General features: G+C 40.4%; 2 protein-coding genes across 2 annotated transcripts; one reads left to right on the forward strand and one right to left on the reverse strand.

Annotated features, from left to right (window-relative positions):
• Positions 1 to 59,925: 59,925 nt before the first annotated feature.
• Positions 59,926 to 66,071, forward strand: fgf16 (fibroblast growth factor 16). The gene is made up of 3 exons (XM_041797749.1): positions 59,926 to 61,044; positions 62,720 to 62,823; positions 64,684 to 66,071. The coding sequence occupies exons 1-3, from the start codon at positions 60,741 to 60,743 to the stop codon at positions 64,927 to 64,929; spliced, it is 654 nt and encodes a 217-aa protein (XP_041653683.1). The 5' UTR covers positions 59,926 to 60,740; the 3' UTR covers positions 64,930 to 66,071.
• A 980-nt stretch (positions 66,072 to 67,051) lies between these two features.
• On the reverse strand, positions 67,052 to 114,989 carry atrx (ATRX chromatin remodeler). The gene is made up of 34 exons (XM_041796961.1): positions 114,796 to 114,989; positions 112,521 to 112,582; positions 112,366 to 112,415; positions 112,136 to 112,254; positions 111,964 to 112,044; positions 111,701 to 111,810; positions 111,538 to 111,605; positions 106,720 to 109,052; positions 105,056 to 105,128; positions 100,904 to 101,052; positions 100,655 to 100,816; positions 100,410 to 100,533; positions 100,221 to 100,320; positions 99,778 to 99,951; positions 98,460 to 98,601; positions 98,248 to 98,357; positions 97,936 to 98,082; positions 97,650 to 97,827; positions 97,418 to 97,555; positions 97,158 to 97,333; positions 96,950 to 97,067; positions 92,971 to 93,101; positions 92,625 to 92,716; positions 92,375 to 92,511; positions 90,634 to 90,793; positions 90,382 to 90,482; positions 89,456 to 89,564; positions 89,170 to 89,347; positions 88,396 to 88,587; positions 77,709 to 77,858; positions 73,322 to 73,438; positions 70,357 to 70,452; positions 70,085 to 70,213; positions 67,052 to 69,392 (listed from the first exon to the last, which is right to left on the reverse strand). Exons 2-34 carry the CDS (start codon positions 112,575 to 112,577, stop codon positions 69,168 to 69,170), a joined length of 6,426 nt encoding a protein of 2,141 aa, XP_041652895.1. The 5' UTR covers positions 112,578 to 112,582; positions 114,796 to 114,989; the 3' UTR covers positions 67,052 to 69,167.
• Between the last annotated feature and the right edge of the window lie 22,184 nt (positions 114,990 to 137,173).

Here is a 137,173-nt window from a genome sequence, read left to right on the forward strand (position 1 = left end):
GTTTTTCTGAGACACAAAAGGAAGCCTAATAGAAGGTGATTTTTGCCTGGAAATCCAGCAGTGCTGACGTTACAATCAGCACTGAAATGTCATCACTAATATTTCCTCTTACTCCCCTTCAGAGAGAAGATTCTTCCTTTCACTCCTTTAGTTCTGCAGATTTACAACATCCTTTTACGCGGTTGTTGTGCGTAACAATACAGTAATGGAGTCTCCTCATTACTTCTCATCTTGTCAGGGGACCCCAGAATCACTGGAATATTTAACCGTGGACTCTAGCAGCCCTGCAGGACTGTGGATCACAGGCTTAGTGTGTTTCACAGCACCACCTGCTTCCCCCCCTTTTTACGTAAGGCAACTCCCTCTCTGCAGTGCCTTCTGGGATTTGGGTGTGAGGTGTGCTGTACCCAGGGCTGACCTCCTCTCCTCCATCATACATGTTCTTTCCCTGTTTTCTGAAATCCTCTCCCACTTCAACACATCCTCTCTCACTCATATTCTATCCAAAGCCCCCAACCCCCCCCCCCCCAATCCTCACTCCTCTCTTTTCAGGCAACAGTGTCGGCAGCCAGGTGATGACAGCTCCTCTCTCATTCAACCACTCACTGGAGGCAGGGAGCGGCCGTCCATCCATCAGCACGGCAGCAAACCCCTCCACACTACAAAGCTATTGTAACAAGCAAAATAGTAACGGCCTTTTAATCAAAACATTTACCCCCGTGTGTAATAGTACAGCACCAGCAGCTCATATCAGCAGGTTGAGGCAGACTCCAGGATGTGAGTGTGTGTTTGGGGTGTATGTGTGTGAGTGGAGAGAGGTGGAGGTGCATTCCATGCCGCCCTGGTGGTAGTCGTCTACATAAACAGACAGTAGGAGCTGGAGGAGAGCCCGTTTTTGGGGAGAAGTCATGCGTGGCTGCAGAAAAGTGCAAAAGGGCCCTAGATAACAATGCACCACCATGCATGAGTATTATCCCACAATGGTCTGCACAATCCACTGTTATTGGAGTTTGCTCTCAAGCTGCTTCTCTCTGTAATGCCTTGAAGATGAAGTGGCACTTAGAGCGTGCTTTTCACTTGACCCCTGAGACTGTCATGTCATGTTGTTGAGCCGTGCAGTCATGGCTGGTTCATGATGATGCTGAGGGTGATTCATTTAAGTGTGTTTCTGCAGCAAGGTATGTGTGGCACGACGAAAGGAGGTGTTTTTGCGTGTTTCGGGGTAATATGCTTTTGCAACACCACAAGATGATGCCATATTGACTTTGATTTCCATTTCATTCCCTGCATGCTTCAGCGTCTGGACGGGGAATTCATCGTGTGTGCATCCGTTTGAAGTCAATATGGAGCACATATTGGAAAGTCTGCATTCATCTTAACATATTGTCATTGGTTTGCGTCCAGGTGATCAAAGAGGGGCTGTTTCTGACTTGCGCCCACATTTGCACAAAAGGTATGTGTGCAGAAATCAGACATGAGTAATTAGAAAGACAGACCAGTGTGAGAAAACACAGCTATGACTTCACAGAACATGGTCACACACGTCACTTACAATTTAGCTTTATACAACACAGAAGAAGACTTAATGTATTCTACTACTAACCTATTAGCACCAGTGTTGAGCTGTTTTTGTGCATTATGCATGTATGAATAAGTCATATTGGAATCTGGGAGAATAAAGCATGCCTTTCCCGCAATTGTAATACGTCACAGAGACAAATGTTCAGACTGTGAGGACAAACTCAAAGCCTCGATGTCTGGTTCTCTACCCAGTGATGGACACGGTAGACTACAGCGGTCTGGAAAGCTGTTAGCTGAGTGTGACATCAGCAAACGGCACTCAACGGAGCAAAAGAAGGCCTTAAACGCTGTTATAGTTCTGCCTGCCCTCTGCTCATATTCACACTTAACAGCAGAACAAACAATGACAGGGTGGGGAGGAATTGCAGACACCTCACCCAGCATGTGTGAAAATAAATCTGCTCAAGGGTGGGGACCTGTGTGTGTCTTCAACAATCATGGAAATAGCGTCGGCCTCACCACTACAGAGGGATGTGTGCATTTTTAATAAAGACGTTTCATTACATGGTGTGTGTGTCAGGCGTTGTGGGTTATTTCTGTGTCACATGACAACAATCATGCACTGTTTTCATTGGCTTGGAACATTTTTCATCTGTATCATTGTTCTTGATCTCTGTGCTTGTCATCAAACAGATTAATTACATTTTGCCAAGTGATCCAGTTATTCATTGTGTCTCACCACATGGCAATATTTGGGGTAACACATCAGAGGTACTTCTGCAGCTTTGTCGCTTTCAAGGACCCTTTTGAAATCTGTGCCACTGGAAATGCTTGACGGAAAATCTGATCTACCCTATTTTCCTCAGAGATAGTGAGAACAAAAGGCGTTCCTCTCCTCTGAGAATCATTTTCATCACCTTTGCTTGACTTTCCGCTGATTCGATTGGTTGTATCAATATGTGTTAGCTGGCTGAGTGAAAAGGAAGTGGTTGTTAAGTGCCACTGGTGAGACACAAACAGAGAAAGAGTGCAGCACTGGACACACAAGGCAGCTGGAAAGTCAATCATCTCACAGGTTTAGATGCTGTTTGCTTTGTATTGTACGCTAGCCTGCAGTGTTCCCCAAGGACACTCGTCTGTGGTGCTGCACTCTTTCCATAGACACAGTCACAACATCCACAGCAGCACACGAGGAAACATTCACTGATAAACCCAACACACTCCCTCTCTGTGAATGTTTTACTGCAGGTGCATTTAAGAAAGTGTAGGGAAATGTGCACACTTAATCCAACTCAAATGAATTCATAAACATCTTTCTCCCATAAGCAGAATACACAATAATGGAGCTGCAGGGAGGTAGACAGCTGAAGGCCTCATTGGTTTCTGATGATCCAGTCCTGCTGATGCAATCATAGGGTGCTCAAGGGCCCAGACCAGTCTTCTTCCATTTGTTTCACAAATCCATCTAGAAAACCTTCCATAAACGGCGTTTTGAAAAGGGCAGAGCCTTTGAAAAAAAAACTCGGAGGGTGATTGGATGAACGTTCTGTCACATCTTTACCAGGCCAATCAGATCAATAAAACACGTGACATAGCCCCAAACCGAGGAGCGCCGCCGACGAATAAACTCCATAAATAGCTGCATAATGCGAACGATGGCAACTGTAGACATGTCAGTACACGACTTTTGTCGTTTTTGAAAAGAAAACAACTCACTGCTGTCCTTTGTTCTTCATTTAACGAAGAAATGTTGTCAAGTTCTAATAAAACTTACACTGCAGCAGCATCCACGCTAATGTCTTCTGCCATGATTGCACCGGCCTTTTGTTGCTACTTGCTTACGTCATGACTTCACTGCGCCTGAAAGTACTGCCCCTTGTTGCTGATTGGTCCTGTCACTTTCTAACCAAACGGGCCCAAACGGTTTAGACAGGAGCTTTGCAAGATGGATTCGCGAGTGAGAAACACAGAAACGGGCGAATCCATCTGCTTTGCAAGGTTAACTTTTAATGACATGGAACTAAAATTAGCACAAAAAGTAAGGAAATTTGTGTTTGGTAGATTATTTCTTTGTTGTAACAATGCATGTTTGACTGATCTCGATAGGGCTGGTGTGAGAGGGCAACTTCAAGCTGGTGTTCCGCAAAACCAAGTTGGGGCATTATTTAGGGTGACAGTACCATCTCCAAACTGAAGGCCGAGTTCCATGTAACGGAGGACATCAGAGACAGGCCACAAAGTGAGTATCCGAAGATGACGACATCCTGAGAAGACTGCTCCTCACCTTGTCAGCACTTAGGAACTGTAGGCTGTTTTCTACAGATTTACGGTCAAAGTTTGCAGGACAGTACTTTAAATCAGCGCAGACGGCTCTCTGCACGGACAATCCTCATCAGACTGCATGCAGCCAATCTTCAGTCTCATAGGGTTTCCAGGAGGCCTGCCATGACTGCCCTTCACTGTCAGGCCTGTTTGCGCTGGTGTCAGCAACACATGCACCTGAACCCGAAAACGTGGAGGAACTTAATGTTCAGCAAAGTGTCCGGATTTTGCCTAGGGGTCAAAGTGTGGAAAAGATGCTGAAAATGTTACGCTGATTATTGCACAGATTAACATGTTTTAATGAGGGCAGTGTCAGCATTGGAGGCAATCTCATTACAGAAACATATCGAGATGAGATTCCATATCTCCACACAGCAGGGTTTATTAGAGACTACCTCCAGAATTTGGGAGTGGAGAGGATGGAATGGCGTACCAGTAGTCCTTACCTCAACCTCATTGAATAGTTGTGGGATCAGCTTGGGCGTACTGTTCGAGACAGAGTGACCAACACAACCACACTGGCCAACTTGTGACAAATGCTGGTTGAAAAATGGGATGCCATCCAACAGCAGTGTGTGACCAGGCTGGTGACCAGCATGACGGGGAGGTGCCAGGCTGTTGTGGCTGTGTATGGTTCTTCTACATGCTACGCAGTCTCCTGTTAAACTGTTAAATTGCCAATATGTCTTGTTTTTTCAGACTTCAATCATCCAATCCATCAAACAACACCAAACAAGAGTCCGTGGCAGAATAAGCTGTTTGGCAGAGAAGATTTGGCTAATTTTTCATGGGTGCAACCCACATACTCAGCTCTGCTGCTCATCCCACAAATGTATGTTCCTTATAAATGGGGCACCATTTAAAAGGGGAATGAATTAAAAGATTTACCACCAAGAAGCATTGTTACCACAAAAAATCCACCAAACACAAACCGTCTTACTTTTTGTGTGAGGTTTATTTACAGACATAAACTCATATTGCCTACTGTAAGAAAGGCAGAGATGAAAATACAGATGGGAATCATCAATAAATCTCATATTTGCATCTGTGCCCTTCTTGCTTAGTTTCAGTTTTCACTCTCACCTGAGGACATGGTCCAGATGTGCACAGTTGTCAGTGCCAAATCATGCAAAGAGTTGAGCTGTGACAGAGCAGTAATGTGGCATAAAGAAAACCTGTGTGCCAACAGCTCATATTTCTCCTATGGAGGTTTACTGTCCGTTTGAGAACCTCATTTGAACCGTTATAAATGTCTGTTTTCCCAGATTACATGCTTATGAATATTAAAAAAAAATGCCCCAAAAGCAAAGGTAGCCTCATACATGTCAAAAAATTACATTTCAGAGCTTGCAAAAACACTCCAATGACTTGTTTTCTTTCTTTCTCCTCTGAAAAACAGAGTTCAGGTTTGACTAGTTTCCCACTTTTGCATGGAAAGGAGTCTGGAGTTATCATCGCCGAGGAGATTCCAGAGCAGGTACTTAAGGGAATCTGTTTCCACGCTCCGATTTAACACGCAGGGGCAGGGAGTTCGAGACGCAGACTGCGAGGGCGGAATAAATAGAACAGAGGGAGATGAATGTGGGAGGGAAAGAGATGGAGAAAAAGTAGAGATGGCTGAGGAGTAATGAGGTCAAGGAGGCAGACAGGAGGGTAAACAATGCACAGGTAGAAAAAAGAGATTGAGGAGATATGTGAATGTGCAGGGTGCCTGCAGTGAAACATCCTGATATCAGGAGGAAATAAAGTGTGGAGGCGGAAAGATTTATTGAGTCAGGGATGCTATCAGAGCAGAAGGTGGCATGGTTGCTGTTGTAAACAACTTTAACCTCTTAAGACTCTGCATGTACATATGAGGACATCACATCTTGGCTTTCCTACAATGCTGGAATAATCATTTTTAGGAATATCCGTTTAAGTTTAAGTAATATGTTTTAAATGGGAGATGAAGTGATGAAGTTTTAAGTAACTTTTATGGCTATTTAGGGACTTGTATATTTTGGGGAAATTGCTCAGAATTTTTTGGTATTTTCATTGAAATGTTTGTGTATATGTTTGTATATTTCATCTGAGGTTTGGGGGAAATTGGTTTTGAATTTGTGAAAATTGTTTGAATGTTTGAGGGAATTTGTTTGGAATTTTTCAGGAAATGTCATTTTTTTTAGGAATTTCATTTTAGTTTAGTTTTTTTTTGTTGGAGGGAATATGCTTTGAAATTTTCTGGTACTTTCATGGAAATTTGGGGAAATTATTTGTACATTTTTGGGAATTTTATTGGGGATTCTGCAGGACGTCCTTTTAAATTTTTCAAGATTTTTCATACAGATTTCAGGGGATTTTTTTTTAGAGGCACAATGCCATTCTCTCACATTTTCATGGAATTTGGGGAATGTATCTTTAAACTATTGGGAATTTAAAAAATATATATATTTTGTTAGTCTCTTCATAAAACTCCACCATTCGCTCAAACTTTGCAACAGTTATTCTACTGAAAATCTCTATCTGTCTCCGGGAGTCTGTATTGTTGTCTTTATTATGTACACCTTTATGCATTTAATTTTTGTCTTATTTGTGAAATTATTTTACTTTTTTTAAATATATATTTAATTATTAGCATCATCATTATTTTTCTTTTGCTCTTCCTCTCTCACTGTCCCTTATGTCCTACTTTTATATCCCTAACCTGTCCTCTTATTTCCCACTAACAAAGGGGAAAAAGGCAAAAAATTAATGGCATTTTTTGGAGAAAATTTTTTGGTATGTTTAGACTATCTGATAAATTTTTCACTGAAACATTGGAATATCTGAAGAAATTCTGGGGTGCTTTCTTTGGGAAACTTAGTGGAAATTTTGTTCCTGCTTGGCCTTATGTGGGTCATCATCAAAATAAGACTGACCCAGGGCTGGATTTTCTGCAGAAACAGGGCTTTCAGGATAGTTGTTGACATCATTTTTGGCCTAAACTACTTCCTGTACAAAGACTATGCTAGACTGATCAGGTCCTACGGATCCCAAATAAGAGAGAACATCAAAAAATGCATTCAGACAACAGTTCAAGTCTCAGGAGATTAAGGAAACCTAAAGTTAACACTCAAAAACCCCTGATGTAGGTGTAAATTTGTTTTTGGCTGTGTGTTACAAAAACACAAGGGTGATGGTTTTGTTTTGTTTTGTGAGGAATGTAACAGATGCAGTCTGGACCGCAGGGGGCTGAGTGGTAGTCATAGCACATGTTGTTGACCTTGGCTGCACCCCCAAGAAACCTGGACCGATCGCTGTTTCAGATACATAAATGCCTTTGAAACACAGACAAATCAACAGTAGTACAAGCAGAGCATATACACCATTTAAAAATCACCTTTATGCCAGCAGCGGCACTTCATTATTTCAAAATAGAAATAATACGTAAACTGTGTGTCTGGCAAGTTGTTACTCATACACTTCAGACATTTCCTTCCAATTTGTATGACTCTGCATCACCCCTGAGGCTTCAAGCAGTCTAATCAGTTCTGATGACAGGAATGAACATAAACCTGCATGTTGCCTTTCCAAACAGCAGCAACTTGTTTCATTTCATTGTGCAGTTTTTACATTTGAACTTTTTTCTGAAACAAACTGATTTCTAATAATGCTTCCTTGAGTTGCAAAAGAGGAGCTCAAAAAAACAAGAATTAGACTCCACAGCTACACAAAGGCCAACAGTATCTCAACACATGCTACCTGACAAGTCTCTTATTTTAAGGTATTACAAACAAAATAGGGGAGCTGAATTGCTTTTTGAAAGTATATTTATCAGGCGAGTGCCTTAAAATGAGAAATCCTAATCAAGATGTCAAAAACCACAGTAAAGAACAAAACAGAATTTTCCGAGCTATCCTGTTGTAGCTGTCTGCCCCTACAGGTTTATTGCTATTATGAACCTAACACACAAAGTAAGGAAATATGTGTTTGGTAGATTATTTCTTTGTTGTAACTGTTGTCTAGGCAATATATCTTATACCGTTTAGGACAGCCTGGTTTTTCTTTTTTAAATGGTGCCTCATTTGGTGGGAGCATGCATTTGTGGGATGAGCAGCAGAGCTGAGTATGTAGGTTGTGTCCATGAATGCTTTGCCCAGTCTTCTCTGCCAGTACCAAACAGTTCATTCTGCTGTTGCTATTGACTCTTGTTCTGAGCTTCTGGTGCTGACAGGGGTTTCACAAAACCAAGTTGCATTACTGTTAGAAGCAAGTTTTACCACCATTTCCAAACTGAAGGTCAAGTTCCATACAACGGGGGATGTTAGAGAAGTGAGTGTACCAAGAAGATGATACCTTAAGATTACTTTCATCCTGTCAGCACTTAGGAACTATAGACTGTCTTCTAGAGAACTGCAGTCAAGGTTTGCAGGGCAATATAGCCAACTGCTCTCTGCCAAGTCTATTCGGAACAGACTGCACACAGCCAGTCTCTGGTCCCATAGGGCTGACAGGAAACCTGCCATGACTGCCCTTCAGTGATACACCCATTTGCGCAGATGTCAGCAAAATGTGCACTGGAACCTGAACATGTGGAGGGACATTATGTTCAAAGATGGGTACAGATTCTGCTGACGGAAGTTGAATCGTAGGGTCAAAGTGTGGGGAAGACACGATATACATAGAGTAACATATTTTGGTGAAGGCAGTCTGTTGGTGTGGGGCAGCATCTCCCTCAATGGAAGAATGAGGTTTCATCACTTGTGTAATTGCATTGCAGAGAGATATCAAGATCCCATACCTCCACAGTCTGAGACCAAACTTTATCCTCTGAAATGACAATGCTCACCCCCACACAGCCGAGTTTATCAGAGATTACCTCTAGAATTTGGAAGTAGAGAGGGTGGAATGGCCTGCCAGCAATACATACATCAACCCCATTGAACAGCACAACCCAACCACGTTGGCTGGCGTGCGACTCAAGCTGGTTGAGGAATGGGATGCCATCCCACAGCAGTGTGTGACCAAGCTGGTGACCAGCATGAGGAGGAGGTGCCAGGCTGTTGTTGATGTGTATGGTCCACCAAGCAAGAGTCAATGGCAGAATAAGCTGTTTGGCATTGGCAGAAGAAGATCAACACACATACTCAGCTCTGCTGCTCATCCCACAAATACATGTTTCTAACAAATGTGGCAAACAAACAAACAATTTAAAAGAGAAATAAACAGCTTTTTAACAGTTTGAGATTGATTGCAAAGTTACAACACAGAAATAATCTACCAAACACACATTTTCTTACTACTTCACTTAACACTGCCTTCATAATTACCAGTGGCATTGCAACATTTGATCCTCAGCCATAACTTTCCAAAAAACCTGCAGGAATGAGGACAAAATGAACACAGAGTACCTGTATCTATCATGGAGCATAAATGAGCCTTGACACTGCCACTAGGAAAGCTTTGAATGAATAATTCAGTTCATTGCTTATCTGTCATTAAGTTCAAAGATTGTTTTTATTGTCAACAGCTTCTTTTATTAGAAGAGGAAAGCTGGTTTCATTAAAGCTCTTTTCCACTGATGTATTTTAAAATCTCCATCTTTCCATTGGCAGTGTCATATAAACCCTGGCAGCTGACTGAGTCTCCCCTGCGTTGGATCCAGTGTTACAGTCACACCACTCTCAGGAGCCACCGGCCAGACCGACAGCTGCCTGGAAATAGACTCTCGTGGGTCCAAACAGAACCTTAGTCGGGGTCTCAGAGTGACTGTAAATCCTCATCCAGACTCTGATATCCTTGTGCACAAGAATATATGAACTCCTAGAGACTACAGACTGCACCTACAACGACCCTGACATCTACTATGGCATGCCATTCCTGAGTCGATTATCAAGTTGACAACATAAGTAATCACTGTCGAAAGAGGGCAAACACAAATACTTCTAAATGTGTGATTCACTGATAGGAGGCATAACTTAGCGGGTAGAAACATGCTTCTCTTGGATAGTCTTGGAAGTTTAACATTACAGGTAACTCCTGTATGTCTGGCCCGGGTTGAATTCAGGCTAACAAGAACAGTGCTGGCAGATTTGTCTCAGATATGTTACCTGATGTAGCATGAAGAGCTTTGTGGAAGAACTGCACTAATGTAAAGCAGCTTTGCCTGTAGATTTGGAAAGATATGCATTGTGTATATAGTGTTTCTGTTCCCATGACAACAAAGTCACACATATTATCAGGTGGCTGATAAAGGACATGTCTTGTAATGATGTCACTACCTCTGCACAAGGCGAGCCGGAGCATTAAATCGAGTGTGGAAGAGACTTCTCATTTGCAGAAGAGCTCTGTGTTGAGTTAGGGATTAGAGGGGAATTAGAGCAGTGGTGTCACCTCCGAACAGTTCCTCCATCTTTTAAAGTCACATAAAAACCTTAAATCTATGCACTTGGGCAGCAACAAGGACTTTGTTACATTGTATTTTCCATTTGGATTCAACAGCCAAGAAAAATATGGCATAACTAGCAGTGCTACATCAAAGTCAGGGAGAGAGAAAAGAGACTGAAAAGGAGGAGGGGTACGATTCTTTCTGCTCCCGTGTACCCCGACTCCCTCTACCCGCCCTCTGGCAAGTCACAGGCACGCACCGCCTCAGAGCAGCCGGGCTGAAGCTATGAGGTGGGACGCTGGCCTAACTATTTAGCCTCGGCAGCCATACACCCTTCACGCTTGACACTTCTCCCTGCAGTCCCTCAACACATTAGCATAACAAACTTTCCACTTGAGGTAGTTTTCTCATAGTTCTCTTGTGTTGAGCAGGGCCTTGGAGAAAGATTTGCTTTTTGGTGGATGGATGGTCACTGGTGGGACAGCTGCTATGGGCTGTGTTTGTCACTGGAGGCCAGTCTATATTTCTGGTCAGAACGGCTCAAATAAAGTCCCAACACTCTTGTGAAAAGGTCTTTTATGTTACCTGGCTCAGAGCAGTGATCGTGGATGTTGCTTTTTCACACCATTGCCATGCTCTGATGCAAAACGTGCTTACTCATTCAGATTCTTAAATCATGAACATTCCCTCTCAAAGCGAGCACAGTAAAATCACATATTATGTTCCTAGATTTACATGGGATCACATGACAATTTGTATGTAAAAGGGGTGCTCATAGTGACAAAACCTTCACCCAACTCCACAGTTTCTTCTAAATCATGGCATTGTTTTTCTTAACCGTTTCAGTAGTCTCTCACCACTGTAACAGTGTAGCTAAGAGCCACAACACAGCTATTTTCAACAATCAAACCTCTATTAAGCACACTGGAAGCTTCCTGCCCACAAACAACAACAAAGTTAGCAGCTAGTAGAAATAGTGGAGCATTTTTTAGCCAAAGAGCCAGATGTTGACCTCAGGAGATGGTGGAGACCAAAAACAGAGCTTAAAGACAAGTGACTCACAATCTGCAAGAAGCAACACACTAAACTTCAAAAGGGCGCTATTTCTTTGTGTTTAAAGGGGACATATTTGACCCTTTTAAGACAAGTTTATATTGGTCTCAGAGGTCCCCAAAACATGCCTGTGAAGTCTGTTGCTGAAAAAACACTCCAGTATTGGAATTATGTATGTCTAAAAACCCTTTTGTTTCAGCCCTGCTCAGAACCAGCTGCTTCTGTGTCTGTAGCTTTAAATGTTACTGAGCTGTCTGACTCCACCCCTGACCGCACCCCTCTTAGGGAATGAATATGGGATGATAGATGTGGCTCTCCTGAGAAAGAGAGGGCGGGAGGGAATGGATTTTTATGGTACTTGAGAGGGTTGTGGACAGACCAGGGGCACATATTTTTGTTAGAAAAGCCTGAATAGTGATATATGCATGAAATGTCCCCTTTAAATAGACAATAGTTTTCAAAGTTTGCTAATACTTACTTTCTAGATACAACGTTGATGATCTGACCTCACTTAGATATAAATCTGTTCAATATGATTTGTTTCTGTTCGGGACATCAGGTCCACATGACTTTTAGTGTCTTTAAGAGCAATGGTGTGTTCCATTTGAGCTTGGGAGTCAGAAATTCTGAGATGTTAGTCGGATATATAATCTGAAATGTTCCCTGAAGTTGGAGCATTTACTTGGAAACTCAAGAGAGTTTAAGTAACCCAGGTTACAAGTTGGTATACTTTAAACTGGAACACACTCAACTTGTTGCAGGCATTGTTCTCAGCTCCAACATCCAATTTCCAAGGTTAAATAGAACACACCTTTACCATTTTAAGCTCTTTTTCCCTCTTGCACCAGTAACACTGGACAATATATAATATATATGAAGCTTAGCGGAAGTTCAAGCAGGGAGACAGTTTCATTTCCATTCATCCTTTCATTCATTATAACTCATTCATATGTCTCTGTTTTCCTGCTCTGGTCCTCAGCTGTATGGGTGTCTACTCATTTAAACCAATCCTGTTCTGCCACGATCCCAGCCTAATTATCCTGCTGACGTCAAGTATAAAATATGTTCTCCTCTCCTCCGCAGTCAGTCCAGTCTGTTGACCTCTACAACCTTCCTCCACCCCAGCCACCTCCATTACATCTCATTTGTACCAGGTCCTTACAATTCCCCTCATTCATCACCACCTCCACATCATCTCATTGATGTCCAGGTCCAGCTCCTCCATGCCATCCTGCATCCTTAATCGCCACCTTCAAGCCACCTCATCAGTATACAGGTCAAGCTCCTCGTAAGTTACTTTTCATCTCATCCTATAACCTTCCATCACCACTTCCATCATCATTTTTTAAACAAGGACTCTACTATATGAGGTATATTTGAAAACAGTAAACCACAGTGTTTTTATGGAAACTTTACATAATACGGGAGAAAATTTATATGAGTTGCTTCCCAGGTGGATGCTGTGAGCAACCACAAATTACAGGATTGCTCACAGTGCAAATCAGGAAGACCTCTTTTAACAGTTTTTCTTCCTCATTATGTGAAAATCATCCACATAGCAAAAATAGTTGCTAGTAAGGAAAACTGAAATGCAGTCTATGTTGAAAAGACCCCTTCCCCCATTTAAAAGGAACAAGTGAGAAGCAGAGGTGGGCATAGAAGGGCGACACGTCTGTATTCAGCTTCGAAATATCTAGAGGGGCCACCAAATTTCTGTGCTCCGGAGTTAGGGGACGGAGCTATAGTATCTTTAAAAAGCATTCATGCCTTGGATGGTTTACCCTTCTACTAACCCTTCTAGTCTTTATTATCTTAGAGTAGAAGAAACAAAGATGCTTACCCGTTGTTGGAGAAGGAAAAAAAAATTAAAAAGAAAAAGAACCACATCTTTTCAGACAGCCTTGCTTGAAGCACGATTACTCTTATCAATCTAAAAGACATTCATGTCCTTTGCCCTTCAAAGAAATCACTTTAGCTGTGTCTAAGTTAGCAGAGGACACACAACTCACTCCTGATACATAATATACTGCCATAAAGTGCATCTTACACCCCTCTGTTATACAAGTTCAGTCACTAATGCAGTTGGTCTAGCACCTGCTTGCATGCTCCATCCACCGTGACCTTCACAGACAGAGTTGAGGTTTGTTGTTTTGGTTTTAACTCTCTGCACACTCTGCTGTGAACTCTTATGTCTGGTTGTGCCGAGGACAGCCAGGGTCACAGCAGCATCCAGATAATCCCCATCCCTGAACACAACTAACGTCTGTGTTCAGCACCTAATAGAAAACAGACACCATTAATAGCAGATTCCTGCCTGTGATTAATGATATTGATTCAGTTTCCCAAGCCAGTGTTTTTCTCCTTCTGAAATGTTTCATCAGTGTTGCCATGGCCAATTAGCCTGATTGCTTTGCGCTGGCATGAAAGCCGGCTGGGAGAGCGCGCCTGATGGGACATAGGCTGAGTGTTCAACATGCACAAGAAGGACTGGAAACAAGCCTGATGTCTCTCATTAGGACCTTTCTCACGTAATCAAAGGAGACTTAGGGAAAATGTCAGCTATTTGAGCCATGCTTTTTACTTCTGCTTGCATAAATGGTTACAAGGACTCAAATCTGCTACCAGGGGGATGAAGCAGAGCAGAGGTCTAACTCATGCTGAGGTAGATGTTGGAGGATGAGAGGACTGCTTATGCACGTGTCCTCACAAATTGCCTTTTATCACGCAATATTCAAATATACTATGGTTGATTGGGAGACATTATCACATGGCTGGTAATGGAAAATGGAAACCTTTTCATAATTAGATCAGTCATGAGGAAATGTCATTCAAAAAGCAAATGTCATTCAACGGGGGATTTACAGATGCTGTAACAAAAGGAAAAGTGGAAACAATGCGTGTGTGTTTGTGTGTGTGCAGTAGGAAAAGAACAAACCGGTGAACCAAAAACACCTACAGCTCTCCTCTCAGCTCTCACAGTGAGGAGCAGCTGGACTGTAGGACACCTGATACATGTACACCTGCTCTTCCATGCATCATTTTCCTTCACCACATTAAAATGTGTCACGGAAAACAATATCAAATAAGCTGTGATGACACACCATCATCTCATGCTTGATTGTGACTCTGATTTGGCCATGACAAAGTATTTTTTAATCAGAATCATAATCAATATGTACGAGGGTGCAAAAGGGAGAAACTGCACAGATTTGAAGGTTTACTGGTGAACTGCTGATAGTGCATTTTTTTTCTAAATGAGTATACCGCACACATTGTGCAGTTAAGAACAGTAGAGATAAAGTCCAGTGAGTGTTAATGCAGTACGTAAGTGTATAAAGCACATAACTCTGCTTGTTCTGGGGTCTGTTGAGAATCTGTAGGGGGAGAGGGGAGGGCTGGAGTACTGTTCATTAGACTGACAGCTGAGGGGAAGAAACTGTTCTTGTGGCCGGAGGTTTTGGTCCTGTTGGACCTCAGTCACCTGCCAGACTGGAGGGCCTCAGAGAGTCCTTATCTGGGGTGAGAGGGGTCAGCCCCAATTTTACCTGCATGCCTCAGAATTCTGGAGGTGTACAGGTCATGGAGAGATGGTAGATTGCGGCCTCTCTGCAGAGCGGGTGATACACTGTAGCCTGTTTCTGTCCCTCGCCTCAGCTGCAGCATATCAGACGGTTATCAAGGAAGTGAGGATGAACCCAACGAGGATGATGTAGAGGTGCACAATCATTGTCTTTTACAGGTTGACTTTCTTCAGCTACCTCAGGAAGTACATCCTCTAAAAAATCTGCATTGATTTGTGCAAATACAACTTCTTTAGGCAAAGTTTAAATCCATGCTGTTGCTTTCATGCTCAAAATTTGAAATCTGTATTCCAAACAGTGCATCTCTAAATATTGTAAATGGGGGACTATAGCCAATACCATTGTTCAAGTGAATATTCCTGTAATCATGTTATAACACTGATTAGGTTATTTTATTAAGTTATGCAACAGGGAAGATGTCAGACATGACAAAGGCCAAAAAACAGCTTTTCACATTCACCACAAGATATATTCAATCAATCAACCTTTATTTCAACAGAAGAGATCATTAAGGGACAACCCTCATTTACATTGACATTGAGTCATTTCAGAGTCCAATTAAAAAGTCAGACAGAAAATCCTTAAAGGAACCAGAACACAGACAGATGCAAGGCCTTTAAAAAAACAAATTAGAGGATTTCTAAGAGGCCAAGTAAATGAAAATGGTAGTTAAAAACAGGAGTATAAGAAAAAAATGTACTAAAATATAAAGTGATTTAAAAGTTCAATGTAAAGTTAATTCAATAAATAGAACACAGTTATGTAAAAAAAAAAAAGTTACCAAAAGGGGCATAAAATCCGGTTTCTGAAATGTCCAGGAAGAAAGAGTGCATTGCCTAAAAGGAGATGTATCCTGTTTCAAGAGTCCAGTGCAAAATAAGAATGGCAAATTTTCCAACTTCTGCCTCACTCGAGGAACACAAAAGAATAACTGTATGAACGTGTACGATACTGCCTTCTGAACACGGGTGTAAAGTAACTAATAACATTTACTCAGATAACTGTAAATGGTTAGCTTTTAAAGGTACTTGTACTTTTTTGAGTACATTTTGAAATCAGTGCTTTTACTTCTACTTCAGTCGTTTTTAACCAGAGTAACGGTGCTTTTACACAAGTACAGTACTCTTACACCTCTTTCACCTCTGTTGACTACGCAGTAGCACATAGAGAAAAAAATGATTCCACATCACATCCCAAAACAGCAAAAACTGAGTGTTGTTATGTCAGCATTAAACAATTCGAAGTTGATTTTAACTCCCAAAGTTTAATTTTAGCTCCATTTTGAGTGACATGGTCTTCAGTGTGTGAGTTATTTGACAGTATTAATCCACCAGTGGTAGTTCAACTCTGTAAAGAGTCAGTTGATCTAAGCTAGGCCCACTGCAAATCTGAGCGATATATGGGTGAAATTCTAATCATGCCCTTAGGCAGAATGTCTAGCTGTGTTTTATTTGTGTTTTGTTGTGTTTGGATTTTCCCTGATGTACAGTAATTCCTGCTGAGGTTCTTTTGCTCATGTTTTTTGCGGGATTATTGTTTTTGTTGTGAGCTAAATTTGCACCAAACATGAGGTTATCCACTGGGTTAGATTTCCCGCCCGTGACTTTAGCTGTTCCTTAAGGACAACTAGTGCATATTCTTCAGTTTGCATTGCCTTGCTCTGAGGGTGATTCTGCTTTGATCTTGTCAGAGGAGACCCACGTTACCACAGATTTTCAAGAGTTACTGTAGCTCTGTCATACTGTACAATATTTAACACCTTCAAAGTCTAGTTTAGATAGACACATTTAAAGTGTTAAATTTAACTTTGTATGAGTTTAACACTGTAAATTTTTGTGTATTTACTTTATTATAGAGGTGAGACTTTACCTGAACAACCTGTTTGGAGATCTATTCTCTGGTTGATCATATTTTACTGTAGATCTCCTTAGTAGCTACTCTTTACTCAGAACTTTAAATTGAATACTTTTTACTTTGACTTGTGTACATTTTATCCAGAGTAGCTGAACATTTACTTGAGTACAACAATCATGTGCTTTTTCTACCTCTGCTTCTGAACAATGTCAATCAATCAATCTTTGTATCAATAACCGAAGTTATCTTAAGACACTTTAAAAAGAGCAGTTACAGTTGCCACATGAGCCTTCCCTAACTAAAGGGCAGGACTGCAGACCAGACTCATGTTGACAGCTCTCTACTGAAGCTGCGCTGGGAATGGAAAGGACTGGAGTGAGGGGTAGGGGTGTAGAAAAGTAAAAAGAGGAGATGGACAAGAGAAACAACAAAACAACAAATGAAAGACAAATTTATGGCAGCTGTGACCATAAAAGTATCTAGCATTTTGTAAGAAATGGCCATAACTTTATTGATGCAATGTATTGATTTAATTTAGAGAGCACCACTCAGCCTTATGTAAGTTGTACCACAATGGGTCCAACAGACAGCTGCTGATATCAATCATCCTATATATCTTTTTTTCTTCGAAAGTCACATTTGACCATGAGAGTTTCTCTGAGATCTCATGACTGTGGAATCATCACTGTGGAATCATTGCCACAAAATTTAGGTGTGTGGTCCAACAGTCTGGCTGAATTATCTCATGCCTTCTTTCAGGGAATTTTAATGTTAAAAACTGATTAAAACAGGGGCACAGATGGCCTAGTGGTTAGGTTGTGCCAAATCTATGATGGCAGTCTGGGTTCAACTCTGGTGTTTTGCTCCTTTCCCAAGTCTAAACCCCACTTTCTTATCCCTATCAATGACTCTATCCACTATCTTCCTCTTTAAATTAAGGCATAGAAAGCCCCGAAATACATCTGAAAATAGAAATCAAATTTAAAAACTGCCCTTATGTCTGTGGTCCCCCATCTTCTTAACTCAATAAAGTTTTATAGATCATTTGGTGTTCAGCAAGCCAGAGGTGAAGTTTATTTTTATTACTTATCTGATGCACTTAAAGGAATATTAAACTATGATGTCCTAACTTAAGTTTTATACAACAAAAAGAGCTTGATTTGCATTGTTTCCAATCAACTGACAACAATTAACAGCAAATGTCACTGGCACGATTCTGCTGCCCCCTTGTGGCCTTTAATTCCTGTCACTGCAGATTTTGTTATAAATCATTTTATTGAGATTTTTGCTGCAAATTCCTCAGCTGCTTTTATTTTAATAAATCTCTATAAGCTCTATGAACGCTTTAAATGTATGTCTTCATTTCTTTCTCCAGTATTATTGATTGCTTCCCATTGATATGAGGGTACTTAATCAGTCTTTTTGAAAATTAAAATGTTACTAGTGTTACTGGGGGGCAGAATGATTTTGTGATGGTATCTCTTCCATCCTGGATCATCCATCCTCCAAGCACAAGAAATGATTGGATCTCCACTTCCTGCCAGAGTGATTTGTTCTTTACAGCCCGAGTGGCAACAGAGAGCACTTTAATGGTGCTGAAATTTGTGCAACACGTGGTTCACAAGTAGCATACCAGAAACAGGAGCGTGGGTGAAATGGAGAAGGAGGGGGGTTTGCTTTGTAAAAGCAAAATGGTGCACAGTCATGGTGCAACGGCTCCCTCTGAACAAGCCGACTACGTCCTACCAAGCTATTCGGCTTGATGCACACCATGAGCCCAATCTGCTAACAAGGCTTTATCGATTCAGTAATGACATTCCCGTCCACTCTATCTCCACAGGGTGCCCCACCCTAACTCAATCCAGATGAGCTCCATCATGTCATACTTGGAGGGGAACCAATCTAACATGACAGAAGTGGGTGGGTATTTCTATACTTCTGATAAAAATGGGGGGAGTAGGAAAAACATTTCTAAGGGGACACTCTATTAAAGAAAAGGCATGAGGCCTTTTCCACAGCTGTTTTGCACATTGGTCTGAGTCAAGCGGGGCGGCTGGTAATGGAGTGATAGGCAGTGTGGAGGCTCACTCCACTGAGGGCCATTTTACGCTTTTCAGGGTGTTGAAGAAGTACACTAGCAGGACCGCACACAATCACAGCTTTTTCTGTTTGTTTCAAACACAAGTGCAGAACAAATCCATATGAAAAACAATGAAAGGCAGAAACATAAACCTGTGCGAGACAAAAATCATCTGAAAAGAATGGCTTCACACCTCCTTAAAAAAAACTGTTTTTTTCTCTGACCTCCATTGGTTTGAATTAACACCTTGCTGCTGTGAAGAACAGGTGTTTCACAACCTCATGACATCACTTTTGTATTTACAGGCGTAATGAAGGACGCTTAAACCACTAGACGCAGTCGTGCTATTTAAAGGTATAACCACTTCTTCTCATTGTTTACATGCTTTTAAGTTTCACTTTAACCCCTAATAACTGGATTTTTTGTTGTTGTTGTCCTTTCAAGTAAAACACATTAAAACAGAAATATTCTTTGTGCTTTTATACACGTACATACGTACTGCTAAACCCTGCTGCTCCAACAATATGCTATCAAAGCTACCTGTTCACTGTGCTATCTTTCACCCTTTAAGAATATTAAGGCAGCATGGCCATTAACCAAAACTACAATTACTCATGATGGGTGGCGCTGGTACAGTTTAGGTTGAGCATTTTAACTGGGATCACAGGCCTTAATTATATAGATAATATTAATAATCACTTTAACTGACATTCTGGTCCTAACTACAGACAGACTAATCATTTAGTCAGCTTATCACACGCATCCCTACCACTAACCTCTCACAGCCTGTTATATCCAGGTCGATCTTTTGACTGTTATGATGGCCACTGCATAGGATTTTCTGATCACAAAGCCATAAATTCATGCTGACTTGACAGACATGACAGACTACCCAACCAACCATTAAGCCAGACATGATGATGTTAAAAGGAAGAGAGGCTTGGCAAGTCAATACCCAGAAAGAGGACTTAAAAAAACATACTGTAATTTTCATAAAGTCCAGCATGTTGAAGTCAAAGCTCGTAATTCCATTGTGTAGCACCTTCTTTATCACTTTTTTATTTTGCCATTTTGTTTATTCTTGTGATTTTTGCACACTGCTCCTGTGCTCTCATTGGTCAACTTCACTGATGTGACCAAACAAATTTTAGTGGGCAGAAAGAAATCAAACATCATTCTAGTATTTCCAGTTTTAGATTTATCTTTTTTTAACTCAACTGTATTTATAAACAAAGTCTAGCAGTTACAATCATGAAATAACCACATCCCAAAGGAAGCATTTCATAAATAAAATAGAGAAGAGTCACAAGTGTAACCCAGGGGTAAATTAATAATAAATAATTTTACATTTACAATTTTAAAATTATATATCAACACATTTTAGAAGTAGTTACATGAACGGTGGCTCGCTTTAGCTACGCCAACATAGCTAGCTTTGTAATTAATGTTTCTACAGAAGCCAATGTAGCTAAGTTAGCTTTAGCACCATAAGCTTTAATAAGCATAGCTAAAGCTAACGTAGCTATGTAGATAACGTAGCTGCTTTGTGAGCTTAATTACATTAGCTGCATAGCTATGTAGCTTATGCAGCTAATGGAACTATGTAAGCTATGTTTGCCTCATTAGAACGTTTTCAGGTGGGACACGCTTTTTTTCCTGTATGCAGACTCTTTACATAGCATTACTAAACCTTTTGCAGGTCAGATTTTTAACTTAAACTTTTGGTATCCAAACCTGAAGATTAATTTGATTTTATTTTTTGAAAGGTTTATTGTTAGGAAAGGGGGAATCAGGTCCAAAATTAACCCAGTTATCTTGCAGTGAACACCTGCTTTACACAAGGGTATTTTTGCAATTACTATTCTGAGCTCTGAAAAATACTAAACAGTTTGGTTTTCGATTGAAAATAAGGGCTCAAAGCACCAAAAGGCTGTAAATGACAAAGCTCTTACAAAAACGAAAAAGTAAACCAACATAAGAAACCCGTGTCCAGCATTTCAATTACTTTGATCAGGTCAAATTGATTTATCAAAATACATTCAGAAAAAATGGTAAAAAAAAATGGTTAAAGATGGGCTTGGAAGAGGATTTTCCACCACCTGCCAACCCAAAAACTGTCCTTGAAAAAGCTCGTAACAGATTTATTGCTAAATCGTTAAAAAAGATGAACTCATAAGTAACTACACTTTAGAGCAACTTTTCTTTTTTTTTTTTTTTCTTTTTCCACCCCAGACCAGATTCATGAACAAAACATTTTCATGGACTGGGCAAACAAAGGAAAAAAAAAGTGCAGAAAAATCCTCATCGTAATGCTGAAATAGTGGGCGTATGAGAATCACCTGTTACAATAAAGCTGTATTTTAAATTGGACTCCTGTTACTTCTCTTTTGGCAGTGGCAGGCTCTCTCTTCTTCGAGTCTTTCCCATTTACAAAAAAGCTCTCCGACAACATTTGTTTTTTACCCATTTTGGCTTACTTTTGTTCTTTTTTGGGTGTCAGGTGACCGAGACAAGCATTTCAACATGTGTCAAGAGGTCAAATGGCACAGACAAATGATATAAAGGAAGAGATTGCAATCATCTTTCAAAATAAAACATCTTTCAGGTACCGATTGTCAATAAAATGGAGATAAAACTATTTGTTATTTCTGTGTGGCCTAGTAGTGGTCCATCGCTCGGTGATTGGGGCCACTGCTTTAGAGGGTAGAGATTGTGTTACCATAAACGGCCTTGGTTTATAAAGGCGGTATGGTCGTTATATACAAAGCATTTAAAATGGGAAGGGTTTGATATTAACAATCTTTTTGAAAATACCGGTTGGACATTAATTTAGTCTCTCTTACTGTTTCTTTTCATTCCTCTCAGTCATACATGCAGACTAGCTTGCAAAACCGCATGAATTTATAGTTTTTGTTGTTTTTGATGTTTTTGTATTCACCCCAGGATAGAGAGTTTATCCAACTGTGGCTATTTCATTTGACTTTATTGTGCCTGTGGGAGCACTTAAAGTCAATTAATATAGTGAACAATAAACAGCTTCACACAAGCATTTGAAAGAAGACTGAGCCAGAGGCCTTCATCAGTTAAGCACATAAAACACCTGAACAGCAGCCTTCACAAACCACTCAGAATAAAAGCAAAATAACAGACAATTATGTGCTCAAGTTAGTCAAGGTCCAAAGGTTCCCTCTCAGTCTGTCTGCTGCCAAACACTAAGACTCTATTAGTTCACACCTTGTAGTGCAATGAAACATGCTTGTGCTAGTTTTATGGGCTTTGGCCAATGGTGCGCGGTGTCCACACTGACCAGTAAAAAACCTCAAAGTGCACAGTGGAAAGTCAAGGTAGTTGGCCCATGTGTGCAATCAGACAAAGACAGTCAGGATGGGAGAGATACAGGCACACAATAATGTCACAGAGTGGAGAAATGAGTCCATGGAAAAGACACATAATCCTCATTACAAAGGGTTTGGCGACTCTTTTTATGACACATGTGCATGGCGAACAATTATGTATTCTCTAATCCCATCACCCGAGCTGCAGCCAGCTTTCTGCAGACTTAACCTTTACGGTAATAATGGAATCTCCTCCTCAAAACAGGGACATGTTAGGTTCCTCATGCTCCCCTTGCTTGTTTTGCTTCCTCACACTTTGTGATATCTCATCGAGCAAGTGTGACAAATTAGGACATGCACTAATCTTACAGTGCATATAAATGCACCCAAACAGGCTGAAAATGGGTGCACCAATGCCTGATGTGATGTTTCTTTTACAGGTTTTAAGGTGCTTTATCATTTTATACCTTTTCACCCATGGTCACAAAGTTTGAAGAGAGATTTAGTAAATAATGAGGTGAGTTTACAGATAGAGAAGGAGTAAAGAATTTAAAGGATGAGTGGGTTGCAGCAATAGTTAATAAGAAGACCCTGCAGACAATGACACATTAATGCACAAAATGAAGAAACATCCCATACGTGCATCCAACATTCTGCACAAAAATGCGTGTCCTTTTGTCAACTGGGCGTGCATGTGTTGTCTCCCTGTGTCGTTAAGGATGGGGCTCGCTCAGTGACCCTGCGCGGGGCTCCTCCAGCAGCCTGTCAGGGTTGGCGGCTCCTTCCCAGGGACCTCTGCTTCTCTTATCCAAATTGCAGTCAAGCTTCAAAAATAAAGAGCCCCTGAGACCCATTTGCCCGAGCAGGCAAACCCCGCACCGACAATGCGTCACCAACTCCACATTGACACTTTCATGGCTTACTCTTTTTCTTCATTCTTCTCCCCTTTTTATACATTTTTTTTTAACCAGAGCTTTGACCTTTGGAGCATTTCACAATTGTTTCCTGCCCCCTTTCCCTGTTTTCTTCTTCTCCTTTTTCCCCCCCGATTGTAGTTGTTTTGTTTTTCTGTCTCCAGCTCTTGATTTCTATGGTGACAGTGCGTTCCCAGGAATAATGGAGGCTGGGGGATTAGTAGGCGTAAAGGCGGATGGATGGCTTTCTCATAAATAGGTAGGAAACTCCTGGCGCTGGGTGGATGGGATCAGCAGATGTGTGACATGAGCTCAGGCTCTAATTGGAGACTTTTCGATCACTCTGAGGGAACCAGAAAACATTCACACGGTTAAAACACAGGCGCACTCACAGTCTGTCATATCTTCTCATCTAAAGTGAGGGGGCCGCACTAAACACCACATAATCCCTTCTATAACGTGCACGTATGTATACTCTAACTCACATCTTCCAAGCTGCTACAGGTTATAATGACATCATCAGACGCCACTTGGAGGCTTCATCGCAGAGAGGCTCCACACTGACAGGATCCTATCCACTGCAGCTCCAAACAGCATGAGAACCACACACACCGCAAAAGCCTCAAGTCAAAACACATCAAAACACTCACACAGAGGGCTAGATACAAGCTCACAGAGTGTTTACACTCACATTTCAGCTTGATTCTTTACAATTTTTGGGACATTTATCACCAGTGTTTATATATTCTAACATACATCCTAATCACATGGGTTAAACTTCTGAAAATATCCTCAAAAGGTTTTAAGTTGAGCAGCATTTTTGAACTTAAACAGGAAAATTTTTCCCCATCTTTGCCTGGAATTTTATCCAGCAGCCCCTAAGTAAAATTCCTGGGTGAAGTTAGGGTGAGCTGATGTGAATACAGCAGGTATTGTTCAAGAAAATTCAACTAGAAATAGCGGGTAGGGTCAATTTTCAAATGAGATTGGCGCACAACTGGTGAAACTGCTTCATTATGTTTACTGCAGTAATGCAGTATTTCAAAAGCATCCCCGATCATGGAAATCAGCATAAACAATTCATAATGATTTCTGTCACATGTCATGTTTTATTGGTTTTGTTCACAGGTTTTAACTGGAGTACACCCTCCCCTGCTTTACAGCACAGTGTGTGCTCTGAAACAGCTCTCACTTTAATTTAAGTGAAGAGCAGAGGGACAGAGCAAGAGAGCCAAAGGTGCTTCAATAACAGCTAAAATGACCTCCCTAGACCTGGAAACAAGGACATAATGATCTTAATGGTCACAATTGAGACATCACAGTTCAGTGCATTCAGTCACATAATGAACACATCTGAATGGAGGAAAGGATGGTTTCCACATGGTATCCACACCCCAAAACATTTACAAACTGCTAGTTCAAGGCAATCAAAGAAAAACCACATGGTCACAGTCAAACCAAGTGTTACATATTAAAGGTTGGGTATTCAGGCACAACTGCTCTAAGTTTCCAATAAGCAACATCTTTAGTTCACTGCTAGCTACTGATTGAAGTGCGCATGTTTTTTTACTAAGGCATCGGACGAAATTTTTGGTCGAACTGAACGAAACAACAGCCAAATCTTTTCGAACATTACCTGAAGTGTATGGCACAAAAGATTTTCTGAAGGCAGAAGGGATGTACAAGATGATCAACGTTCTGGGCACCCACGCACATCAAAAATTTCAACAAAATGTACAAACTGTTTGACACCAATGCCAAAAGGCTTATTCTGCCATTGACTCTTGTTTGGTGGATTGGATAATTGAAGTCTCAAGGAACAACACATATTGGTAACTTAAAAATTAATTAATGTACCATACAGGAGCCTCAGTAGTATGTGGAAGCACCATACACAGCCACAACAGCCTGGCTCCTCCTCCTCATGCTGGTCACCAGCCTGGTCACACACTGCTGTGGTTTTTGGTTTCTGGCATTGGCAGAGAAGATTTGACACATTTTTAATGGGCACATCCTATATACTCAGCTCTGCTGCTCATCCAATGAATGCATGTTCTTTACAAATGTGGCACCATTTAAAAGGGAAATAAACAGGCTTTCCAACACTATAAGATTTATTGCCAATAAGCATTGTTACAACAACAAAATAATATACCAAACACAAATTTACATTTATGTGTGATAAATTTTTTTAATGAGTAACTACATATTTAGGTGTAAAATCAACAAGAAATCATGTATAATAATGGTTCATGAGCCCATCAATCAAAATAATTGTGATTATGATTTTTGCCGGACTTGAACAGCCCAACTCGCCAGTATTTTCTTTCTTATCCACTTTTTGGATAATACTGTGAATATGTGCAATTAGAGCTATAATATAAAGGCAAGAAATGTCATGGTTGTCCTTTTTTGGTTGTGGTCCTGAATCCCCCCCCCCCCAAAAAAAAAAACAAGCTCAAAAGATAAAAGGGACAAGTGCAACCAAGTAACTCAGGAAGATTTCAGCTGCAAACTTTCAGAAATTTTCAACAAATTTTCCGGCATTCACATGTGAAAACAGCTACAGTGTAATGAGGGAGTCAAATTTCGACAAGCGCTCTTGTCAAAGGAAATGCCAGCCTCTGTGGTTCAGCACTCTTGGCCTTTGCAGAATGAGAGACAGTGTGGTTGTGAGTGTGTGTTAGTTTCTTAGAGAACGCTGGTGTGTCTGAGAGTTTAAAACATCCAGTGGCTGCTGCGCTCCATACTTGCCTGACCGCGCTAACCACAGGCGAGCCACAGCTAAGCCTCCAAAGCCAATTAAAACGTTATGAAGTGGAGTTCCCTTTATTTTTTATTTATTTATTCCTCCTGGCTGGGAATATCCAGACAGTTACTGTAACTTCACAAAACTGGCTGCGAGTGTTAGGCCTCCTCCTCTTCCATTTTTCCTGCTGCCTGTGGGAAACATGTGAGTGGAGGTCAGAGCAAACCTCCAGATTCTTGAACAGGCTTTCTGACAGACTGACGGCAGACAGGAGAAGGCGTTCGGGCCCACAGACATCAGACATAGGCCACAGGAAAGGCCCTGCCGTTGCACTTAGGCCGACCTACACGCTGCATACCGAACATATTGCACAGTGACGCATGGTGCACTGACCACGTAACCCTGCGGCGTCAGAGCTGAAGCCTGTAAGCACCTGTGTGTGAGTTACTGTATGTGTGCAGGAGGGGATCGCCTCCCTTATAAAAACATCCTGCAGGTCCAGCTGAACACACACTGGAGTCCCCAGCAGCCCTGAGCTCCTTGCACTAGGCAGCATGGCGAACACCCCAGGAACACACACTTCTTCTACGAGCCCCCACACCCTAATTCCCCCACCAAACTCCCCCAAGGGAACCACAACCATGCTTTTCCCAGGCTTTGCTCCTATCGTGTGTCACAGGTGTTTAAGTAGAGAAACAGCGGTCGAGGCTTTGGAAATTCTCGCGCTGCCAGTCGCAGGCGTGAGGGAACATGCTTGATATCGCCTTGACAACATGTTTATTTCTTTGCTGTTATGCCATCTCCTCGACAAAACGCCTCTCCCCAGGGTTCACCATGTAAGTCCATGTACAACACCTACACCCTGAAGATGACAAGGCATCACCTGAAGTAATACCCAAGTCCTGATGTAATCCTCCGCTCTGGTGTCTGTGTGTTCATCTGTGCGTGTGTAAAACATTTGAGTACCTTCATAGTTCTAACCGTGACAAGACTGTGTGAAAATGTGTGATTGCAACGCCTACAGCGCAGCAGCTGATGGTGTCCAGTGGTAGTGTCAAAGGGGTTCAAAGGCTGTGAAGTGTCCTTTGTCTCTCATTCGAACACAAACTCAAACTCACAGTCCTTCAGGGCACCTCCACCTCCTGGCTGAGGAATGTTTTTCTCTCTCACCCATCAACACGAGGGGAAATTGTTTGTGCGCCGCGTGTGTGCATGCTCAGGAGAGACAGCACGTACAATACCTGTGAGTAGGAAGACAATATCTCAAGTCTTAGCAGGTTGAAGAGACAAAGTAAACAGCGTGTAGGCACAGCGAGAACATGGCAGTCTGTTTCGAGATTAGGTGGAAAGTTCATCTCGTGCACACACATACATCATTCTGAATTTGCTATAACATGACATACAATTTTATCTACAGTGCCAAATCATGGTCAATAGATATTTTTGGCCATAAAGAAGAAAAAAACTTTTTAATGTCAAAGTAAAAACAGATTTCTTTAAAGTATTTAAATACAAATGTGTAGATAAAATAAAATATTCACCCCCTTCAGGTCAGTATTTAGTAGATACACCTTTGACTGCATCACAGTACTGAGTCTGTGTGGATATGTCTCAATCAGGCTTGCACATCTAGACACTGCAATTTTACTCCATCTTTGCAAAACTGCTTAAGCTCTGTCAGGTTGCATGAACAGCCCTTTTCAAGTCCAGCCACAAATTCTCTATTGGATTGAAGTCTGGACTTTGACTCAGCCTCTCCAGAATATTCACCTTGTCCTCTTTAGCTCTCTTGCAGTCTGAATAAGATTGTTCTCGAGGATTTTCCTTTATTTTGCTGCATTCATTTTACCCTCTACCTTTACCAGCCTTCTAGGGCCAGCTTCCAAGAAGCATCCCTATAGCGTGATGCTGCCACCACCATGCTTCACAGTGGGGATGATGTGTTTGTGGTGATGTGCAGTGCGTGGTGTTCACCAAAAAAAGCATCTTGTCTAATGGCCAAAAAGACCCATTTTAGTATCAGACCAAAGAATTTTCTTCCACTTGACCATGGAGGTTCCCACATGCCTTTTGGTGAACTTTCTAGATCTGAGTTTTCTTCAACAGCACCTTCCTCTTTGCCATTCTTTCATAAAGCTTTGACTGGTGAAGAACCTGAGCAACAGTTGTTGTATGGAGAGTCTCCTTCAGAGTAGTCATAGACCTTTTGGTGGCCTCTCTCATTAGTCTCCTTCTTGCACAGTCACTCAGTTTGTGAGGACAGCCTGATCTAGGCAGATTTGCTTGTGCCATATTCAGTTTTTTTGCCCTGGAAATTTTTTATATCCATTCCCTGACTTGTGCTTTTCAATAACCTTTTCTCTGAGTTGTTTGGAGCGTTCTTTTATCTTCATGGTGCAATGGTAGCAAGGAATACTGATTAACCAGTGACTGGACCTTCTAGAGACAGGTGTTTTCATACTACAATCACTTGTGACACATTCACTGCACTCAGGTGATCCCAGTTTCACTAATTGTGAGACAAGTAGCACCAATTGGATGGACCTCTGTTGAATTAGGTCAGTCACTTTTAAGGGGGTCAATATTTATGTAATCATTTATCCTAAACGTATTACAGATTTTTATTTCATTGACATTACTTTGTAGAAACCTATTTTTACTTTAGCATTGAAGAGGTCTTTTGCATTTTTTGGGCAAAAAAACAATATATTAACCATGATTTATGAATTCAATAAAGGGGGTGAATACTATGCATATGCACTGTATCTTCATTTTTGCTCAATATGTAATATACAAAACTTAACATTCTGTTCATTCAAATACTTAAAAAAATTTGTTGGGACCACTAGAGGCCACAGTTTAACAAAATATACGTCTTATCCCCAAGACACAGCCATGAGATGGAAAGTCGGAAGAAATGAAGAAATAAGGACCAAATATATGAAGAGGATAGGGAAAACAAAAAGTTCCTCATCCTATATTAATGGTGCTATATAGAGACGAAGGACATCTTAAGAGTTGTATTTCTCTGGGGAAACCGAGATGTGCTTCGTCACACTCCAAACGCCCCCTTGCCCTTTGATATCATGTCCTCCCAGCAGCATGTTCGTCATTTACAACTACTTACAACACTTGTCCTCCCTTTTGAAACCAGTGGGGAAACCAATGGTGAAAACATGGAAGCCAAAGAGAGAAATATGTGTACTGATCAGAGGTGAAACCCTGAAGAAATATTCCTTTAGTCACAGCCAAAGACGAAATCCACAGCTGTAAAGTCCATCCAGTCTAGACAAGTCTGAATGGATTGAGATATGGGCTGAAGAAAACATGAGTCTTTTGAAGACATCATTCATGATCTGTGTCCTCTGAAAACACCCACTGGGATTACTGTGGGTGGCTAACAGGCTTCAAATACTGTTGCCTTTAATTCAAATAAACAGCATATAATCATTTTTCATATTTTTTCACCTAAATACCAGTGTTAATTTTGCCAAAATATATTATGAAAAGCATTTGTTGATAACCATTTTCCATAAGGAAGTTGAGAATATAACACGTTAAAAATAGACTGCTGAAAAGCGTGTTTAATTTTGTTAGAGACAAGAAATATTTATTCTGAACACTCTCATCATACATTTAACTTTTTTATTACAAAATGGATATACAGTTTTACTTGGCGGAGAAGGCTCTGCTCAAAAGATGCTCCTTGGGTTAGACTTTTCAGACAGCTCATGGCTAGAAACCCCATATGGATGGATACGTTAATGACAATGCATGCTGAAGACAATAAAATTAATTCAAAAGCAATTTATCTGTAGTAGCATGAATCCATATATGAGGGTGCAACAAACTTTACGCTATAAAGGAGGAGGCTGGGGTGGAGGGGGTTAAGCTTTGCCCACAGCAGCAGTGTGGTATATCAGCATTAATGCAAGCAGAGACTAGTGAGAAGTATGTCATATCTAAATACACCGCTGTGTTGAGAGAAAGCGCTGTGATTAGCTGTGGGAGCTGGGAGGCAATAATAGGAATAAGCTGGCCCCAGCTGATCATGGCTTGGCATATGACTACCGTGTCCTTCATGAACTAAATCTGAGTTTCATAAGTTCTACCTTTGGCTAAAAAAACTCTTACTTCTTGTCCAAAAACTGTAGTAAACCTTGGAACAAATCCTGTTAGCCAAAACTAATAATCCAGTGCTGAAATCAATATTGAAACAGACAGGATAAAAGCTAGTAAGCTGACATAACCAGTTGGTAACATTGTGATGTGTTCAGGTTAGGGGTGTCAAAAAGTGTAAATCAGGATTGATCCCAAAAGTTCTGTAGTTTATTTTGATTAAACTCATTTTCTGTTAGATTTAAAAATGACTCTGGCTTTTAGATTTTTTTAATTTAACATTTAAATGGTTACTGCATTGTATTTGGTTAAGACCTGCTTTCCTTTTGAAAGGAACAATAGATCTCTGATCAAATATAAATGTATGATAACACAGATACAGATGAGTTTTGACTTTTCCATTGAGCTCACCTTAATTAATCTTTTTTTAAAAAGATTAATTAAGGTGAACTTATTTTACATCACTGTAGATGTAGGAAGACATTGCAGTGGCTTAACCAAAATGGCTAAGAGGGACAATAAAATATATGATTAATGCAATTTAGAAAAAAATATGAACTACTAATGGAACTTGTTTCAAGGAGAAATGTGCTTCTTTTCCCAGCAACTTAAAACACATCAGAGATCTGTTATGTATTGCTGCATTTCTCTTCTATATAAATAAATATTCATATGTATCACTGAAGACTGAGATTGATACAACTATTTAACAAGGGTATCAATATAAATACTAATGGTTCCCATTTGTCTGTGAAAGTGCTCCACAACAAGCAAAAATACTTAATTCAAGATAAGTCAGGACTTTCAATTGTTTTAAATCAAAGTATTGATTGTGAATTTAAATGATTTTGAATTTATATTAATTTTGCAGTTTGGCAAATCAGAATAATATAAAAAAGAAAAAAAATCAACAGTCATTTTTTATCAACTGAACCTGTTTTTGAGTTTTCTTCATCTAGACAAAATTTTAGAGGTTTAAAAATGATGAAAAAGTGGCTGAAACTAAGAGCACATTTATCACAGCATAATTATCACAGCTGAACAGAAAGCTTAACTGTGTGTCCCAACGTTGACATTTTTTTTAATAGAGATTAATACCCATGGCAAAGCAGCTTATATTTTCTCCAGTTATCAAAGGGAGGCTTCAGACTGCACAGGAGAAACGGCGTACGTAATTCTTGGTAGCGTTGCAGGCAGACCATCTCATATCACCGACTTTCTTTGATGTGAGCTTTTCCTACAGCTTGAAAAAACAAACAGTGGCATTCTTTCCAATCAAGTCTGCTGTATGTGTGGGCGCATATTTGTTTTCCTTTTCCTTTCTCTTTTCCCAATCCCAATCAATTCCTGATAGGGTTACTGCATTATTCCATGGAAAGTGCCTCACATGAGCAGGTGTTTCAGGCTCCCGAGCCGATTGCCAGACAGAGGAGGCCGTGGAGCAGCTGACTGTTAGTGCTAATATGAAATGACAGGGCCTGTGAAGCCAGGGAAAGAAAAGAGGATCGTTCTACTTTCCAGAGCTGCTCTGAGAGTTATCAGGTTAAATAAAGGTTACAGACAAATCAGAGAAAACTATGAGATTCAATGTCTTTTGTTTTTCTGGACTGCAATTGCAATCAACTAAGTGGAATTTCATTGCTAAGGAGAAAAACAATTCTAGCATGGTAATTTTACCTCCAGAAAAATCATTCATTTTTAGCATGGGTGTCCAATCTATGGTCCGGAGGCCAATGCTGCCCATGGTCCATTTTTAATTGGCCTGCAACAAATTAAAGGAGAGGCTCCAGCGACTTTCAACTGATGTGAGGAAGCATTTTGGTTTCTTGGTGTCGAGAAATGAGAAATAAGAAAAGGCGACAGATAAGCACAAACAATATACTGACACTGCCAGACTGCAGTGACACACTTGATGGGGAATAAAAGTAACATAAAGAGCCCCCTGGACAAATGAGCACCCCAAAAAGATATGCGCAGATACTAGTAACAGGATCCGGCCAGCCCAGAAGTCTCTTAAAAGGATATTTCAGTATTTTGATGTTGAGTCATATGAGGTACGTAGCAGTAGTAGCTGCATTAGCCTCCAGTGGTTTCAGTGAGCATTGCTCCTTTAAGAGGGACTCACTTACTGTACTGCCCAGTGCAACAGGTGGGTACAGTTTGTCAACGGATTTCAGCAAGTTTTTGGATAAAAATGTGCCACAAACCAATGTTGGGTCAAACGTACACACTTCAATAATGTTTTAAGCATTTTATTTTTTCCTCTGAGCCTCTGCGTTTTTGTCACTATTTTGCAGTGCAACAGCACGTAACCAGTCGCTAAAGCCTGCATTGCAAAATAGTGACAAAAAGAGGCTTTCTGGGTAAAAAATACTTCAAAAGTTTTCAATAGTGTGTACATTTGATCCATTTTTTTAGTAGCCCATTTTTACCAAAAACTTGCTCAATTCCATGCAAAACCTACAGCTAGGTACCTCATATGGCCTGACTTAAAAAACACCTCAAGTTCCCTTTAAGAAGTCGTTCACAATCCCACTTTCCTGCAACAGGCTGACATCTCAAGAGATCACAAGGTGTATCATCAGGGAAAATGGAGCCTAAGTTTAAGTGTATATTTTAGGCCTTCTGCACACCTATGGCCCTTTTTTCCATATTTCAATATTAAAAGTGTAATTGTTGTTTAATAAATGCAGATGTTTCTTTTTCCCTTAGGTCTTCATTTGTTGTTTTTGGTGTTTTTGATACAGCTGTTACATTTCTAGCTGTCAGCATCTCTCCTCTTTGCTAAAGAGTGTTGTTGTAATCCTTACCAAGAGGCTGATCCAGCAGTAGTCTACGCAGACCATGGTTCCCCCTGAATTGTATTTAGCACTCCCGAAATCCCTAGCAATGATTGGCTATATGCCTTGTCATTCCTAAGCATTTTCTCACCTACATAGTTCGAATTACGAGGGAGCTAAGGGGAGCTTGGTGCACTAGCTCCTCTGAAAATCTAAAGTGAGGAGTTTTAAGGGGGCTCTAAAAAGTTGTCAGCATGTAGATTATTATTTCATTTTATTTACATTAAGTTTCCTGAAATGCAAACCAATAGTATCATATCTAAATGTTGTTTACTTGTTTATTACAGGATAAATTAAAAATTTAGACCATTGACTAAATCAACTAAATTATTCATCTGTTCCTCCTGTGGTCATTCATGCATGGCAGTGCTGCACCGAAATAAGGCCCAGAAATACGTACGTACCTGTGTTGGCGATTGTTTGTGGGTATAACATAGTGTTTCCTGTGACTGTTTGATTTTGGATGTAGTTTTTGCTCTGACATTCTCTAATTAAACTTGTTGCACACTACTAAAGTCGCTGTTATTGTGTCTAAACTGCACGTTACTGACAGCATTAACTCCCTGCTGCAGAAGAATGACTGTTAACACTGATGTTGACCATGCTGCACTATGTACATGTGCTGCATGTGACTTGGAACATCGTGTTGCACATCGGAAAATGAGGCTCCCTGAAAAGCCTCTGTATGATTCAAACACTTCTTACCTACGCTGGATGGGTCAGTTAACTTTTAACACACTAAAAGGTGAGGTATATCAAAGTGTTCCAGCCATCCTTATATCCATATAAAAAGTTTGGACGCCCCTGATTTATAGTTTAAGAGTACTATGATGGCATTGGAAGATGAAATAACCTTGAAGAAGGTTATCCAAACATCTGTTGAACATGGAGCATTAAGGGATATCTCCCCTTACATCCTCGATTACATTTATCAATTTTATGAGCAGGATAAAACATTCACAAATTTTAAAACCATTTGCAGATACTCGTCATTTTTTGTGCTATCCTGATATCTAGCTATTTTTCAAGCTTTTCTTTGCTCTGCGATGTGAGGGACAAGAGTATCAACTTTGATTTGACATCTGCCCCGGTGCAGCAGGTGTTTTGAAAGTGGAGAGACACTCCATAAATCCAATGAAAAACATGTTCACAGGCAAACAAAATGTCATCAATCCGACCATCTACCAGGTTTTCGATCAAAAACAGAAACCAGCAGGGATCTCGCTCACATCTGTTTCTTGTGACTCAGACGAACAAAAGTCATGAATTCACTCACAAGAGTGGTGGAGAGCGATGGAGGGAGAGAGAAAAGCAACAGTCAAGGTGGTTTCAATTAGAGTGCTATAGATAACCTTAATTTATTTGAGGCTTGGTCTCAAAGAACAAACTTTAAATTCACACATAGAGTCTACTTTGATGAAAACAGATACCTTTATCAGCCCTGGACAACATTAGCTGCTGGCTGTTTTTAGCAGGTATCCAGTCATGATGACAGGATGAAGGGTAAACAGTGAGGAGGGCTCACGCAAGGCTTGAACCTGTACTCTTTGAGTTGAACCTCGGACAGAGAAAAACTGAACAACTGCCATGGCAGCCTGGACGAGGAACAGAGAGACAGCCACATCTGTTAGGCTCATGACTGGGCCGATCCCCCGACTCTGTGCCCGTATGTAGGAGCTGAGACTTGAAGGAAAAGGCAGAGCCACCCTTCAAACTTCTTCCACACCTCGCCCCCTCATCTAAACTCTGCCAGCTTAAATAATCCTGAATTCATTCTCTGAAAACATGATATCCTCCAGTAAAGACCATGCTGTTTTTAAATCTTACAGACTGCTGACACTGTGCGGACAGTAGCACCTAATAATGCAGCATAGAGCGGTCTGTGAAAAGACTACAGCACCGCTCAGGTTAACTTTGTGACTGCATTTCAATACTCTGAGGCAGAGGACATATGAGTGAAGCCTTATGGGCCAGGTGCATCCGCAGAAAGATGTCTGAGTCTCTGATTGAAGCAGACAATAGACAGGCTTTGTGAGGACACAGAGGAAGACGGCATATGTCCACATGGGCATTTTTCAGACCTAAAGGTCAGAGATGTAAAGTTTCATAATGCAGTGATCAGTCTGCAAAACCCAAATAGGCCTGTGATTTTAAGACCCCTGCACTCAATCTTCTCTGGAAAATGGCTTATGTCTGGGCATCTGGAATGGGTTTATAGACGGCTGTCCACCTGACAAAACCATCGCCACTTATATGAACTACTGTCACAGGTCACTTTAAAGGGTTAGGCTCATATCTAACAAAGAGGCAGCCGCTGTGTTCTGTCATCCTAATACTGAATTCAGCTGAGGGAAATGTACTCACTGCCACATATACAGACCACCAGGATAGTTGATTCACCTCCTTTCATTACTTATTTTAAAGGGATATTTTGGTCTTTTTGAAGTTGGGTTGTATTATGAATTTGTCAATTGAAGTAGCATTAGCCACAACTTAGCAGGACATGCTGGGAAGCTAGGCTAAACATTGCTACAGACAGGTACAGGTGATCTGTGTTATTTAGTGAGTTTAAGGTAAAAATGTCCCCAAAACCAATGTTTGTAAATGTACACTGTGCCAAAAAACTTTGGATGTATTTTTTCTTTTTCTTTTTTTTTTTTTTTTTTTCTTTTTCACTTTTTCACAGGTGTGATAAATACAGTATAATGCTTCTGACCTGAGGGAGCTAGTCATTGGGTTACAGTTTCACTTTCAACTATAAAACCATGTTTGCATATTTAAACATTTGTTTTAATAATTCAGAGGGCAGTGTCTTTTATTAACCCTCTTATCTGTTTGCTCTAATATAGGCTGCAGCTGTTAGCTTGTTTGGTTAACACACCCATTTCTACAGTAGGATTTGAGGCAAGTTCTAAATCAAACTAGCTTGTATCTTATGTTTGTATGGACAAAAAGTAAAGGTAACAAATTCACAGGGCTCCTGTTTAGATGCTGTAATAAAGGCTTCAGACATTAGCTTGTTTGGATAACATGCTAACTTGTGACTTCACCAAGTTTTATGCTACTTTTAAGACATATTAGCTCATGATTATTAAGGGGATGGATGGGGGTTGTGGGCCTCCAAGTGAAACCAATCATTACAGACCACTAATTTGTCATAATAACATCTATAACTGTTTGCTTATTGAAGAATGAACAGGGATGATGGTGGAATAAAATAGGAAAAAGAAGCAAGAAAATCCAAGAGTACCTTGATAATAACAACAAATTTATTTGTATAGCACCTTTTAAAAACAGAGGTTTACAAAGTGCTTTGACAATAAACAGAATTACAACGCAGACAAGATGGCCGACATACATTCAATCCATACCAGAAGTCTCAACTGGAAGTCCGTACGTCTAAGGTTAGGCTTAGGCATTAAAACCCGAGTGGTTAGGTTCAGGGTAAGGCAGTGGGGAAGGTGATATATTTGAGATCCAGCACCAAGGGTTAGGCTTAGGCACGAAAAAGACTGTCAAACACTGGCAGAAGAAACTTCTGCTTGGGACTTCCAGCATGGATTGGCTGTATAGCGACACCCATGTCAGCCATCTTGACTGCAGTTGGGTCCCTCTCAGAAAATCTGCACACCAGGAAGCTTGAATAAAATTATATATAGGTGCATCTAATAAATATAGGATATTACAAAAATAAAAATTACCTCATAAAGGGAAACTTCCACATATTCTAGATTCATCACACACAAAGTGAAATATTTTGACTTTTTTTGTTTTAATCTTTATGATTTAGCTTACAGCTCATGAAATACAAAACTCTCAAAACATTACAATACAAAACATAAATTTAATAAAAAGATTTATGATACAGAAATGCTGACCATCTGGAAGATTGTTTTCATTTATGCACTTAGTTTTTCAGAACTTTTTCAGTCAGAACTCCATTTGCATGAATTACTGCATAATTGTAATGTCGCATCAATCAGCCTGTGGCACTGCTGAGATGTAATGGAGGACCAGGTTGACAGCAACTTTAATCTTGTCTGTATCATTGTGTCTGGCATCTCTCATCTTCCTCTTCAGAGTACACCATAGATTCTCTGTGAGTTCAGGCCAGATAGGCAGGCTGGCCAATCAAGCACAGTACCATGGCCACATTACAAATAGTTTCAGCTTCACTGTGGGCAGTTGCCAAGTCCCGTTCGAAAAGGAAATTAGTATTTCCATAAAGCCTGTCAGCAGACGGAAGTATACTATATTGCCAAAAGTATTCGTTCACCGGCCTTGACTCCCATATGATCTTTAGTGACATCCCATTCTTAATCCATAGGGTTTAATATGACGTCACTCCACCCTTTGCAGCTATAACAACTTCAACTCTTCTGGGGAGGCTTTCCACAAGGTTTAGGAGTGTGTTTATGGGAACTGTTGACCATTCTTCCAGAAGCACATTTGTGAGGTCACACACTGATGTTGGACTAGAAGGCCTGGCTCTCAGTCTCCGCTCTAATTCATCCCAAAGGTGTTCTATCAGGTTGAGGTCAGGACTCTCTGCAGGCCAGTCAAGTTCATCCCCACTGAACTCTCTCATCCATGTCTCTATGGACTTTGCTTTGTGCACTGGTGCACAGTCATGTTGGAACAGGAAGGGGCAATCCCCAAACTGTTCCTACAAAGTTGGGAGCATGGAGTTGTCCAAAATCTCTTGGTATGCTGAAGCACTCAGAGTTCCTTTCACTGGAATTAAGGGGCCAAGCCCAGCTCCTGAAAGACAAGCCCAAACCATATTCCCCCCTCCACCAAACTTTACACTTGACACAATGCAGTCAGACAAGTACCGTTCTCCTGGCAACCGCCAAACCCAGACTCGTCCATCAGATTGCCAGATGGAGAAGCACGATTCGTCACTCCAGAGAACGTGTCTCCACTGCTCTAGAGTCCAGTGGCGGCATGCTTTACACCACTGCATCCGACGCTTTGCATTGCACTTGGTGACGTATGGCTTGGATGCAGCTGCTTGGCCATGGAAATCCATCCCATGAAGCTCTCTACATACTGTTCTTGACCTAACCTGAAGGCCACATGAAGTTTGGAGGTCTGTAGCAATTGACTCTACAGAAAATTGGCGACCTCTGTGTACTATGCGCTTCAGCATCCGCTGACCCCGCTCTGTCATATTACCACTTCGAGGCTGAGTTGCTGTCGTTCCCAATCACTTCCATGTTGTTATAATCAGTGTTGGGCACATTGTTTTGAGAAAAAAAAAAAAAAGTTATAGTTACCAGTTACTTCTCCCAAAAAGTAACCAAGTTAGTGACTGAATTACTACACTATAAAAGTCACTAATTACCAGGGAAAGTAACTTTTGCATTATTTTGGATTTTTTCTAAGCAGGTTTCACAAGCCAGTTGCATAGAGCAGGGATTCTCAACGATGGGGTCCCAAGACACTGAGAGGAGGTCTCCAGATGCCACTAAAAAACTAAGAACATTTTTTAAATGACATTGTTGCCACTTACGTCAATTTTGTCAAATTTAACCCGTTTTAATCACTTTACCCCACCAATTTTATCAATTTTAACACATTTTTGCAACTTACAGCCCATTTTTTTGGTCAATTTTAAACCCTTTCCACCACTTATTTCTGCCTGTTTTTGCCACTTCTAAACCAAATCTTGCAACTCTCTGCCTATTGCTGGCTCTGTTGATACATTATTACCACTATTAACTCCTTTTACCACTTTTCAAGCCAAATTTCCCAATTTGATATACCCATTTATGCCAGACTTTTTCTGCCTCAGCTAACCTTTTTTTGCCAGTTTATATCAATTTTCATCCCATTTCACAAAATTTCCACCTGTTTTTGCCACTTTAACGCAATTTCAGCTACTTTTGAATCCACTTTTACCACTAAACAAGCCCAGCTCTGCTTCTTTTAAAATCAAATTCTACACCTTTCCCACCATGTCTTGCCATTATTAACCAGTTCTGGCTATTTTTTTAAATTGTATTTGAATTCTGTTTTCAACAAAAGGATTTACGTTTTTATGGGGGTTACTTACTCCACAGATTAATTTTTTTTTTTTCTTTGATAAGAGTGGTTATTATTCAGGATAAATATAAAATACCACAGCTTAACTTTACAATGGACCATGATTTTGCTGGCCCCCAGAAATTCCCCCAATTTGGCCACTAGTTTTGTAGAAGCATGTGCCGTTGAGAGATGCTTTATTAGATTAGAGTTGCTTACAACAGACGTGGACAAACACGCTCCGGGACATAATGTACACTTCACATGTACGTTCTTGCCTTTTACCTCAAGGAGAATAAAGTAGTGTCTGTACTTCCAATGTGAAAATGCCAACTTTTCCTCCAGACTCGCCATTGCTGCAGCATACCTCTGCTAGTTTGGGTGTGTGGGGCCGCTGTGTGCATGTGTGGTTTGTGTGTAAACTTAACACTGCCTCTGATTGGCTTACCATGAAAGCTTACTCTACCTTAGCCAATCATAATCACATGTGCGGTTGTCTCGTCCCTCCCTCACCAAAGTAAAAAGTAAACAGTTTTGCAGGTCCTGCAAAGCCAAGTCAGATGACAAGAGCTTCAATGGGTAGCTTTAGTTTATAACGCACCCCATTTAATTGTAGGTAATGGTAATGGCGTTGTAACGATGGAAACAGTAATTAGTTAGATTACCCATTACTGAAAAAAAATAACACCATTAGTAACGCTGTTTATTTAACGCCGTTATTTCCATCACTGGTTATAATACCAGCTGACTGGAATATTTAGGAGCAATGAAATTTTTCGACTGGACTTGTTGCACAGGTGGCATCCTATCACAGTACCACGCTGGAATTCACTGAGCTCCTGAGAGTGACCCATTCTTTCACAAATGTTTGTAGAAACAGTCTGCATGCCTAGGTGCTTGATTTTATACCCCTGTGACCATGGAAGGGATTGGAACACCTGATTTTAATTATTTGGATGGGCGAGTGAATACTTTTGGCAGTATAGTGTATGAAGAGCACTTCAATCTCCTGGTAGACGACTGACAGCATTGACCCTGGACCCTGAACACAGGAGACTGACACCAGCAGATAACATGGCATTCGAATTTTTAAGATGCACCATAACAGGGTTATTTTTAGGTCTTATGTAATTTATTTGATTTATATAATTCAGTTTCCTCTTTTTGTACAGACTTAGCAAGAAATATGACAGAGAAGTTGATTTCATTTGAAGGTTTTACCTTAAAGGTACAGTGTGTAAAACTGAAATATGTTCCCGAGGAACCAGGTAGATAACACGGCATAATGAGTGTCCTGACTGGCTTTTGCTCTGTTCCACCCAACAGTCATGCTCACACCTGCTGTTCTCCATGTTCACTCCACACAACAGGATTTTTGATTGTTTAATATTGAACGTTTAATATTTACGTACGTCTCAAACTGAAGTACCTCCCATCATCCTCTGAACAGGTCTGGGAGGGAAAAGGTCACTCTCAACAAACCACAGGAGAAATCTCACCAGAATAACCTAGAAACCATTTGATTATTGGGCCTTTGTTGACTTTGTTGAAAACAAACGGCACAATTTGCTTATAATGTGTGGCAGGATTCCCCCCTGGGAGTGGAGCCCAGGTACCTGAAGTTATAACAATGAGGACATGGTAAGGTTACAAAAAAATATTTTGAAAAGCCCTTTGCACTACTAGCAAAGCATGGCAATTTTTTGAGAGGAATTCATGGCAAATTAATCTACACCAGACACCCCATCTACCAAAAAAAAAGGACAGAAAATATGATGAGTCTTATCTGGACCTTGGCTTTTCTTGTACATCTGTGGGTAATGAAGACAGCCACACTCCTTCCTTCCACCACATCCTACTTACATGAGGTAAGTTTTTCTTTCATTGCTTCCATTAATAGAAAACACAGAAAATACAGACCATAGCTGGACACTGAAAATGAATGAAGAGTGTCAGTCTCACAGCTGCACCCCAGACTTGAGAAAAGCTGTAGCACAAAACAAGTCCAAACTAGTCATAAAATTTATTGCTGAACTGGAACTTTAAATTTTAAGAGAGGATTTCATCTAATTTTTATTTGTGTTGAGTTTTTCATCTTTAGAGAAACATGATTTTAAAAAAATACATCTGTTTATGACAATGACTGTTGTTGCATCTTAAACCTTTTAAATGTTCATGCTGCAGTATCAATTTTAATTGCTTCCTCTATAAAAGCTGCTTGTTCATTTTTTAGGATGTCGTCACACTGAAGTCTTTCTTACTGCACACATTTGAAATGAATTCAAAAAATCATGGAATCTTTTTGCAAAGGGCTTGTCTAACAGTGTCTTTATAGTATATTTATGTAGTCTACTAATGAGTTGATTTGTATGGTGAGAGGCAGGGTACTTGCAGATATTTTCATTTGCCAAAGGGGGGGTTTGGCAGAAAAAAATTTGGGAACCACTTGGCTAACCTAAACAAATCTGACTACTCATGTTGAAGCCAAGCCAACCAACATTTGAAATAGCAATGACTACTAGAGGCAGAGAAAAACCTTTCATTCTTATTTTCCATTACATTGAGCTGCTTGGCTCTACTTGGTTTGACTCAGCATAACAGGGGCATCTGCTTTGCCATCACATCCGAACTACCCGTTTAAAAGTGCATCTAGAGCTGACAACGCTGCGTTTTGAGTCGATGGCGTTGAATAGCTGCGCTTCTATAGAGTAGTGCAGGAATGGGTCCTAAAACGTAGACGTGAGTTAGCACTTTAGCACTTTCAGTTCCCTCGTCTGAAAATCTATGGGATTTTTGGCTGGGTTTTCAGGTCGAACGCCTGAAATAAGGTGAACACGAGCTAAAGAGATTTTAACGTTTTATCCTAGGACATAAAATACATCTGAAACATGCCCCACCTTTGAATTGTATATATCTTTTCACCTCTTAATTCAGGCAGTTGCTAAAAGACAGCTAACTAGGACTACAGCGTTTGTCGGGAAAATATACGCCATCATCCCAGAAACGACAACTGAGCCTGCCGCTCACTCATATCTGTGGTTGATGATGTTAAATTCAGTCGACTGTGTTTTACTTCAATATTAACCTTGAAAAGCAGATGGATATGCCCGTTTCTGTGTTTCTCACTGGCGAGCGAATCAATCTTGCAAAGCTCCCATCTCAACCAGTTGGGAAAGTGACAGGACCAATCAGCATCAAGGGGCAGTACTTTCGGATGCGGCAGAGTCATGGCGTAAGCAAGCAGCAACGAGAGGTTGGTGCAATTATGGCGGAAGACATTAGTGTGGATGCTGCTAAAGCATGTTTTAGCAGAATTTGACGACTTTTTTTTAGTAAAAAGAAGAACAAGGAACAGCATTGAGTTGTTTTCTCTTCAAAAACGACAAAAGTTGTGTACTGACATGTCTACAACCACCATGGTTCGAATTATGCAGTTCTATATGGAGTTTACTCTCGGTAGGGGCGCACCTCGGTCGCAGCTACGTCATTTTGTTGCACTGATTGGCGCGTAAAGATGTGAAAGACAGAAAGTTCACCCAGTCACCCTCCAAGTTTTTTTTTTTTTTTTTTTTCCCATAGGCTCTGCCCTTTCCCAAATGCCGTCTATGGAAGGTTTTCCAGATGGATGTGTGAGACCAATCCATCTGGCATGTCAGGTTAGTTCAATATAGCATGACATTAGCTTTTTACTTTCGTGATTTATATTTATGAACCAAATATGATGCTTCTATTATTAATCTATGAAGATTATCTTCATGAAGAAAACTTCTAAATTCCATAAACTTTTATTGGACACAGATCTTATTTTCAGCAATGATCCAAAAACCAATTGAAAAATCCCATTGGCTCACCACCAAGGGAACCCATGAGACGCTAAGTCTCGGGCCTTGCCTACAAAATTACGCCATGACTGCACCACTCTTTAAGTATTGTTTTGGTCTGCCAGAAGAAGAGAAATCACTGTTAAGTTTAGCTGTTCACTCACATGATGCCTGTTTGGTGTAGCAGTCATTACTTAAAAATATCTACGAGTTATCCCCAAATGATGAACAGCTGTTATGAACTGCGGCGGGATCAGAGGTAGGGCGGGTGCACTTGGGCCCCGCTCTGGGGCAAGACCACTCTGGGCACAGTGTGGACTGGCTTTGCATGGACAGGCTTGGCCAAACTGGTGATGAAAAGTAATTTAGCACGGCTTGGTTTGGATCGGCGTGGCCAAAAGTCAAAGGGGAAGAGACCCGTTATACCCAACATAACGCAAGAAGTGTTTTCTGCAACATGGTGGTGGGAAAACATTTTAAGTACTGTTTCAGACCAAGGTTGAAGAGTGTTTGACAGGATTATTAATAATAACATCTATTAAGGTAGCTTTCCCTATTATAAAGACTGAAAGCAAGAGGAAACAAGAAATCGATAGCTGTTTCAAGGGAACAAAATCAAAAAACATCAAAAGCTAAACCATTTCACCTGAATTGGCACACCCACAACTTTGTTGTTTAAATCGAGATTGGCTAGATAAAACTTCACTCTAGGCTAGGCTAAAACAAATTTCAGCTGTAGCTTTATTTTTAACAAATATATTAAAGTGGTATTGAACTTGAAATTCTGAGAAAAGACATTGATAGCACCACTGGAATGGCAAAATAGAAGTCTTCAGAGGGAAGAAGTAAGTGGCTACGATTTATGTTTCGAAAGTTATTTACCTATGTGTAACCTGTGTGTCCTCTAGTTGTTTAGAACAATGTTGGTCTCAGAGGGTTAAATAACTTGTCTTTTTGAACACTCCACTTAGTCTTGTCCTTGTGTCCTGTGCCTTTCATTGTGTCATTAGTTTAATGTGAATAAATGTTTCATACTTTGGTGAGACATGGACTCAGCCCTATTTCTAACTTTTTCCCCTCGCCCCTCAGAACAGAGTTACAAGAGATATGGGTGAAATCTTCCTTTACAAAACAGGACGACACTGCAAAATCATGATACATCATTAATTGTTATCACAACATTTACATAAACAAACGTTATCACATGACATACTCTGAAGATTTTTTTAATGCATGTTCAAAATATTGCATTTAAACATTACATTTATTAAACGCAACTGTTGTTAAAAATTTTAAATCTTATTAATAAAGAAACTACTTACACTTGAGCAGCCATCTTGTGGATGAATCATAGGAGTCCTGGGAGGTTTTCCATAACACTCAGCTTGGAGTGTGCCACTGGAAAATCTGTTTGAAGGGCCGTGTACCCCCATCATTTCACCCCACCTCGCCATCCCAACAAGAATCAGGACACCTTACCTTTAGAACATGCAAAACAAATGAGATAGGGCTCCGTGGTAGGGGCAAGGGGTGTACTGAGTCATGATGAGAGAGCCCAAGTCTTTTTCTTGTGTATGTGTGTGTTTGTAGGTGTGTGTTTCCATGTACAGGTGTTTGGTTTCCTGCACAGGTGAACAAATTTAACTAAGTTTTCCATTGGAACTAAAAACCCCTAACCCTTTAAAGGCTTTATACCAATCAAAGGTGAATCATAAAGACCCTGTTCAAAGCAAAATGGAAAATCAGAAAGACCAACAGGTTAAACACAGAGGCTTTGTTCCACCACAGTGTGTCTGATAACTGCTTTTCATCTTTGACCACATATTTCCTCCTCTAATCCCCTGTGTGTCGCCTCAAACGAGGAAATGAAAACTTCTATTTGATTCCATAAATCCATTTGGCTCTTGAACAAGGCCTCCTCTCAGTGTGTGATCCCAAAGAGAAGCAGTGCCTCATCAAATTACTGTGGCTATTCAGATCTGCCTTCCCTCCACTGGAAAGAAGCAGCTAGAAACCAATCCCATCTTTCCTCAATCTTCAGTCTCTCTTAATTGTCCACTGTTTAGCCACTGGATTAAAAAGCAGCAATCATTCATCAAGAGTGTAAAGGCTTTCATGGATAAGTATCTCTTAAAGAAGTAGTATAAAGGTGCTCAGAATTCAAATTTGACTGCATTTTATTCTAAAATGGGAACTTTGTGGATAGCCTTTCGATGTGCAAAGCTCAACAAAGCTTTTACAAGACATTCAAAAGTAATTTCTCTTGAGGTATTTAATGCTATTTGATTGTTGTAACAAACACTATCAAATTTGGGCTCAATTTGTTGAGCATGGTTCAGAATTTCATCATCAGCCTTCACACAGTGGGAACGCCCATTTGTTGCTCTGCAGAATAGAAACACAACGTCCAAAGATAATCAATAAAATTACTGCACATGTCATGTCTCATTACAAGTTAAAAATAAGAGACAAGTAGCCATGAACCAAACAATAGCCTTGTCTTTACAATAGCAACAACCAAACAAAATATCAGCGTAGCTCTGCTAGCTGACTCAGACGTGAATCACCGGGACTAAACACTCCAAAAATCATTTAAGACAATGAAAGGGTCCATCAGATCTCTGTCCACTGGCGCATCTTTGTGACTGTCAGCCTTAAACCCCTTTCACAGGTTATGCAGTGATGAAATTTTATGCAAAGGAGCCGCATGAAAAAAATGTTTTCATGAAGAACAAGCTTTTGTCTTGTAAGCAGACTGATTACTTGGCTTCATCAAACGTTTTATAATCAAGTTTTGAGGGTCAGGTTCTTCACCATTAACTTTTTGTCTCCTGGCCCTTACCCTAAACAGAAGTGTAATCTGATTTTAGTTAGAACATTTTAAAGTATATAAATGTTCTGAGATATACAGCTTCTCATATGAAGGGTCATGAAAGATGCCATCAGAAATGAATGGGCTGCAGCCACACTGTTTTGACAGATTTTATTATAATTGCCTAATGTCTGTCAGGCATCTGCTGTTAAAATAGAAGTAGAAGAAGAAAACAGAGGCAGTTAAACTGTAGTCACTTCCAGTGCTTGGTTTGGGACAATGCTCTGTTCTGTATTTAAGTATACTGTACTACAGTATACTAACAAAAGTATGGGATTTGAGACCAAGAGAATCTCCATTTAACAGCCCTGTTTATTCTATTTTAGCTCAGATGTTTAAGTCATCTATGCCATGTCTAATCCTTGAACTACTAAACCAAAAACCTTTGAGTAACAATGTACAACCTGTGTTTGACTAAACAGTGTGACATTGTGACTTGGGGTGTGTTGACATTTCTATCCATCTATCTATCTATCTATCTATCTATCTATCTATCTATCTATCTATCTATCTATTTATTTATTTTTGGGAGGGTTGGGGGTACTTTTAGTTTGATCCCCTGTACCCAAAAATGTCTGTGTACATCCCTGCAGACTAAAGCTGACTCTGATTTAGCTGTGCTGAATCGTTTGTCTTGATAATGTTGAGATCAGCAATAAATGGAAAGTTGCATCTGGTGCAAAGTGCCTTCTATATATGAGAAGGTCAAAGGTCTTGTGTTAACATGGTGGTTTGGCATCACATCCAATTTTTGCAACAAAACAAATTTTAAACATAATGTATTATTTCTTAAAGTCAACTTTATGAATATAAGATGGCATTTATGTTTGTTTGGCTGCAAACACCTAGATTGGTTTAGCCTTCATGTGGGAGTAGAACAACAGGTGTCTTTGTGCATATGAGGCTGCAACGGACAGAGAGCAGGCCGGCGCTTTGGATTTCACTCTTTGAAACCGATATGGGTGAGCTGCTTTTCTCAGGGCTAACCCCAAATCTGCCGTTGATGGACAGACCACCCAACTCTCAGCTCTTATAGGCGCGCAGTGGGGCCGCTCACTGCAAAGGCAGCCCCCTGTCATTCTCCTTTGGGAAGGAAATGGATCAGCCGACTGTTTGTCAAGTACACTGTCAGAGTCTCCTCTACAATCAAATGGATAGATTTCCCAAACAACGGCCTTACACTAATGGGAACCACTGGAATACATGCAGTGCTTTACAAACTCAAACCTTTACATCAGTCCTAAGAGGGCTTTAAATGTGACAGCAGCAGCAGAAAAAAAGGCAACTCCTACGCCTTTGTTGAAGCACAGAAAGGTATCTTGTAGGAAAAATAGAACAATGTGATCAGTAAAGTAGAAATCCCCAAAGATAAATTACATTTTTATGGTGATCTGTCCCTTTTTCCTCTCCAGCGATGTCCATGGTTACTCTGTTTCACTTTATTGTGGGACTTTATAGGAGGTTTCTGCCTGAGTTCTGATCAGAATAAAGATTCCCTGAGGACGCAGCAGTGCCAGAGCCGAGGATGCCAGAGCCATTGGTCAGAGGCGGAGGGCTGGGTTAGCTTCGCAGGGCTGCTCAACTGACAGTCGCCAAAAGACTAAAAGATTCACACCCATCCTCTTCCCTGCAGGAGGATCCCTTCCCAGAAGTCTTCCTGATAAGTCACAGAGTGAACTACACTGCAAAGTATGCCTAGTTTGATCTCTGTTTAGGCTGGTCATTATCGCAGTAAACAGTTGATTTTAATACTGCAGAGCATAAAGCAGGATTCAGGTGGGATTTTTTTTTTTCTGGTGTCCCATTCTTTGTTCCCTTAAAAACAAGAGGAAAGTCGAGAACAGCCAAATGTTGAGTCAAACTCAGAGCTGCTCTACCTCTTATCCTGGCACATCACACCCACTATCTTCTTGGACAAAAACCCTCCATCTATCTTCCTCCCTGATACTTTTTTCCTGTCAGAGGCATGTTGCTACAGACGAACTCGCACCCTGTGCTCACTCTGAAAGGATACAAGTTGTGTTTGGCTGGTGAAGAGGGCAACCTTGTACAAGTCCAAATCCTAAACATATGTCTCCCCCCTCCTCGCTGGATGAGGTCTGAGATACTGATCATTACTTTCATGGCTTTTCTGGGGTGAGCTCTTATGAGGGAACCCCTCCCTAATTAAACTGGGGCCCCATGTGTCTGTCCAATCAATAAAATGGGAACCGGATCGAATGGCTCGGCCAACAAACAATACTACGCGAGCCGCACAAATTAAAACAGACCCTCAAGAGCTGGAAAACACAATAGCTGGCCTGTGCTTAATGCAGTTTATTTTAACAAAAGTAATCCATATGCTTATGAATGTGTGAGAGGTTACAAATAATTTAAGAGCTTTGGTAAGCCTAGCATTTCTGACTGCTGTTCAGTATCTCTTTATCTTCAACATGCATCAGTCTATTACAGCATAAATCATACAGTATAATGAAAAAATAGAGTTGAAGAGAAATTTGGTCTATGATTAATTTTTCTGTGGACATTTTTGTCAAAACGCTTACTTCATCCTACACTTTGTTCATTACTCAAACACATCTGGCTGACAGGTGCCCCATCTGTTAAACGTTGAGTAATTTCATTCCAGCAAAGAGGAGCAAACGGAGAGAGGAATGGAGGATAAGGTACTCTATCTTCTATCTGTGATGACATCAGGGCTCGCAGAGCTTGTTAGAGATGGAGAGTTAGAGCGGCCGTTTCTACAGACAGTAATCCAGCCCACCGCTGTCAGTGCCCTTTCAAAGCACTGATTACTCCATTTCCAAGGGCCTAATCTCTGTAAACAATCTCTGTTTTCATTATCTTTTAAACTGATTAGCCCTATGAATATAACTTTCCAGCGCTGGACTCAGACAGAGAAAAAAGCCGACCATATTGATGCCAGCTGTAGCTGCATGACCTTACAAGAGAAATAAAGCTGTGATACAAACACAGATATAAAGGAGGGGAACATGTGTGACTGAGACGTGCCTGAAAAGTATGACAGATGTTGAATAGAAAAGGGAAACCTGCTTGTGGTTTTGCACAATTTGCAGCTGGATATTAAAGTTAAAACTCGGGCATAAACAGAGTCTTGATCGTTTTCACTCAACCTAGATTGACAGTTAATGTAAGAGGTTATCGTGGTTACTCTTATCTTTATATATAATCTTTAAATGCACCACTTGGACATGCATGTTCAAATGATCAGTTCCTTTTCTTCAATCTTTCGTGCCATTGCAAATTAAACGTTGCTTTCCACCCCATCCCTTTTTCTCTCCCTTCTTTCTGGATGAAGTGAGGTAACGTTTGCCAGCGCATGTCTCCATCTGTTAACAAACACTTCCAATATGTTGAGAACAACATCTTGGCCCTCGGTCTCCTCCATCAGGATGTGATGAACGCCGTGCACCTGCCTCAGCCTCCAGCCTTGTTTCTGGCAGCCGACCTGAGATTGTCTCAACTCAACAACTATTCACCCCCATAACATCAAAGACAGAGGAGTGGAGATGAAAACAGTGGGTTTCTTCTTCTTTCTTTTCCATCTCAGCTTGCCATAACAAATTAACAACTATGAACCCGATGCCCCCATTAGTTGGCCTTCTCATTTGCCAAAAATTACTTGAGGTCAATTAAAACATCTTTGCTTAGAGCTGTTAAATGTCAGTGATCATGTGAGGGACATTTCTTTTGGTTAACAACCTTTTCAGCCCACAGTCACCCCAAACTGTACATCACTCTCCACAGTAAATTACCTCCACTAACAAACCAGATCTGAGCATTCATTTAAGTCAACAACAGAAGAGCAAAAACAACGTCAGACTGGTTGCAGAAACTAAGAGAGAACTCATCAAGTCACGTCAGGAGAGACAACAAGTTGGACTCAGCTCTGCATTCACATCGTGACACGGTGGTGTGTTTTAAGGAGAGAGGACCCATGTCACCCCTCTCTGAACTCCCCACTTTAATTAACTAATGTATCCCCATTTGTCATAGCGTGACATTGCATGATTCTGAGGCAATCTGAGCTGTTGGCCGGGCCATGAGAGGAGAAAGCATCAGCACCCTCTACTGACGAGCTGGCCAGCTTCAGGGCCCCAGTGGACTTTGAGTTCATTTCCTCTCATTTACATGAAGGTTGCTTGTCTAATTATTGTCTTGTGATGATGCTGCCACTGAGCGGCCTGCTAATGAGGACCAGATCAGTTCTCTGAGGTGGAGAACTTGGTGCTGTTTTCTTTCATTTAAATCACTGTCATTCTAATTAAAGTTAAAGGGTTATGAAAAGGACATGTTAAGGTTTTCTCACACATTTAGGACTTTGTTCTAAAATGGATGTAGTTTGTTGACACTTCTACATATTAGGATTTGTCATGTTCAATGCTATGTTTAATGTTCCTTTATATCCCTGGTGCTATCATAGGCTGACTTCTTAATTGGTGGGGTCCCTGCTGTGAGCTTGCTTAAATGAAGCCTGAGTCTGTGTCTCTACTGAGAGTACGACTTTCAATATTTATTTCCCTTTCATATACATCCTTTTGGGTTAATTTAAATACTTCTACTTTTACAAATATTTCATAATACACTTGAAAGTTTTTTTTTTAAATCTAATTTCTATTTCAGACTCTTGTGACTCTTTTTGTGTCTTGATCCTGGTGCAACCTAGCACAGAAATTTTCATCTGAATTAACAGTCTTGTTTTATCTTAATGGCAGATAAGACTGCACAAGTCTAGTCAGGTTTTGACTTGATTGTTGTCGCTGCCTATGATCAAACATTGGGCCCAAAAATGAAGGTCAAAAACAACAATTGCGTGACATTATATGCTATGCGTCCAAGATACTCCACCACAACAATTCTTGCATCTACTAGATTAACACCCTGACCTGATGTCAATGACACGTATCCTGACACTGACCAATTGGATAGCTAAAATGAATATCTTTGTATCTTCATTTTCCAGAGTGATGTTTTACGTGTCCCCAAACCTTGGTGGTCTATAGATAATAAAAAAGGAGGAGTCTCTTGTGCTTTGTGCTCATGCGGACATTTTTTGAAACAGTGGCATGTTTACAGAAAACTTTTCCAACGAAAAAGAAATAGATCATTTTCGTCTCTGTGAGGACAAAGCCTTATTTAGGTGCAGCAGACAACATTTTGATGCACATTGTCTTCAGTTGAGTCAAACAGTATTAGTGCAACATGAAAAATGTAAATACCCTCCTCATTACAGAGTGTCAACCCTGATTGGTTGGTGTGTAACGTGTCCATCAGAATGAACTAGGATTGTGAAATGATTACAAGTTTCATTTGCAATTATTCTCAGAATTGCTGTAGTTAATAGTGATTAATCTGTTTTGGTGCAATTTAAAATTTAACCATTTTGCATTTAAAACTATTTTTGTTTTGGATTTTTTGGTAAACAAGGGTCATTGACTCCCTGTTTGGATACTGACATGCTTTCATTTTTGAAGAAAATAAAGAACTTCAGGGTAGATTAAAGATTATCACATGACCTTAACTGTGGAAAAAAGAACTTGTTTTGGATTGAATAGGAAAATAAGGGAACAGTAAAAAGTGAAATGTATGATAACACAAGGTGGAGATGACTTTTGACTTGTCCTCTGAGCTGTCTGAGCTTTCTAGAGTGAAATGAGACATTAAGGAGCAGCTGTTGAGTAATTTTACTTCACTGTGCCTCCAGGGAGACACCGCAGTGGCTTAACCAAAATTAAAAAGAATCAGTGCACCAATTATGGAATTTTGTCACATTGTGCATTAATCCTAGTCACCATTCATCATTTATACATATTCACACACCACTGACACAACAGTGGGTGCAATTTAAGGCTCATGCACTGGGACACTTGACGTGTAACTGCAGGAGCTGGGCATTGACCCCCTGACCTTCCAAGAGGACCAACTCTACCACTTAATTTTAATCAAAATCTAAATTTGAATAATTCTGATTTCATGCAGAAACATTCTGCAGCTGTGATGCACTGGCCTAAAAATGCAATCTGGCTTTTAACGTTAAGTCATATTTTGGTGATTTGGTGGCTATATGTATGTGTATTTAGTTAAGATCCACGTTAGCATGTTAAAATATCAAGAAATTATTGTTACAATAGAGTTTGATGTGTTTTTTTATACTCAAGGGGAGTGTTCAAAGAACAGCAGATAAAAATGATAGTTATTTAGCAGAAATATAGTACGCATTTAATCTGAAATGTTGTTTTATAGGTAGGGCATTGTTAGCTAGAAATGTTTCTCTGAACACTGTCTGCAGACTTCATAGCATAGTTTTCGTGCAGAAACTCTGGCCTGTTTCTCCAAACCAGGGCCAGTGCTATTTACTCTAGCGAACATTCATCATTGATGAGTGCCGTCCCTTACCTATCCTTTTAACTCTGTGGCTGGCCTTCCTTTTTATATAAATAGGAACATAATTTCAGCCCCTCTGCCTATAGCAATAATTTAACCACAGTCCCTTAAGTAACCCAAACTTGATGGATGAGCTAAATGAACTAAAATAAATGAATTTAACAGATGATGTAACAGCTGGTTTGCATATTTTTAAACCCATGCAGGCTAAAATAGAAATGCAGTGTATTTTTTATCACCTCATATGATTAGTGAGAAAGCAAATATAAACTCTGATTCCTGGAATGGTTATCATTACAAATCCTCACCTCCCACATCTGTTTAGACTTGAGGGGACAATAAGTCAGTGAAGCAGGTAGAACTTTTTGGGATATATTTAGTTTGACTGTGAGAGAGAAATGACTAAATATAAAGTGTGTGCTAAAGGTTTGCGTCAGCACCAAGGTATTCTCAGATACGCGACGCCTGGCCTTTTTCATCTCTGCATAAGGGAACCTGCATCAGTATGTCACTGTCTCCTCAGCTAAACAAATTAGTGTTTTTGATTGATCAAGGTTTATACGAAAAAGGGTATATGGTTTCAAACAGAACAGGAGGGAAGGGGGAGAGAGAGAGGGGAATGTATATGTGCAGACACAGGCGGAGTGAGGGGCTGAAAGAAAGAGAGAGAAAGAAGAAGAAAAAGGGAGACAGAGCAGCTGGATTGCCATGTAAATAGCTGTGCAGATAGGTAGGGTTGGGCTCGGTGCCAAAGGCTCTACAAAGGGCTCTGAACATCTGTTTGAGGGTAGATTCCTGCTCTGTGTTGTTGTAAGAATAATATTCTCGCTCTGAGGGCCTGTTCCCTCATCAGATGGGATCATGATCATGCATATACACTCTCTAACATCAGACCATAGCCCAACAAAGCCCAGATACACAAGTCAGCCTGTTATTGATGTTATTACACCACAACTCAGTCATCAGCAGGGATGGACAGGTTGAACATCGCTTACATAGCCTGGGCCCGTTTTAGCTGCAGGAGAAATGTGGGCCGATGTGGGACAATCATTAATTAGACTCATTAGCTGGACAGGTCCAAGAAATGTACACTTATTGATGAATCACTGGCTGTGACAGAAGAATAAGCAAGTTCATGTTTAAAAATTGGATTATGTCAGAGATTAGTGGAAGGTTTACACCATAAAACACAGCATGTAGAGTTCCACTTTTAGCCAGACATCTGATGAAAACAGCAAAACCACAAGTTTGGCTTACGCATAATTAACTGCTACACCAAAGTGTTGGAGGCGAACTTAAAATATTCCTACCCAGCTTTTCCCATGGAGTGAAAAAAAAAAAATAGTGGGACATCTCTTTTGGTGTGTCATGACAAGGATCTTTTTCCCCTCTTCCAAGAACATATGCAAGCAATTTGTATAACAAATGTTGGTTTTAGACTGTGTTCCTTGCATACTAGTGGCTTCTCAAAGCAGGAGGGCTCCATTCGTTAGTGCATGAAAGCAAAGCAAACAAATTAATTAACACTATCGTTACACAGGGTGGCCAAGGAAAGCAGGCACTGTAATGTTACACCATTACCTAAATCTGCATGCATCTGTCTGTGTCTTACCCCTCCTCCTCTTCCCCATCCCGGCCCGTGTCTCCTCCCGCCCCTGCCCCTGCGCACACAGTGCCCTTGAACAAGGCCGAAGGACCACCTGCGTGAAAGAGGAGACCCTCTCTGTTATGTCTCTGCTAGGGAATTAAATAACACGGAATCCAGCTCTGCAAATAACTCACAGTGAAGATCATTTTCCACATGGTGCTTGACAAAAGGTAAAATAAGAACAGATGATGTCCTCTCTCCTCTCTCTCAGCTCCGCAGCTTCACTCCTCAGTTTTTTCACTTTGTTTTGCTGCTATCCTGGCCTGTAGACACAGGGGTTTGGCCTGTAGTGGCCTTGTTAACTGGCTGGTATGAGATACAAGGTCTCATGGCTAATAGCCACTGACATTGAGTCAGCCATTTTTTCATGCCCTCACTTGGCCGGGGTTAAGAGGGGTTCGAGGAACCCGATCCCAGATCTGATGATTACATGTGAGCCATCAAGAGCAGCAGGAGGCCTTTTTTCTAAACTGGGCATCCATCAGAGGAGAGGGAGGTTGCAACTGGCTCCACTAGAACCACTTTGATGCATGAAGAGGACGATTTAAGCATGTTGTTGAGGTATTCAGACAATAAAATACAACAGCTACATATGTGTAGAGGAAATGTTGGAGATGCTGCCTTGCTGAGAGTGTTAAGAGAAAAAAAAAAAAAACTAGCATGTCTTCTGTTAAAATAAGAAATTACAGTTGCAGATCAGGCGGCAGCCTTTGGTTGAAAAATGAAGCAAAGGCAGAAGTGCAAGAAACCGCAGTTCCTTGAATGTCCACTTGAAGCTGCCTACAGGAGCACCGGAAGTCACATACACCTCATGTTAAAGTGTAGATTTTTATAGCAGAAATAAACATGTTTGGGGCTTGCTTTAGAAAAGGATTTTGGTCAGAATAGTTCATGCCTTTATGGAAACATTGTACAGAGGGGGATTTCTTTTTAAAACCTGTCTGATTTGGTTAAAATGTTAAAGTTTTATGCATTATTGAGCGTACCTCAGACCAAAGATTCATTACAACACTGTTTTAGAATATGATACAAATAATAATAAAAACCTTATACGACTCAACAGTCACATTTACTCTGCTGACCACTCAACAGTCACAGAGTTACTCTGATGGACACTCAACAGTCACAGAGTTACTCTGATGGACACTCAACAGTCACAGAGTTACTCTGCTGACCACTCAACAGTCACAGAGTTACTCTGCTGACCACTCAACAGTCACAGTTACTCTGATGACCACTCTGCAGTCATGGTGCTCATTCTTGCACCCTTTGCACATTTTCCATCCATAGTATCAATGCACACAGACTTGTATATACTATAAAAAATACTTTAAAAAGCTTTTTTTCTGGAGCTTTAAGCTCCGTGTTTCTCTGTTGGTCTAAACAGTTTGAGACAGTGTTTTCAATTTGGCAGCCACTGCAGTTTGAGCCTCCTTCAGTAACAAAATGGGTGATATCATTCAGGCTTTGGCCAATATTTTCTACAGTCTTTGCTAGACTGTAGCAAAGACCACAGGTTAGCTTGGCTTTGTATAAAGAGAGGACCCAAAGAAATGCATCCCACCTGAAGCACAACAAAAATGTGGTTTATCACAAGCATGTGCAAAGCCAAGCTACCTGCTTCCAGTCGTAACGTTAAGCTAAGCTATCATGCTGTACCTCATAGCCTCCAAACAGACATGAAACATGCTATCATTCCTCTTACATTACTCTTGACCAAAAGCATATCCCCCAGAATGTTGCAAATTTCTGTAACTTCAACAATATTTCTGCCAAACACAGACGAGTGCCTCCAGCTGGCTCCGAAATCGAATCAAACGCATCCTAGTCTGTAAAACATATCAGCTTCATGTGTTCGAGCAGACCTTTGCTCACCCCTCTGAAAAGGGCACATTTGAAGTTTGTCTAATCTAAACAAACAGGTAAGGCTCTTATTAGCCTCCAATTCCCATTGCAAGTGTAACTTCATTTTCAGTTTGGTCTCTCCTGCTGTGACTCATGGGAGAGCGACTTCAAGCTGCAGCTATGCACTTGAGGTCATTATCTTCATTTCTATATCCTCTGCAGGTTCTCAGCATATGGGAACATTTTAACTCAGGATTTGTGTGTCTGCGGCCATAAATCTGCCATGTCAACTATAAAATACAGCCAGCCAGCAACAGATGTAACTCTAATAACTACCAAAAACTGAAATCAAAATTTACCACCTCTTGATTTTTACTCTCATGCTTAATAGCCTTCAAGATTGATTTCACATTTGGGTGCAGGAGATGGACAGTAAGAGTCTGAACATACTCATAAAGATTGAAGAAAGGGGGGGTTGGAGTGTTTCCCTTTAATTTTCTATTACTCTACTTGCTTGATCCCTTTCTTTCCTTCTCCCCTTCTGTCTTTTCTTTAATCCTGCTCCTTCTGCCCTTTTAGCTGAGACGAATCCGCCTTTCATCCTCCTCTGCAGCGAGGGCCCTGCTCTCTGCTTGCACAAAGCCTGACCATCGCTGACTCCTCGTCAACCCCTTCGCCCAATTTATCAAGCAGAGGCCCATGGGTATTCATCACCCCCACCACCTTTCATATCCCGCACCAGCTGAAAGCCACTGTCCCTCCTCTGACTTCAATGCAGCCGTGACACACCCGTAAGATTTATAGTGGCATAATTAGTAGCAGTGAAAAAGGCCTGCGTGCTTTGCAGGGTCAGTCATACTGTACGCTCTGAAAGCAAGTCACATCTGCTTCTAGATAAATCGCACAAAAGTTGATGAATTAGCTGAAAACAAGAAACACAGAAATTCATCAAAGTCAAATAGTGACATCAAAACAATCATGGACACTGGGTCATTTTAACGTACTATTTGTCACCTTTCATGGAAGCTACACTGTCATAAATCCCATCTCCCCATAGGGAAGCTGCTGCTGTTTCTGCTGCCTGTGATGAGCAGCTCTGAGGTGAGAACTCCCCTTGAGGACGGGGGTTTCCGAAAACATCTTGAAGGAGGTCTAAAATAACATGCCTAATAGTTAAACAGTGTTATTGATGTAATCATGCCCTCCCCCTCCCCGCCTGTACGCTGTCACTGATATCTCAAGAACAGTGAACTAATTAAAACACTCCTGCACTTTGTTTTTATTACAATCCTCACACAGAAAGCTTCACTAAACAGCTGCTTTTTTACCTGCACAGACACAGGTCGGGACATGTTGTCCAAATGTGCACAGAGGAGATGCAAAATCCCCATTCAATCATAAATTACACCTATAATTCATTATTCCTGTTGTTGCTTTCCCTCTGTTCTCTTTCATGTGCATGATGGCACAGATCATGGTGCACCTGAAATATCAAAACGTCTGACATCAGGGGAGGAAGGTTGGCTTCAGCTGCAAGGAGGAGGTAGAGAAGAGAGTACAATGGTAATCAGTGGAGGAAGAAGTTGAGTACTTAAAATGTTGACTTGAGTATAACAATGCTATTTCACGTATTTTCTTCATCAGAACTCAGAGGGGGATATTTGCTTTTTTACAGCTGTGGTTACTTCTGAAAGAATGATTTTATATGCAAGATATGGTTTTAAAAAGTTCAAGTTCAAAATGAATACTCAGAAACTAATTTCTGTTTACATATTCTACAAGAATGTCCTATTTGTGCTCACAGGCAGGGCTAGTTGTTGTAATTTGAGGCCCCAAGCAAAAGACCAGAATAATTCCAGTCTTTTAGCTGTAAGCAATTAGATCTGGCCAATCCCTCAGCTCTGCAAGGTTAGACTGAAGATATGCTTCAATCTAACCTTGCAGAGCTGAGGGATTGGCAAGATTTAATATCTTTTATCAGGCAAAGCCATCTTGCGAAGATCAAAACTGAACGGTTTGTGCAAAGTCTAAAAAAACTATCGGACCAATCAGTGTCATTTAGGGGGAAAGAGGTGGTAGCTAAAGGCTTAGTATAATATACTTCAGTCAAACTGTAAGCCAGTAAAATCTGTCTGGACAACATCTCTTTATTAAACAAATTCAAAGAAATGCACTGATATTTTTAGGTAGATAAGATGTTGCTGCTCCACTCCCAAGGATTAACTTATCGACCTGTTTCAGAAGAATTTACACAAATGGTGGCTCACTTTAGCTTTGTTAGCTTTAGCTAAAGCTAACATAGCTATGCTAGCTACACAGTTAATGTTACTACCTAAGCCAATGTAGATAACTTAGCTTTATCAATGAGAGCTTTAGCATTAAAGCTAATGTAGCCACATAGATAATGTATCTACACAGTCTACATTGCTGCTTTGTGAGCCTGTCTTTAATTACATTAGCTATGTATCTGAATTATCTATAGCTTAGTTAGCTTTAGAAAAGCAACCTCTAGCAAATGTAGCTAAAGCTGAATAAGCTATGTAAATAGGTAACATGTAGTTGCTTTGTGAGATAAGCTTTAGCTACATTAGCAATGTAGCTACATTAGCAACATACTGTAGCTATGCTATCTATAACTAGGTTAGCTTTACCAACCTAAGCTTTTGCAAACATAGCTTAAGCTAGCATAACTAGGGTATCTAAATAGCTTACACAGCTTCTTTGTGAGCCTACTTATAGCTATGTTAGCTACATGGCTACATTAGCTACATATCTGTGTTATCTATAGCTAAGTTAGCTTTACCAACATTAGTTTTAGCAAATGTAGCATAAGCTAAATTACTTATGTAGATACATAGCTTATGTAGCTGTTTTGTGATATTGGTTTAACTACATTTGCAAAATTAGTTATTTAACTTACACAGCTAATGGAGCTAAGTATGCTACACTTGCTGGGTTAGAGTGTTTTCATGGAGGACAAGCTTTTTTTCTGTAAGCAGGCTGTTTATTTGGCTTTATTCAACGTTTTGTAATCAGGTTTTGCAGTTCAGGTTTTTGACTTTAACTTTTTGTTATCCTAACCCTTACCTTAACCATAAACAGAAGTTTAATCGGATTTAATTTTTAAAGTTTGAACATGTATTTCAATTCTGAGATATACAGACAGTCTGTGAGAGTGGCCGTAAGAGATGAATGGCTGGTCTGAAGCCGGACTGTCTGGCTTGGAAGAGCATCATATCTTGTACTTACTATATCTACAGTATATTATAACTGGTCTCAAGAAAACTTCTAGAAACAAAGCTTAACGTCTGGGACAATAGCCATTCTGCCAAAAGTCATGACATTTGATGTATTGCATGTCATTTAACCACACAGTAATCCACTATTTTATTGGTTTGATACGTTTGTATTTATCTACCGAATTATAAAAAGCCTGATATGAAGACTCTTAAAAGAGTTTTAAGATGTTTGAAGGGCTTGGACCTTGCTGTTGGGGCCTGGGGTCCTCTCAAAGATTTTATCTGACTTAAACTCAGTTTGTATGCTTTTTATTTACTTTTGGCACTTCATTCCACTTTATTTTCATTAAAAACTCACAGTGATTTTGGACATGCACCTCATATTTGAAGAACACTCATATCAACCATCTATATCTTGGTCCTGAATAAAAATCAGTGCCTAAAATTACCCTTATATGAAGTCTTGACCAATTAAATCCGGCAATTTACACTCCCAAGTCTATATTTAAAGGTTAACGTAGATATGATTACTGGAGATATATCATAGAACATGAAAATGTGTGTTATCCTCTCATGTGTGCACACAGACTTAGTGCCACTCCTAAATAAGTCTTATAATCAGTATCCTTAGTGCCCCTAAGTTCTTTAAGAAAAAAAGTTCAAGAATATTTTTCAAGAGAAGAATCTATTTCTTACTTCTGCAGTGAACAAGCTCATCCAAAATATAGCTCACCATGTCTGTGTGAAAAATCAAAAGGCATGTGTCTATCACTATGCTTGTTTCACAGACTAAAACTAGGAATAGTTCGGCTGTAATATTAGTATTTTGTAGAATGGATACATTGTATTTGGATACTGTGACATTTTGAATCCAGGACTTTAATGTAAGCTGTTGTATTGCCACACTTGAAAGAATCTTTATAGTGTTCCCAAAATCATGTAAAGTTAATGAAACATTTTTTAAAATCAAGGGAAAAAAAGTTAAATATGTCTGTATATAATCATTAGTGTGGTGCCTTCTGTTTGTTTCATTACATAATCACAGCAGGAGTGTTTAGTGGAAAAGTGCAGCAACTTATCCAGACTTTGCAGAAAAATCACTGTGGGGAAATTAAAAGTTTGCAAGATAGTGTTAGCAAGTTTTCTTTTTTTTAATGCATCCAAATAGCTTTGGTAAAAGCACCTCTAATGACTCCAGACTTTCTCCCTGTCTCTGCACCAGTCAGATTGAACACCACACGTCATCAGCATTTGGATTTTCCCTTTTTTTTTTTCTTCCCTCCTTTGCCAGCAGTACAAGTGGTTAAGCTGCTGGTGTGCTGGAGCACATTGCAAACGTTATGCAGAGGGGCGAGGAAGCACCTGCTTCCAACAAGGAGGTGGAGAAAATGCTGTCATGAAAACGTCCAACTCCAGAGGCTGGCACTGACACTTGTGCAGGAGGTTGGATGGTTCTGAGATTATGCACAGGTTATTTTCATAATCTTGATTGGGGAAAGTTCGCCTTGTGTTTTTTTTCTTTTTTGTTTCCAGAAGGGAAAAGCTGTGGTGTGACTACAAAGCAGAGTCACTTTTGGAGTCCCATCGTGTTGGAGTTGTTACAGGTTATGATAGGTGTACTTTTCGCCTTTGTGTCAGCTCAACAATGATGATATTTCCGTCTGTTTCTGAGTCGCATTTTAATGCACCACAAACTGTTGCCAGAGTTCCCTGCCCCTGGATGGGAGATGTGTTCTTATCAAACAGCCTCCGGGTGCAATCAGGAGTTCGGGACCTTTGAGAAGACGCCTCTGGACTTGGATTGTCTCGGACTTAGGAGAAAGATCCAGCTTTCTGAAAGAGTAGTGACAGAGGCGCGCAGACATCAGTGATAAAAGTTGGACAGAAAGTACACTTTCTGTAAGAAAACTGATGCGCGTGAGAAGGGATGCCAGCCAGGCGTGGCTAGTGCTTGAATATCCAATGTGAGAATGCGTGGGGAGTATGTATATAATAGAGGCTTTTCATCTGATAAACAGATAGATCAAAGTGATCATTAAAGGAAAGGGCGATCAATAAAAGGGACGCCGCTGATTTGGAGGAGCACCGCGCGCTGGGTACGCTCTGTGCGTGCATGGACCGGACTTGTTTAAACTTTTTCTCCTATTCGAGTCACCGTAAAGTACAATTGAAATGCCGTCGCTTAATTTGACAGCTGTGCACACAATGGCAGAGGTCGGGAGTTTCCTGGGGACGATCGACCTGGATTTACAAAGCTTTCCTGCACTCGGGAATATGCCCCTACCGGAGTCTCCAGTGGGCTTAAATGAGCAGCTGGGGCAGATTGAAGGGAGGCTGCAGCGGGGGTCGCCGACGGATTTTGGGCACCTGAAAGGGATCCTGAGGCGGCGGCAGCTCTACTGCAGGACCGGCTTCCAGTTGGAGATATTTCCTAATGGGACGGTGTATGGGACACGGCAGGACCACAGCAGATTTGGTAAGGGTGCTTCTTTATTTTTTTAAATGGAAAAAGTCGTATTACTTATCACTGTGTTGAGTCATTAGCATGTCTTAACGCAAAGAAATAGTCCCCCTTTTACCTTAACATTGGTCAGATAAAGGGTGAACTATGGCCAAGAAAAGGTCAGTGTAACCAACAAAATAAGTAATGAGACTCTACTTTCTTTTAAATGTGAATACTTGTTGCTCTAGTCCTCGTTGAACTGGCCTAAGTTTGTTTAATTAAGTGGCTTTTTCCTGCCTCACATCCCCAGTGAATAGTAGCCTATCTCGTGCGTCACTGTCACCTGGCGCGTGGAGAAGCAGAGACGCACACCTTTCTCTGGCAATCCCCGCTGCGCGTTTGGGAGGAGAAGGGGGGTTGGTGTCTATCCTCCGCCACAAACAAGCAGCGCGTGCGCGTTTTATGGTCACGCGCCAGACGTCGCAAAAAGCTGCTAACCATTAATGTTAGCGAGGTAACTCACAGCTCGCGCGAGAACGATAAACAAACGAGGTCAAAGGGTAGATACGCACGTGTCTCGCGCCGCATGTCAACGCAGTAACTACACAGGTGCTTGTGTCGCTGTGGAGTGACACTAAATAAAAACAGGGCCACAGCACAGGGAGGGTCTAACGTTTTGTCTCGAGCCAAAACAAGCCGGTGTACAGGGATGGGTGGTCCGCGTGTTTGTTTCTGGCTTCACTTAGCTTTAAAATGCAACGTCTTTGTCTACAGGACGTGGCTTTGATTAGAGGGATATGAAACACACTCCTCACTCCGCAAAAATTAGAGGGATGTTCTGTGTCATCCTCTGGCATCATGAGGTCGCGGAGATGGGGACCAGGTGGCTGTAAACTGGCCTCTGCCAGTCAGCAGCGCCAGCTGGATCCTCTCTGACTAACCTCCGCAGGACAACAGACTTTTAATTTCACTGGTTGTTCCCCTGCCTTTGAAGTAGCTACAAGTTCACTTTACTGTAACTTCCTGTGAGTCAGCAGCCCACCAAACTACTCAGCCACATCTCAGCTTCATAAAAGTCACTTCTTCGTCTGTTGGGAAGTCCCAACGACAGGATGAACACATTTATAGATACCACAACCTGCAATGATTAAAGAGAAGTAGGAAGATTTTAAAAAGAGGATCCAGATGTAATCTTGACAATTTCATCCTTTTGTCTATTAGAAATGAAACTGGTTGCATTAAAAGTGTGTATTTTTAATGAAGAATGGCAATGCAGGATTTTATGAATACAGAGGCAATAGCGACATACAAAACCCAATGTCAGACAAAATGTAGGGGAAAGGAGGGCAAATTCAGCACAGATGCCAAAGTTAATCTACATTTTAACTAGGCTTTAATCACATAATAGGGGCCACTTATAATGCATTTATTTGTTCTTTAAAATGATTTCCATTTTGTTAAGATGGATTTTACTTTCTTTAAGGACTGAAAAATAATATAATGAGGCACAAAAGCGGGATATAAAGGAACTTCTATTCAGATTGGAATAGCTAATAATGATATAAAAGGCATCAACATGGGAAAAAGGAAAATTATATCAGAGCAAATTCAACCTTTGCTTGGTTTCTGTCAATGAAGGACACTTGTTTCTGTGTGTTTCCTGACTTTTTTTCTTTTGTGCATATATGTGTGCATTATTTAATCCCAGGCATCCTGGAGTTCATCAGTCTGGCAGTGGGTCTGGTCAGCATCAGAGGGGTGGACGCTGGACTCTACCTCGGCATGAATGAGAAAGGAGAGCTCTATGGGTCGGTGAGTCCAAAAGAAAAAGAGAAAAAATTCATTCATTCACACCACCTCCCCTCATCATCCCAAGGTCTCATTCACAACAAGTCTGACTCCTTGTGTGATAAGAGTGCATTATTTTCCTGTAGTCGATCCTGTACACTACACCACAGTACTGGGATATCGAAAGAAGTTTTCTACAGCAATGTGAGAATGAGTTTGTTATCAGTGTTCCTGTTCAGGGCAAATGGGAAAACCACAGCGAGACTAAACAAGCAAGTCTCACAGTCAGTCACACACTTTTCTCTCCTGCTCTATTTATCAGCATTATAGGTAAAGTTAAGAGAGTAATTCCAGTGAATTATATTTACTACTTAAACCAAGAACACTGGCAGCACAATGAATTGAAAAACACTATCGCTCTTGAGTTCCCTGAAAAGTGAGCTTACAAAAAGTGAAGTTTGCAGCTTCAGAGAGCGAACTAGCCTCTTCATTTATGCAGAAATATTTACATTTTTTCCCAAAGTGCAGACAGGAGAGTTTGAATGTGCAGGTGACAAAAAATGTCATGAGCAGTTGTGTTGATTAAGATATAAGAATTATATCTTGTGTAAAATTGAAGAAATATGGGAAGTTTTTTTCTTCTAGTTCGATTCAGGTGCAGGTGACAAATCAAGAGGAAAGAGATAAAGACAATGAAGGGGAAGTCTGTAAGGGTTACCTGTATCAGGTGTCCCAGGGCTTTACCTGGGGGCCTCTCAGGGCTCAGACCCTCCCACCCCGCCTCCGGCTCTGAACATTTTCGAACAGAGAGGCTACTTTTTAAGCAGGGCCATTATGTTGAAAGTGCAGATATTGTTACTGTGTGCGCTATCAGAGTCTGGCATCCTGGAGCTTTGACCCTGAGGGGAGGTGGGCGGGGCCATGGCGGGAGGAGGCAGCCATTTGAGGGGGAAGTGGGGGGTAATTGCACACCTGACTGAGTCACCTGACTGACAGAGGAAGTATAGACATGTCTGTGTGAGGCTGAGGAGGTGGAAGTCGGGGGGTTGGCAGGTAGAAAGCTGCTTCCGTCCCACAACCACTAGACCTTGACAAGCTTTTGATCCGATGAAGTTTGTGAGTGTGTGTGTTAGGAGCGAGCTGGCCCAGTCATGTGCCCTCTGGGCTGTGTTTACAGACAACAGCCTCACCACACAGCTGCAGCCAAGCACATCCTGACAGCCAATCAACAAAACCACTGCTGGAATAAAAAAAAAAACAAGACTCTTGCATGTGTGTTAATAAAGCCAAGGATTAACTGATCACTGAGCTACAGCTTTTTAGTCAAAACCAAAGGGTAGCACAAGGTGGCACCCTCAAAGAGACTGGGCTCCTGGTCCTCTGCTGCTGCTTGACTGACTGGTCTTTGCAGTAGAAGAGCTTCTACCTCGATGAGTCTTATTGTTCTCCCACACTCACTCAGCCAGCTTACTCTCACCTGCTGAACCCGCAGCCATTGCTCATGCTGTGCTGTCAGTGAAGGCTTTAGGAACTGCTCTGTGTGTAAGTGAAGAGAAGACTGCTGTGTGCCTCTCTTGCTCCACCTCTTGCATCACAGGGAGGGAAATAACTCTCCATGCAGGACGAGAGGTTAACAGGTCTTAGGAATGAGTGCGGCGCAAAGAGGGAGAAGTTTCCCATAATTACTTCCCATCTTTTGTCATAATGAGCAGCTGCTTCAGTGAGTTTCTACTGCTTTATTTCAGCTACTGAAAACATGAATAAACATCCAAGAAACTCTTAAACTAGTGCATTTTAAAGCTGAATCTACATACTATTTGTTGCATTTGTTTGATTTTGCACATTCTTTTATTATTTACTAATGTGTTGTATCCTCTCCTGCAGAAGAAGCTGACGGCTGAGTGCGTGTTCAGGGAGCAGTTTGAGGAGAACTGGTACAACACCTACGCCTCCACTCTGTACAAGCACACGGACACAGGACGCTTCTACTACGTGGCTTTAAACAAAGACGGCTCGCCCAGAGAGGGCGGCAGGACTAAAAAGCACCAAAAACTCACCCACTTCTTGCCCAGGCCAGTGGAGATCGAGAAGATCCCTCAGGCGTACAGGGACTTATTTCAGTATAGGTGACCAGCGCTTACATTTGGAGCAACAGATGTAACAGTAGAAGAAGACGAGGGGGGTGTTGTGGGTATTTTGGACCCAGAACAGAACTGTTTACCCTCAACTCCTTCACTGTGTTTACACCTCAGCCCACCGCCAAGCACGTTACAGCACTGACATAAACATTGTGCATGTTCCTTGATGCTGCTGCTTCAGTAGACTTGTGACCTCAGAAAAGGAGGGAAAGTCTTATAAAAACCACTGCGGACATGGACAAGATGAGCCAATCAGACGCCATGTTTTCTCCATTACCACTTGAGAGAAATGCGTAGAAACTGAAGCAACATGCAATGACAAGTGGAGTCATGGCTCTTGGCAGATTTGCGAAGTACTAAGCTGTAGTGGGAGTTAAGTGAATGAAGAGACTTTTAGGAGCTCCAAATGGTGGAAAGCACTGCAGATGTCAATTTGTGCATTTGTCAAAGAAAATACACAACCATAATGATGGTGAGTTTGGGCACATTCCAAATATATGGAAATATTTTGGAGAAGCAGGGCTGGAAATCCATACAAATGAATGTGTGTGCTGCGTGTAGGTGAAAGGTTGAGATAGCTAAGAACTAAAGAGAAGTCTTAATGTGGAACCAGTCAAGATAGAGCACTTACCGCACATCCCCAGTCATTCTGACTCTCTCTCATGGGTCTTATCATAACTTTTTAATGTTAGCATATTGTAGAAGTTGAATGCAAACAAGTGATAAAGCTTGGGACAGAAGCAAGTCCTTGACTTTGGTTGTAAAAGAAGACCTAATGGGTGTGTTTTTTTTTTTTAAAGATGGTGACTTGTAATGTTCAGAGTGTCAGGAACATTATTAAAAATGCAAGCAGCTGAGGTGTACATATGGGTGATCCTATTTATGAGATGTACAATATATTTATTTTCTACATATAAAGTATAAATATAAATCTATATATTTATTTATTGCAAAGACTTTATTTTGTAAAGAACTTGAAGTTATCTGGACTGTAGATTCTACTGAGATTATACCACAACACAACTACAACGAAAACACAAACTGCAATGAACGTGACAATTAAATTGTCCTGCTTTCTTGACCTCTTTGTCAGAGACTATTTTTGCTTGGATAAACATCTGATGTACCAATTAAAACCAGATATCGAAGCAATGTGAATGTCGCATTTCTTTCCTTTTGTCTTCAGTCATGGTCCAGCCTGAGATGCATCAAATACGTATGGATGGACAGGTTGTTTACATTCATGGCCTCCAGAGGAGGAGTTTGAATTAGATCAGCTCTTCTTTGGTGCATAATTGAAAAAGACAGCAATGGCTTAATTTGGTTTTGTTTGATTAAATTTGGAGGTCCTTTTTTATGCATGAAAATTAACTAAAATGTTATACATTTTATCCTACAGAACACAGAAATGGGAGAAATTTGGGCAGAAAGATACAGCAGACTTTCCCAGAGTAGAGTCCTAATACAATCCCATGCCAATTTGCCCTCATAAACCCTTACCCGAGTTATGTGCACAGACCCTCTCTGTCTCCCTGACGACTTTTTGTCAGCCTACATCCACCGTACAAAATCAGATTCCTTATGCAACTGGATCCTGACTCCTAATTGGCTTTACACATCAGCACGGATTTAGAGCGGTGATTGGTTGCTCATAGCAGGGGCCTCACAGACTCTGCTGTGTGGCAGTCCTTTTCAATGGACAGAAACAGCTGCCTGCTGCACAGAGAACCAGCAGGGATGTGCTGCAGACCTGGAGCGGTGGTAATCTGGGGCTGAGAGGGGATGGGATCAACATTTCAACATCTGCAATAGTTGTAATGTTTCTCCACTGGCAGATATCTGTAAGCTGTGAGAGCAAGCTCCCCTGGGGGGAGGGAATGGAAAAGTCAAAGACATGCAGGGGAAAACCCTGGCAGACTGAGAAATGAAAACAATACCGGGAGAGGGAAAAATAGATGAAAGATTGAGGGGAGAGGAGAAAGGGACAAAAGGCACTTAGTGCTGTGGGTGTGAAATACAGAGACGCTCATTAGGTTGTATCAGCTGTTAACCAGCCATCGCTCTGAATGAAGGAAAATACTTTGTTTTTATAACAGTTTTATTAGAAGATGGTCACCTGCTTTAAGTATGTATTGTTAATATGATGGAGCTATCATACAGTTAGCTTTGCATACAGCTGGCCTGACTCTTCAAAAAGGGTGAAAGATCTGCCTACTAACACCACTAAAAGCACATCAATTACCACAACATCCTCAGTGAAACTGGGTGGTGGGAGGTCATGCAGTTTCTGTTGGTGGCCTAAAAAGCCAATTAGATTTTGATACCTTGTGACAAATCAAGGCAAGTTAACTCTGTATTTTCTATATTCATAAGATTGGCTAACAAGTAGCTCAAAATAACCCTGCATAGTGAGACAAGCTACTTCTTTTTAACTAAGATTATTTCTCATAATGTATCAAGAAAAGACAGATTTCTACATTATGAGAAATATATTAAGAATTCACATGTAGGCCGCAATTATAGTGCAATGCATTCTGGGTAGTTATATTAAATGGTTGATCTTTACACATGTCATCTTTAACGCCTATTTTCATTTTAATCTGAATTTACTTCAGTAAAGACTAATAAGGAAGGAAATGTTCCAGACTCACACTTCCCTTTTCTGAATACAAGAATTCTTGTGAAATCTTTTGCAAGTTAAATAGACTGACAAAAAATATGAGGAGAAGCCTATAAAAATGTCTTCCATTGTGTTTTTGTGCCTTTTTTTAATTGACACTTTCTCAAAGTTAAGTAACTTGGTACAAGGATATTCAAGGTCCTTTAAGCCAAATGACTCTAACACGGGTTTTCTCACTCTTTTGGTCACTTTATTAAATGTTATATTAAATACTTATCAAGATAATAGCAGATCAGAGTCATGGCAAATCAACATGGTGTATTTGCTAACATAACATTCTTAGAGGAGGGCCAAAAAGTGTCTCTACATTTATGAAATACATCTGTGCAAACACGGGAGCCAACAGGAGACAACAGGCGCCTCTTCATGAGAAATGTACATACTCCTCATGATGAACAGTAACACCAGTAAAAGCGCTTTCAAGCAAAAAGTGCCTAAGTAGCATACAGGTGTACCGGGTGCCTGCCTGGCGATACTTCAGAGTCCAGAAGGCTTTTTCTCACGAAGCGAAGGGCACAGATCAGCCGGGCATTGGAAGATTTTTAGTCCTTTACTCATTCTATCACACACATTTCAACCTTCGACAGAAAAGTAGAGGGACGAGTTTTGGGCCCTGGGGTGCCCCACTGAACTATCTGTGCTTTGTGAGACCCAGTCGCTCACCTGAACTCAGGATAAACACAAGTGAAACATAAACAGTGAACAGGACGCACAGCGCTATGCTAGACAATGTGACAACAAGAATGATGTTACAAAAAGGTCATAGGAACTGGCAGGCAGTTTTGGACAACACAAGCATTCCAATATCATGTTCTGCAACAACTAATGTAAACACTTAAAAGCAGAATACAAAAGATTCTCAACAAATCTCAGAACTTTACAGAGTTTTTTTAGGAAACTAATATAAGGCCATATTTTTTCTTTTCTTTTTTTGTTTTTGTAGATTTAGCAATTTCTTCAATCTCCCAAAAGGAGCAGGACTTTGCAGCACCGTCAGCTGACTGCTTAGCTAGATACTGGTGAAGGAATCTACAGGGGCCAATGATCCTGAAGAGCTTTAGATCATAGTGTCCTGCCACCAATGACTGGTCCCACTCACGTTCAGTTAGGCATTTAAAACAGTATAAAAAACTGAGTTTACATAATACGAAGTCTTTCAGGGCTAAATAACACAATGCTTCAAATCATTAGGGGAAAAAGTTGTCTTTAAATACATGAAAAATGAAGATATAGAACTTGAATAACATTAAGGCGGTATATACATTTTTTATGTTCTAATGGACTCCTTGCACACAGTCATTTATACATTATATACCACCGTCTCTCAGTGAACTACAGAATAAAGGGCTGAGAGTCTATCCCACTTGAGGCCCCAGTGGACAGCCGCCTGGTCACAAACTTCTCCACCAACAGCTTGGTGCACCAGTTTGTTTTGACCCCTGAGAGGCCTCACAGCGCGTTGGTTACAGAGGACTGGGCCTCGCTGGGACTGAACCACTGGGAGCTGGCTAGCTGAGTGGGGTGGGTGGGCGAGAAAGTGTCCCGCTGACCTACAGGCCCTTCGAGGGGCCAGGATTCTTGCCTATGCCTTGGTGGGAGCCGAGGCCATGGAGCTGCTGGTAGAGCCCCAGCAGGTCCATCTGGCTAAGCCCGCCACCTCCCATCATGCCATTCTGCAGGGCCAGCTGGTTCAGGTAACTTGCTTGGTTGGCCATGGCCAACTGCTGCTCCTGCACCTTCCTGTTGGTGATCAGCTTCTGCACGTACATCATCAACTGGACAGACACACAGAGGTGATTACATTTACTAAAGTCACAAAAAGTCAAATTTTAATCAAACACTGGTACAAACAACTATGTGCAATGAAAAGTTCAAAAAGCTCAAACTAATAGCTACTTATCAGATTTCTCCAAAATCTGCTCCAATATATCTGGTTATTTCTAAGTATGGATATGCTATTCCAGCTTTAATCACCATATAACCCTCTGATTTAAGGTAGAGGTCAGTAACTGTGAGTGATAAAAATATGCTTTCATGTTGATAAATGTAAATTACACAAAGTCATGAAACTATTCTTTGTTAAGCTTCTGGAGGTGTATCCACCTATTTCTAGGCAACGCTTTCAGAGAGTGACATGTGAGTAGATTTCATTAATAATCGTCTTTTGACGTTTATTTTGATGAGAGGTCAAACTGCCCTCTCTTTTTTGATCCAGTAGAACTCATTACATTGACATCAAGTCAACTGTCTGAATGCCTTAAGATAAAGGGTCAACTCATGATAATGTAAAGATATTATTGTTAATTTCCTTTAAACAAGATCAAATAAATATTTCCACTCATTAGTATGTTACTTGATTTTGTCTGTGAGGCCAACATCTACCTGCTTAGTTTAGTTCAAAGTAAAATAGTCTGGTTTACTGGAAATCTGATGGGAGCAATCAAAGATTCAACAGAGGGGTTCTTACCGTCTGCTGTCGAGTAAGGACGTCTCTGTACACAGCCTCTCTGCGCTTCACCTCCACCTCCAAGCTGGCCTGTTGATTTAGAGCGATTGCCTGGACCTGAGCTTCTGTGAGTCCTGGGTTTTCCTTCCACTGTGAGGAGAGAAAACAGCACTCATGTTCACCACTGTCAGAACTTCACTGGCATCATGTTGCAGCACAGACAGGACTTCTTTTGTAGCACTGAGATTCTTGCACTCAATGATTGAAGGCATTCAGCAGATTTTCACACTTACCACTCTGGCGATGGTATCTTCCACTGTCTCCCGGGCTAAAGTCTTCAGAGCATTTGTAGCTTGAACGACTTTCTGTCGTCCCTGGTTGATAAGATCCTAACACAAAGAAAGGGTGCACAAAGTTGTAAACATTGTAGATTTGCTTTCATTCAACTGTAAGTGTCTATAGACAAATGAATCTTGGACCTATCAGCTGTCGTCTGACAACTGTTTCGCCTTTATTCTGCAGAGAGCTTAAAGCTGGCAAAGTTTGGAGTCCACTTTTCTGCTTAAAGTGAAGGGTTAATTGATGCCAACCAAAACAAAGTTGTTCTGATTTTCAGTTCTGTGTTCAGTGATTATGAAAATTATGTGAGTGATACACTATGACCTTGTAGTCACCAGATACAATCCCCATGGACACCTACAAAGTATTTTGGATTTAAGTGTTAGGCAGCACTTTCACCACCATCATCAAAACAAAATACAGTAAAACCATCAGGAGGAACTGTTGTAACTTCAGTGGGATTCTGGAGTAACAAACACTTCTGGATTCTAACTGATAGTGCTTTGGTATTTGCACAAAACTCCTGTTTTCATGGTGAGCTGGATGAGAATGCAAACAGCTGAATTTTTCATTCAGACTCTCTCCTGCCATCTTCCTAATATTTTTCCCGTATGACGTCCAAAAGAGCTGATGGGAGAGCACAGCTGGATGTTGCTGGGAGAATTTGCAGCAAACGAAAGAAAGGGAGTGGTGACTTTTATATCATCTCAACAGCACATGATCATAACCTTTCTGCATGCTACCAGTGCAATCTTGGTGCACATTATTAAACTGCCGACTGCCCACCAGAAGGTCCTTACCCAGGCCTTTGTTAATAATGTGTTTCAGTTAAACTAAACACAGCATTCATATAAAGGAAAATATTCTTATTATATATCTGGGCCACAAGCTGGCACAGGGGCTAGTGCTGTTGCCTCAAAGCAAGAAGGTTCCTGATTTGGTTTGAATCCCGGTCAGACTGGGCTTTTCCGTGCAGAGTTTGCATGTTCTCCCCCTGAATGCATGGGTTCTCTCCAGGTAGTCCAGTTGCCTCTCTCAGTCCAAACACCTGCTCATTAGGTTAATTTGGGACTCTAAGTTTACTGAAGGTGTGAGTGTAAATGTGCCTGCTTGTTTGTCTCTTTATGTCCCCCCTGTGATTGACTAACAGCCAGTCCAGGGTGTACCACTTTTCTCGCTCTATGTCAGTTGGGAGTGGCTACATGATTGTGGGAAGCTAAAACTGTAATTGAAATTGAAACCTCGATTAATTTCCCAGCCCTAATAGCTGTTGCTCATTGGTACTTGCTCAGCTTTACATTTTTCTTTTTATGATCGTAAAATATGCTCCATCATGCATTCTCACCAAATTGGCCTATAGGCAGCAAGAACCAGCAACAGAACTACCTTTTTAACCCCTGCTGAGCAACCAAAAGGAGGCAGATAAATTTTGGACAATCTGGGAAAGAAATATATTAGCTAGAGATGTAAATTTGTCATTTTCTCACGATTTAATTTTATTTCAGTTCAAGGGGCCATGATCTGATTCAGAATTCCAATTATGATTCAAACCAATTCCCAATTCACAACCTATTCCCTATATTTTATAAATAGGTGACAATTTCAGCATCTGCTCTAGTCAGCTGTGCATTAGGGGGCTTGAAATTATTATTAGATATTAAAAAGAATAATAAAAATGTGCTCAAGATAAGGCTTTTTTTAGTATATTATATATTTGCATTATTATATATTAGTAGTGTTTTATAATCAATTTATTACAATAATCACCAAGAAAACATTTATTTAAATGACACAATAATTTAATATGAATGAAATAAGTGAGAAACTAGAAACTAGTAAGTGGAAAAAAAATTATTTCAAAGCCTAAACTGTAAACGATGCTGTGGAAGAGCAGGTGTTGTGAATTAATAAGCAGCAGTGTTAACTGGTGACTTTTCAGCTTAAATTGTCAGTGGTTGTTGTAGTTATATTGTTAAAATACTGAAGATGTGAATTTGATGAAAAACCAAACAAAGGGGCTTTTTAAATTTTCAATATCTCTCACTGACCCAGATACATTTGACAAATAGTCACCAATTAACATGGTCACTCGTTCAACCATAACACCTGTCTTTGACGACAGATCCCGTTATTATTTTAGCAGTTGTTGGTTGATATTCACTGCAGGTGACGGTGTAGGTCTGATGTGAATTCAGGCAAATGAACCATTCATAAAGTAGGCTAAATTACTTCAGTTTAGCACAGCAAGTGGACACATCAGGTCAGGCTTCCTTGGATTGTAGAATCCATAATGAGTCTTAAACTAAGAGCTAGCACTGCTAATGCTTAACAAATACACTCAGGATGAAATTAGGTGCATTTGAAATATTGACTGTTGAAAATTTTGAATCAATTCAGAACCGCAGAAATTAATACATGCAATTCTGATGTGAATCCATTTTTTTTCCAGCACCTCTAATTTCAGCGGTGTTATCCAGAACATGGCAAAGACCAAACAAAGCTAAAGTAAAAGTTGTTTAAATAACAGTTTTGCGCTCACTACGTGAAAGAAACTTTAGGTTTCCAAAAATGCTAATCATGTTGCTTGTGCTCAGTTAAAAAGTACGACAGGACCTAAACAAGAAATAAACCATAGTAGCATCATTTCTCACATCATAATAGCAAGAATCAACTTGTTTTTACACTCTTTGACCTTGCTATTGATAAACAACAGTGGCTCCAGTTTAGACTCAGTCATATATGCCTTTGTGTATAAATAGCTGCCAACCCAGACATGGAGTATTAGGACCTGCATGTCGGCCACTAGACTGTTGTCACAATTAGCGGTGGGGTCTGAGAAATGTGGGGCTCCATGCCGTGGGGGGAGCAGAGAGGGAGGAGTGCGAGGCAGGAGAAGGGCATGTGGAGCTCATTACTTACCTCCAGCTGTTGGTTGGTCATTGAGGCCAGAGCAGCCATGTTGTAGGAGAAGTAGTTGGAGGTGCCCGCATCCATCTGATTGTATTGCGACTGGTAGTTGGTCCTCATAAGCAGGCCCTGAGAGATGAAAGGAAGAGAGCGAGAGGGAGGGAGGGGAAGAAAGGAGGCAGGCAGAGGCCCCCCGGCATCCAACAGAAGAGTGGGATTAGTACACATCAATTAGGCAGGTGTTAAGAGCCACCAAGGGCATGATGGGAAACACTGTACGCCGCCAGTGTCGACAGTTCACTTCGCCTGTCGACCTCGTTCACACACAGGCTGCTTGAGCTCCTCACTTCATGTTCCTGACAGCAAAGCTTTCATCTCTTCACACGTATAACATGTCTCACTCTGCAACTGCATTAAAAGTGTGTCTAAGAGAGTTGTGACCTGAAGTAAACAGTCTTGTCCCAGTAAAGGACAGCAGGATGCCGATGTTTGTGTGTAATTGAGTCCCTGCTGCAGATGGTTTTCCCCGTGCCCTGTAATCTGGCCATCCGGTATGTAGGCGTGTGTGTGTGTGTGTGTGTGTTTGTAAGGGGCCAGTGGGGGTCTTTGGACCAGGTCAGAGACAGGTGTGCAGGTCTAAACATAAAACTTAAAAACAACTTCAACACACGTGAACACAAACACATGCACTCTTCAGGTCTGGGAACAAACAGCTGCTTTCCGACTTCCCGTTCTTCACACAGACACACACTAAATCTAGATTTTCTTCATTTCCAAAACACAGTGTCTGAAATCTGAATTTATGACACGAGCCTCCATGAGCTGAAGGCTTCCCAGTGAGACTGAGGGCACCTGGGTTCAGTTTGGTTTTGGGCGCCTGATCATGTTCTTGCAGGTTTTCCCATTTCCTGAGTTTTGAATCTGATATTCATACACATAGCTTTTCCCGGACACTGTGGGCCAGCCGTTCAGTTGTGAACACATTAGCAGAGACCTGGGTTACGTTCCAGTTGTTTCTACTACAAAGCTCAGAGTACACAACGTGATATCAAACAGCTTCTCATGGATAAAAGTGGCTACTTGTTCTTCTTTAGTGTTTGATGGACTAAAGTGATGCAAACCCAACTGAAATCCTCACATTTAACCTCAACGCCACTGTTTCCCCTGTGGCTGGGAACCCTCTGTTCTCCTGAAAAGCAGAGGAGCTCAGAGGGAAAAGCTGCTTAAGGCACACAGAGGGCAGACGAGGGAGAGTGTGTTGGAAAAATAATCATTAGGGTGAATTAGAATCTAGGATTACACAGAGGGGTAGGGGGGGTTGCTCCTGCTCTCTTACAACATGTCCCTGCTCGTATACTTCTCCAAATAAACCCCACTAATTGATTGAGCATTGATTTGTCCAAGAAGAAAGGAAAAAGAGGAGGGGGTAGAGTAAGATAAAAAAGGAGAAATGTGTAACATATACAAAAAGGAGTCCCAAACCCTCTGTGGATCTGTTATATTATCAGTGCAGTAGGAATGCTGCAGACACAGCCTCAGAGTGGTTTGATCACCAAACTGATGGTGGTCCAAAATAAAAATTGGGCAGTTTTAAGTGGGGATTGGGGGTATATCTGCCTTATCAAAGTGGTGATTGGATTAGACAAATTCAACACTCTCATATCTTGAAAGACAAAAAATGCTCTCTATTAGCTCAACTTTCACTTTCATGTCAGTGATGAAAAATGAAAGAAACAAGAGATGTGCTACTAGGAATGAGACAGTTTCTGGTTTTAATGATTACTACAGTAATGCGCCTAGCAATATTATTCACATTTTAGTGATCATTTAAACTATTTTGATTGCCATGCTTTAAATATCACAGTAAATACCGTAAAGAACAGACGTTAACATGGACATTTTTCTGAGATGCTAAAGGGGGTTAGTGTAGCCTCTTTCATATAAATCCTCCCCTTCCTGCACATTTGTGTGGAGGTGTTGTTGTGCTTCTAAAGTATTTACAGCATAACAGCTGTGAAACAATCAGAAAATAACATCATATTTCTCTCTCTCCCAGCTGCTTTGGTTGGACAAAATAGATAGCATATCTGTTGTTTCTTTCAAAATTTCTGCACTTTTTGATTCCTGCCAAATTAAAATTAACTGATGTTCTCTCATTTAAAGTATGTGGTATTGAAAAGGTACCCAAGTAGGGCTGCAACAAATGATTATTTAAATAATTGAGTCACTGGATGATCATTTTTCCAGTTCATCAAATGAAAAAACGTTTTAACTAAAAGACAAATACACTTTAATGCATTCTGTTACATTAAATAACAGAATAAACACAAACATAATTAATATATGCTTTACAATGTGTATGCTTTTTACCCCCTTACCTCCCTGTTCACTTACATAAACAGTTTAGGATCATACTGATGATGTGTCTTCTGACTTTACATTTTTTTTATTACTATTTCTGGCAAATACTTATCCAAGAAGAGTGACAAATTTAAAAAATCAAGCAGATTTTTAGACATATTTATGAAGGTAAGCCTCAGCCTTTAAAGGTTACTGACATTATAATAACAGACCTTTGTCACTCACTACTTGACCAAGCTACTGTTAGCTTGATAACACTTTTTTGTTATGTTGATAGATATACTCTTCACTAAGAACCTCTCTTTGTGTCCTCACTGGGCTCTCTATAGTTAACACAGCCTACTGATCCCAGGTCAGGTGAAATAATCCCGATGCCAGATCAGCTATCGCATAAATCGCCTGCTATTTTACAGCCTAAACAACAAAATTTAGTGTATACCGCGTCATCAACATGTAATTCATCAACAGCGGATTCTCTGTGTGATGATGTATCCGTGCTCAGGCCTGGGTGCATTGAACAGTGTGAGTGCAGGCCAAAGGGGGGACAGGGGAAGGGGGTCAAATGGATTCAACTCGGTACAAGTTAGACGTGGGTGGTAGACCGGTATTAATACAGTCACCGGTAAAATTTTGGCCACAGAATGGATTTCTGTAACACTGTCATCACCGGTTTAAATGCCCACATTGTGCTTTGATGCACGTGCGAGGCATATCTGCTCCTACAGCTGGTGGAGCGAGTGATTTGTGACGGACAGCTAAGGCTGAGTCCAGTCAATAGCATATTTAGCTCTATTATGTGTAGCCAGATAACTAACTGAATGTCACTCGCTCTTGCTGTTGAAACTAAGCACGGCTGGCTGGCAAAAACACATAATCTTTCCTCTCAAAGTTTGATCGCTGTACTGCAACAAACTCAGTGTGCCGTCTCTGTCAGCCTGCCTGGGGATTTAACACAAGCTAAGTGCTTCTTTGGCTGGTCTCAGTTTGTTGAGAGCCCAGTGCTGCAGCTCTTCACCTTACAATGGCCTAAACAACTGTTTAAAGGCCTATTTTAACTTTTGACTTTCTTCTCTAAGTCCACAGTGAGTCAAAGATCCAGGCTGCGATGTTAAATGAGGTAAGAAAAGCTGCTGTAAACTAGCAGCAAACACTCTACGGTACGGCAGCCAAAGCCAAGCTAACTTAATGCTAAACACACCACTTCTGTCAAGCCCTTCACAATAAAAGTCCGTGGCTGTTATTTTTCGGAAATGCTTTTATTGTGAACGCCTTCACCAGGAAACGTATTCAGGTCATTAGCAGCTTAACACACCTCATCAGGATAGAGATGAAGTGTGAAACAACAACAAGTTAAACAGAGGTAAATCCAAAGAGACTTGAAAAAAACCACACTGTTTTCTGTGTTCCAATGCTTAAACCTCTTAACTATATACACTAATGTCTCTCAATTGTTCTTCAACACAACATTAGAGAACTGCATGCTGATGAGCTGCTAACATTACCAAGGCCTGTTTTGATGTTAGAATACCTACTGTGTTTATTTTTCACACAGTGTTTAATAGGAATTGTCAGTAGGGGTTGTTTCTCTTCTAAACAGAAGAGACTCGAAATGAACCGTAAAACCACAACAATTTACTAGTTTCAGGTCAAGATCCTGGTCCTCGTAATAGATACCTGATGTTTGTTAGTGGGGCTGCCTCATTCATTATACTGACTTAATGTACACTTTTGTCAACAACTTCTTCATCTTTTGAAGATAACCGTAGTTGAAGGTCACTGTCAGACCCTTTTAATCTCTTTCCTAATTTTAATAAAAGAGATCATCTTTCCTCACTGGCAGGTCAAACCAAAATCAGCTGAGATGAGTGTGTACTCTGGTTTTAGTGCCTGTTGTTGTTAATTTGCTGTTTAATCATTCAACATTCATCACAATGTATCACAGTCCTCTCTAGAATCTTCCATCTTCTAGCCCTGGTGTTTGCCTTTGGTTTCAGAAGTTCTGAATTAGCCAATGCATGTGTGTTTTCTCTGTGCCCACCTTTTTCTCTGCTTCGTACTCTGCCCAGGCAGCCTTACGATCCTCCTCGCTCAGGGCTTCCTCCTCCTTGTGATCCAGCAGGGAGTCGTGTTCGTGGTAACATACTATCTGGTCCTTGTTGTTCTGCAGCATCTCAGCCAGGAACGGATCCTACGGCAAGGAACATGGAAAAAGAAAGAGGAGGTCAAGTGTGTCTAAAATAAATATAGGAGGGAGGTAGAGAGGCTCCAAAAACTGCTAACCTCGGTAAATTTTGTTTTCAAACCTGCATATCAAAAGTGTTGCTGAATATATGCTTAAACTTGTAATGCCCCCAGTGAAAGTATGTTTCAGTGAAGAGGGTGCGTGGGATAGGATGTAACCCCTGATTTTTAAAATATGTACTGCAAGCATGAATTTCACATGAAATACTGTGGCAAAGAAATTCTTAAAACTCATCTTGTGACCCCCAAAAAACTCCCAACCAAGGGTCCCGACCCAGACTTTGGGAATGAGTGCTTTAGAGTATAACCCCTGTGAAACAATCAGCAAATCACACATTTATCTCTATCACTGTTTGTCACGAGAGGCACTCTCTCTCTCTTCTTAATTTCAATGTTGATCATCAACTGCTGTTCTCTGTTGCTCACTAGTCCAATGGGGTGAAAAAACAACTGTTTCTGTTTTCTTCCTCATCACTGACACTTTTTGGGAGAACTAGGGCATAAAATAACAGTATTATTTAAAGCATGAGGTTAAAAATATTATTAAAGTATTACAACAGATTAAAACCTAATTGAATGTGAAAAAAAATTCAATAGAAGAATCAAACTGGAAACTTTCCAAAAGATGTAATGGCAATGTAAAATCTGTTTTCCCTGCTTGCTGCATTGGTGAAACAAAAAAGATTTGCTGTGAGGTGATTAAAAGAACACATAAAACAACAAACAAACAAAAAAGGTTTTTTTCTCAGGTTTCAGGTTGCCATGGCTACACTGTTATTGAAAACAATACCTGAGAAAAATTAAGAGAGCTGGAGCCAGGCTCTGCTCACACAAACATGGTTTAAATTACTCTCCCTGCAGCACGTTTGCTTTTCTTTGTCTCGACTTCGCTTTACATTAAACTCTACAATCTGGAAACAACGTCATACAGAAGTTGCATCATTAACCTCCACATGGGCCAACTCTGTGTGTGTCTGTTCTCCACCCCTGCCCTTCTCCGTCTCACTTTGAACTGTGACAATGAGTGTGAAGTTGCAAACAAAATTAATCATAGACGTCATCGGTATTAAGGCGGTCAAAAAAGACAGAAACAAAAACACCAAACTATGAAATTAAGCAGTGATTGCGGATCTGTATTGAATAAACAGAAAATAAACACCCATCCAGATGGGGTGAAACTGGATCTCTATAAAGCAGGAGAGCAGAGCTGAAAGAAAGCTACACAGAAACCTATTTTTAGGCCTCACAGCTCAAGAAAGTGACAGATAAGGTGGCTGAGGCAGGTAAGAGCAGACACGAACACAATACTGCACACCCACGTGCCCATCAACCTCTAACACTTGAGCCCTGGAGCTGATTGTGCTTCTCATTGACATGTGTTTATGTTTCCCAGCCATCACACTTAATCAGGACAAAACCAGGCCACCCCTGAACAGCCAGACATTTTAAAGCAGCAGCACAGCCAGCGATTCTACCGCTGCTTCGCTTTCTAATTAGAACATAAAAGCACTGAAGAGCCTGCTGGCCTGACTCAGATAAAAGATATTCACCAAGATTGCTCTGCAAAAAAGGTGGGACACAAGGTCAGGTAAGGGCCAGATGCCGTTTTAGCTGATAGCCGCATGGATGCAACAAAGTTTTGAGATTGTGCTATGAAACATGAAAATTAGTCTGTGCAACAAGTTTTTTTTTCTTTACCTACATAGCATCTGTGCAATGACAGAATAGGAGAAGGAGTTGTGGATGTATGTGCCAGGCACACAGATGTGCCTTTAGGCTTATGTTGCACTCACTCCTCAAAGGTTTCAGACTTGACTTGGACACCGTGTTTGTAGCGCTATATAAATTCAAGCTGATTGTCATTCCATCACATAACACGTAACCCTCTGCATCAACAACACTGATGGCACAATGGCTAGCATGTCACTCAGTATTTACTTACAAGGTTGGCTAAAAGCATTCAACATACAGGCAGCCCTCACGTTTAAACCTTGCCTCAACCTCAAGTATTTCTAATGGAGGCCTTTAGGTCAAATTATGTTGCATACGAGTATCAGTTACCATAACTTGTTCTCCTCTGCTTCACCAGTTTCTATGCGTCTCGCTCGACTGCTCGATTATTATGTACAGGTGACACAGATAACAGTCAGTGAAATGGCTCAGCCTCTATACTAACCTCTGGCTAAAAGATTATTTATAAAATAATGGCATTCTGAATGTACCTCTTTGGTGCATGGAGTGTTGTTCTCATCCTGACCAGGGACAGAGCATATTGTTAGGTCATCTAGAGATGTAACTACCATATCATATATTGTGCTAAAAGATTTTTGTCCTGTGCTATAAGACCATCAACCTCTGTAACACCAGTGCTATGGGCCCTGAGTAAGGACCCACAGTTGTCACTAGGGTTGGTATCATACCAGAATTTCAAACTTTAGTACAAAACTTATAAAAATTAAAGATATTTATACCTCATTGAATTCTATGCAACAGAAAAGAAGCCCTAAGCCACTAACAGTGAGTAATTACGTCAGCCAAGGAGGTTATGTGATTGGTTGGGTTTGTTTGTTTGTTTGTTAGCAACATAACACAAAAAGTTGTGGACGGATTTTGATGAAATTTTCAGGAAATGGCAGAAATGGCATAAGGAAGAACTGATTCGATTTTGGGACTGATCCAGATCATCGTCTGGATCCAGGAATTTTTTAAAGGATTCTTTACTATTGGGAGATAGGGCTAATGGCGGAGGTCTGCGCTCTCCAAGCGCTTTTCTAGTTTACATTTAAAAAAAAAAAAAAAAAAAAATTCAAGCAAATTCCTACACACAGTTTAGATAGCAAATCATGCTGGTAAAGCTTTATGTAAGATACTGTTTATTCAGTTAGCACATTGTCTCCAGCTCAGCTGCTCCACATTTTAAAATGCTCCATCTCTTAACACTACTCATAATTCAGCTGAACTAACCTGCCAGCCTATTTAAGTTTAAAACATGCTGTTTTTTCTTAAACATTACTGCATACTTAAATTGAAAATATGATTAAAAAAATAATAATAATTTAAAGTTAAGATACATGCTAATGCTACTGAGCTACAAAAATATAAGAATGTATAGTCCTGAAACAAACAAAGATTTGGAGTTTGTTTTTATGTCTTGGTTTATGCTGGGATTTACCCTATAGGTTTAACTTTTAAGCTTTATATTGTAAGATATTGAAATATTTTCATTTACATTTCTCAAAATGAATTTCAGACGAGTACTAAAAATGTCAACTGGAAAACAGTATTGGAACCTCCAATACCACATGACAGTACAGATGCTCCCACTGGAACCCCGTGCTTTCAGGGATACCCAAGTAATCCCCACCAGCAGCTCTGGGGTGGTCTGGTCCATCTCCAGCCCTGATGTGCTCAGAGTGTGTGTGTGTCCTCAGCCTGCACTAATGATTGTAGGTAAACTGACCTGGGCCATTGTCATCTGTACAGAGCAGCATGTTGGAGCCTATCGCTTTACTGCAGAGGGAAGACAAGCTGCTAGAGACACTGGGTGGGCAGACGCTCAAAGAGAAGGAGGGAAATTACCCCACTCAACTTCACTTTAACTAACCCCCTGGAAGAAAAAAACATTGGGAGCAGCTTTAACTCTAGGAAGAAGTCTTGGCATTTGGCAATACAGAGCAGTGCAACAGCTGAAGTGTTTGTCTGAGAGGGTTAAGACTTAAGAGTTGTGATAATCTGATGTCCTCATTTTAAGAAGCTCTTGTGCTTTTAAAAAATGTGACTGCTGTTGGCTTAAGACACTTTAAATGTAAAGTTTTTGCTTCAAAGAGCTGGTTAATTATAAGAAGGAAAATAATTTAACTTGTGTGTTCTGTTATTATACAAGTTTGTATGACATTTACCACCATTTGAAACCTTTGCCATTCTTTCCACTGACAGAAAAATATATGCCCTTCTTAAGCCAAACTCATGTGCACAGGTATGTATCATGATGATGTAAAGCAGTTCTCACATCAAAAAGATGAAAAACTTTGAGTCGACATGAGCAGACCTCATGTGGACTTTACAGCTTGGCACGCTTGCCAGCACGTATTTTACCAATAGATTTTAGGTGGTGCTTAACTGTAAAACATCTGATGAAATTTAACACCCATTTGCATTAATAGCTCTGGCTTCTTTGGCAGCAGAGGTTTGATATTTTCTTTAGCTGAGAACATATTCAATAACATTAAGCCAATTTTCAGCACCTAAACGAATACTTAATGTGTCAAGAATGCTTAAACCTTGCCTTTACAATTGCTACTTTATCCCTGTCATTGCCACAACAATAAACCTGTAGTTAACAAAGAGAACCACCACACAGGAGGATTTTCATGTGCAGGGGGAGAAAATGAAGCAGTGAAATCTGACAGAAGTAACAGGAGAAAGACTGTTGATTACATTTAGACATAAAACAAACAAGAACTATGACTTGTCAGTCATAGGTCTCAGCACGAGATTTAAAGCCAGGACAGTTTAAGCACATAGAGATTTCTCCAGATTCTCCAAATCTCTCAATGATGTAACGTACTGTAGATGGTGGGATATTCAAAGTCCACGCAACTTTACAAGGAGTATAACTTTTCTGAATTTTTTCCCACCATTTTCAGACAGTTTTTTTGGCAGCTTAATGAGACTCTGCTTGTCTAAAACGCTCCTTTTATACCCAGCCATGTTCCTGACACATTTCCAATTAACCTAGTTAGTTGCAAAATACTCCTCCTGCTGTTTTTTTGTTCTTACCACTTACTTTTCCAGCCTTTTGGTACCCCGTCCTTACTGTTTTGAGATGTGTTGCTACCATCAAATTCAAAATAAGCTAATATTTTTCATGAAATGGTAAAATGCCTCAGTTTCAACACCTGATGTGCTGTTTATGTTCTACTGTGAAAAAAAATACATGGTTATGAGATTTGCAAATCAGTCCACTCTTTTTATTAACATTAGCGCCCCAACTTTTTGGGAATTTGGGATGTAATTTAGACAACTTTTCTGATAACTTTGGCCACTGACCTTCAAAATGTACTCAGTTCATCCTTGAGTCAAAGTGGGCTCAAACTTGAAAAAGTGATGAATAAACTAGATGGTCTTACTGTAACAGTTGCACTGGGTTGTATTCAAAGAGTCTGAGTGCCAGAAACTGTTTTTGATGCACAGGTGTGTTAGCCATAGCAACAGAGGGGGCCAAGACAGGATCCAGACAGCAGGAATGCAAGTGGCTGGGATATTTGTAATACCTAAACATAGCCAGTCAAAACTCTTTCTCCCACAGCTGCACGCAAGTGATGCACACAACCCAACTGGTCCGCTTTAAACACTTTCTCTGCAGAGACGACATCAGGAGCCCACCCCTGCCCCGAGGACCACGTTGTCTTTACACCCTTCTGGGGCCTGCACAAGTCAGAGGGTTTATCTAGCTGTCAGTCAATTAACAAAGAAACAAAATCATGCATGTCACAAAGGGCTATACAAAGACAATAAACATACCACATTCCTATAAAAACAAGCCTCAGCCAGCAGCAGGGGGAGGGAGGGGGGGCATTTCTATGAGTGCAAGCAACAAGGGCCGGCCAGCTGGAGGTGGACGTGCAGGGTAGGGAGATTCACAAGGGGTAAATGAGAGTGTGATGGTTGGACAGAGCTGTTAGGTAAAGGAGACAAGGCGAGAAGTTGCTCAGCGCAAGTCTGTTGTGTAAGGCTGTTTAGAACTTCCCACAGTGCAGCATACAGTTGTGAAGAGCTGTTTCTACGTGGATGTCATACAGAATCAGGGCTGTTTTAAGACAGAAACTGAGTACAAGCGAGAGGTTTCAGAAGAGGTTCCATCAGCTGTTAAAGGATCATATCGTTGCCTCAATACCCTCAATAAATAGTAACGACACCTGCGTGCGTGATAAGAGAAAAATATGCTTTGTGTTATAATGCTGATCAATAATGTGATAATGATTGGAAGTTGGATAAAAAAATAAAATAAAAGTGCATTAGAACTATGACTGATTTGTCTATCTGGTGTTCATGTTATCATCATACCCTCTTTTTTAAACACTAACCTGGTACACATGAATCAAAGTGTTGCTGAAAGCTTGCATCTCATTTGACAGCATCAACATAATGCAATAGCACCACTGTTATACCATAATCCTACAGTGAACATGTTCAAATGCAGAGTGATAAAGCATTCCTTTTTAAAAATAATAATTCTTTCCTTATTTATTTTACATTTAAATAAGTATATATTTCCCAGTGTGTTTGCAATTCAGAGTACCAGTGCCGACAATGCACTTGCATTGAGAATTAGGGGTGAGAGCTTGTTATGTAGTAGGAATATCTGGGATAATGTATTCTTATTTCTAGCAGGTTGTTTCCTAGTTCTCTTCAGAAACTCATCTGTATTCTTGAATAAGTGGCAATTTACTTTTTAAATCTGTGCATTTTTATTCTGAACCCTTAAAACCTTCACATTTACACCTCGTCCACCTCACTGCACATAGCAGCTTTCACATCTTAACTTTACATTTTATCTGTCTTTTGTTTTTTAACGAATAAAGTGTATTGAAAACATTAAAAATTTATTGGTTCTGAACCAAGTCTGAAGAAAACACTGTAAGTAGGTTTATATAAACAGAGCGTATGTAGGTAGATACACAGTTTTAGTGCTGTAGTTAACACCACACTATCTAAGACCAAGATATGCCTGAGACCAGAAAGCACCAAGTTCAAAACAAGACCAAGACTTTTGGGAGACCGAGACAAGCAGAAACTGAGACAAGACCATAAAAATCAGTAAAAAAAAAAAAATCATGATAAGGTTGGGCAGAAAAAAAGCACTCTTTGTAATTTTTGTTTTCTTTTAGATCAATTTGAAAGCAAAAACAAAGTTTCGACAACTCTTTTTTAGCATCACAATGCAAAAAAACTCAAATCTCTGCATATTTGGGGGATTGGGGTGGGCGATATTAGCTGTTATAGGGTCAAAGAAAGTTTTAATTCTCCCTTTTTCTGTTATTTTTTCCCCAAGTTACTTCTGTTCTTTACTATGAGTCAATCTGGATTTTACTATCTTGCTGATTTGCAAAACAAATCTGTCAACAGGTACACATAAAGTAGCCTTAACCTAACTCAACTTTTCCTGCATAACCAAACATACATCAAGGCCAAACTAAATTAAATCAGATACGAGTTCTTCCTGCAACCACCTAACTGCATAAAGTCCAACAACCACACAAAAAGATTCCTCAGATATGAAGCACACACGTCAGTCTCCACAGACAGCAGGGAGTGTAAGCAGATAAGGGTGCCGCAACATCGACTCTAGCTCTCCCTTTTTCTCACCTGCAACACCTCAGTGGCCTCTTGCTGTTACTATCATTAGTGCTCTCTCCACCTGCAATGCAACAAGCTCAGGCACGTTTTCTTAAAGCTGGCAAAAAAGCATTCTGGGAAGTATGAGAAACCACTTTACCCGAGTATATGGGGCAAGAAAAAATTATATTACAAACTAACCCTATAATCTTGTGAACATAACTGACTGATGATGTATGATGCTTACAGAGTATCGAAGAATTTTTGCCCTTGAGGTCAAAGTGACTTCCTACCCTTAATGAAATGAGCATGGTGTGGCGTATTGCTCCAGGCTGTAGCATGGCCTGAGAGGAGCATTCCCACTGCCTTTCAGTGTACCTGACAGAGTCTAATGACCACTGCAGCCATCACCTGCTGAGAAAGCATACAGTAGAGGAACGCCCACAACCTGCACTATGCAGCCAGGTTTGAAGAGAAAACTGAGTGTTTTATACATAACCTTTTTTTTCACCTAAAGTGCACATGGTTGCATGTTAGATACAAATGAGATGAGTGTGATGAACAGGAAATAGTTGAGGGTGTCACAGGATGGGTGGGTAAGGAGTCAAAATCTCATGTCTGGGTTTGGAGGACCTTCTTTGTTATTAGGGGGAAGTGCTCCGGCTTCCTTTGTCTCCAATTAGTCTCTGTGAGGAGCGCTGAGAGATCTTTAAGAGCAGGGTTTAAATAATGACCCTTCATGATGCATGGGTAGGCCAGAGGCAGAAAAAGAGGGGAAAAAAACTTTATTGAGCTTGTGTTGAACATGCAAAGGCAGACTGGCAAGCCAGAGCAACAGATGGCTGGGAAGATGGCAAAGAGAGGTCAGGTGATATCATACTGGGAAGAGATTGAGGACGTCAAGAAGGTGACGTGATGCAGAACATTACCGCATTTAAGTATAAAGAGGACAAAAAAATGGACAAATCAAAGGAGGGAGGTGGTGGTGTGATGGCAGAAACAAAGCCGACTCTTTTTGGCCATCAGCTTCTTCAGTTTAAGGCAGTAAATAACACCTTAGTGTGAGGATGTGCTCACCGTTTAATCTTGCATTCACATGTGTCTGGCTGCATGAGTGTTCCTTTAAATATGCTTGCTATGCACGGTGCATATTATTGGAGGATACCTCCAGAGGGCACACCAGAAAGCTCAGGCCATATAGCACTAACTGATGTGTGGGGTGTAAACTAAAAACATGGCAGCAATCTACATCACTGCAATGTAAATTCTGAGTATTCTTTTTTAACTGCTGTTTGGAAGATTTTTGTTAAAACTCATCAAAGATTAAGTAATTCCTGATAAAGCATGTTCTGTTTCTACTGTTTCTTTAATAGCTGTATGGATTAAAAGAGAAAAAAGTCACCCTTAATACCATTACATGTTTCTTCCCTTTCACATTTTTTTAATCTAATAGTCCTCGGGGGCCAGGTGGGAAGCTGTGGGGGACCTAATGTGGCCATCAGGCCACCAGTTGATGATCAGTGCAATATACCATTTATGTATTATATCTTTTCGCAGTACTGTCCAGTGTAATAACGATCACAAATTATTACCAAATTGTCCAGCACTAGTTTAAACATTGACTTCTTAAACAAAAATTTTACTTCTTTAAAAGTGTCTTAAAAGTTTCTGCTTATGTTGTCCCAACTATTGTGCTGACTGTCACATCCTCCATGTCTACATTCCTCCTGCCTGTCATGTTTTTACTTCATCTCGTGTCCACATTGCAGTTTGAGGTTATGTACAGCTGGTGCATATGTGCACACAAGGTTAACAGCGAGTTTATCTCCAACCTTAAGGATAAGTATAAAACTCCCTCTGTTGTGGCTCAAATCTCTCTCCTTTGTGTCGTTGGCTCAAAGTGATGAAGAGTGTCTGACTCATCTTCACATCATTCCAGCCGGCAAATTCCTTCCATAATACTGCAGCCCTGCTGCCACATCACAGTTAACCCCCTGGCCAAAACAGGTCAGCTTGTTAAAGAGCCCGTCAGCCTCTCCTGTCTTTAATACTGTGTCACATAAATGTCGCCGGGCTCATTAAAGATCATACATATCTAACGGCTGCAGCTCAATGAGTACATCTTTCCTCCTCAAATCTCCAGCTGTGCTTCTCTGTACTGTTAGTGGACACCTGGTTTAGAGGAATACGGTAGGTGAGAGCAATGACACTGGCTGCTGGCTGAGTGGATTCAAGCAGCGCTACCTGTTAATACCCATAAAGGGAAAAACGATAAAGATCTTTTGACAGTGCAAATGGAAACCAGATTTTCCATCAAGGTGCACTGAAAGGTCTCTGAAGTGTCTGGTTGAGGAGAAAGTCAGTTGGCTGTTCAGTGTTTGTTTTATTTATCTTGTTAACAGATTTCTGCAGATTAAACCAGGTAAAACGAAAACAAAGAGGTAAAGCCACTTACGGAGATCTCAATAAACTCTGAGTCTTTGAAAAGGGAAAAAGTGGGTAATGATGGGAGTAAATCAAAGATCAACAGGGATTAGAAAAGAAAAAAGGAATGCAGGTTTATAGTGGGCAGCAACAGTGTTGCAATGAGCAGACTATTTAGTAAACAGCAGTAAACAGACAAATCTGTGCAGCTGTGCGGGGCTGAATGGTCCATGTAAGGGCTGTGTGTTCTTATTAAACCCCAGGGGGCTCAAATAGTGACACAGCACCTGCATGAAGGAGAGATGCGGCTGGCGGAGGATTATGAAAGGAAACAAAAAGAAATAGAAAGATCCCGGAAAGGCCAAGCAGGATACAAGTTGGCACCAAGTCTCAATAACAGTTTATAACTTAGGTGCTAAACTTCAAAAGAAACAAACTATTCAGTGCAATTCTGGGAAAACATAGCTTGGCATTTAAAATGGCACACTATGCCATGTTTGTTGAAAGAAAAGACAATTTTACTCTTGTTAATGACTTTCAGGTTTGCTGTTCCTGTGGGGATCAGTTTGAAAACAGCCATGAAATCCTAGTCAATAGCTTGCCCGAATTCAATTACATGTCTGACTTATTCTGAACTTAATCCTCAAAACACAGTTGGTCTGACTAAGGTGCATATTTAAATAATCCAACCTATCCAAACACACACATTTATGCATATTTACCTTGGGGAGTAAGGGTGTGGCTTTTTTGCTTTTCTTTTCTGAGGGATCATCCAGCAGGTCAGGCTCAAAGGTGTAGAGCTCAGCCAGCTCACTGTTGGTAAAGTGACGCTCAATCTGCTGCTGGTCAACCACTCGAAATGACAGTGACTGTTTGGTTACCTGCCGGTCATAGATCTTCTCTTCCATGGTACCCTAAAAGAAGAGTATAGAGTGAAGGACATATATTGCTATTGAAAGATAGACCGATTAAAGGAGACTTGTATTGTGCATCAATGTTTCTTAATCAGTTTCTTACAGATGTCCTGTAACTCTTGACATGGTATACAGCATGGCAGATTATACAGTGCTTAACAAATTTATTAGACCACCCTAACCCTAACCAAAGTAAGGTTTATGCCACAGTTATTATTATCCATGAATTTTCAGATTTACTAATTTACAAAAAACTGAAAAAATAGTAAAGCACATTAATATTTCTTGATTAATATGTCAAATTATAGTTATTTACTTGCATCCCTGAACAGAAAAATGAGTTTTAGTGGTTGAATGTTATGCTTGATTCATTTCTGACTTCTCAGAGAAGCCCAGTGAGTGAAATCCCTCATTCCTGTTCAAAATGGTAAAACGTGGAGAGCTCACTGAAAATGAAAGAGTCCGCATTATAGCACTTCATGATGCTGGATGGACAAATATGACAGGTGGTCTAATAAATTTGTTAAGAACTGTACATGAAACATCAAAATGCCTTAATGCCAAAACTTAAAGACAACTCACCTGGGCAAGGAACCTGTACACATAGACAGTCTTAACCTGGCCAAAGCGGTACACCCTGAAGATACTCTGGACGTCGTAGGAGGGGTTCCAGGAGGCGTCGAAGATAATGACCCTGTTGGCTGCCACCAGGTTGATGCCAAGAGAGCCAGCTCGGGTTGAAATGAGGAATAAACGGCCTCTGGGAAAGTATAAGAGAGTAAGATATAAAGAAGAGAGTATTCAGTGCCTGAAAATGCGTGATCCTGTACTGTTCAGGTATTAACTAGTAAACAAAGAAACATATTACCTTGTGTTACTGGTGTCATTAAACTCTTCAGCCCACTTCTTTCTGGTTGTTGCATTGGTGGAGCCATCCAGGCGATAGTAGTCAATGTTTCTGAACCATTTGCCATCACCTTTGCAGAAACAATGCAGTTATAAACCATATGCTAAGAACATTCACATTTCTGCTTCAAACACTTTAAAACAAACACACGTGTCACCTTTTAGCTGTCAGAAGGTTTTAGTTTGGGCATTAGCAGACAGCAGATAGATGGCTGTGTTGGTAAGAGGCCAGCCATGTTTAGCCTTCAAGATGGCTGACCCCCCCCCACCATAACCAACACTTCAGTATGTTTCCAATTACGGCACTGTGATCTTTTCATTACAAATTACAAACCCTTGAGCAAACATTTTTTTCTGGAATATAAAGTCAAGGTCTAATCATTTTCAAAATGAAAGTAAAAACAGCTGCTGTGGTTTAATTAGGAACATGACCTTACACCAGCAGCGGCGTGTTTGTGCGAGTCTTAGGGTAATGAGCACACCAGCAAGTACAAGGGTGCATGTTGCACATGGGCCGTCTTCTGACTGTGAAGCCCATCTCTGAATGAAAACACTTCAGGCTGCTTTTAAAATAGTTGCATCTTACACATAGTTCAGTCAGGTTGAGGACTGCACGGTGAAACTCTGAAATGAACCTCCAGACAGAAAAAACGGCTCTCCTAGCTCCAGCAGACTGAATTTAGCTTATAATTTTAAGTTTTGTTCTGTGATCTTGGCACTAAGATGTCAGGAGCAGCCTCTCATATCATAAGACTAGGAGGAGAAGTCGATCTCAGGTAACCCCAGGATCATTTAGCAAAGTAAGGGTTTCACATTGGCAAGCATGTAGACCAGCACAAGTATATAAAGAGCAATAACAGACCCTGCCAGACTGCAATAAAAATGTACCTTTGTATGGAGAGATTTTGTCTTCATCTTTGGCTCTGCAAGCAAGCTCCAGGAAATCCTCAATCAGATCCAGAGAGATGAGAGACTGACTGAACACCAACCTGAGGGCAGGTAAAGAGGAAAGGAAGCACAAATGTTATCTGACCATAACTTCATGCCAGTCATTGATTTTATCTAACACTTTTCAGTAACACAGGCACCAGAAAATGCCAATAAAGGTTTTATTTGCATGACAAGAGCTGACAGACTTACACTTTCTCATCTACTTCTTCTGCCATGCGCAGAATCTCAAAGAGGAGCATCATCTTCCCCGAGTGCTCGAGGATCTCAGCATCGGTCTCAGTGACAAACTCCTTGTGCCAGTCAGGAGTCGGACTGCCTGGTGCCGAGCCAGAGGGCTGAGCTGGTTCTGCTGCATGATGTTACAAATAAGAAGGTCTTACACCAACAATAAGCAGAAACAAATACAGAGCAAACAAAGAAGACGCCTACAGCACAAAAATTCAAATTTCCTTTTTTTCCCATTAGAACAAACTCAAAAATGAATTGTGTTATTTTTGGCAGCTATCTTAAAGTTATTCCTAGTCTCTAAATTGAAATGCCTTTTAGTTTTAGTCATATTTAAGTCATTTTCTAGTTTCCATCCAGAAACAAAAAAGCAAAAACATTTCAGTTCAGTTTCAGTCCATAAAAAGTCCAACCATTTTAGTCTCAATTATTTTTTGCACTAATTTAATCAGTCAAACCGTAAAAATTAATAAGATTGTTAAACACTCATATTATGGCACAATCAAACATTAATTAATTCAAAACACAGTGATGAAAACACTGACATCTCCTATATGTGGAGTAACATCTGGATTTGAATGTCCCACAATCCAGTGCTCATGTTTTACTCTTATTTTAGTCCAATGTATGCACAGCAAATCTGAAATTAAATTTTATACTTCTTAATATCTTTTCAGGACCCTCTTCACAGATTTTAGGACTCTATTGCATCTACAATTTCTAACCCGTTATATTACCAACACAGTTTCATATTTTGTGCTGACTGCAGGACAAAAATGTGACAACATAAAGGATTTTCCTGGCTCAACTTGAGGCAGAGGTGGTATCAGTCTGATCATGTGCAAAAAAAAAAAATTTATTTAAATGAGAAACAAGTCTCCACAACAAATAGGTTTGTCAGGGTAAAAAAAAAGCTTAATCTTCTTGTGACATCTTTAAGTTGTTTTACACTTGGCAAGTCTTGAAGTTTTGGCCATGTTTCTATTGTTTTCACCATTTATTTGAACCTTTCATTCAATATTAAAGTACCAATCATATCTAAAAATACTTTTGTTATTGAAGCAATATTATAACAGTAAATATCAGATACTTGGTCTTTGTAGGGCCCACTGAAACAAACACTAGGCTACTGAAGCCCCTTAGGGTTGAAAGACTTGATTTCATGCAACCATTGCAGTCTTCTAGCATGTAATTAAGTAGCCTCGTGTGCTCTTCTGTTAACGAGTGGAATATTTGCCCCTCATTCACATAAAAACAGTTACGTCCACAAGTAGTCTTCAAATTTAGGAAAAAAATGTCAGACTCTATCCCTTCATCTGTCATCCTGGATTTCTCCAACATCCTTAAGCGTCATGTCGTGCATCCTGAAGATCTCCTGTCATGGAAAACTTCATGCTGAGAGACGTGTGAAAAAGACGCTCAAGAAGATTTCGGAGAGAGGCCGTCTAAAGATTTATAGATTTTTAGGAGTGCATGTGTGAGACAGCCATAGAATAGCTGATATTCACTTGTAAGAATGCATCTCTGTATTGCTTTCTTCATCCACCATTGGCTATAACTAAGCTAACTCATATTTACTGAATACAGGAAAAGAGGAGTGATTATTGTGGGTAAAGGTCAAAGACTCAAACATGCAGTTCTGGTCCCTTAATTATATCATTGGCAATAAGCAGCCATAACAGCCCCAGATGTGTGATAAACTTACGCTCTTCCTTAGGCTCTGGTCTACCCCGACCCTCTCCGTTTCTGCCCCGAGAGCTACTGTTCCACTCCTTGATGACCTCCACATCATCACTGTCAGAGTCGTCAGATCCCTTCTTTCCTTTCCCTTTCTTCTTTTTCCTGTTAGGATGGAGGGCCAGCCGAGGAGATAGAGTCAGTGAAAACAACAGATGAAGGAGAAAATGAGCAGTTAGATGTTACTGTGTCAGTGTAAATGTACAACAATATTTTACTTTTTCTTGTCATCCTCAGAGGTCATGCTCATGGAGGATTCTTCTGTTTCAGACGCAATGAACTCGTCCATGCTGTCCTCATCAAAGAAACCCTGCAAAGAGTGGGCTCATGTTAGTCTCTCTGCTGTGTGATGATATAGGTCAGACACTAAGAGCTGGAGCATGGGTGGTAAAAATTATGTTTAAGGGAAATTTTGTGCTATAGTGGCAATATGTGTGTTGTTCTCCTTGTGCATGACCTGCCAGCACTATGTTTCTATTGTTTCCCAGGGGTGTGTGTGACCTGTGCTAATATATTCACAGTTTTTGAGTTAGTGTGGCTTTGTCTCATCTGCCCCAGCCCTACCCTGTTTTCTTTACTGATGTAGTCCAGCTGAAGGCACCAGGGATGGGTCCAGATTCTGCTGAGCATCTGGAAATCCTGGAAAAGTCGGGTCCCTGTGCGGCCCCGTCCCCCCTCCAAAGCATTCCCAACACCTGCACAAAAGGGAGAGAGTGTGAGGAGGAAGAAGACAAAGAAGATAAATGTGTGTTTTCTTTTTGTACCTACGAGCAGTCTATACATAAATACAGAGTATATAGCCCTGAACAATGGCAAAGGGACACAAAATCGTACTAAATTACACAAAACAAGCCATGTAAAGGACAAAGTTTGAGTGTTTCTCTTGAAACATATCTTTCACTTGTCTAGTCCCATCTTTTAAAACAGCAGATGTAACTGAACTGAGTGACTTTTAGACATGAAAATACATACCTACTCTATCTGTCGGGTTGTTTATTGTTTGGGCTATATTCGATGCGGTGCTTTAAATAGTTCCAGTGCCTAAACAGTCCCTAAATCAATACTTTTTAAACAAAAAGTGTATTGAAACTCAGCAGCTAAATGCCATGTAGGTATCACAAATGATTCAGAAATAACCTAGGAGTTGCCAATAGAGCAGAAAGCAAAGGAAACAGGTCTAACTTCTATTTATGAGATGTTCAAACTAAATTCATATCCTGGAATTGTAACAAAAACAAACAATGAGGTAAACGAGTCAGTCAGTCAGTGTGACTGTGTAGGAACAGCAGAAATGGCAAAACAGTGAGAAGACAGTGATGCTCTGCTGAAATAAAACAAGTGAACATAAATCCCCAAACAAATGTCATGCCTTTGAGGTGGTGAGGTATCAAAATGAAGAACTGAAATCTATGTTGTATTTTTAGTACCCTAGGTATAAGGGCTGTGAATCTCCCTTTCTATAAGTGATTCGATTGAACTCGACCCAATATTTATTAACCATTTTGTCTCGCCTGGACATATTGACTCTAACGCTCATAAAACACCAATGCTGTGGTACACGGTCAAACTCTAAACATCCTTTTTTTCAGGACAACCAGGGCTTTAAGGATATGTTTGCTGCAGTAATGTTACTTGAATTTAAAAAAAAAAAAAAAGGTATGGGACTATAAATAAACAGTAAACATAATGACTTTTTTTTTTTACAAACATGTTCTCCCTGGTCTTGGGGACCAAATAGTGAGACAAAGACTCTGACAAAAACTCTTCAAAATACTGACATATTGACAAAAAAATGGTTGTGTTGGCTGTATTTGCCATTCGTCAAAGCAGTTCTCGTCTAAAGTGACACAAGGGCCACATCACAGCATCTCTCTCCTTCTCCCTGTTCTGCACAATTCAGGCCATCTCCATCATGATCTGTTTGACACATCATGATGACACGACAGAATAGTCTACCGTTGGTTGACAGATCAGTGTTAACATTCGAGCTAGTAGCAAAAAATGATCAAAAATGGATTAAAAATGGACAAAAAGATGCTTAATATCAGCTCTACTACTGTGGATTTAATCTTTAACCTCCCTGAAAAGTCACCCAAGGGCCAAGCTTGTTAGAAAAGCTTCCATAAGGGCTATGAAGGCATGGACATCATCGATGCAGTGGCGCAATGACTAGCTTCAAGATGAAAAAAGTGGGAGACGTTGTCAAACGTTGTTCAACTTTTAATAACCTGTGTTGCTTTTTGTTATGTATGACGAGGATGGGTTGAATATGGATTTACAGGAATTGGAACCCTGTACCTTTTTGCTTTACAAAAATGATAAAAAGGGGGAAAACAAGATCATTTCAAAATATGGCAAGTGTCTGAGTTTATCAATAAAAGAGACAAAACCGAAGGGATCCTGTGATAAAATTCTGTTATTATGTCCTTGTATGTTTTTCTTCTTGCACTGATATCCAGCTTGGTGAAATGCTCTCTGTTTAATATGTCAGTGGGCTCAAATGCATTGATTATGTCACAAAATCAATCATTAACAACAACAGCAACAAATGGTCTGTGGACACCATTATAGCAAAAGACTTCTGAGTTTTAACAGAGATATTCAGGACTATATTTGCTGCTTGCTAGTGTTAGCATCGAGTCTACATGGCCAGATTTGTGAGGAAGAAAACTGTTACTATAAACGCTTTGGGGATGCACTGTGTAGCACACCCAGCTCTCATTTAGAGGTAAAAGGTCAACATAATTTATGCCAGATTACAGACACTGAGCCACAGCTTGGCAGAACAAACTAGGACAACAAGCAGCAGAGGCCCAGTGAACCAATCTCTAATGTGAAAGGCAATGCATTAACCAATTTGTGTTACCTTTTCACTGATCCAGGCCTCCACTCGGATCTCTGAAGATAAGATTAGTCAACTCATTCAGATCAGTTTATCTTTACACCCCTAGTAGGTATTTGATGTGTTGGTACTGGATTTTGATACATGTCAGTATCTATAAGTGGTCATTACTCCTGCACTGATCCAAAAGTTATGTCAAGTTTCATATCAGGATATTCCAAGGCAACAATTTTAAAATTTAATAAACCCAATTTCAAATTTAGACTAACTGGCTTGAATAAAGTTAAGAAAACAGTCGGAATTGAGCACACTTTTAAAGCAAGACTAAACACATCACAGCATCTGCAGGATAAAGCCAAGCGTGGCCATCTTTGGCAGTGCCAACAATAACAGCATTTGATCCCCTTTGCCAGTGAACGTCCACATGCCTGTGCTGAATCTGCTCCTGCATTGCTGTGGTTATAAGGCAGTTTAACCAACAACAGCCTGCATATAACTTTTGAACTACAGCCCCGGCTAGTGGCAATTAATTGAATGACAAATAGATGCAAGACTTAACATTAATAAAAATATAAAAAAATTGTTTATCCAACTAGAAATTCTGACAATAATGTTTATTTTCTTTTAAGATTTCTTTCTTGCTTTATCTTTATAGGATTATTTATACAGAACAGTGGACAGAGCTTGAAATTAGGGAGTGAGCGTGTAATGGCATGCATCAAAGGAGCCACAGGTCCGACCTCAACCCGGTGCACCAAAATGGGGTACCACATCTCTGCCAGGATCACACAACTAGGCTATGAGTGCCTTGACATTTAATTGTTTAGCGAACTGCACACATCCCTAGTTTCATATAAGAAGCAGTTAAAGGAGGGTGGATTTGGAGCCCTTTCCCCTCCTGCAGATTGAATGGGGGTCTTAGGTCCACAGACCTCACTGTGGAGGTCCAGAGTCACAGTCACAACATCAGTGCCGTGCCCTGTGGACAACCCAGCCTAATGAGCCACAGCCCATTACCCCAACACCCCCCATCACTCCTCTTCTTACATACCAGCTCTCCTGTTCTTTGTTTTTGCTTTTGGTGTAAAAAATCCGGCCCCTCCTTTCTCCAAATTTCTTTCCCTTTCCTTTATGCCCCCACATTTCCCCCTTTTTACCCCCCACCCTCTCTGTTCCCTCTTTCCCAGAGCTCTTCATTAGGGAGACGTGGGAAACTGGGCTTAAACCATGCCTGCGGCACTCTGCCAGCTGCCACTCTTACACATACACGCAGACACTCACACAAACGTACGTCTTGGGCCACATTCTGAGAGGAAAGTCCACTAAACGACTTAACAATGCCACATGAAAAACGGAGAGTGCAGAAAGGCCCTCCATTTATCTAAAAACCTTGTCTGGGCAAATGACATCCAGTCAAGAGTGCACTTTAAAGAGAAACACGACTCCTGCAGCAGGATTTAGCCTAGTCTTGGACTATGCAAGTTTTCCAGAGGATCTCACTTGAATTTTGTTTTAGTCACAGGCTTGGCTAAATCCTTCACTGAGCAACACTGTTTGATACCTGTTAGTTGCCCCAAAAGGTTATGCTACTCCCTGCACCCAAAAGTTCAGAGTAAAAGCCCACATGTGAGCAAGTTCTCCTAACACCCTGCACTCATGCATAAAAAACTAAACACAGCTTCAAAGGAGTTTGTTTCTCACCTGTGAAGTGCTCCAGGTAGTATCTGTAGAGTTTACACTGGATTGGAGTCATTCTGACAGACAACACATACTCGTGTTTGGGAGGTAGGAACTTTGTAAGTGCTGTGTAGTCCTTCCTCTGTTGGAAAACAGACAAAACATCTGCTTTACAGGTAAGCAATATAAGGTAAAAGAAAACTAGAGTGGAACATTTCAGGCAGATCTGCACCTGAACACAGCCGGCCAGCATTTCATACAGGATGTGAGCCCTCTTCTTCATGATCCGGACATCTTGTAGGGTAGAGTCGGCACACTGACCGTTCTGGATAGGGTTAATAAAACGATTCCTGAACTCCTTGATAGAGCCCAGCAGGTTCTCCTTGATGAAGTTCACCATGCAATGGTCTAAGGAAGAAAAAAATCCTAAGTACATCCATAACCACACACAATCCTAGCTCCAGTGTCATCTAAAAGATCGAGCATTCTCACATTCAACCAGGTTGTTTTGCAGAGGAGTTCCAGTCAGCACGACTCTTCTCCTTGTCTTGATTGAATTCATGGCTTTTGACACTGCAGATGCCTCATTCTTTAGGATGTGACCTTCATCACAGATGACCAGATCTGGACCTGTGCGTAAAGGATCAAAATGAAAAACCTACATAAGCACATAATTCTGTGTTTACTGAAAGTTGTAGTTTAAACACATTTCAAAGTGCTGTACCTGGATCTACCAGAGTCTTGAGAAAGGTCTCTTTGAGCTTCTTGCTTTTGATGTTCCTGCCCTGTGTCAGGTTTCGGTACATCTCATAGCCGATGATCATAACACCCCCCGATTCTTGCCACTGGTTGAGAGCATATGCTCGTTCCTGAGGCCTCTTCACTGTGGCCAGCTCAGTCACCTGGTACATGCAAAACAGACAGAAAAAAAAGCCAGAAAACAGACAAAATAAACATAAAAAAGGAAAATTATGGCACCACAGTTAAGGGTTATATAAACAACTGTTTACCTCTAAACTCTCATCATCTTTCATTCCCTCCTGCCACTTCTCAAACTCGTTGAGCCAGTTAAGGACAGTGTTCAGAGGACAAACAACCAGAGCTGTGCTGAAGTCAAGCTTTTCACAGAGCAGCAAAGTGTGAAGGAATGTCACCACCTACAGGGCAGGAACAGAACTGCAGTTAAACAAGGTGCGATGGATACAGGTCTGCAGACACTGGTTACTCATCACAAGCGTACAAGGCACGAGGTAGCAGCTTATCTACTCATCACAGTTCTTACATTTGATTTGATTTTTAGTCAGGCTAGTCTCCCTCTTTACCTGAAGCGTTTTTCCTAGTCCCATACAATGGGCAAGGATGCAGCCGGAGCCAGAAGACTTCTCAATCTTCTTCACAGATTCACAGCAACAGTCCCACATGAACTGCACCCCTGAAATCAAACACAAAAACAGACAAGTTGTGAGTCTACAGTATCTCAAGATTTCACACTGAGGTGTTTAATTGTAACTGAATTTCAACCTCTTGCCCTTACCATCAACCTGATGAGGTTTTAGCTTTGTGACAAGGTTCCTGTGCACCTGTACTATTGGCTCTTTGGTTTCTTCATCCTCATCCAGCACGAGCTTGGTGGTGATGGGACAAGTCACCTCTGATGACTCCTTAACAACAATCACCTGAGGTAAAGACAAATAAAAAAAAAGGTATATCAATTTCAATTTGAGTGAGAAAGTTTCAAAAACATGTTTGTTCCAGGTAAAATCTAACGACTTTTAAAGACTATGAAACTGTGTAATATGCTGGCTAAACATAATCTTATATTAGAGTGTATTTCTACAAGCCTCAATAAGGCTACTCTCCACTCCTAACCTATGTTAGAACCAAGTATGCTTCTTTAAGTTAAACCAATCTAAGTTACTTATACTTGGTACACTACGAAAGACAGAAAATGTTTGTAAATTTAATCTTATTCAGATATGTCAAGCAACAGTATAATGAGTTCAAGTGAGCTTTATACAAAGCTTTCCACACTCTTCTTATATAATAAGCAGCATGGAGATATCAAAGAAGTAAATCACAAGTGTTCACAGCTCTGAAGGGACACCTTTTACTGGTAAGCCAAACATGAATGGATTTTCAGATATCAAGGGAAAAGTGTACATGAGAAATGGCTAGTTTTACTCAAACTGTGGCTCAAACATGGTTCTTCATTAGTGAAAGGTATGAATACTTGGGCACTCAAATACTCGTGAATGTCATCACTCAATTAGCATTTCATTACTTGCACACTGTTCAGACTTGAGTTACGTTTCCATATTTGATCTCATTTAGAGACACATGTGACTGAAGTTTCTGGGTTGGCCTGACTGAATATAAAAGAATAATTAACAGTAAATAGTTTTGTCTTGTCTCTTTAAGCATAAAGAGTCAGACTAAAGTAACAAAATAAACTACTTTATCAGCAGCTATGGTAACTCTCAAAAGGGACACATTACTTAAAATGTATATGAAAAACAGATGGCCCTAATGTTAGCACATGCCTCTGTGAAGATACCAGAGCAGACAAGATTAGACTGGTAATAACAGAACTGGGGACTAGAATCGTCCTGTAATCAGTCTGCTTAACTCAGTGGTTTTGTTGAATGCACTTGCATAAACTCTTGGATTGAGCATGATGCAGCACTGTTGAAGTCATTACCTCCAATAACACGTTATCCTAAATCTGTAACAATATTGTACAAGGTTCTGTACTTGTTACCTTGCATCCGGGGTTTCAGGAGACAACCTCTTTGTGGAACAGAGAACTTCCCAGCTGGGGGTTTTGCACAATGTCTGTTTAATTTCATATTTACCTCTCGAAGTTTCTCCCTGAGTGCCTCCCTCTCAGCTATACGTTTCCTCCTCTCCTCCTCCTCCTTTAGAGCATCTCTCGTCTCTGTCCGCAGCTTGTCATCCTTCAAGATTTTGCGGATCTTCTTGCGTCCCTTTTTGCCTTCTCCATCCGGATCGTCGTCTTCCTCTCCACTCTGTGGAAAGGAACATTAAGTTCAGCCCTCTGATCTTCAGCCCTAAGGGGAAAAATTCACTTCCTATGATCAAAAGCCGAGCAGCTCTATGATTAATTTGTGTCCTCACAACACACTCCAGGGGTAACTTCAAATTACATTTTATGTGGCATGTGTGACTTGACTGGTAATCGTTATGCTGGTCCATCTCCACCTGGCAAATCCTGAGTGAGGAAAAGAAATTTTGGGATAGCTGGAGACTATAACAGAGTGCTCTGCATTTTAAACACCTTCTCATTGCTGGAAGAGGAATCCTGAACTTTGATCCTGCGTCGCTTCTTCTTCTGCTTGTAACTTCTCTGTTTCTCCTCATCCTTCTTCTTGGAAGATCTGCAGACACAAAACAGAGTTCAATTCAGAAAGAGCAGCAGATCAATCTGGATCCAGTGGCAGTGACATATTACTGAAATTGTTATTACCTCGTCTTTCGACGCTTCTCTTCTTTCTCTGATTCACTGAGCTCCTCACTGACCCCTGACTCCTCGCTGGACTCTGACTTATCAGACTTATCAAAGTCTGAATCTGCAGAGTCATCACTGCCCACTATAATGAAGGCAAACAAAAGAGAGACAAGTCACCTTCTGTATGCACTCTGAATTCACACTATTTGCACCCATATAGTGAGGACACAACATGCAGGACAAATGAAATATTCTGAACCAACCTTTTCTTCCAGACTTCTTCTTGCTCCCCTTCTTCTTCTCTTTGCCAGATTTCTCCTCTCCTGATTCACCCTCACTCAGCGAGAGTTTATGCCGAAGCAATTTGTGGCGTTTGCCGGGCTTCTTCACATCCACATCAGAACTTGAGGTGTCTGTGTCATCATCTTATAAGAGAGAAAGAAAATTTCAGACAGTACAAAATTAAAGAGGCCTACACAAACAGCACAGTATAGTTTGACAATGTGTGCAACCTTGCTCTTCATCATCATCATCATCTTCCTCTTTTTTAACTTTCTTGGAGGCCTTCTCATCCTTATTGTCTCCCTCATTTTCAGAGGAACTCTCTGCGCCGGATGAATAGTTGGATTTTATTTGAGCCAGGAGCATCTTCTTTGCAATCCTTCAGCAGCAACAGGACCAGAAAGCAAAAGAAGACAGAAACGGGACAAGGTTTTAATTAATCAAAAAACTGTTAAAAAAAAGTAATCAAATGAAAAAAAATTTAGTGTTGGAGGTCAAGAAGAGGAAGTAGACGGAAAAATATCATTTAAAGTAAAATTAGTGCTGTCAGATTATAAAAAAAAGTTTTTAAAGATTAAATCAAGGAATCTGATGGTTTATAGAGACCAATCAGACTTAACTGCATGTTTAAAATGTGGTTGCTTTGCATTTCAGAACTAATTTTCAAGTCCTGATTGACAATGTGAAGCAGGTCTTATTCAGGGTCCGACATTAACGGCTGCCCGAATGCCCGGGGCAACTTCAAAAAGCCGACGGGCAAGCAAAACTACTCTGAGATTTTCTATTCATTAATTTTATTATTTTCTTCTCTCGTTTCTGTTACTACAGATCCCCCGAGTAGCCGGATGCAGTGTGTCGCTGCCTCCATTGGCTGAGTGTGTCTGCTGACGTGCAGACAGCTGCACAAACTTTTAACTAAAAACCTTTATGAAGGTAAACACTGTCATCAGTAAAGATTCATGGTAGGTCACATCAATAAGTCTGTTACCCACATAAAGAAGACAGGCTTTAACTTCCAAATTTAGACGTTTATTATTTTAAATCCATATTTTATTACCGTTGGATGCATACGACGGAGGAGCGTGTGTAAGAGAAGAGAGCAGAGGAAGCCCGCAGGTGTTGCGTCTCTTCAGTTTGCTCACTCATTGAGGTGTGCTGTCATGTTGTCCCATTTCCTCGTTTTTAACTTTTCCTCCAGCCCATGCTCTCTCACACCCAGATCTTTTGACAATTACGTCGATGCATGGGTGTTTTATTTTATCTGAAATGCTCTAATGATCATAAATATTGTCAAAAGAGCAGAAATATAAAACCAAAGCTCCAAATTGAGGCTGGGTGAAACAGTGTGTTTGGAGAGCTGCAGCAATAAGGCAGGGCTGGTTTTAGTCATTTGGAGGCCCAGGGCAAAGACCAATATGAGGCCCCTCCTCCTTTTACTAAAGGATTAATAATGAGTGGAAATTAGAAAGCATCTCTTTTATGTTAATAAAGCCACAGAACTCCAGTAAATGTTATTATGTCATTATCAGTGAGATATTGGTTCTTCTGACTCTATACAGACATTTATATCCCATTTAACCTCATAATTATCCACCAATACACTTTTTTATTTCATTTCAACTACAGATTAACAGACCTATTATCTACCTCACATTCCCGGTTTGTACTGTGGCTCTTGCTAAAGTATTTTTTAGCCAATGTGGCTCTTTGGTAGAATAAGGTTGAGTACCACTGGTCTAACTGTTACAGTTACAGGGTGGAACTGTGAAATATCACTTTAAAGGGGAACTATGTAGTTTTGGGGAAGACATTTTTAACCAAATAAGAAAAATCTTAATTGGTTGATTTCCACGTGTGGGCAAAATTTCTTCAGTTTCATGATGAATAAACCAAATAAAAACAGAAGAAAAGCAACATTTTATTCTTGCTGCATATGTAGCAGACCCCACCACTTCTCTAGTGTCAGTGTTTTGTTGACCTCATTTTCCTCTGAGAACAGCTGGTTTCATCAGTTACGAAAAAAATTTTCTGAGTTTGTATTATTACCTTATTAGTATTGTAAGTATGAAATTCCTGAGTTTTAATTTCTTCGGAAAACAACCTGGTGCAGCTTTCACATTGCACTGATCTGTACAAAGTTAAATTTAGTGGGCTAACACATAGCTAATAATTACAGTTTTCTTAAGAAAGAAGTGTTATGTACTGCTTTCCACAGTGGACAGGCAATGGATTTTAGTTCTAAGTATGTTGTGAGCAAACTGTATGCACTTGACAGCCAGAAAAAGTATCTCCCGGACAGGGCAAGTAGGAATTTAGATGGGGCAAGTAGATTTGGAAGGGCAAGTAGGAAAAAATCTTAATGTCGGACCCTGCTTATTGCTCCTTGATTTGAAAATAATTGCAAATAATTGCACTTTGTGATCTTGATTCTTAGATTCATTATTCTATTTACCACTGTTATATAATGAGAAATATGGAGGAGTGCATAATAGGACTGGGTGGTATTTTTTTCTTAAAACTGTCAAACTTTCCAAACATGTACAGCAGCATACGGTATTACCCCAAGGTGTTTAAAACCACATAATACAAGAAATCAATCCAATCAAGCACCTGCCAGCATGCACATACAAGCACAATGACACAAGACCTGATCTGACACTTTTTGCACAGAAAACTGTCAAAAACTAAAGGCATTAGATTTCTCAGTACACCAGACCAGGACCGAATTTTCTGATTTAATGAACTGTTAAGAAATGTCAAATGGCACGGGGGAAAATACTTTTGGACCATAAAACTCAAATGTGGTGTTTGCCAGTACTTTTATGCCTCTATTTCAGAAATATACAGTATGTTGATATCAATGTCTTATCATCATAACACAGTTTTTGTGCTGAGCTGACTAAACAGTTTAAAAGAAGAATAATACTATTTGTCAGGGAAGACCTGTTAAAATAAAGGTTGGATGACAGACACAGAGTCTATTAAACCACAGTAAGACAGAATCAGAGAGGGTCTGGGGTCCAACACTGAATTCCCTGGGTGATTGTGAATATTTATGCAACAATTTGTGGGGAAGATGATTAAAATCATATAAGTATTGCTAGAACACACAGCATGGATATGGACAGGTCTTAGTGACTGCTAAAGTTTAAGACCTGTGACTTGTAAAAATCAGACTTTTGATGATTTTGTATGTCCATAAATTTCAAATGTTCAATTTGACTATTCAAAAGCTTTTAAAAGGATCCCTGGGAAGCCCGTGACATTGTCATTGAAAACAATAATTTCCACGAATGCATCGCAATGCAGACATGGACAACTCTGCAGCGGTGCAGAAGCAGATCATAATTGAAGCAAAGAGACACTACTTGTGTATTTTCCCCCTTGCAGCTGGACCTACAGTAAATACCCAAATAACGGCCTGTTTTCCTTGGCCTCTTTGAATGCATTTCAATGGTAGTCTGTTTTAAATGGCGCTGTATTTCTTGTCTGCACAAGTGTCACCCCAGAAAAATTCGATGCTTTGCAAGCCTGCACTCAGCAGAGCGTGGAGACAAAGAGCTAATCTGTGAGAATTATACAAAAGAGGACAGCAAAAAGACGCTTTCATCAATTTCATCTATATAATCATTTTCCCCACCGACAGTTTAAAACTATTGTGGTCATATTTTTCAATACCGTTGTGATCACTAAATGCAGCAATACTGAACGTAAATACAAGACAAAACACATCTGTGGAGCAGACATGATACCTAGAAATCTGAAGTTTATTTCTCTCATTAAATAAGACGTGTGAGAATGAGGCAAGAACAAGGCGAAGAAGCTGATAAGGCTATTCTATTTTCTATATGTAACATGGTTAATTTAAATGTTTAAGAAAACAAGTTAGCCTGTACATTAATGAAAAAGGGAGAAAAACAAACCTTTATGCACACTTTCAAATACTAAGCCCATTTCACTATTCCATCTTCAAATGCAGTTAATATTTATCAAGCAAACCTTTTACTTAAAATAAGACTTAATATAGTTGAATTGTTAATTTTATATCAGTAAGGTAAATGATATGTCAAGTAGATGAGATTAGATTTATAACAATACCAAACTATTATCAGACAGGACCTAGGAACGTGAAGTTTTGTTTTGGGTGCTTTTTAACAGATCAAGTTCAGTAAAAAACATCTTTTGGTATTTTTCAGTGTGCAACAATGGTGAGCTCTGCCCAGCCATGATTTATAAAGTATCTAAGTATGCCACCAGCTAATGTAATAGGTTATACAGTTTTACATTAAGAAAATTGAAATATTTTTTATAAAATGAAGCAACAATTTTATATTTTCACTAATGTAAAAATAGTTTTTGACCCACTGTGTTGAGACACGCACCTGTTCTCAGGATCATCATCGTCATCATCCTCATAATTTCCAGAGGGCTTTTCTTTGTCATCCGCTTCATCTCCTAAAAAAAAAACAAACACAGAAATTGTTAATGGGTGAAGAGGTGGATCATTAAAGCTCCTTGAGTTTTTAGCAGGCTACCAAATGGACAGAAATTTTAAAATGTGGCCCTTTATGATTTAAAAGAGACCTTCAGCACAAAGAGGGATTATGTCTATGGTTATTTTGAATGCATAAAACAAAGGAATGCAAACATTTTGGCTAAAATCATCATCACAATTATTTGTATCTACAGTTTATTGAGTTCACAATTATCAATCACAGCTCTTTCTAGGTTTTAAGCATGTTTTTGTTGTTTATCTTTACTTTCAAAACATATCCTAGTACTTATCTATAGCTGGGCTTGACTAGGGCATCATCCCAGGGATTTTGAGCCAAACATGACAGCAGCAGCAGCCTCCACTACACCCACAGCTCTGGTGTACAGTGTTCATCCTTATCTAAAGCCTGTCACACATTAGAGGAGAATATTGGGCAGAATTTCGGCTTGATTTCCTCCTTCCAACCAAATTCATTCATGGTCCAGTTATAGGATGATTCTAAATTATAACAACTCCTTTTACGTCTCACAAACGTCATCACAACTAAAATTTCATTCCAACATGGATTTCACCATCTTCATCTTTTTTTGATTTTCTTTGGTTTTTTTTTTTTTTGTTTTTTGTTTTGTTTTTTTTTCTGAAACTGTAACACATTCCAGGACAGTCAGCCAAAGATTTTAATCATCCTCCATGTTTGTTTTGCTTCAGTGGTAACATTATATATCTTGCGGGATTCTGCGACATCTCATGTCTGTGGAATCCACATGGTGAGATTTTATTCAAGATGGCAGGTAAGTAGTCTTATCGTCTAGCTGACTCGTGTGCATTCTCAGAGAATCATGAGATAAAAAATTGTTTAAACTGTTCTTATGCTTGTGCTCTTCCCTATTTTTACAACCCTTTAAGATCTAAAAATCCTCTAGCACCTTGATTCCCAGCCTGGGTTGCAGGACCCCTTAGGGTGGCATCAGAGTTTCGGGGAGAGCGGGCGAGGCTCTAGCTGCAGCAGAAATAATTAATTCAACTGTTTATGGGTAAGAAAATTTGTGTGTAGAGCTATTTTGTTGGATTTAAACAAAAAATCACAATTTTAGTTAGTTTTGGCCACAATGTATCCCTATTTTTGTAATAGGTTTAAGCTTTCTTAAATAGTACCCCTTAGGGTGGCATCAGAGTTTCAGGGAGAGGGGGCGAGGCTCTATCTGCAGCAGAAATAATTAATTCAACTGTTTATGGGTAAGAAAATTTGTGTGTAGAGCTATTTTGTTGGATTTAAACAAAAAAAAATCACAATGTTAGTTAGTTTTGGCCACAATGTATCCCTATTTTTGTAATAGGTTTAAGCTTTCTTAAATAGTAGTGAGGGGGGGCTCACAGTAAAAAAAAAAAAGGTTGGGAACCACTGCTCTAGCGTGTTTCCAGTGTAACTAACATACATACATAATTATCACATATGCGGAATTAATGGCTTCACCTGATAGGAACCTGTAAAAATGTGATGCAATCATTATTTCAGTGTTACTGAACACACCTCTCTTGTTTTTAATTTACCTGAGGATTGATGAAAGGGACCACTGGCTCCCATCACATTATCCTCAACAATGGGTTTGATCTTCTGCTGGTCACTGTCCTCTCCAGAACCACCTTCAGCCTGTTCCTGCTCCTCTTCCTCCTCGCTGGAGGATGATTGCAGTTTGGAGGTCGTTTTGGGGCTCTTTCCCTTGCGCTTCTTTTCATAAGACCTCCTCCGGTCCGCTTTCTTCTTCTCAGGGGTTTTGTTGTCTTCCTCTTTTGCTTCATCTTGTTTCTTCACTCGGCTAGATCTCCTCTTCCCTGAGCTCAGTTTACTCTTCTTTTCTTTCTCCTGTTCAGAGTCAGAGTCAGAGGAATCTGTGATGTTTGGTTTCTGCTTCTTCTTGGAGGATTTTTTCTTTTTGTTCTCTGAATCTGAATCAGAGCTTTGAGACTTTCTCTTGCGTTTGGATGCTTTGTCTGTTTCCTGTGCTGATGTGTTGTTTTGTTTGAATAAACACTTTTTAGCACTTGTGCTCTTCTGATCCTCATCTGTGCTGTTTTCTTCTGCAGCTTTCTTCAACAGTATGTCGGGAACTTCATCAGAGTCAGAATCAACCGTCTTTTCCTCTGAAGCCTTGCTCCGTTTCTCGTCCTTTTTTTTGGTCTTACGAGATTTCTTGGAGGCCTTGGCCTTACCCTTACTATCCTCCTCTGTCTCGGACTCAGAGGACTCTTCCTTGCTCTGTATCTCGTCCTTTTTTTGGGTCTTACGAGATTTCTTGGAGGCCTTAGCCTTACTATTCTCCTCTGGCTCTGACTCAGAGGATTCTTCCTTGCTCTGACTCTCAGCCTGCTTCCTCAGAGGGGTAGTCTTCACCCTACCAGAGCGGCTGCTGGGTGATGGGTTGTCTGAGCCATCTGCAGTAGCATCATCATTTTCCTCCTCGCTTTTTTCTTGTTTTGCTTGTACTTTTTTGGGTGTTCCTTCATCTTTTTCTTTGTTTTTGGACTTAGAGTTTATTGACCCACAGGTCTTTACAACGGGCACAGGGGTCAGTTTGACAATGAGGTTCTTTACCTTAGGATGGGGACGAGGAGTGTTTGCTGAGTTTGTGGTCGAGTTTGTGTCCGATTTTGAGTCAGCTTTTGTGACCACATCAGTGTCTTTCTGCAAGAGCATGCTAGAATCCGATAGACTTTCCACCATCTGAAAAAGCTCTTCAGGAACTGAAGGAGACACCGACATAATGTCGTGATCAAGTGACATTTCGCTGGTTGGCATGAGTGCATCATCACAGACTTCAGTTTTTATAATGGTTTTGGTTATGTCACATTCTGTTTGGCTGTCTTTCATTTCAGTCTCTTCTGACATGTCATCATTGTCCTTGTCCTGATCATTAACCTGATCATTATGCTTCTCGATGAGGGGATCCTCGACCGGTTTCTCATTTGGAGCCTCAACTTGCTTTTCATGTGGTTCCTCAGCCAGCTCCTCTATTAGTTCATTGTCCAGATCCTCATCAAGATCCTCCTCTGGCTGCTCAATCTCCTCCTTGGTGTGATCCTTGCTTTGCTTCTTGCCTAGCTTCTTACTTTGCTCCTTGCTTTGCTTCTTGCTTTGCTTCTTTCTTTGCTCCTCACCTTGCTCCATGCTTTGCTCCTCGCCTTGCTCCACACCTTGCTCCTCCACTGCAACAGCCTCATCAACTGTCTCTGCCTCATTAGCCATGTGATCGTTTTCTAGAGGGGCTTCAACTTCAGTACTCTTTTTTACAACATGTTGCTCTTCATTTCCGTTCTGTAACTCCATGTTTTTGAACTCGGGCCTCAAGGCTTCTTCCAAAGCACTGTGAGCTTTTTTCAAGTCAGCAAGCACAGCTTTGAAGGCTTTCAGATGTCGATACCTGATGGATTTATCACCCTTCTCCTCCGTCGCTTGCTGGATGAACTGGATGAATGTATTGTTCAATCCAGTTGTAGTTTCAACAAGCTTTTTAGTCTTTTTTATAAGTTCTTTTGGTACCTGCAGTTTTTTGTAGGAGAATGTCATGGTCCCTGAGCCTTCAGTGTGTTCTTTTCCATTCACCACTGCTTTGTGCTCTTTTACCACTTTGCTCTTGTGTTTCTTGTTCACACGGTCCTCTGAGGTTTTCTCCACTTTTTGTTGCTCCAGACTTTCCATGATGCTGTGGCATTTGGAGACTAGATCTTGGAGGGGATCTGACCTGCAGACATAGCAGTGCCATTTGGAGAGCTCATTGGTGATGACTGACAACTCCTTCCTGCCAAGATTACGTAGGATGCACTTCTTGCAGAAAGCATTGTTGCAGTAGTCGCAGCAGATGAGTTTGCCACCTTCAGCACACCATCTGGGGAAGAAAGATCGATACTCTATTAAGGCATGTAGAAATGAAACCTACAAAATTTTAAACAGTAAATACCACTTTAACCTCACAATAGGCCCAGTTGCCCTGTGCTGATCTGAAGCATGACTGTTCAAAGTTGTACTCCTGGATCCGCACCTGGTCTTTACTGATCTCACTCATCAGTGAGAGAAGCCATGTGCAACTATGGGATCATAGTATGCACAAAAATCTCGAGTTTTGGTCTTATGTCATAAATGCTTAAGTTGCGCTGTGAATGCTGACATTAAACCGCCACTGTAACAGAGTTATAGACAGCTGGAGCAGAGACAGAAATAAAACCTATCTCCCCGTCTACCTGTGGGTTGAAAAATTATTATAGAGTGGGGTTATCAGTCGCAAAAGGGGTAAATCCCCCTGGCAAATCACACCCTAGAAACCACTGCAATGTCAGCACAGCACGCTTGGAGGTGGGGCTGGCTCGCTTTGCAGCTTGGCGCAGCATGGCTTGGTTTGGCTCTGCGCAGCCAAAAGCCTTCGTGGAAAAGCCCTGTATGTGTTTCTCCATGCAGCCAAATGGTGTGATGCTTTGATAAAGCTCGACAATTAAGTCTGTGCTCTAAAACGTTGTAAATAAGTTACTAAACTTTCTTTAGTATGTCATAGGCCAATCACTGCGAATACGCACCAGTGCGCAGAGATACTGAGTCACTTCAGTGACACCGACTCTTTTCATGCAATTTGACCTTATTGCATTAAAAATCTAATGACGAGGTTGGTAACAGCACAGCTTTAAGAGAGTAAAGATTAGTCTACTGTCTGTGACAGCTTGAAAGATGGCAGTGTGCTGTAGTTTTTATGACACAAGAACTTTCTGGAGATCAGGAAACAATGTCCCCTCTGTGCGACTTAAAAAATACATGATGATAAATGATGTGTGAACAAAGTTTGTACATATTACTTCGACACTTGTATTGCTAAGCCATAACCAGGAGTTAAATCAGCCTTAGCCTTTCATCTTATTTTTATACATGTGTGGCACAGTTAAACATGAGGATGTGAGTGTTGTGGTTGTTTTCTTAGACTTTTCCTTCATTCAGGGAGGAAACTTTACCAAGGTGAACTGTATGCTAACACATTGATATTTCCATTCCTTTCATTAAACACACTGCCAGTCATTCTGAATAGTCAACATGGATTGTCAGAATACATGTGGGGTGAGGATGGGATTGGAAACACCTGTTGCGGGTGCATGGCAGGAGTGGGCGGTAATGGTCAGAAATCCAGCAGGAGCGGAATTAAAAAGAGTCCTGTGCAGGGCTCTAGTCCACTTTAAAGCTAGAGGTTATAGTAGATACGATTATTGGAGATATGTTGTAGAACATGTAAATACACTCATGCATGCTTGCAAACTTCATGCCACTTCTGCAAAGTCCAATAGTCAGTGTCCCCGGTGTCTCACACATCTTAAAAGCTAAAGAATATTGTAGAAAAAAAACATTACTGACCAATGCAATGAGAAAATTCATCCAAAATGTAACTCAGCATGCCAGAGACAAATTTATAAAGGATGTATGTTTGTCAAAGACTAACAGCAAGGACAGTTTGACTATAATTGTTTTTATTCACTATTATTTTTTATAACAGAATACCGTTTAGTTAGGTTTTTGTGGGGCCTTGTTTTTGTTTCAGCTAACTTAAATGATTTTCAAATCTTAGTTGCTTCGTTGGCTTCACTTAACTATAATAACTGGTACTATCATATGTTATATCAGTGCACCTGTGCTGTGGCCTGTGCATAAACAACCGCCTTTAAACCCACCTCTTTCTTCCTTTCCAGGGCCAGGGAAGAGTATAGTTGTTCAAAATAAACTCTGGGAGTCAAACATGCTTGGGCGCGGCAGGCACTGTCAAAGATGAGTGCACCTTTAGTTGTCCAAGATCGCACACATTTGGGTAATAATTAAGTTAGAGTTTGTCTAAACTCTAAAAGTAAAAAGCTTTTTAAAGGGTCCAAATCAAGTCAGTCAGCATTAATCGTGAGTCAGTTAAACTCCATAACAAGTGCATTATTTTATTTATTGTATTAAATGCATGCTTTATTTTCCATTCCAGTACACTTTGGTTAAGACACTGCAACATCTTCTTGCAGCAACAAGGATAAAGGAATTAGATAAGTTTCATAATCTCCAATCTACTCAAAGTTCCTTATTTCTTTTAAAATCAAAGCAGGGCCATCAGGAGTTCAATTAAACTTAGTTTAAGAAAAAAAATACAAGAAAATTTAATTGTTTGACATTCCTAGTCAAAATATCAAGATACGTATCATATCAACAGTAAACCAAACAAAAACAATCATGATGAATCATTGTCAATTCTTTGGAAATACCCTGTCAGCTCTACCGGTTTAAAAAATATTTTTTTCATAGAACAACTTACTGATTTAAAGATTAGATAATTGTATTTATTCAGTGCTTGTGTAAAAACATACCTGCACTGCTCATCCATCCCATCAGAGTCTCTGTTGATATCGTCACTTGTGTAATACTTGAAGCATGACTATAGGAGAAAGAAATAATATCGTCACAAACACATCAAATGCACATAATTAAGTATATCGTCTATGTTAATACGTCAAATGTCTAATTTTCTACCTTGCAAATAAGTACTTTGAGCGCTGGATGCTCATACACAGAGTTGCGCTGAAACTGGTTGACTTGTTTTCCACAGGCTGTGCAGTTAACCTTCTTCTGCAGGGTATCATCTGTGATAAAGAAAAGTACGTTTAGAACAGTCTTTGTCAGCCTTTCACATTAGCGAGTTACAACTTTCAGGAAATCCTGTTCATTTACATTTATATTCTACAAGTGCTCACAAGTTTAATCTCTTAATAATAACATAAGACTTTTCTATTTACCTGTATGCTTTTGTTTGAAATCCACTCTGAGTTTCATGGCGCCTTTATTTTCATTTCCAGCTGGTCTCATCACTAAAGTTCCTGATCAAAGAAAAAGCAAACTTGATCACACATCCCATTGGATAACAGCATCTGCATTTCCAGGCAAACGAGACTGCTCCACCATCCATACCTTTAGATCCACTGCCTTTGTTACTGTCTGAGGGGTTGTCAGATGAGGCACCTTCATTCTGACTCTCAGCTGAGTCTGATTCATTCCGTCCAGTGTGCTTGGTTCCAGTAGCAGACTTCCTAAAATCAGTTAACACATTGCTTGAATGTTGTAAGCTGTCAGTGGGAGCAGTTTAGTAGAGTTGCCATAGTAAAACAACAAAAACAACATTTCAGAAAATTGCTCCTCACCTCTTTTCGCGAGAAGACGAGGGCTTCATAGTGTCTGTTGAGCTCCCAGGCTGAGGAGAGTACAGAGATTATCTTGACAATGAGGATAAAGCTAACTAAAACAAGCAAAATATGTGATGATTTGTTATGATTATCATTACTGTCAGCAAACTCACCTCCTCTTCTTTCTCTGCCATTTGGTCTTTGTTGGATTCAGAAGAAGACAGACTCATTTTACCTAAGGGGACATTAAAAGATTTTTAGCATGACATCAATATTGGCAGATATAAGCTTTAAAAAGTAATTATCGGTAGTGGCATTTATGAAAACACATGCCAACATTTATGTCCTTTTTCCTGCCTGTAAATATCAGTCGACCTACATCAGCTGAAGCTTGCATCCCTAAAACTAAGTACAGGAATAAAAGTCAGAAATATAACATTAGTCTTAGTATTTGTTGTACCACACAATATAAAAGACAAGCATGGTGAGGTTACTACTGTTCAAGTACTGATATTCACGTGATAAATCAATTTTGTGATTATATTTTTGATCTTTGAACCTTTTATGTATTTCAAAGTAATAAACTATAATATCATAATACACTAAATTCAACATACTGACAAAACGTGGTCCAATATTAATGTAACTTAATGAAATTAAGTGTGATGAATAGACAAATACTTAAGTTTTTGCGTTAATCTGCTGTGTTTTATGTTTTATACATTGATTTTAAAACTGAGGGCAAACATTGATATCTATTTATAAACTAAATATTTAACTGATGGCAAATGCTGATCTTTCTTCAAAGCAGTTTTTGGTGCAACACTCCCACTGTGCTTACATTTTCTTTCATCTTTTACCACAAAAACTGATCTGACTTTAACCAACAGGCCATTTATTCTGCCCAACAATAACAGTCTTCTCTTAATCAGTCAGTATGTGTGCTAAATGCTAGCACTGATGCAGCACATTAGATAAAAATCTGATACTAATATCTGTTTGTATTAGCTGATGGCAGATGTTTGTCAAAAGAGCTGATATAAGCAAATACCAATGTTTAACCAATGCATCCCTATTTCTGAAACCAAAATATGCCCAAAAAGCTGTATCTTACCCACTACATTTTCACCACTTATTCTGAGGGTAGCAGAAAGTAAACTAAAACCTCAATAACAAACATCAAAACAATGCAAAAACATAGCCTTAATACATGGATGTCTGTCAAACAGATAAAATGCACATATGCTGAATAAAAAAATGTTTCATTTTCTCCATAACACATATTTTTGTTGTTTGATAAGATCAAATCAAACTTTTGCAATGTTTATATTGGTAACATTGCATATTTAGCATAATGATAATAATGATATCCCATATTCATCCTTCAGGATTTGAGGCAAGTGCTGATGCGGTTCTGGTAAGGGACTATCACAGGTTGTAGACAATGTTGAGGCTTTCTGACGTTTAGTAACTGGGACACAACACCGACCAAACTTCACTCACTAGCGTTAATAGTCCGTCAGTGCAAAGGCATAACTGCAAAATGAGTGTAAAAACAACGACATCCTTTCCTACATACTATTCTTGCCTTCCCTAAAGAGTACAGTTCCGTTAACGACATAATGTTGTTCTGTACTTGCATGCAGCAGGAGCATGTCACTCGGCAGTCGGAGGCACCGCTGTTTATTTTGCTATTTTGCGTCATCATAATGTGCTGATTAGATCGCCCTGAGCCGAGTGGAGCTATCACAGCCACTACCAGGCCTAACAATGCCTTCAAATCAACTGTCAGTCGAAGAAAAGGAGCTTGTTCGCCTACCAAGCGTAGAACATTTCTGCATGTGAAGCTTCTTCTTTCTCCTCAATGGAGGCTTTCCATGTTTTGACAACAATGTTGAACTCCTGACAGTCAAAGGTGCCAAGTTTGGCTAACATTAGCTGTTGTCGCATCCGCTATTAATGAAGAACTACTTCCTTTCATTGCCCTATGTTGCCCTGGCAACATTGCAATCTCGGCAGTGCATGCAAGCTCCAGTGCATGGCATGCACCGAAAAATGCACATACAGGCCTTCCCGCTTTCTTTCGATACCATGGCACGAACCATTGCGCTAACTGCAGCCTGGCACACACCTAGCTGGTAGCATTAGAAGTAGAGATGCCGTGTTGAACGTTTGTTAGAAACCGTGCAAACAAAATACTTAAGTTTTTTCATAATAGGATTTTTAGTTTGAATTATGGATGTAACCCTCCCTCTACACCCATGTGCCGACAATGCATGTATACAGACTTGAACATTGCCGGCTGCGTAGCTAATAGTTACAACACAGCTAGCCTAGCTTGCTAACTAGCATTGTGCACTCATGGCCCGGTGCGCCGCTAGTGAAGGTAGTACAGTAATCATTGCAAACCTGACTTGTCCAAACACACTGATTATGCCGTGTTCCTACCTGCTTTCCGTCGTCGGCATTGCTTAACCGGTAAGGAGACGTTTTGTCAATGGTACAAGGGGTCCAATTCAATCTAATTTGCAGGTTTTTCGACAATGCGGAAGCAAGAAGAAACACTGAATGCCGAAACAACTCCGGTCAGAGCAGACAAAGCGAGGGGACCATCTTGCCGGATGGCTGTGGACGCAGTAAAATGGCGCATCTAGCCTAAATCCTGAGCGCTTTCCGATTGGCCATCAGCCTCCGACGCTCTCCCGCGCTGACTGGTCCAGGTCCACCGGAGCCTATTGATTCGTTTAGCCGAGGAGAGAGTGATTTTCTCTTGGAAGTGAAATGCTGCTGGCTCTATTCCCATTTCATTCATTTGCTGATACTATTAAAGGCGCGCTACTTTGTTTGGCGTCCAAAATCTTTATAGTAAAACAACATGAAGAAGATAGCTAGTATGACAGACAGACAGATGTACTGAATGAGATAATTATTAATATACTGTAACGAAGTGATACCCATCCAAACAGCTAGATTGTTTATTAAGAAAAAAAAACACTTTTGCAAGAGCCACATTCATAATCTGTGGGTGTGAATCCTAACCTGACACGCCAGATTGATTTGTTTCACACAGCCATCTGGGAAAGCTTCAACAGAAAATGTTTGAGAAAAGGCAGAGGCTTTGGGAAAAAAAAAAACTCTGAGTGTGACTGGATGAATGTTCTGTCTGTCACATTTCTGGGGCCTATGAGCAACAAAACACAGGACGTAGCAGCTATCAAGGAATAACGCGAAACACGGCAACTATAGACACATAAGTACTCGATTTTTTTTTTTTTTTTTTTTTTTTTTTTTTTTGCAATTTGAAAAAATACAAACTCTAGTTGAGGAAATCAACCATCACAAACACTTCACCTGAGTAACAAACAATAAACAAGGCAACAAAAACTAGCTGGGGGGGTTGAATAAATATCAAATAAAATTACAATACAGACATAAGTGCAATTGCCTTTAAGTCACACTAGATTAGAAGCCAAGGCTGTATTTGAAAAAACAAGCTTCCAACAAACAGAAAACAAAATGAACATTTTAGATCAAGATACATTTTGAGAAGTCAGCACAGATTTTTCTTGCAGTCTTGTTGGAAATCATTTTTTTTTAAGGACAAGAAATACAATTCAAAGTCATTTACAAAAAAAATCAAAGGGGGGCTTTCCACCTCTCCATTTACTACAGTGAATATGATATTTACCCATAAGTAAAACAGTATTAATCATGTCAGAAACAGATGAGTTCAAGTTATCCATGTACAAAAGAATATTACATGTGTCAAATAATGGAATATCATCAATTCTGAGTAATAACCAATTTCTAATATTAGACCAGAATCTTTGAGTTAAAGGACATGAGACAAACAAATGTTCTAAGTTTTCTTCAGCCTCGCCACAGAAGGTACATGGGCTTTCTTCAACATTAAACCTTTTCTTAAGAAACAGAGAGGTTGGGCGTATTTTACTTTTGGAGAGACAGGCTTCTTGATGAACTTAGAATGTGCTTTTTAATAATACTAGAAAGCTTTGTTAGCTCTGAAAATGGAGACCCTCTGTGGTAATTATGGACTAGTCTTGATTTAAACATGGATGAAATAAATTTGTTATTACATTTTCTTTCACATAGCTGAAATTCTTGGATCACTAATCTTGGCAAAACAGGTGTAACATTCGCATAAGTTATAACGCTTTTGATCAGTTGAATTAATGGTAAGGAGATTGATTTGAAGATTTCATTAACTTCTCTGAGACTACAATTAAGATCGTATTTGTTCACAAGGGATTTAAACTCTAACATATTACTATGAGAATCCATTAAATCAGTGACAAATATCACATCTTTCTCATACCATACATTGTTGAATATTGATTTCTTATTGGTTTGTTATCATTCCATTGTTCCATCGAGATGTACAATGGGGAGGGAAATTAAGGGTAAATATCATCTTCCAAAAGTGCAATATTTGCTGGTGAAAATTAGCTAATTTAGTGGGAAGTTTCTTTATCTCGAAGTCACATTTTAGAAGAAAGTCTAATCCTCCAATTTTATTAAACAAAGCTCTCGGGATATGAAACCACATTGAGGTTGGTTGAGTCAAAAAGGCTTTCATCCAGTTAATCTCAAATGTGCCAACCATAGATTTGAATTCAAGAGCTTTAGTGCCCCCCATAACATAGTCTTTAACAAGTTGCGATCTTTTTATATAAAGGGTTTTATTACGCCAAACAAACTGGAAAATAATGGAATTGGCTTTGTTTATGTTTTTGGGAGAAATACAGTGCTTAACAAATTTATTAGACTACCCTAACTCAACCAGAGTCAGGTTTATGTCACAGCTGCCCTAAATTGACAGCATTGGTAATTACCAAAATTCTTTTTTTTATGTTTCTGCAATGGTTAATACACCACTATGTAGAAGCTCTTTAACCCAAATGATATTTTTAATGCTAAGATATAATTATTTTTATCCATACATTTTCAGATTTACTGATTTACAAAAAACTGAAAAAATAGATTAATATGTCAAATTATAGTTATTTACTTGTATTCCTGAACAGAAAAATGAGTTTGAGTGGTTGAATGTAATGCTTGATTAATTCTGACTTCTCAGAGAAGACCAGTGAGCTGGCTCAAATTTGGGTGAATTCAGTTTGAAATTCCTCATTCCTGTTCAAAATGGTAAAATGTGGAGAGCTTACCGAAAATGAAAGAGTCCGCATTAAAGCACTTCATGATGCTGGATGGTCTCTGAGACAAATATGACAGGTGGTCTAATAAATTTGTTAAGCACTGTATATAAGGAGTGACAAGGGTAAACTAACTTTGAAATACCTTCTGCTTTTGACAAAATAATTCTACCGAAGATAGTTAGATCTCTTGTTAACCAGTGACTAAGAGATTTTCTCATATCCTTGATACGATCAGAAATATTGATGTCTTCTCTTTTCAGAGGGTTTTTAGATATTATTATTTCTAAGTATTTAACTTCAGATTCAACTTTTACAGAAGCAATATTTTCATCAGTACTTGAATGAATAGGAAGTAGTTCACACTTGTTAATACTGAGAGATAAGCCTGAAGCTTTGGAAAAAATAATATTGTTCTGATATGTTCTGTTATGTATGAGAATTGAGAGTAGCTGAGTTGCCAATATACAAAGTTTTGGAGAAATAGGGCACCCCTGTCTGATTCCTGTCATCTTGGGGTGACACCAGGGTTTAGGGAGACACAGCTACTAATGTCATTTTAAAACATCTTAACAACATCACAAAATGATTCAGCAAAATCCAAAAACTTTAAAGCTTCCAGTAAAAAGGGGTGTTCGATAAAGTCAAATGCCTTATAAAAATCCAGAAATAACACATAACTAACTCTCTGTGTTTCTAAATTCGCTATAATCTAGCATATCAAGAATCAGTCTGGAGTGGTTATTTCTGCCTTTTACAAAAGCAGATTGGCATTCATCAACTATTTTGTTCAGACCTGTATCTGAATGAATTGAGTAAACCTGAGTAAACCTAATAATTTATAATCATTAACTACATAATAGAGTTATTGGTCTCCAACTATCTAATAAAAGTTTATCCTTGTTGGGGTTAGGATTAAGGTTATTATACCTTGTTTCATGGAAGGGGATAATTCCTTGTTTCTAAACATTCAGTAAAGGCACTGTGTAACAATTCCCTGATGTCCTTCCAAATGTGTAGGTAAAATTCTACAGTTAATCCGTCAAGTCCCGGTGATTTTCCTTAAAAAAAATTGCAGCATCTAACTCTTCTATCCTAAGTTTGTCTTCCATTAATTGTTTAAAGTTCACATCAATCAATTTTTTATAATCCTTAATTTTTCTAAAAAATGAGAGACAATTTGAATTAGAGAAATTGGACTTGTACAAGTTATTGTAAAAAAACTCTTATTTCTTAAATAATTCTGTTTTTGTTGTCTAAAACGATACTATTGATACTTAACTTTGTAATTTTATTTTTGTATTGTCTTTGTTTCTCCAAAGCAAAAAAATATGATTTTTTTCCCCTTCTTCTGACCAACGAGCCCCTGAGCATATAAAAGCTCTTCTTGCTTTTTTCCAAATATAAATTATCTAATTCAATTTGAAGATTGTTTAACTTAATTTCTTACACAGATGATGCCGATCTTTGATACAACATATTAATTTCACAAATTAAATCTTGCTGTTTTTGTTTTTTAAGTTTAGAAATATGTTTGCTAATTCTAGTGGCGGACTCACTGGTATTAAATTTGAACCACTCCCATTTACCTACCTCTGATAATTCCATTTTAGATATTTCCTGAAGTAATAGCTTAACTTCCTTGCAGAAGTCATTACTCTCAAGAAGACTGTTGTTAAATTTCCGTACTAAATTACAGGTATAATTTATCCTACGAGATTGCAAGGACAGTGAAATTAAACAATGGTCCGTTAAAGGTGATGCTGAGATTTCGCATTTAGAAACATCATTTACCAGGTTTTTTGAGATTAACCAGTAATCTAACCTTGAGCATTGACCATTGTTGGCAGAATTGAACAAAGTATATTTTACAGCATTAGGATTTTGGCTTCTCCAATAATCTACCAGATTTAACACAGAAGTAAAATTGACAATAATGTCCTCAAAATTATGGCACTGTCCTCTATTTGGAGCACGATCTAACCAGAGATCAGGAACCAAATTAAAATCCCCTCCGATAATGACCTTATCAGTTGAATAAGACATTTTCCAACCTTCAACCAAACTCTCTAATTGTAAAGATAATTTTTTGTGAAGTGATTTTTGGTTATATCCATACACTGATAGCAGAATGTATTTGACATCATCATAATCAATCACCACCATTACCCAACATCCGTTAGTATCACTATCATGGTTAACTACATTTCCAGAGAATTTGTTCAACAAAATCATCACACCAGCTGAATGAGAAGTTCCATGGCTAAAGAAAACAGAATCCCCCTACAGCTGTTTCCAGAATTTTGTGTCAGTCTCTGTAGAATAAGTCTCTGTATAAAAATGAAGGTTGCCTTTTGCTGCTTACAAAACAGGGATGTTGCTTTACATTTTAAATTATTCTTTAGCCCCCTAGCATTAGGAGAAAGAAAAGATAACATTCACTTAGTTAAGTTGTTGTATAGAACAAGTACTGAGAATACAATGTGCAGGAGGGAGTAACTTTTGTCCTTATAGTCTTAGTCAAAAAGAACATAGTGCAACCAACTTAGACCATCTAAGCCATGTTATAGATGACTGTTAGGTAAACAAACCTTTTTCTTTTTAACATAAAATCCAGTCTTTCATTTTGGGTCCACCCTCTGGTTGTCGATGAGAGCGTGTCCTTCCTTGAGGTACACCTATTTCCCTCTTTTCCTAGCTTCTTGCACCAGCGGCTTCAGTTTGGTACGAGCCTCCCAGTCCTCTCTGGAGACATCTTCCTTGAAACGGATGTGCATCTCGTTGCAGACTCTCGCTTCCTTCAAACTTTTCCAGACATCATCTTGAACATTTCTCATCCCAAACTGAATGATGACAGCCCTAGGTGTGTTGTTAGAGGTTGCAGCATTGCCCCTTTTTCCCAGGCGGTGTACAGTGTCCACAGTTTCTTTCAGTCTTTCCACGGACAGTGGCACCACTCTTGTTAGAATTCCAATCACTGTTTCTCTTGTGTTTTCACCGTCTTTTTCTTGTTGACTGGTTAATCTTAAGTTCCATTGTCTTTTGTAATGGGCGTGTTCCTCGCAGGCATCTCTGAGGGCAGCATTTTCTTTTTTGACCTCATTGACTTTCTTCCGAAGTGCAGCAATTTCATCCCTGTTCTCATCTATTGCCATCTTAATAGCCTCAATACATTTTTAAGTGTTTTTTAACAGGCCAGTCTGTTCATCTACCTTTTTGGTTAGCACTTGGATGGCGTGGAGTATGGCGGCGCTAGCATCGTCTTCGCTCTTTTTTTCATTCTGTCCTCTCATCTTTTTGGGGTTCGGGCTTTTAGTTGGGGTGTGGTCCAAATTTCTTCAGGTTCCTCTTGAATCTTTCATTTTGACCTCAATATCTTCTACATCACTCTCTTCACAAGCTTCACAAAGAGCTTTCAGGTTGTAATCGTGGTCTGTCTAGCAGTAGCTGTTTCTTCAAGATTAATAAAGAACAAGGAGGCAAAGTGCGACAAATCGCTGAAAAGGTTGGCTATAGTTTCTTAATGCAGAATAAAAAAACATTTAAGTCTGTTGCACTTAGTTATTTACAGTTTGTAGGACTAAATTTCAAAACCCTCACAGAGCCTGCTGAATTTGCAACAGTTCACTCCGCCATCTTGGATCCTCCCCAATTACTCGACTTTTGTCGTTTTTGAAAAGATAACGACTCACTGCTTGTGATGTGTGGTAATATTGTCACGTTGCAGCCTTGAAGCAAGCTAGGCTAACTTCATGTGGAGGTGTGTGGGTACAAATTACTTCACACAACAAGGAATCTTCTGTCTCTGGAACTTTACTTGACTTCAGTAGGTAGGAACAGGTTATGCAGCCGTTTACAGCAGTGATGTTTTTCTCAGTTGTATGCTCTCGCTCGGGCACGGAGCAGCTAACTTTACTGTCCATGCGATGAGCCACGAGCACCATTTATGTCAAACAAATGTCAAGCATAGTCTTGTATCTCCCTGCGTGCTCATGTCACACAACTGTCTAACCAACGTAGTGTAACACATGCATCTAACAAAGAAGGAGCCGGGGGATAATTACACTAATTACTGTCTGAGGATAACACTAACTACCTCACACTACCCCCCTCCAAGAGTACTGAGTCCCTTCAGTACAGGTGACTCCAATTAAAACATCTACAACTCAGCTGTTACTGTAAATTCACATCACTGTTCTTGTCTGAACATTTTTAACTTAACTAAATCAATCACAACTGATGAATAAGAAACCTGCAGAGTAACTATGTAGTCTTGGTTAACCTCTTGTTTCTGACTCTTTGTGGCTTATGAACTACACGTCCACTGGAACTCCTCAAAGTCTTTTCAGGGATGTCTTTCCCTGGTTGACTGCTTGGAAGGCTGGGCTGAGGACCTTTTTCTGGATCACACAACTTCAAGGATGCTTCCTGTTCTGCTGGATCTTCATTATTGTCTTTTTGTAGAGGCATTTCTGGTACCAACGGGCCATCCTCTTCAGATACTTGGGTAGATGGGTCTTGGTACCGCTGTATCACTTGGTTTCTCTGACGCTGGACCCAAGCAGGAATCACACCACTGTCATATAGTTGAAGCCGATCATGATGCATCATCTTGCTGCGTTTCATCCCTTGAACCTCATACAGGGCTGGACCACGGCATGCTGAAACAATGAAGGGGCCCTTCCAGGGTGCTTGGAGTTTGGGGCTTAGACCCTTCCTCTTGGTGTTGTCCTTTATGAGCACCAAATCTCCAACACTGTAGGGATGTTCCTGGGCTCGAAAATCATAGACCTTCTTCTGGCGTTCTTGTGCGGAGCGGAGGTGCTCTCCTGCTGCACCTTGTGCTTGTCTCAGTCCTTCTTCCAGGTTGTTAAGAAAGTCTCCCACCCCCATGCGGTCCGATTTGAGTTCTGCAGCTCCAAGCTGAATGTCCTGTGGTTGATGAACTTCTCTGCCAAACATGAGCCTATTAGGTGTGAAACCGGTGACCGGTCATGTTGTGAGCTGCGGTAGGCTGAGGTGAGTAGTGGCAGATGCTCATCCCAGTTCCGTTGGTTCTGGTCCACGTAGCATCTGATCATCTGCAGTAAGGTTCTGTTAAACTTCTCAGAGGCTCATTAGAGGCTGGGTGGTATGGTGTCATTCGAGTTTTAGTTATCTCTAGAAGCTTGCATACATCCTGGAACAGAGTGCTTTCGAAGTTGCGACCCTGGTCCGTGTGCAACTCAAGGGGGACCCCAAATCAAGTGATGAAGTTGTACACAAAGTCCTAGCTGTAGTTTCAGCACCTTGGTCAGGAACAGGAAAGGCTTCCACCCATCAGGTGAACTGGTCAATTATGACAAGAATGTATCGGTTTCCAGAACTTGACACAGGAAATGGCCCAAGGATGTCTAAATGGAGATGCTGGTGCTCCAGCTTGGTAGCTCTGCAGTCTGGCCCTTTTCACAGGTCCTGAAACCTTACATGCATTGCATTGCTGGCATCTTTTCACAAACAAAAGGACAGCTTCCCTCATCCCATACCAGTTGTAGTTCTGGCGCAGGCGTTCCAAGGTTTTGCTTCGCCCAGATGGCCCGAGTGAGGGGGCTTGTGGCAAGTCTGTAGCATTTCTTGCTGCATGGATGATGGAACCAGTAGCAGCAAGTTAGGCCGTTGGCCTCCAACTCTCTCCCAGGAGTAATAGAGAACTCCTTGCTGCAACACAACCTGAGACCAGCACAGCCAGAACTTTCTCACTACAGGACTGTAAAGCATAACCTGGTCTTTGGTGGGGAGTGTTCCAGATTCTTTCCACAAGTGGAGGGTGGATACTACTGGGTCAGCCTTTTGGAGTTGGATGAGCTCTTCAGGACTGACTGACTGAAGCAAGTTAGCCACTGGTGTCTCTTGACTAGGCCCATGTGGGAGGTCTGTTTCTGCTGGTTGAGTGCCGTCACTGCGGGAACCACTGCTGGACTGGATGCACCTTAGAGCCAGAGGCACAACATCATCGACGTCCTCCTCAAACCGTTCCCACTGCTCGTGAAGTCTCTGGCAGTGCTTGCATCCTTGGCATGGTAGGTCAGACAAGTTTTTCCCTGCTTGGTAACAGTCACATGTCTTTGTATATTTTTCAGTTCGTCTTGACAAGGCATCTGCATTTGCATGTTGCCGGCCTGCCCTGTGCACAATGTTGAAGTCGTACTGGCTCAACTCTTCCATCCAGTGAGCCAGTTGACCTTCAGGGTGCTTGAATCGGAAAAGCCAGGTGGGGCTGCCATGATCAGTCTGTAGCAAGAACTTCCTACCCAGCAGGTAGTGGCAGAACTGCCGAGTGTAGTGCACCACAGCTAGTAACTCACGTCTTGTGACACAGTATCGCTGCTGAGCTGGGGTAAGATGGTTGCTGGAGTAGGTGATAACCTGCTCCTCTCCCCACTGGAGTTGCGACAAGACAGCCCCAATGCTGTGACTTGAAGCATCAGTGTGAAGGATGTACTTGCCTCCAGCCGTTGGGTATCCCAATACTGGTGTTGTTGTAAGCCTCTCTTTGAGCTGTACAAAAGCATCCTGGTGATCATTTGTCCACAGATATGTAGCTCCCTTCTTTAGCAGGTCATGGAGAGGACTTGCCAGTTCTGCAAAAGCTGGAGCAAACTTGAGGTAGTAGTTGCACAACCCCAGGAAAGCTTGCAGCTCTTGTGGATTGGTGGGGGGGCTGTATGTCCTGGACCAGAGCAGGGTTTGGGTGAATTCCGTCACCACTAACAACATGGCCCAGGAAGAGAACTTCATCCTGAAGCAGGTGACACTTTGATGGTTTAAGCTTCAACCCATAGCTGTGGAGACATTTAAAGACCTGTGCAAGCCGGTCCAGGCTCTCATCCACCCCTCTTTCAAGGACAATGACATCGTCTAGGTAGATAAGCAACGTTTCCCATTGAAGTCCCCTGAGGACGAGCTCTATTGCCCTCTGAAATGTGCTCGGGGCATTGCAGAGGCCAAAAGGCATGCAGGTGTACTCATAAAGGCCCCATTTAGTGATAAAGGCAGTTTTCTCGCAGTCCTGATCCTCCACCGCTATCTGCCATAGCCAGACTGAAGGTCAAGTGTTGAAAACATGGTAGCTCCCCCAAGAACATCAAGACACTCTTCGATCTTTGGCAATGAATATGCATCCTTGACTGTCAGAGTGTTTAAGCCACGATAGTTGACACAGCATCGTACTCCTCCATCTTTCTTTCACACTAGGACCACTGGGGAGGCCCACTCAGAGGATGATGGGGTAATGAGACCTGCTTTGAGCATTGCTTGAAGATGTGTTTCTTCTTCCTTTTGGAATCCAAGAGGTGTCCTTCTTACAGGCTGGCGTACAGGTTTTGCTGTTCCGGTGTCAATTTTGTGTGTGACAGCAGTCAGGTAACCCAAGTCGGAGACATTTTTTGGCAAAGAGAGACTGGTAGGTTAACAGCAGCTGAATGAGACACTGTTGTTACTCCTCACTTAGAGTCTCACTAGTAGCCGCAACTAGGTCATGTAGATGTTCAGGTAGATCAGAGATTGTTGCTACTCTTCCAACAACCAGTGATGGTGTACCTTCTTACTCTTCCTCTGCATGGGGTGTTGTACTTGGCTCAGGGGAACATTGTATCTCTTCAGGGTAGGCCTCCACTAAAAGACCAAGGAAGGCTCCTTTTGGCAATGCTGCTTTTGTAGAGGAGACGTTGCACAGCCTGACTGGCACACGCCTCTCCATGGTTGATGCAACACTTCCAGAGGTAACAGCCTCAGTAATGTTAAAGGGCTCCAATACAGCTGGAACACCAGGTCTTGGGTCTTCCACCTCACCCCACACCACACATTCAGATGTTGCTGGTATAGTGATGGTCTCCCCAAGGGTCACTCTGGCAACAGAATTGTCCGATCCATCCCCTCTTACTATTTTGGAAGGCACAAGTTCATCACCTATGAAAACTTTACCACGAGTGTGGATGACAACATTGTGAGACTTAATCAAGTCGAGTCCAAGGAGAACAGGGTTACGTACTGGGGCTACATGTACATCCCAGTTGATTGTTTTTGATGCAGTTTGGAAGGTCACATTCAGCCCACACTTTGCCTTCATGCCATCCCCAACCCCTGCATTCAGGAGGTAGGTCGTATGTAGGTTGGTTTGATCCCCTTCAGAGAACCTCTGGAACAGTTCTTCAGAAATTACTGTGGTCTGAGCTCCTGTGTCCACCATCGCCTTTGTTGTAATGCCATTTATAGGTCACCAGAATCTGTAAACTCTCATGTGGCCTCATGCAATCTCTTCTGAAGTGTCCTTGTTCTCCACACTTGAAACATGGACCAGCTGTTCACGATTTGGGCTTGGGGTCTGACAGCGCATTCAACCAGACTGCACTGGATGATGTTTTGGCTCCTTCTCTAGCAGCAGGAAAGGTTGTTTCGTGGAGCTAGTTTGCTGGTTCTCTGCCTGTGTAGACTGGAAACAGTCGAACTGCAACTGTAATTTACTTACAGCCTGAACTAGGGTCTTAACTTGGTCTGTCAGTGCAGTAAACTGATCAGTCGTTACATACTGAGGGGTCTGCACCCTGCGAGAAGTTTGTGGGAAGTCCTCACCGGTGTCACCATCATCAGCCCAAGAAATGCGCCTTGCCCGGCTCTTCATTTCAGTTTCACGACCAACAGTAGCTTTAAAGTTATGCCCATGAGGCTCCACACACTTTTGAGCCTCTGCCAGGGAACATGGATCATGGTTCATAACTTCATAAGCAACTCTTTGATTTCGTAGACCTTTAAGAAATGCATCAGTTGCTAGCTGGTCTTGCAGCTGGAGGTCCACTCCTGGGTATGGAAGTGTGATGAGACGTCGTACCACTTCTGCGAACTCTGCTGATGTCTCCCTACCTTGTCGAAGTTCTCCTAACTTCCTTCTCACTGTGGTAGGAGGGTCTCTTTTTCCAAAGTCAGTGTTCAAAAAAAGACTTCACAAAGCTCCTCCAAGACTCCAAAGGATGCTAATGAGACTACAAGCCTTTGACTTGCATGTCACATACAAACCTGGTAAAGACTTGCATATTGCAGATGCACTCGGCAGAGCTTACCTGCTTGATCTGCTTGAAGAGGAACTACAAGTTAACCTCTTAACAGCATATCTTCCAATCTCAGAAGAAAAACTGAGTCAGTTCAAATCAGCTACGGCAGAAGATTGTGAACTACAACAAGTGATGAAGGCAGTTCAGTCAGGTTGGCCAGAGCAACAAAACCAAGTTCCAGCCGGAATAAAGAAATATTGGACATTTAGAGAAGAACTAAGTTGTTCAGAGGGACTTGGGTTTAAGAACTCTAGACTTGTGGTACCCCAGAGCCTGAGAGCAGAAATGCTACAAAAGATTCACGAAGCTCATCTTGGAGTTGTGAAATGTAAAGAGAGAGCAAGAGATGTACTCTTTTGGCCTGGGATGTCCAAACAAATTGAAGATGTGGTCTTAAAGTGTGCCATATATAACACTTTCAAAAGAAGCAATGTGAAAGAACCACTCTTATGCCATGACATTCCAGATAGAGCATGGGCAAAACTGGGTGTGGATCTTTTCTACTTCGATCAGAGTGAGTACCTACTGTGTGTAGATTATTACTCGAAATACCCTGAAATTGCAAAACTTTCGCACCAAACATGTCATCACAGCAAGTCCAGGATTCCCACAATCCAATGGTCAAAGTGAAAGAGCAATTCAGACCACAAAGAACCTGCTCAATAAAGCACAGGACGGCAAAGGAGATCCCTATCTTTCTCTTCTCGAGTACAGGAATGCACCTCTCGATGGAGTAAAACTGTCTCCTGCACAAATGTTAATGGGTAGAAGACTGAAAACAAAACTACCAGCATCTACACAACTGTTGAAGCCTCAGCTGCACAAGAAAGTGCATGAAAACATGAAGACGAGACAGCTCAAACAAAAGCAGTCTTTTGATCGTGGAGCCCAAGTCCTGCCTGAAATACAAGAAGGAGAGACTGTTAGGTTCAGAGTTGGTAGCATGGCAGCCAGCTGTTGTGAAACAGAGCCATGAACAGCAAAGGTCCTTTGTGATCCAAACACCTAAAGGAAACACCTTTCACAGAAACAGGCGACATCTGTTGTAAAGCAGAGAGGACTGTTTACCAGAACCAAACCATACTGGTGAGGAAAGATTCCAGACAGAGATGGAGGAACCACCAGACAACATTTTGGTGATGCCAGAATCTGTTCCTACTCCTGTAAAAGAAACTGTAACACCAGAAACAACAACAACCATTCCAGTAAAGACATCACGCTTTGGCAGAAGGATTAAAACCCCAAAACGTTACTTACTGTAAACTACAGAGCATAGATATGTTATGTTGAGTTAGCATTGTTAATAATATTAAACTATGCCAGTATTCTTTGTTAAAGTTTGTGTCACTAGTAAAAGAATGTACATGTCAATGTGTTACAGAGACTAAAACACTGAAGAAGAATAGAGCACTTAAAAGTTAATGGTTTTAGCTTTGAAAAGTCACCTTTAAGCTTTATAAACAATACGCATTAAAAGTGCTTTAATTTTTGTTGCTGATAATCAGATTTTGTACTGATAGTGTATTCCAACTTTCTTTAAAGAAGGGAGGTGTGATGTGTGGTAATATGTACCTAGCCCCTAGAGGGTGCTAGTGAAGTGCTTACCCTGCTGAATGACGTGTAACAGAAGAAGACGTTTTGAGTAAACAAAGAGTTAACAACATGGGGTTCTTGCAGTCTTTATTTATTCCCAAATCATTAGACTCCACACATAAAATACATGACACTGCTGTTCTTTGTTCTTCTTTTAACTAAGAAATGTCATCAAGTTCTGATAAAAACTGAGGCTTTTGAAGCATTCACGCTAATGTCTTCCGCCATAATTGAACCGGCCTCATGCTGCTGCTTTTTAAATCACGGCTCTGCCATGCCTGAAAGTACTGCCCCTCGTCGCTGCTTGGTCCTGTCACTTTCTAACCAGGCCCAAGCGGTTCAAATGGGAGCTTAACAAGTTAGATTCGCCAGTGAAAAAACAAGGAAATGGGTGTATCCATCTGCTTTGCAAGGTTGTATACAGTGCAGATTTATTACACCACCTGCCATATTTGTCTCAGAGACCATCCAGCATCATGAAGTGCTTTAATGTGGACTCTTTCATTTTCAGTGAGCTCTCCACATTTTACCATTCTGAACAGGAATGAGGGATTTCAAACTGAATCCACCAAAATTTGAGCTGGCTCACTGGGCTTTTATATATATATATATATATATATATATATATATATATCGAGTGAAACTATGGTTATTTGCTAGACATTTCAAGAAATAACCACACATCCTCAGAACTATCTGTGGTATCTCAAGATAATGAGGTGAATAAGTTGAGATCCCAATAAAAGAACCAAAATGTACTTGTGACCACAGCAAAATTAAATAAATGAGCTTCATTACATCATAGCCTTTTTTCTAGACACCAGTGACCTACAGAAAACAGCTCTGCTACCCCACTTTGGCTCCTGACCCACCATTTGAAAACCACTGTTCTACAGCCTATGCTGCACTGAAAGACATGAACAACACGATGTGTGGAGGACTCAGGCAAAGAAACAGTCATGGATTTAATTCTTGTACTGTACTGTGGCGTCTTCCTCTTTGAATATGCTTTGGCATGGAAATATTGTGACTATGTTTATTATAACACATTACCTGAAGAGGGGGCTGTTCTTTAAAAAATGTCTTTGTAGTGTAGTGGTGCAATAATTCCAACAGATATGAGCAGTGTAATATGTGATAGTGTGTTTCTGATGGTGTAGGTAAGGGTGTGAGTGGACACCAGTTAGGCTCAGCTGGTAAAGCAGGCACCCACTGACAGAAGCTAGAGTCCTCAAAGCGCTGGTTGCAGGGTTGATTCCTGCTCCCAGCCTTTTTCGATGCATGTCTTCCCCTGCTCTCTCACCTCATATTTCCTGTCTTCCTGGCAAGAAATCTTTTTTTTTTTTTTTTTTTTAAGTAATGAGGCAAAAATTGGGCTGTTCTGACCTGAGTTCATGACTATAGTGAGTCTTTATCTGTTGTTGTATAACATAGCCATCCAAAGAAACAAAATTAAAACAATCATGTTAAAGGGATACTTCAACATTTTGGCAAATTCGCCCATTGCCATAATTCCTATAGTCTTAGTAATAGGTCCGTTTCCTTTAGTTGTCCATGCAAGCTGTTTCTAGAGCTTGGGGGACCATTAAACCAGCTGCACCGCGAATGCTATTTTAGTAGACGGAATTCTTGCTTTCCCTTATCCAACTCATCAAAAACACAACCCAACAACTCCAAAACACTCTCATGGACAAGTTGTGACCTGCACATTCACCACGCTATGCAATAATAACCTATAATTATGTAACATTATGACAAATGAAGCAAATACTGAGAACTATTTCTTGAGTGAACCACTGGGCGGAGTGACACAGTGCAGCAGCTGTTGCATTTAACTTTAAAACATCTCTGTCTCGTAATGTTCCATGATTATTTCATAGCGTGGTGAATGTGCAGGTCACAACTTGTCCACAAGAGTGTTATGGAGTTGTTGGATTGTGTATTTGATGAGTTTGATGAGGGAAAGCAAAAATTCCATCTACTAAAATAGCGTTCGCGGTGCAGCTGGTTTAATGGTCCCCCCAGATCTAGAAACAGCTTGCACGGACAACTAAAGGAAACTGACCTATCACTAAGACTAAAGGAATTATGGCAATGGGCGAATTTGCGAAAATGTTGAAGTATCCCTTTAAATATTATTTAAACAATCTGTAAGTTTTCAAGTGGTGAGTACTCTTTTAATCAAGTCTCTTCTCGGTTTTAAGGCTGACAGTTGAACATGTCATTTATTTTCATGTTGTTTTAGGGTCTTCACAACAGAGTAAAAAATTAAATTAGGCTGGTAGGATTTTTTTTGTCTCTCACATTTTCCACTGCCCAATTTCTTTCAGCTGAAAGACTGACTCAAATCACTTTCATCTGCCTACTCAGCGTTATTTTTGACGTCATGACAGGGAAATCACTTGTTACACCAAATCAATAACTACTGAATGCTGGCCACTGCTGTGCACTTTACAGAGCAGATCATCATTCATTTAATGATTTAAGAGATGGTGTTAAAAACTCCTAACCTTGCAAAGCAGATGGATACGCCTGTTTCCTTGTTTTTCACTGGTGAATCCATCTTGCAAAGCTCCCATCTGAACCATTTGGGCTCAGTTAGAAAGTGACAGGACCAATCAGCAACAAGGGGCAGTACTTTCAGGCGCAGCAGAGTCGTGACGTAAACAAGCAGCAACAAGAGCTGGTGCAGTTATGGAGGAAGAGATTAGCGTGGATGCTGCTAAAGCGCCAGTTTTATCAGAACTTGACAACATTTCTTTGTTAAAAGAAGAACAAAGAACAGCAGTGAGTTGTTTTCTTTTCAAGAAGAACAAAAGTCGAGTACTTTCATGTCTATAGTCGCCATGTTTCGCATTATTCCTCAGTAGCTGTGCACGCGCAGCTCGATAGCAGCTACGTCACGTGTTTTGTTGCTCTGATTGGCCTGTAGAGATGTGACAGACAGAAAGTTTACCCAATCACACTCTGAGTTTTTTTCAAAGCCTCTGCCTTTTCTCAAACATTGCCTATTGAAGCTTTCCCAGATGGATGTGTGAAACACATCCATCTGGCATGTCAGGTTAAAAAACTCCATGAACATCACTGCAGCTGGTTTGGATTGAGACACTTGTTCAAATTTTATATTTCAGTCTTCACCATTTAATTATATTATTTGGTCATGTCGTTATCTATTTTCTGCTTTTTCCTTTCCAAAACCTACACACTGTGATATCTCGTTGCATTTTCACGTGGTGATGATGACCGCCAAATTGCGGTGAGATCTCTGCTGTTAAGGGATTAATAGGTAATTCCATTACAACAGATAACCACAAGTGTGTACGTTTAGTGGAACACTAGATAGTAACTTTGACAAGCATCCTGAAGTCCTTATATGGAGTTCTCTTACATGTCAACATTGTGGTCACAGAGGGTTTTGGTGTTTTACAGGTTATTTTTTTAACTAATTTTGTTGTCTTCACAGGAAAATTTCACCTGTGTGGCTGAGAAAGCTCTGAACAAAACAGGCTTGAGACCCCCATATCTCACCCACTTCCTGGAACAATACAACAACAATAAAAATGGTAAAGAGGAATTCAAAAGAGAAACTACATTTAGATTGGCATGTAATTACTCCAAACATAATGTTATAAAAATAACTAAATATAAGCCTTGAGAGGATTGTCAAGCAAAATCCATTTGAGAATTTGGGGGAGCTTCACAAGGAGTGGACAGAGGCTTGTGTCAGTGCATCAAGAGCCACTACGTACGGACCAATCCTAGACATGGGCTACAAATGTGGCATTCCTCATGTCAAGCCACTCCTGAACCAGAGACAACGTCAGAAGTGTCTTACCTGGGCTATGAAGAAAAAGAACTGGACTGTTGCTCAGTGGCCCAAAGTCCTCTTTTCAGATGAAAGTAAATTTTGCATATTTGAAAATCAAGGTCCCAGAGTCTGGAGGAAGAGTGGAGAGGCACAGAATCCATGTTGCTTGAAGTCCAGTGTGAAGTTTCCACAGTCAGTGATGATTTGGGCTGCCATGGCATCTGCTGGTGTTAGTCCACTGTGTTTTCTGAAGTCCACAGTCAACGCAGCCATCTACCAGGAAATTTTAGAGCACTTCATGCTTCCCTCTGCTGACAAGCTTTATGGAGATGCTGATTTCATTTTCCAGCAGGACTTGGCACCTGCCCACACTGCCAAAGGTACCAAAAGCTGGTTCAATGACCATGGTGTTACTGTGCTTAATTGGCCAGCAAACTGGCCTGACCTGAACCCCACAGAGAATCTATGGGGTATTGTCAAGAGAAAGATGAGAGACACCAGACCCAACAACGCAGATGACCTGAAAGCCGCTATCACAGCAACCTGGGCTTCCATTACACCTGAGCAGTGCCACAGGCTGATCGCCTCCATGCCACACTGCATTGATGCAGTAATTCATGCAAAAGGAGGCCCAACCAAGTATTGAAGGCACAGAAATAAACATACTTTTCAGAAGTCTGACATTTCTGTTTAAAATATCCTTTTTTATTGATCTTATGTAATATTCTAATTTTCTGAGACACTGAATTTTGGGTTTTCATTATCTGTAAGAAATATTCTTCAACATTTCAGGAAATAAAGGCTTGGAATGTTTCAGTCTGTGTGTAATGAGTCTATATAAAATATGGGTTTCACCTCCTGAAATGAGTGACAAAAAATATCAAACTTTTTCATGATATTCTAGTTTTTTGAGATGTATCTGTATACATATAAAAAATACAGGTTGATGCTTGAAATATAGATATAATACACTGTTGCAGACTCAGGGAATTTGAGAGGCAGGGGGAGAAATGATAAAAAAATATCAACTGTTAAAGGTGGTGAGGCATCAGTGTACAAAAATATGTTATACATTAATACCGATATAGTCAGAAACCCCAGTTAAGATCAAATGTTTTTATTATGCAATTATATACCTCTTTAATAAATCAGTAGTGGACTGATAAACTATTTAAACATTACATGGAGGAGCTTATGGCATTTTAATGCGTATTCTTCACTATTGAACATTTTCTATCTTATCAGCTTCTGGCCAGTGAGTTGCATTTTATCATTTTTATTTTGTTTTTACTCTAGGGGCCTCCAAAGGGGCACCTTGGGGGGCTATTGACACCAGTGTGTGTGTGGGTGTGTGTGTGTGTGTATACCTCAGATAGTCCAGCCTCAGGACCAACCATCACGTTCATGATGATATAAATATATCAAGTGAAACTTTGGTTATTTGCTAGACATTTCAAGAAATAACCACACATGTGATGTGTGGAGGACTCAGGCAAAGAAACAGTCATGGATTTAATTCTTGTACTGTACTGTGGCATCTTCCTCTTTGAACATGCTTTGGCGTGGAAATATTGTGACTATGTTTATTATAACACATTACCTGAAGAGGGGGCTGTTCTTTAAAAAATGTCTTTGCAGTGTAGTGGTGCAATAATTCCAACAGATATGAGCAGTGTAATATGTGATAGCGTGTTTCTGATGGTGTAGGTAAGGGTGTGAGTGGACACCAGTTAGGCTCAGCTGGTAAAGCAGGCACCCACTGACAGAAGCTAGAGTCCTCAAAGCGCTGGTTGCAGGGTTGATTCCTGCTCCCAGCCTTTTTCGATGCATGTCTTCCCCTGCTCTCTCACCTCATATTTCCTGTCTTTCTGGCAAGAAATATTAAAAAAAATAATAATAATGAGGCAAAAATTGGGCTTTTCTGACCTGAGTTCATGACCATAGTGAGCCTTTATCTGTTGTTGTAAGACATAGCCATCCAAAGAAACAAAATTAAAACAATTATGTTAAATATTATTTAAACAATCTTTAAGTTTTCAAGTGGTGAGTACTCTTTTAATCAAGTCTCTTCTTGGTTTTAAGGCTGACAGTTGAACATGTCATTTATTTTCATGTTGTTTTAGGGTCTTCACAACAGAGTAAAAAATCAAATTAGGCTGGTTGGATTTTTTTGTCTCTCACATTTTCCACTGCCCAATTTCTTTCAGCTGAGGAATTACTCAAATCACTTTCCATCTGCCTACTCAGTGTTATTTTTGACGTCATGACAGGGAAATCACTTGTTACACCAAATCAATTTTTTAATTTTTTTATTGAACCTTTATTTAACCAGATAAATCCCATTGAGATCAGGATCTCATTTACAAGGGCAACCTGGCCAAGAGGTCAGCAGCACACGTCAAATATTAATACAAAATTAAAAAGGTTTAGGCAATAAAATTACAACCAGTAAAAATATCAAAAAAACAACAACTTGACAATGGAAGAGCAATCATTTTTGAGGACAGTTACAATTAAGAACACAGGCATTGTTCATAGGATTGTCACTGCCTGGTGAACAAAATGGAATGAAAAGCTTTGAATGAAACCAGTTCAGCCATTTTCAGTTCAGTCTGTATCGTGTTCCAGGTGGTGGGGCAGCATAACAAAAAGCTCTTTTTTCCAAAATCAGTTCGGACTCTGGGCACGTTTAAGTGATAGACTGCACAAGAGCGTAAGGCATAGGTACTCCTTGATTTCTGCAGTCGTGAACATAGATAGGGCGGTACGAATCCCAGAAGAGACTTATAAATCAATAGCATCCAGTGGGTATACCTCCGGGAGCTCAAGGAGGGCCACTCAGCTTTGGCATAAAGGTCGCAGTGATGAGTGAGACATCCGCAACCAGTAACAAAACGCAGTGCACAGTGATAAACAGTGTCAAGAGTCCGGAGACATTTGGTTGAGGCACTCATATACAAAACATCACCATAATCAATCAATGACAGAAATGTTGCAGAGACAAGATATTTCCGAGCTCTGAGGGAAAAACAGGATTTGATCCGATAGAAAAATCCAAGTTTTACTTTCAATTTACAGACCAGGTTGGCAATGTGAGCCTAGAATGAGAGCTCCTGGTCAAGCAGAAATCAAAGATATTTACGGGCTCAGTTAATTCATGTTTATGTGAAAATACCATGAATTTAGTTTTCTCTGCATTTAAAACCAGTTTCAGAGATTGAAGACGAGCCTGAACTGTATTAAAAGCAGTCTGTAAAAATTCTAAAGCCTGTGAGGAGTGAGAAAGAGCAGCAGTAAATGACTGTATAGTCAGCGTAAAAATGACAAAATGCATTTGACAGATTGACGCACAAATTATTTATATAAATAGTAAATAAAATTGGTCCCAGGACTGAACCTTGAGGTACTCCTTTTGAGATGTTCAGGAAACCAGAGAAGGCGCCAGCCATTTGGACACATTGTGTTCTATTTGATAGGTAATCTGCAAACCAAGTTGAAGCTTGGCTTGAGATTCCAATCCTAAGCAGTGTATCAATTAAAATTTTGTGATCAACCGTGTCAAATGCCTTGGATAAATCAATAAAAAGTGCAACACAATATTTTTTACAATCTAAAACCTGAATAAAATCATTTAAAACTTTTAGAGCAGCAGTAACAGTACTGTGCTGTTTTCTAAAACCAGATTGAAAATTTGTTAGAATACCATTAGTATCTAAAAATAGTTTTAGTTGTTCACAGACAATTTTTTCAAACATTTTCGCCAGGACACATAGTTTAGAAATCGGTCTGTAACTGTTGACCTCTGAGGGATCGCCACTCTTTCAAAGTGGAAGCACAAATGCCGATTTCCAAACTAAGGGGATTTCATTTGTTTTAAAACTCAAATTAAAAATGTAGGCCAATGGCTCCGCAATGTAGTCAGTCGCCAATTTGATAAAAAAAGGGGTCCAGATTATCAGGACCAGCTGACTTATTTGTGTCTAACTTTTTCAAGGCACTGAGAACATCAGCAGTGGACACAGGAGTGAAATTAAAAAATGGAGAATTAGAGCAATTACTCCTCTCACAGGCTTCAGGATTAGAAACAGGCGTAGTTGAAACAGGGTTAAAAGACTCAAATAAAAACCCTGCCGATATAAAATGTTCATTAAAAAAGCTCAACATGGTAGATTTATCTGTGAGCTTTTCCCCTTTTCTAATTAAAAATTAGGCAGCTCAGCTGTTGGCACAGAGTCTGATGTGGAATTTACTGTCTTCCAAACCTTTTTTGGATCATTTAGATTTTTTGTTGTGGCAGACAGATAAAATTCTGATTTTGTTTTCCTAATCAACGAGGTAAAAACGGAGCCAATCATCATCAGTTTTATTTTGTCTTGCTGTTGCCCAGGCAGCATCCCTGTCTTTGATTAGATCACTAATCTTATAAGTGAACCAGGGACTATTTCGCCCTTTTACCCTAAATTTGCACAAGGGTGCGTGTTTGTTTATTAATTTTAAAAATTCATCATAGAGGAACTGCCAAGCTGACTCCACATTTTCAAACAAGTAGATCTTGCACCACTCAATATGTGATAAGTCACAGATAAAAGCTTGTTCGTCCAGGTGCTTTATGTCCCTTTTCACCAAGATGCGAGGTTTTTTTTTTTGTAATTTGATATTCCTAACAGCAGCAATAGTGCAGTGGGCACTGAGATCATTTGCAAAAATACCTATATGGGTGAACTTATGTGGGGTGTTTGTCAGTAATAGGTCAATCAGGGATGATCTTGTGGGGAATTTAGTGTTTGGCCGGGTGGGACTGTCAGTTAGTTGTGTGAGGTTCAGGACATCACAGACTAACTTTAAGTTGTCTGATGACCCAGTTAACCAGTCCAGATTTAAGTCACCCATTAAAACAAATTCATTTGAAATTAATTTTGCTGCTTGAGTGTATAATGAGGTAAGGGCCTCACTGCAGGCGGAGGGAGGTCTGTAACAGCCCAAGATTGTTAGGGACTGACCCTTTGAAAGTTTGAGGGATAGGGCAAGGAGTTCAAATTGTTTTTGTATAGACAAGGAGGATAGGAGGGTGGCATGAAATCTAGATTTGACATAGATAGCCACACCTCCTCCCTTATTTGGGCGGTCACAGCGAAAGACATTATAACCAGAAATAAAGATGTCCT

Source organism: Cheilinus undulatus, linkage group 10 (assembly GCF_018320785.1).
Source record: "Cheilinus undulatus linkage group 10, ASM1832078v1, whole genome shotgun sequence".
In the NCBI taxonomy this organism is placed as follows: Eukaryota; Metazoa; Chordata; class Actinopteri; order Labriformes; family Labridae; genus Cheilinus; species Cheilinus undulatus.

Coding starts and splice junctions, on each gene's coding strand:
- fgf16 (XM_041797749.1), top strand. CDS start 60,741: ATGCCGTCGCTTAATTTGACAGCTGTGCACACAATGGCAGAGGTCGGG. Junction 61,045..62,719: donor GCAGGACCACAGCAGATTTG/GTAAGGGTGCTT, acceptor ATTTAATCCCAG/GCATCCTGGAGTTCATCAGT. Junction 62,824..64,683: donor AAGGAGAGCTCTATGGGTCG/GTGAGTCCAAAA, acceptor CCTCTCCTGCAG/AAGAAGCTGACGGCTGAGTG.
- atrx (XM_041796961.1), bottom strand. CDS start 112,577: ATGAGTCTGTCTTCTTCTGAATCCAACAAAGACCAAATGGCAGAGAAA. Junction 109,053..111,537: donor GGGATGGATGAGCAGTGCAG/GTATGTTTTTAC, acceptor TTTCTTCCCCAG/ATGGTGTGCTGAAGGTGGCA. Junction 97,556..97,649: donor CAAGACTCTGGTAGATCCAG/GTACAGCACTTT, acceptor CTTTACGCACAG/GTCCAGATCTGGTCATCTGT.